This window comes from Silurus aristotelis, assembly GCF_946808225.1.
Source record: "Silurus aristotelis genome assembly, chromosome: 2".
NCBI classification, from domain to species: Eukaryota; Metazoa; Chordata; class Actinopteri; order Siluriformes; family Siluridae; genus Silurus; species Silurus aristotelis.
This window is the reverse complement of record NC_139575.1, coordinates 10,415,024-10,559,202: the sequence shown is the minus strand read 5'-3', so window position 1 is coordinate 10,559,202 and position 144,179 is coordinate 10,415,024. Positions and strand designations below refer to the sequence as shown.

At 38.3% G+C, this 144,179-nt stretch overlaps 4 protein-coding genes across 37 annotated transcripts; 1 reads left to right on the top strand and 3 right to left on the bottom strand.

Annotated features, from left to right (window-relative positions):
- Nucleotides 1-46,550: 46,550 nt before the first annotated feature.
- atg4c (autophagy related 4C, cysteine peptidase) lies at nucleotides 46,551-60,565 on the bottom strand. Its single transcript, XM_083567437.1, has 10 exons — nucleotides 60,432-60,565; nucleotides 58,471-58,554; nucleotides 58,107-58,343; nucleotides 55,034-55,352; nucleotides 54,723-54,793; nucleotides 53,774-53,928; nucleotides 50,884-50,962; nucleotides 50,168-50,244; nucleotides 49,430-49,549; nucleotides 46,551-47,561 (listed from the first exon to the last, which is right to left on the bottom strand). The coding sequence occupies exons 1-10, from the start codon at nucleotides 60,505-60,507 to the stop codon at nucleotides 47,400-47,402; spliced, it is 1,380 nt and encodes a 459-aa protein (XP_083423563.1). The 5' UTR covers nucleotides 60,508-60,565; the 3' UTR covers nucleotides 46,551-47,399.
- Nucleotides 60,566-66,562: 5,997 nt separating this feature from the next.
- On the top strand, nucleotides 66,563-129,749 carry dock7 (dedicator of cytokinesis 7). Of its 33 annotated transcripts, none has more exons than XR_014537356.1 (52): nucleotides 66,563-66,707; nucleotides 75,560-75,662; nucleotides 79,181-79,356; nucleotides 82,000-82,068; nucleotides 83,589-83,718; nucleotides 83,857-84,069; nucleotides 85,200-85,285; nucleotides 85,381-85,447; nucleotides 85,785-85,934; nucleotides 86,266-86,346; nucleotides 86,460-86,622; nucleotides 86,817-86,959; nucleotides 87,225-87,318; nucleotides 88,572-88,734; nucleotides 99,637-99,754; nucleotides 100,995-101,065; nucleotides 101,515-101,653; nucleotides 101,756-101,857; nucleotides 101,996-102,082; nucleotides 102,155-102,386; nucleotides 102,507-102,671; nucleotides 103,169-103,338; nucleotides 104,332-104,424; nucleotides 107,551-107,640; nucleotides 108,034-108,129; nucleotides 109,085-109,225; nucleotides 112,311-112,424; nucleotides 112,576-112,743; nucleotides 112,998-113,149; nucleotides 114,013-114,182; nucleotides 114,438-114,583; nucleotides 114,706-114,888; nucleotides 115,030-115,186; nucleotides 116,211-116,307; nucleotides 116,967-116,984; nucleotides 118,857-118,910; nucleotides 119,202-119,298; nucleotides 119,381-119,515; nucleotides 119,608-119,760; nucleotides 119,849-120,007; nucleotides 120,400-120,500; nucleotides 120,646-120,838; nucleotides 120,925-121,068; nucleotides 121,279-121,410; nucleotides 123,179-124,193; nucleotides 125,774-125,908; nucleotides 126,354-126,443; nucleotides 127,022-127,258; nucleotides 127,364-127,507; nucleotides 127,702-127,808; nucleotides 127,900-128,067; nucleotides 129,633-129,749. XR_014537356.1 is itself a non-coding variant. In XM_083565233.1 (52 exons), exons 1-52 carry the CDS (start codon nucleotides 66,670-66,672, stop codon nucleotides 129,673-129,675), a joined length of 6,450 nt encoding a protein of 2,149 aa, XP_083421359.1. In that variant the 5' UTR covers nucleotides 66,563-66,669; the 3' UTR covers nucleotides 129,676-129,749. The 33 variants fall into 33 exon arrangements, 30 of the variants coding, with proteins under 30 accessions (XP_083421359.1, XP_083421356.1, XP_083421358.1 ...); XM_083565233.1 differs by having other exon boundaries at nucleotides 112,998-113,137; nucleotides 115,051-115,186; nucleotides 123,179-123,193; nucleotides 125,783-125,908; XM_083565230.1 differs by having other exon boundaries at nucleotides 112,998-113,137; nucleotides 123,179-123,193; nucleotides 125,783-125,908.
- angptl3 (angiopoietin-like 3) lies at nucleotides 92,185-98,522 on the bottom strand. Its single transcript, XM_083567448.1, has 9 exons — nucleotides 97,175-98,522; nucleotides 95,675-96,211; nucleotides 94,403-95,472; nucleotides 94,195-94,305; nucleotides 93,996-94,104; nucleotides 93,792-93,905; nucleotides 93,479-93,574; nucleotides 92,987-93,259; nucleotides 92,185-92,887 (listed from the first exon to the last, which is right to left on the bottom strand). The coding sequence occupies exons 3-9, from the start codon at nucleotides 94,892-94,894 to the stop codon at nucleotides 92,712-92,714; spliced, it is 1,371 nt and encodes a 456-aa protein (XP_083423574.1). The 5' UTR covers nucleotides 94,895-95,472; nucleotides 95,675-96,211; nucleotides 97,175-98,522; the 3' UTR covers nucleotides 92,185-92,711.
- A 420-nt stretch (nucleotides 129,750-130,169) lies between the features above and the next one.
- On the bottom strand, nucleotides 130,170-139,735 carry usp1 (ubiquitin specific peptidase 1). Of its 2 annotated transcripts, none has more exons than XM_083566826.1 (9): nucleotides 139,115-139,735; nucleotides 138,768-138,956; nucleotides 137,086-137,206; nucleotides 136,082-136,183; nucleotides 135,276-135,442; nucleotides 133,737-134,401; nucleotides 133,100-133,273; nucleotides 132,822-133,023; nucleotides 130,170-132,058 (listed from the first exon to the last, which is right to left on the bottom strand). In XM_083566826.1, the coding sequence occupies exons 2-9, from the start codon at nucleotides 138,935-138,937 to the stop codon at nucleotides 131,326-131,328; spliced, it is 2,334 nt and encodes a 777-aa protein (XP_083422952.1). In that variant the 5' UTR covers nucleotides 138,938-138,956; nucleotides 139,115-139,735; the 3' UTR covers nucleotides 130,170-131,325. The 2 variants fall into 2 exon arrangements, with proteins under 2 accessions (XP_083422952.1, XP_083422951.1); XM_083566825.1 differs by having other exon boundaries at nucleotides 139,423-139,735.
- Nucleotides 139,736-144,179: the final 4,444 nt, after the last annotated feature.

Here is a 144,179-nt window from a genome sequence, read left to right as displayed (position 1 = left end):
AATCACCCCCTCCGCCGGTGTCACCCAATCATAAATCGTGGCTCTCTTCTCCCAGGGCCTGCCACTGTGCACTAGCGTGCAAGGTCCCTCTGCTTTTCACGAGACAGCAAAGTGGCAAAAATAGGCCTGTGTTCTTTGGACTGAGTTATGGACCAGTCATGGGCACTGTATACATCGGACCAGTGAAAAATGGAGAGTTTGTTCTACTATTAAGCAAAAGAAAAGCAGACTTCCTTATGTACCAAATCTGGAGTGTTAAACACATTATAGAGTTTTATATATTTTGTTAATTATTATACCAATGCTTTGTTTTTTATATTATATTGAAATAAATTGTAGAGTAATTCCTATTCTGTAATAATGAGTACAATAAAATAACTGAGGGTATATTTCTTATACTATTTAAACCACCACATCCAGGGAGTATTCCCACTTCCCACACACAGTGTTCCCAGGATAGGTTCTGTATATCCTGAGAAACCTTTCCTGGATAAAACACTTGCTGAATATGAATGACTCAATAGATAATAATAAATCAATAATATATAAATAATGATTTAAAAAAATAAATAAATGATAAATGAAAATAAGTATAACAATGAATATAAATTCTGAATTATTTAATAATAAATGCACTTTGTTAATATAGTGTTTTTTTACATTGTATTCATAATACCTTATAATGCCTGACATTAGCCTGAATAAATTCTCATTCTGTATAAAGCCTTAATGTTGCTTCACATAACGATAAGATTATATTTTCATAAAGCGGTATAACAACTTTTTATAAAGGGTTAGACAACAGCATTCTAATTAACAGCAATTATGTATTTAGTTGTTTTAAAACCTTGTAAACATTTACAGTGTATAGGACAGTAATATTCATACTATAGAATATTATTAATGCATTTACGAAGCATTATGAATACAGGGTCCACATAAAATATTGCATTTCACTATAACAAATTTTTGTATATATGACATATAAGCATTATATGTATACAGTACAGTATTGTGTATTGTGCAGTGTATATGCCTGCAAGTAAGCTATACAAGTTTATGTGTGCTACATTTATTATAGGCATAAGATAAATGCATTTCTAATGTATTAGGATTCATCTTCTATACTTCTTGCCACTTAGAAAGTATTGTGTAATCCAGGTTCCTGCATGTGCACACAACTGGCATAAAGAGGATATTCAAACATGTGATCGTTTTGTATGTTTATGTACATAAAATAAATATTAACTGGAACCTAATCAAAAAAACAATTAGGACATTTACCATTTCTTAGTAAATAGGCCATGAGGGATAAAAGAAAGAGATAAAATAATTCATTTGTGTTTATGTGTCAGAATGTGATGTGAGGCTACAGATCAATCCTCTATTAAGAAAATAGAAATTCAGTTGTGATTGTGAATAAATAGTTTTTACTCCCACTTTAGGATCTATTTCTCCTGGATATCCTCAGAAATATCAGATGACCTTTTTACTGTCATTTCTTTCCTCATTTTCACTCACTGGCCAGCAAATCTGTTGGCCCCTGTTCCTCTGAAAGCTAAAAATCAATTTATACAGTCGTCGTGCATGCGGAGACAGGGAATGCAGCCATAATGACATGGCCAATTGCATTGTGTTAGGCGACAAGGGGTCAAAAGGGATCTGTGCACAGCGGATGGGGTGCTTTGTTCACTTTGGCAGCATTAAGGCAGTATTACACGCAGGGTCGAGTGACCGTACCAACAGGAGGCCGCATCAAGCCCATCCCATCATCACTCTGGGAGATGAGCGTGACATAGAAACTGACATTACCAAGAATGGGAGAAGGGGTGCACAGAGATCTAAATCCACGGGAACCCCGCCACCGCTCCAAAAACGCCTCGCAGTTCACCTTCTGATAGGAGACAGTGACCTCTCCTAAATCCCATTTTCAGAAGGGCAGGAACAAAAGCATTTTCATCCACAACTGCCCTCCATAAGTTAGCCCCTATTCACGCGTGAAGCGAGGTATTCTCATTTGTATACGGATTCACGGAGCATCATTTATTTATTTATCTACCAAGCGGATGTCGCTGAAGAAGGCAATACTCACTGGCTGATCCTACTTAAGCCCCATGGATCTCTTGCAGATAAAGTCCCTTTGGGCTCCCCAATGATTTATCAATTTGCAATGTTTATTAAGATGGCTTTGCCGTTCCTGCGTAGCGTTCCATACCACCTGTTGCTAAGACCTGGCGTGTTGTGAAGGTCAGTCAGTGTAAGACTTTTGTGGCAAAGTGCAGGTGAGTGTGTGACATGCAGCTTGTCCACTGGAGTCCATAGATCTGGGGTTAAGTCATCTGCCCTGATTTGATCGCCTTCTCCATTTCACAATAATTACTGCACACAAATTACAACTTTATCAACTTTCCTTAGAGATGCCATTGAGAATCTATGGCTAAAGGTTCGTGTCATGGCCTTGCATCTGACAGCATTTTGGCCTTTTAAACTGGAGCTTAAAGCTTGGATCGAGGTTGGGATCAGATTTATAGAAAACTATTTGGAACTAGTGGTTCACAAAGTTTATTTTTAATTATAATAACTTGAAAATTATTTATTGTATGATAGGTAGAAATTTCTAAGATATTTCGATATCTAGTCCCCGAGAGCTTTAAAAATATCTGTAATGACACCTAAAGCACTGTCTTACTTTCTGGCTTACACACAAAACAGCAATGAGCAGCAGGATGTAAGATCTGGTGGAGATGTGACAGGCTGGAATCTTAGTAAAGTGAGCTAGCAGTAGTGACAGACTGATGAGTTGGTGTTTTGAAACAATAGCCGGTAAAGCTGATGTGTGAGGTGGCTGTCAAAGGACCCGTGATTACACACCTGACCCCTTCATCCTTGCCCGCTCTCCACCACCGACACTTCTGTCACTACGCCTGCCATTCTCCTTTTCAATGTGCCAGCCAGGGCAAGTGCAGCCACATTTTAGTGTTGTTTATTGATTTCTGACCTTGCGCTTAATAGTTTTCCCAGGCCCCCCAAATGGCTTTTGTAAGCAATAGGGTTTGTACATCTCTCCGATCAATACCTTTTATATTTACAATAAAATTGAAACGGCTTCTAGCAAGGGGGCTGCTGGCCCGGCATTTGTCATCCTTCTGCAAGGGAAAACTATGTCATTATCTGAATTAAAACATTTATTTCTGATTAAGAGCATGTCCTATCTCATTAATTTTTCCCTTTCCAATACTAGGGGAATGGAATCCTATTGATTTTTGCACTTTTTACACGTCTCCACTACTGGGAAGATAATTGAGAAGTTAGCCAGAATAAATGAAGTTTCAAGTCTAGCAGGGGCAGCCAATACCTTGGAAATGCAAGGTGTTTTTGTGGGGCAAGGTTTTTAATTTTGCAGCTAGCGAGGACAAGGGGACTGAACAAATTGGATTAAGGTTTGGGACATGGGGTTGGGGAATAGGGCCTGGTCCCTCCAGGTGACCTGAGTAATAAGACAAGTTTCAGTTTGTTCCCTAAACAAAAACCTCTACCAGCAGAGGAAGTCTAGACTGAAGAGCAAAAAAGCCTATTAATGCTAAGGTGGCTTATTGTTGAGGCGGAATTGGGAGTGAGTAATCAATGGCTGAACCAGACCTTTCAGCATGTCATGGCTATTGATTAAGCTTTACTAAATGAATGAGATTAGATTAAAGACCTCTTAGTCTTCATTTCAGAAGATTGAGCTACATCTAACCTATTATTATACTAATGTTTTAAGTTAAGAAAAAATGAGAAACGTAATTTATTTTTATTGTATTTTTTTAACACATGAAAAGCCTATAGGTAAACAATACATATATTTAAAGGTATGTTATACACAATACATATAAAGATAGCAATATAAAAATATACATGCAATATTCTGTACAGAATAAAATTATACAGTAGTATTTTTTTTTTTTTTTTTTTACAAATTCAAGAAAATGATTAGTTTTGAGATTGCTAAGCAGAACCTTACAATAATTCAATTAGTGCTAAGATCAAAATGTTTAGTAATAACGTTAGCTGTATTCTAACATTGCAGGATCACTTGTAAGCATACATTATTTAAGCTTGTGCCTTAGAAACCGGTCAATAAGGTAACAATGGAAACAATTTTCACCTTAATAACTGGGCAGCTTTCCAGCTTGCTCATCAATTTCTACTTTGCTCTGCTTACATGTGTGTATAACTGATTTAGTTAACCCCCCCCCCCCTCCCTCTAACAAATATAAACAAACAAATAAATAAATAAATAAATAAATAAATAAATAAATAAATAAATAAATCATTCATAAAAAATCTAGCTCATTCCTAATACAACAGTTATACCATTAAACATTAGGTTATACTATTAACATGCAGTTTTTCTTTTGTTTCCACCAATCTATTTGTTTGCACTTTGTTCATGCTATTGTTTGCTAGTAACTAATCACTGCCAAGCAACTAATTATTGACTTCTTATTAAGGTTTTGTAATGTTTTCTGTTTTGACTAGAAATAGATTTATTGTCACTTGTTCCTAGACAAGTCTTGGGTATTTGTCTTGACTAAGAGTTTTTAAAAATGATGATGTTGTTTTTGCACAAAGTTTGACAAGAAGTTACTATACTTCTAACTATAACTATAGCTATCGCTATAACTATAGCTAACTAATCATTAACACAAATGCATAAATGAAGCCAACTAGTTTAAATAAATGCTTGGCCTCCTGACTCAGCTGGACTCGATTTTTGGCTTGACTCTGACCCATTTAAGACTCATTGTCAGATAGTCCTGTTCGTGGAGGTATCCCAGACTTGAGGGTGGCAGTCTTGAGTACAGCCCTACTTCCTCCCTACAGTAGATAGCTGGCAACTTAGATCTGAGAGAAAATGTTGTCTGAGTTTAAATGGACAGTGCCCATCATGGCTTCTCCTCAGCTGTCAGCTAACAGATTGGAGCAGTACATGCATCCCCCCAACCCCCTCTTCCCCTTTTTCACTCCCCCTTTCCCTCTACACTGACCGGCTCACTGGCCAGCTGACCGGACATCTCTCCGGCTCCGGCTGAGCAGTTGATCAGCCAAGTAGCAGGGAACCTGCCAGCCACAGTACCTGCCTCCGAAACAAGCCTGACAGCACATTAATTCAACCTGCGGAAATCACTGCAAATAGGCAGGAGACATTGTGTCCACTGAGAGCGAGAGAAATGAAGAGAGAGAAAGGGGGAGGCAGGGAGAGAGATAGAGCGAGTGTGTAAGAGGAGCCTTTTAATGAGCTGCTATAAGTTACTCTGTCTGACTTGACCATTAGAAGACTGTAATGCGCAATTGGTTGAGAAAATGTGTTGCAACTGTGATAGGCACCCATGCCAAAGGTGGTTTAAATCACAAAGGGGGCATGTGGTGTCTCACAGTGGTGAATTACACTCTCCTGATACTTTATTGCCATATTTGGAGGTACTGTTGAGAGTTTGACTGATTGATTTGGTGCTTCAAAAGTGGATTTCCATCTCATGAGGACCAAAGAAATATTTAAAGGACACGACGAATCAAATTAGTTTTAGTGGTCTGGAGTAGCACAGACCTGTACAGTTGCAATCACAAGCTAAACAAATGGTTATCAAATGGTGTCTGCACACATAATGACATTATAAAATAATAAACTACAGTATATATTTATATATTTTTTTACACATTTAGATTTTCTTTTTGGTTTACTGTTAAAAAACAGCACATAATATATCATCTGCTTTTAATATGATTTTCAAAAGAATGAAAAAGCTTGCTTTGCATTGCAGTACATCTTGTTAAAATGAAATATTTATTAAAAACCCAATTAGTTTTGATGGCAGGATGGTATTATTAAAATGGGCTCTTTTCAGTCGAGGATCTCATTTACTTGTTTATAGAAACACAAGGGAGAAGAAAAAAACATGGCAAAAAAAAAAAAGAAAACGAGGTAAGAACAGCTTCATTTGCGCTCGCATTTCCATGCACAAAACAGTCTGAGGAGAGACACAAGAGAGGCTGCAAACATTCATCACAAACAAACCTCAACATCCATGAAAAATTACAGGATTACCGATGACCTTCCAACCAATCAGCCTGTGTAATTACACTCGTTTATTATGGCCAGCAGGGACAGAGCAATACAGAGATGACCATAAAGAGAAGCAAAATGTTTATAAATAGTCGACCAAAAGAAAAATGGTAATACAAAATCATTTAATTTGGCTTCAGTGATTAGAAGCATACATTAAATGCATACATAATAGAGTGTACTTACACAGTGTATACTGTGTAAAGGTAGAATACTAATGCTAAAAAAGCATCTTGAATAACTTGCCATAGTATTACTGATAGACTTTGGCTTTGCAAGTTCTGGAAAACCTTAATGATTGTTTACTTAAAACATTAATTCAGTGGTGTACAATCTTTTCGACAAAGGAGCGGTGTGGGTGCAGGTTTTCGTTCCAACCAAGCTGGAAATATGATTTGTACTTTCAATTTTTATCACGTGTGGCCCCTCCTTGGTTGAAATGAAAACCTGCACCCACACGTTCCTTGTGGAAAATGTTGGACACCCCTGCCTCAGTACCTTAATATGTTTTGATTAATCGCATGAATTCAATTTTTCTAATTTTTCAGCCAATCATGTAGCACGTAAAGAATGTTGGGTAATAATGACTTCAAACATTAGGATGGGAAAATAAATGCTGTTTTAAATTTTACTTTCGCATGGTTCCTGTGCACCAGATAGGCTGATGGGAGTATTTCAGAAATTGCTGAGATTTTCACATAAAACATACTCTGGAGTTTACACAGGAATGCTTGTTGATGTCAGAGAGCAGGCTGTCCTGTATGGACCCTACCTGTATCAACAGTTCAGGCTGGTAGTATCAGTTGTGGTGGTGCTGTAATGGTGTGGGATCTATATTGCAGACATTGGGCACCTTAATACCAATGGTCTCTTTTGAACGGCACAACCTGAGTAATATTGTTAACAATGTGCCTCTTATTTATCTTTACAATTTAACTATCATAATCATTAGATCAACAGACACCACCCCCATTCACCAGGTCTGAGGTCAACAAAGCGCCTTTGATAAGTGGTAGAATCCAACAGACCATGCCTGGGATGTGAAAGCATACATTTTTTAATCTATTATGCATGTCAAACCAACATACTGTATAGTTTTACATGTGAATTCTGCAGTTATCTTGGACTGTGTGCTGTGTATTTTATGTCTGTAATCCCTAATGCATGTATTAAAAATTCTGAAAAGATAACCACATATTGATGCTCTTGCCTTGCTATGATATTGCCACTCCCACCTGCTAACCCCTGGAATAAGATCAGGCACGGTCCAAACATTGTTGCTTTCTGCACACATGTATTTGTATTTGCAGCGTAAATGAGTTTCTCTCCATCGCCTCGCTCGGCTTTGGTGAGGGAACACACATCAGTTCCATTCCCACAGGAAGACTACAGCTCCTGACATCTCGGCGGTCAGTAAATGGCTTTTCTGCAGGCGGGGGAATAGGCTGCTGTGGCTGTGATGTGTGTGTGTGTGTGTGTGTTTGTGTGTGTGTGTGTGTGTGTGTGTGTGTGTGTTGGTGTGTGTGTGTGTGTGTGTGTGTGTGTGTGTGTGTATGCTTGCAGCTGTTTACTAGAGTGCACCCAACTGCCTTGCTGTGTTCTACCTGCCTTCTACTGCCTGCTGTCATTATTCCATGTTCATCGACACAGAAGTTATAGTTGGCCAAAACCCATCAGGTGGGCTGGACAGCAGATAATTGAGGTGATGATCAGAGCTGCTCAGGAACAATTGATAGTGATGGAGTCAGCTTGGGAGGATTTTCAAGCATCCTTGCCAGCCAAGCACCTCCTTCGCCTTCAGAGCAGCAAACAGAATGTGGAATAACATGTACATCACTGTGGTGTGACCTGCCAGAGTCACCTGGTGACACCTGGCTTTAATGCAGCTCAGCCAGACTTAAGTCGCTGCTGAAGCACAAGGCTTATTACGAGTCACATATCACATTCTGAACAGAAGGAGCAGGAGAGAAATGACTCTGACTCCATATCTCTGTTTGATCCATCTGTTTGACAAGTTGCCAAACTGACCAAATCCCCCTAAGCTGGTAAGGCAACGCAGGTTCAGGAGCGATATTTTATAAGCGCAGCATAAGGCGAGGAAAAGCATGTTGGGGGTTATTACTTTTTTCCCCCCTAGAGATGACTTTCCCTGGATTGAATGTGTCAAATGAGATGTCTTGATAGCTCCTATACATAACTCTATTTCCTTTCCTTTTTGTGTTTTACAATTTTTTTCTGTGCACAAAAAAAAAAAAGAAATGCAATAAATTGTTTATAGGCAAAAGTATTTTTGTATTCATCCCTAGAGCTCCTGACTGTTTTTCTGTATGCATGTGGCACGAATCCCCTATTACAATCAATGAAACTCGTTGAAACACAGACTGTTACTGTATCGATAAGTCAATAGTCAAGCGTGAAGGATGCGGGCTGCCATGCTCTTGATGGCTAACAGGATCAGGCTACTAACATGTGAGAAACACCTGACAGCCCATCAGACCTATTCATTCCTCAGCATCGTGTCATTGTGTAGACAGCAGCAGCTGAGAGGCCGGGGTGCATGACCCATGGGCCTCGAGCTGGCACAGTCAGCAAAGTCCAAAGCTCACTGTCGTTCCAGCTTGCTGCAACTCGTTCAATGGAGAAAAAACTGCCAACGTCTTAAGAACCAGACTTAATCCTCAGCATCCTGAGTCTGATCCCTTGACTGAAGACCCCTTGAGCCCTTCTCAACTACCCTTCTGTCCTTTGGTATTGACCTGAACTGTCATCCTACCCTGCTGATGACCTCAGTGCTCAGAGACGATCTATGGTGGATCAAGGGTTCAAATGATTTCCCTCCCCTCTCCTGCCCCTGTTTTCCTAGTGAGCTGATTGCTAATGGCAACATTGGAAAGGGCATAATGGGCACTCTTCAAACAATAAGCACCTTAAAATTGTACATTTGATATCAGGTGTTTTATTTGGAAGCACTGTTTATGCTTAGAAATACAATAAAAAAAACGATTTGCTCAAAATTTTTAATTTAACACTATCTAACCAAAGCAACATTTTTATTTTCTTTTTGACTGCACCTAGGTTTAGTTTTTTGCAAAGATTTTATTGTGTATCTAAACATTCCAAGTCAAGTCAAGTCAAGACAAGTCAAGTCAAGAAGCTTTTGTTGTCATTTCAACCATATATAGCTGATGCAGTACACAGTGAAATGAAACAACGTTCCTCCTGAACCCAGGTGCTACATAGAACAACATAAAACAAACAGTACAGAACAGAAGAACACAGGGCCGAGAACTAAGATCCTCGCCACATAAAGTGCATGTGTGCAGCTGGTGCAAACAGTGCAAAAGACAACACAAGACAGTGCAAGACAACACAGGACAGTGCAGGACAATACACAATACACAAAATATAAAATTAAAAATAGTAAAACCGCCAGTAAAACCTGTCGTAACAGAATAAGGTGCAGTGTAAACAGAAAAATGTAAACAGAATTTGTGCAATTCAGCAGTAGCAGCAATCAAAAATAGAGTTAACAGTAACCAAAGGATTTGGACAGAATATTGTGCAAAATAACAAGTCCCGGAATCAGCAACAGACGGCATGTAAACATTTTGCGATCGTGAGAAATGTGATTGGTATTGAAAACCTGGGTGAACGAAGTGTATGATGGGTGTTGAGTCCGGTTTGTGCGGATCAGTCACACAGTTGTGTGTAAGTGTGTGTGTGTGTGTGTGTGTGTGTGTGTGTGTGTGTGTGTGTGAGAGAGAGTTCAGTTCAGTTCTTTGTTGAGGAGCCTGATGGCTTGCGGGAAAAAAACTGTTGCAGAGTCTGGATGTGGTGGCCCGAATGCTTCGGAACCGTTTCCCTGATGGTAGGAGTGTGAAAAGTGTGTGTGACGGGTGTGTGTGATCATCCACAATGCTGTGTGCTTTGCGGATGCAGCGTGTAGTGTAGATGTCCATGATAGAGGGGAGAGAGATTCCGATGATCTTCTCAGCTGTCCTCACTATCCTCTGTAGGGTCTTGCGTTCCGAGACGGTGCAGTTCCCAAACCAGGCAGTGATGCAGCTGCTCAGGATGCTCTCAATGGTCCCTCTGTAGAACATGGACAGGATGGGGGGAGGGAGATGAGCTTTCCTCAGCCTTCTCAGGAAGTAGAAACGCTGCTGGGCTTTCTTGGTGATGGAGCTGGTGTTAAGTGACCAGGTGAGCTTGTCCGCCAGATGAACACCAAGGAATTTGGTGCTCTTGACGATCTCCACTGAGGATCCAGCGATGATCAGTGGAGAATGGTCACTCTGTGTTCTCCTGAAGTCAACAACCATCTCTTTAGTTTTGTCAACGTTTAGAGACAGGTTGTTGGCTCCACACCAGGCTGTTAACCGTTGCACCTCCTCTCTGTATGCTGACTCGTCGTTCTTGCTGATTAGACCCACCACGGTCGTGTCATCGCCAAACTTGATGATGTGATTCGAGCTGTGCATTGGTGCACAGTCGTGAGTCAGCAGAGTGAACAGCAGTGGACTGAGCACACAGCCCTGGGGGGCCCCAGTGCTCAGTGTGGTGGTGCTGGAGATGCTGTTTCCGATCCGGACTGACTGAGGTCTTCCAGTCAGGAAGTCCAGGATCCAGTTGCAGAGGGAGGTGTTCAGGCCCAGTAGGCTCAGCTTCTCGATCAGGTGCTGAGGAATGATTGTGTTGAATGCTGAACTGAAGTCTATGAACAGCATCCTTACATAAGAGTCCTTGTTATCCAGATGGGTGAGGGCCAGATGAAGGGTTGTGGAAATAGCATCGTCCGTGGAGCAGTTTGGACGATATGCGAACTGCATGGGGTCCAGTGCGGGTGGAAGCTGGGTCTTTATGTGCCTCATGACGAGCCTCTCGAAGCACTTCATCATGATGGGTGTGAGTGCAACGGGACGATAGTCATTAAGGCAGGAGACAGAAGACTTTTTCGGCACAGGAATGATGGTCGTCGTCTTGAGGCACATAGGAACAGTGGCGCTGCTCAGGGAGATGTTGAAGATGTCAGTGAGGACATCTGCCAGGAATGTTGTCTGGTCCAGCAGACTTCCGTGGGTTAACTGTGCATAGAGTTTTCCTCACTTCAGCTGTGGTTAGACAGAGCACCTGGTCACTGGGAGGAGGGATGGTCTTTCTCGCCACCATGTTGTTCCAGACCTTAAACCTTAAACAGGGTATCTAAACAGTCCTAAAACCAGACCTTGAACAGTTTGCCTGAAGATGTCTGAAACCTCACCACAATTTGTGTGATTTTGTAAACATAAAGTAAAATGAAATGAAATGTGCATACATGTAATCAGTTTGGCTTGTGATCACAAACCGGCAGATTGAGGACATGAATTGTCTATAGTCCATTGTCCATTCAATAGAAAATGTCAAACTTTAAACTAATTTTGCAACATTTACAGACATCACATATAAGTTAGTGCCCTCAAAGCAGTAAAACAATGCTGTGCAGAATTTATTTCTCCAGGCCATAAGTCTAAAAATAAAGGGTTGTTAAATACAAACCCTTTTAATGGTCATAATTATCAACTGTGCTACAGTTGGATTTATTCCTCAGCACTATTAAATTACCATATTTCATGGGTCCAACAAAAAATTTACATATTATTTACATATTACATAAAAAAAAATAGCAAACAGTCTATTTGCAGCATCTTCATTATACATAGCATACAGTATAGTATGAATTGCAAAGCATTGTGTCAAACACTTTGTATAAGACCTTCTGTAATAACATATTTAAGCTGCACTGATTTCTACCACTACACTATTTAATTAAGATTCTTTTTTTAAATGACTTCCTATGCATATATTTTTTTGCAACCCACTTCATGTATGAAGATCGTGCTTTCATAAATAATGATTAGACTTAATGGGCTCATGAAACTTCTCTTATCTGGAAACACAACCAGGTTTGCAAGTCATGTGATATTGCGGTACAGTAATGGAGGTCCTTAAAAAGAAAGGAGTCTATATTCCTCAATGCCCTGAAGAATTTACAGGGGAAAAACGATCAGCATGTTTTTAAAAAATGCCTAGGAACAGAGAAATGAGAATACTCACAAATACAGAATAGACTTGTATAAGTAGTCATTTTATCAAAGTATATCATTCATCTTTAGTCAGCCATGTGACAATGAGGAACTACTAATAATCAGGATTATAGGGAAGATGGGAGGGGCTCGGTTTCAGACCGATCCAGGATATGAGCGGTGTTTCTGAAATTAATTCAGCTACAATCACACAGCTTGTTTGCCAAACCCATTGTTCAATACCTCTCCTGCATTTAAATGAACATTTGCAGTTTAACCCCCCAAGTCTAACACTCAGCTGCCTTGTTCTCAATTTAGCTGGCGGCAAATATTCCATTAATCAAAAGTTACAAACAGACTTTGCACTGTCATAACTCTTTGCCATGAGTTTCCTGCTGATTGATTCCTATACACACATAGTGTCGGATTACCATAATGTGTTCTTGTGGCAAAAATTCCACTTGGGGTTTGGTGAGAGAGGCTGTATGTATGTGTGTATGTGTGTAAGTGTGGATGAAGGTGGGAAAGGTGGGGGGGATTTGTAAGGTAATATGCCCGGGGAAGTAAATAACAAATGGTGGTTGCTCCTCCTCATCGGGAGTGATTTCAGTCTAATGCTCCATCATGGCAAATGCATAAAGAGAGTCTTGGTGGTTTGGACTATCAATTATGAACCTATGTGAGGAGGAAGACACAGTCATTTCACTGATTGTCACTTGTACCAAGCGGTGACACAGGGAAGTGATCTATCAGTCCATTTCCTGTGACACAGGAAGAAAGATGATGAGGAGGCCAGCGACCAAGATCTCAGCAACACACACCCACAGATATAACCCCATATCACAAGCACCCCCCCCCCCTTCTTTAACATCCTTTCTTTCCTCTTTTACATGCTCCAGGGAACACATTTTAATCCACACTCTTAACCTTTCCTGTCCTACCATTTTTCTCCACACCTATTGATTTATACATCCTGACTGGCCCTAAACAGGTGCTTGTGTTATTGATTAAACTTACTTTGTCCAAGAAGTGTTTGCCACCTCTATTTGTTTTTGGGCTGTGCAACAAGACACACTCTTTGTGAATGCAATCTGATGCTATTAGTGCATTGTGAACTAGTATTACCAGACACAAATTCAATGAAGGAGTCACAATGAAGATACAGAAGTACAAATAATAGAGCATTTATAAATACAGTGTTTTGTACAATATGATTTTAATGAGTCTAAAAAATGTTTTTCTTCTTTTTTTTCTTTTGAATAATTAATGGTTACTACAATGTCTTTTAATTACATTCACCTATGTACATAACAGGGAACACACAAAGGCCATGTAAAACTTGATCCAGAGCCAATCATTGGAACAATGTGAGAATGCTGAATGAGACGGCAGTCCATCACAATGCAACACACACACACACACACACACACACACACACACACACACACACACACACACACACACACACACACACACACACACACACACACACACACAAACATTTACAGACAATTACACCAGTGGAGATCCCACAAGAAACCCATACAAATCACAGATCTTAATGATAGTCAAAATTGAGCATCAATCAGGGTATCCTGGAGTAATGAGGCAGCAGTGCAAATACTGAATGGGGCAATATCATATTATATAATAATAGAATTTCAGATTTTCCCTGCTATAATCAACTTTTAAATTAGAAGCATTAGAAAAATTTAGCATACAAGAAAAATTGAGCTGAACCATAGAGGTGACCTCGAATAGTCGAAGATTCGATGCTTCAATAGGAAGATCCTGATTCAACTACCAATCTCACAGTCGAACATTACAGAGGTGTTACGAAATGAGGATCATGCTATTTTGGTTATATGTGGTGCTTAGTGTCTGATTTTACATACAACTAGCATTTTTTCTCTCAATAAGTTAATACACCGCCCATTACAATAATGCTGTTAATTAAAAAATGTGAAAAGAAAAATCTTTTAATAAATATTTTTAACGTGTGTAAATAAATCCAACCCCGATTTAAGTTTCACTTTTCATGATCCGTGACCGACACAGGAGGTGGCAGGGATTTAAATATTTAACAATGTCTGGAATATTCTTTAAGGGAATATTTTGTTGTAGTTAAATTCTGAAAAAAAAAGATTTTATTGTTTTTATGTGCATCGATGTTGCGCTGTAAGCAGAGCGTGCTCGCACTGGCAATGTAGCTGATTTCATTTGATTTGCCAACATGTGAAAGAACACACAAACACACACACACACACACACACACACACACACACACACACACACACACACACACACACACACACAAACACACATGATTGGATTATCAGTCGACTATTGGCAAGATTTGTTGATTCTGATTAGACTAAGTAAATCTTTAGTCTGACACACCCAAACGTAGACATACGAATTTAAAACATATGTTCAATTATACACTTACAGAAAAGTCTTAACCTCCTGCCAGAGGCAACCACATTTTGAGCTTATGTATCTTCTCATTATTATCAGTTCCCATAAAAATTTTCTAGACAATCTAAATCTAAATTTGATTGTACTTTAATGCTATTTAAACTGTTTATGTAAATGTCTTATCCATATAGACATGTTCTTCATTTATGTTCTTCATATTTTATTATAATTATTCTCTATTCTTTAACAGCATCTGTTATGTTCTCACAGGATCTTCTTGGAGGACGTGTGCATGCGTGAATATAAATATATTTGCATAGTGGGGGAAAAGGCATATAGTTTCAAGGAACTCTTTAGTTCATATTGTAGCATAAATGAAAAGTAAAGTGCAGTTACATATCCACAGTCTACAAGACACACTCTCGCTTTCCCTCGTTCTCTCTCTGGGTATGGAGCTGTAGAACAGATTGCCCAATCTGACAGTGTGGGCAGCGTAATCTATCTGGCCCTCATTGTGCATCTGACTGGCCGAGGGTTCATTACCATGATCGGTGCTGTAGCTTGCCCTAATATTATCCCACCTCATCTGTAAACAGTGCCATCCATCATACACTTGCCTGCTGCTTATCCAAACAGATAAGGAGTGTGTTCTGATAATTTGTTCATCTTGAAAAAAAGAAGGCGATGAAGATAATCTTGCTGTGATGTACAACGACTCCCCCCTCGCCTTCGCTCTCAGAAGAGACAGTCATTATGATCTCGGTGTTAGTTTATTAATGTAACAGGCCGCGATGACACCAGGCAGCAGGGTTATGGATTATAATAGAATCAGCTCATTCATCTGTTGAGTTACAATAAACCAGGCAGGAAAAATATTGTAATTCGGATCGCCGCTAAGAAGCTTGATGCCGCCTCTCATTCAGCTCTCTGTAATCTAAACCCAGCTATTATGCAGATTGAAAAAAACTCATGAGGCAAGATGAGATTGTAGTATGTGTTTTCATTTCAAGAGGTGTGTGTGTACATGTTTCTCTTAGTGTACGTTTGTGTTTATGGTCTCCTAACAGCTTTAAAGCTGTAGGTGGTAGAAAAGATTTCTAAATTGTATATGCGTATTACTGCAGCCATGGTGTGTTTTGTGAAATCTTTTATGAGTGCAACAGGAGATATTCTCGGGAACGGCACTATTGAAATGTTGCTGGAGAAACAATAATGATCTCCCACAGCTATTGTAACAAAGCCTGCATGCCTGGCACCTTTACTAACAAAATTATTTTTATATATTTTAGTGTGAGTTCTTTTCTTCTTGTTTGTTTCGTATGGTGTGAGTGATAGAAGCAGTGCAAATGAGATTTTTGTTGTATTACTTAACACACTAAGGCAAAAGAAAGTATAGAAGCAATGTAGTGATGTATATAGTGTTATATATAGTGATGTAACATTTTATTAATAGGACAAAATGTACCTAATTGTTGGCATTTTTTTTTTTTGGGTACATTACAGCACTTAGCAGATGGCCTTTTCCAGAGCAAATTAGTAATTATCTCACTTAATTATCTCGCTTATCCAACTGAACAGGTGAGATTTAAGGGCCGTGCTCAAGGGCCCAGCAGTGGCAGCATGGGGGTGCTGGGATTTGAACTTATGACTGTATAATTTGTGATAGAAGAGTATCTGCAAGAGTGAAAGGGAAAGTTTATAGGACTGTGGTGAGACCTGAGATGTTGTATGGATTAGAGACAGTGGCATTGAGTAAAAGACAGGAGGTGGAGCTGGAGGGAGCAGAGCTGAAGATGTTGAGGTTTTTGTTGGGAGTGACGAGGATGGACAGGATTAGAAAGCTGGGATATGCGAAGAACACATTTCACTGTGCTGTAATGTATAGGTGACGAATAAAGGCTATTAAAAAAATTAGTTTATTAGAGGGACAGTGCATGTAGGATGTTTTGGAGACAAAGCGAGGGAGGAGAGATTGAGATGGTTCGGACATGTGCAGTGGAGGGACATGGGGTATATCAGTAGGATAATGCTGAGGATGGAGTCACCAGGAAGGAGGAAAATAGGAAGTCTATGAAGGAAGTTTTTTGGTGTGGTGAGGGAAGACATGCAGGTAGTTGGTGTGAAAGAGGCAGATGTAGAGGACAGGGGGGTATAGAGACAGATGATCCGCTGTGGTGACCCCTAATGGGAGAAGTCGAAAGAAGAAGAAGAAGATTGTATGATGATGATGATGATGATAATGATGATGATGATGATGATGATGATGATTAGGGTTGCAAAATTCTGGAAACTTTCCATGGGAATTAACAGGAAAATACCATAAACTAAATGAAGGCTAGAACTATCTAACTGACAATTTATGAGGCTAGCTAGCTCAAGCTGTGATGCTCTTTTTTCTAAATTCTTCCAGCCAGTTTTCTGTTAACACATACAATAATATCGAAGGACACATTACTATTTTTAATGTTTTATGAAAGTCTCTTATGCTTATCAAACATACATTTATTTGATAAAAAATACAGAACAAAACAATAATATTGTGCAATATATCTTAAAATATATCTTACAATTAAATCAGTTGAAAATGTTATTTTTAAAAATCAGTATTATTTTGCATGCATCTCAGCTTATGAACAAATAAAATGCTTATATTTAATAGTAGTATATTAAACAGCTAATATACATTTACCCACATTGACTTAATTCCCCTACATTCCTGTAAATTCCCATTAATTTCTGGTAAGTTTCCAACTTGAAATATTTTCAAAATTCCCCAGATTACGTTCCCATGAAAATTTTGAGAAGATTTTCCGCAGGTTTGCAACAATAATGATGATGATGAAATGTCATCTAATTGTCAGATGTTTTATATATGTTATATAGATTCTATGTAAAATACTTCTAATATTCTATCTATCTATTCTATTTCAAAATGTCTATTTTCTTGTTGGATCATATTCTCATTCTTTAGAAAAGTAATTTAAAAATGTTTAAACTAAAAAAAATGCATATTGACATCTTTACAGAAATACATTGCAATATTCCAGTTATATTTTACTTCCTGCTAATATTTGTCTCTTTTTCCCATTGATTCGATTAAAGATTTGCAATCTGATATGCTGGAAGCACATCCCGATGCACAAATGAAGTTTCTATGGGAGCTTCTGAGTGTGATGCCTTTGCAAAAAAAAAAAGAATGCAAATTTAATACTACAGTAATCATTATTTGCAATTAGGGGTTCAGATCACTGCTGGGCTCTTGAAAAAGACCCTCTCTGCTCCAGAGGTTTGATATCTCACCTTGCAGCCCAGTCAGAACTTGATTTAAACTTGAACTTGAATCTAATAATATTTCGTGATATAGTCACAAAATGCAATCTATTGATTTGTGTTGATAGACACAAATTTCCCTCTTTTTCGTGTCATTCGGGACAACTTTCTATGTAATGTATTTCGATAGGAATTATTTTTGATGTCGCCACCGAAGTTTTATTTCTGCCACTGAATACCACAGACCCGATATTGTTTTTTTTCGCCTTTCTTATTGATTTTTTAATCTTTAAGCACTATTACTCAGCATTTAAGCGGGAGATTTCATCCTTTTTTTTATTGCTTTATATTTGGTAAGCTACTCGCTATTATAAACCATCGTCAGTGGTTCCTTCCATTTAAAATAGAGTTCTCCCAGTTCTCTAAAATAATTCTCCCAGTTAATTAAGGAGACTGCGTTAATTAGAGACACACACATTTATTAAAGTATAACCTGAACCCTAACCCTATGATTTCCTTTGGCATGTCAGCATTACCCATGATCCTCTGCCCGTGCTGAGTGACATGAAAAAAAGGGAAGTTCATGTCCATGAACACGAATTAATAGATTAAAGATTGTGACTATAATCACGAAATGCCGTAAACTTTGTTGCGCCTGGCCTGACCGTGCATCATAGCATTATAACAAGGTAAAATATGGAAAGATAAATATATACTGTATATAGGCATGTTTTCCATGAGGAGTTCTCTGGTTTCAACTCTGAAAACATGCGGTAGGTGGCCTGCCATTCTAACTTACCCTGAGATGTGACTGTGTGGGTGTGTGTGTAGTGTTTTATACTGAACTGTTCCCAGGATTTGCCCTGATAAGGACAAAGTGCTACTGAAAACTAATTATATTTATCTTTTTTTATACAATTAAATAAAATCCCAATCTATGTAACTTTTATTTAGATTTTGTGGCTGTGTTCAGGAATAAATAGTGTTTATCCACTTTTCATTACTTTTCCTTTTAACCAGCTCCATAAGTGACAACCCATGTAGATTTTTTGGTTCTTGCATATGTTCCAGAAAAAAAAGGTTCAGTGTTCACTACTGATTAAGTAAAGACACCCCTTAGTTCAGAGATCTGCAATCAAAAATGTTTTCTTATCAGTGGAAAACACATCAATCTGTATGGCACCAAATAAATAAACATTAGGCCTTAGGCCGGGATTGTCTATACAAAGGGAATTGACGTGATCTTGGTCTTCAGAGTTCTCCACCTGTCGTCTTCAAACGGCAAACAGTCACATTTGCAATGTAAATAGCCAGTCACTGGGTATTGCATTGTTTCTGTTTCTGTTGTAGCTATGTACAAGCAATAGATAATGAAAACACACAATATGCCAAGAAACTCCTGACTTAACTACAGCAGAAATTGTATTAACCAAATAAATTTGTGGTGGAATTTGGAGTATATTCACATTTACTCATTTTTTTCCTTTTAAGTTTATAGATTGATGACAATCATTATACCTTTAATATTCCCATGTATTCCCTCTGAAGGAAAATTTTTAAAATTTAGAGTAGAAATATTCAGAAAACATTTAAGATTAAGATTGCTTTTGAAACACATTACTACATTTTGAAGAACTGAAGCTATTCCTAAGTTTTCCCTAAACTTTGTTTGGTCTTTAGGTGAAATGAATGAAGCAGGATTTTCTTTTATAGCCATGGCCCTAAGTAGATCCAGAGAATATGTTCTAAGTAATATCTAATTATGGTGTCCATATTAATGTAGGCCTGTTAGCATAAGGATCTAATGAACATTTATAAATATGAAAGAGGCCAAGTCATAGTGTTCTAGAGGAAGGGAGAAAAACAGGAGCCACAATGCTGAGCGATGAAGATGAAGCCCTGAAGAAAAGAATGTTCCCCCGCAGAAAATTGGTTTAATTAATAGCACATTTTACATAATGATTACAGTGTAATTGCACCGACTAGCAGAGTGTCATTAAATATATCCTTGCTCCTTTACAACACCCTCTGGCGAAAAATAATGAGTTACATTGGAAATCACTACGCAACAGGTTCATAAATAACATTTAAGCCCATACAAGGCAAGTACTTATAAATAATAAATATTTGCCTTTTGTAATTGAACAAAAAATGACTGCCTCTTCTCTTCTCAATGCATGCCGTTTTGTCCTGTTATGACCGTGGAAAGGAGAATTTTCTCATTTTTTCTACCCTTGTAAGTGGTGAATAATTTATTTCATGGCTAATAGTCAACACTGTCAATGCGGGGTGTTTAAAATATACCAGTGTCCAGATAAATGTCATGACGGTGGAGGAAGTGATTATTCCCTGCTTCCAGATATTTTGTTGGATGCAGGCCCTGTATACACTGCAATAAATCACCTTCTTCCAATTACCTGCCTCTATAAAACAAGCCTGTATTCAAATCAGGCCTAAACCTGAGCCCAGAGACCAAGCGCAATGCAGTTATATCTGTCAGAGGAGGGGATAATGGAGAGCACGTTGCCTCCAGGGCCGTCTCGTCTCAGGATGTAGTGGAGAATAAAGGGTGCAGCTGGCATGGATTTGGGTAGAAATGTTGGTGTTACTGGGGCATGGGAATAAGAGTTTTGGGACACTTTTTTGGCTATATGTGGTTCTTTGCCAAACTGTTATCACAATGTTGGAGGACCACAAGTGTATAGTATGTCTTTGGATGTGTTTGCATTTAATTTTCCCTCTAATTAAATTAATCTGACCTTTTCCAGCATGACAATGGCCATGTTCACAAATCCAGCTCCATGAAGCTATGGTTTACAGGTAGTCGTCGACTTACGACCACAATTGGGACAGACAAATCGGTCGTAACAACATTTGGTCTTAAGTAGAGTAGGCTATATGTACAGTACTGTGAAATGATGCCGGAAGCTGGCACGCACTGTCGTACGCCGTGGCTAGCAGCGTAGCCGCGGCGTACGACACTCGTAACACGATTTGGTCATAAGTAGAGTAGGCTATATGTACAGTACTGTAAAATTATGCCGGAAGCTGGAAAAAAAAAATTACGTACGTTGCAGCTAGCGATTGTGGCCGTAAAGTCGAATGGTCGTAAGTTGCATAGGTTGTAAGTCGATGACTACCTGTACATGGTTTGGAATGGAAATTCTTGAGGTGCCCAGGGCTTCTCACCCTATATCAGTACCTGACTTTTCACCCTTGTAACTGAATGAAAAACTCTCTAAAATCTAGTGATCTAAACATTCTAAAATCTAGTGCTCATTTTCCCAGAGGAGTGGAGATCCTTATTACAGCAAATGGGAATTGCAGTAAATGTGGAATGGGTTGTTCACAAAGTAGATACGAATCTTATGGTCCATATTATGGTCCAAACTTTGGTCCATATAGTGTATGTGCATGGATAAGGTAAAAATTTCAAATGTTGAAATCTTTCTTGTTCCAACCTGCTATAACGCTATTTGCCCGAATATCTGGATGTTTAAAAAATCCTTTTTCCATTGCTATTGCTCTACATTATAAGTTATTACTTTATTATATTCAGTAACATTATTGGTTAGTATCCTGTTACCTGAACACAATTACCCCTATGAAATATATGGAATCTTTAAAAAGTTACAGTATCAAAAAAGCATATCATCTACATTCCCCAAAGACCAACTATTACGTGCCACAAAAGTGCATATTTGTTTGCATGGCTTTCCTCAAATGCATTATGGGGGATCTGCCACACCCCTATCGGAGTTCTAAATCTTCGGGTTCCCTCTTCTCTCGCTATCTGCCCCCCTTCCTTCCTTCGCGACGGCACTTTAATCCTCAAAGCCCTGCCTCTTTAGTGACGTCTGCTTCCGATAGGGGTGTGGCAGATACGTTCTAAATACTGATGATGTAAAAAAAAAGTTTTTCCCCCCAAAGTTTAGAATGCATGTAAACTATTAATTTACAACATTCACTTCCATGAAATCATTAGAATATCCTTAGAGTATTAGCATGGTTGCTAGTTAGCCACATTTGCTGCATATTTGCTCATTCTATGCATTCTATCATTTAGGAACAAACTCCAGAAACCTGGTTTGCACAAACAAATAAATAAAATTCTCTGAGATTAGGGAAGACATTTTTAAATGGTTGCATGCATGCTTTCTTTTTTATTAATTTAGACAATCAAAAGCGTAGAATCAGTTATGAGTTAATATATCAAGTTTAATATTACTAGCATTCTTAGCATATGAGATGCTATGCTAATGATTTACATAGTTAATAAATATTTTTTGTCATGTTGTGTTACCAGTCAGGGATATTATGACACGGTGACATTACTATGTACTTTTCCATGCTGTGTTGAATAGCAACCTGACTTTATGGGTATACTATAAAGTATATGCTTATAAGATCGTATAAGTAATGCAGGAAGCCTTTTTCCCTCCACTCATTTCTCTGTGTGATGCAGTGAGCTGATGAATGTCTGACAGGAATGTATGATCATCAACTATGCAGATCCTTTCCCTGCAATGCTATTCTGATCAGCTGCGTCGTACAGCACTGGATATAAATGCTCGATGCTGTCCCGCTACTATATGCAGGAGGAACATAATACAGTACTTACCTCGTATATTCCTGCACTTGGCTACACACAGATTCTACACACACACACACACACACATACACACACACACATGGACAGCAGGTCGGATTGCATTTATGCAGAGTTCATCAATAATGGTAGGTACCTCTCAGGTTAGAGACCTGCTCAAAGGATCAAAGTTGTCAAAGGCTGAGGCAAACCATCTCACACACTGTGTTCATGCTTGGCCACTGTCAAGTCCTAATCTGACATCAGCAGCTGATGAACTGTTCCCTTACATCTCCTTTTCCCCCCTTTCCATCACCGCGTGCACGCCGTAATCACCACAAAGGCGCTCGACCTTTGCCAAAAATTTCTAAATAATTTTCATTCAAACAGCAGTCGGAATACAGGAATCCGTCACCATTTTTGTTGTGAGGACTATCTAAGAAGCAATCAAAGCCGCACGGATGTGTGTTCTTTGTCTTTCCTGGATGGGAGAAAAGCTGCAGATCACCTGCACCACACTCTTTTGCATAATGGCCTTCTTACTCTCCGCCAGCGCAAACGGACAGCGCTTTGAAACCTTTGCCGGCAATCCATTACATTTACCAAGCTCGAGCTACTTGTTCTTTAATCTAATGCTTCCTAGGGAAAGGGATCAGGATGGGGCTTTAAAGACCTTTTTATGAAGGCAAGCATGCAGTGCTCCATCTATCTTTGCCAAGAGGCTCCGACACATTTATGTTCCATGGACAGGTTATGTGCCGCCATCTTAAAGAGCAAAAACTTGCCATTTTTACCTCATTGGCAAAGAGGTGACTGGGAGAGAGGGGCCATCTGCCAAGGCCACACAGTAAATGCAAGGCTGACCAACCGCATGACCAAATTCTAATTACCCATAACTTAAGTCAGCATTAAGCGATATAATTATTCATAGATTAATTGCGACCTATTCAAAATGATATGAAATATTGATGTAAAATAATGATTACAAATTATATTTGTTTTTGCAATATAATCATTGAATATTATCATATTTATTGTAATCTTGGTAGAATGTAAAATAGCTGACACAAAATATAAATTGTTCTTCTTACATTCTGTAAAGCTGCTTTAAAACAATGTCCATTGTGAAAAACGCTATAGAAATAAACTTGACTTGACTTGACTATTTAATTAGTCGACATAAATGTTAATTACGCACATTTGTAAAAAAAAAAAATGTTATTCTAAAATGTATATTTGTGTTTATATTTGTGTGTATAAAAAAAATTAATAAATATATATATATATATATATATATATATATATATATATATATATATATATATATATATATATATATATATCTAATATTGAAAGATATTAAATATAATATAGACAAAATTTGGTGTCATTTAAAAAATTTAAAAATTCGAATATCATATGCAAATTACAATATTTTATAACCTTTGAATTAGCATAATGTACCGGTAGTTACTTTCTGTTGTATTCATCCTTATTTTGCACACCTTTAGTTATGTAGCAATTGTAAGAAGAAAATATGAACGCTATTTGTATTCTACTTCTCTCTCTCTTTCTCTCTTTCTCTCTCTCTCTCTCTCTCTCTCTCTCTCTCTCTCTCTCTTTCTCTTTCTCTCTCTCCCTTCACTTGAAAGCTACCCAAGCTTGACAGGACATTGACTGCAGTTTTATGTCAGCTCGTTTATCTGCAGTTGATATTTTCTATGACCGCACTGTCTCTTTCAAGAACCTTCAGAAATACACTGGCAGTAAAAACAGCCACCTCTTGTCCAGAGTATACCCCAAATATGCTAATGTTTTTCTAACTGCCAGTTGACATATATACATGTTTTTGTTTTAGCTTCAGCTTTACATTCTCAGATTCATTTAATCTGTGCTTCGTTCCAATCCTGTACTGTGCACATCACCATGATTTCGACCGTGTGCACTGTAAAACATGAGTGATGATGAACTGTCGAGGATGAGTGACAAAAATGATTCCAAGGGTGCCTGCGGTGAGAGCAATAAAGGATACTGAGGCAAAGCAAGCTCACACTTCATAACATCCCTTATTACAATCTGGAGCATTTTACTTTCCATATTTTGACGAATTTTGTAATAAAAGCCAATACTTTGATGTTGGGTTTGGTCATTTAAAGAATAATAATGGGTCTTACTCTAATCTCGACTTTATTTAACTATTAATGCTTTCATGCTCCTGTATTTAATGTGGTTACTGTATAATAATGTGCCTGGAAAATGCGTAATGTAATACACACACAGAATTAACACACTTAGAAAGAATTCACAGTACAATTCAGAAAACCACATATACACAATTAAAATATACTAAATACATATACACACACACACACACACACACACACACACACACACACACACACACACACACACACACACACACACACACAATATATATATATATATATATATATATATATATATATATATATATATATATATATATATATATATATATATATATATATATATATATATATATATATATATATATATATATATATATATATATACACATGATATTTTACCAAATTAACACAAAATGTATCAGTTTATGTACAGTGTTTGATGTATTTATATTTATTGTATACGTTTTTATTGTAGCCCATTTCGTAGATAGCAATGTAATAAAAGCAGTACTTTCTTACTGAACTTGGTAATTTACAGAATACAACTACTACTACTACTAATCATAATAATAATAATAATAATAATTATTATTATTATTATTATTATTATTATTATTATTATTATTATTATTATTATTATTATTATAATGTCCTTTATTCTCATGTCAACTTTATTTTTAATACCTTTGTGCTTGAGTATTTAAAGTGACTACTCTATAATGATGCATTATACAAATAGAAATCAAAATCAAAATAGCCAAAAAGTATACAGAATAAATGGATCTAAAGTCTTATACCAACTAATTAGCACAGAAGTACAGCACTGCAATAAAAAATAACTATTGTACATTTTCTACATGAAGAAAAAAAAAATAATAATAATAATATTGCACAAATAAGGGCAATACTAGGTATTAATTATATACTGCAAAAGATGACACCTTACCAACTTAAATCTTCCTTATGGTCTACTGGATGTGGTATTTTCTGTTAAAAGTGCAAAATTAATAAAATACATGACTATTAAACCAATTTACAGATTTTTACTATGTTCAATAGGGTCATATTCTATTGGCAAATAACCATGCTAATTTTATACATTTATTTATGTACTTATCTGCCAGTAAAATAAAATGAAATTAAAGATTGAAATTAGTAACAAAAAATGTCTAGAAACCTGTTTAATAATCTCAGAGTAGAATTTAGAAGGTACAATAGACTACATGAAATGTCTTTTCGCTTGCTTAGATGTCGATTTTGCAGTGTTCTTATATTGTGGTAAAATTTTTGCATCCTATGTTTATGATAAACGAATTTACTGCCAATGCATTAAAAAAAAAAACACAAAAAAAAAACACATTGCATATTAAAACACAGTGTAGAATATTAAGCACATTATTTATCACTGTCCTGCAGTGCATATTTTGGTCAAGGCTAAATGTTTGAGCAGATGCACATAGAGATGCAGCGGGGAAAATGGCTGACTCTAGGCCAACTGCGTGCACGCTGTGAAAGTGTTTATTAAATTGCAAATCAGGACAAAAGCAAATTGAAAAACCCATGCTCTTGTCATAGCAGTTCAGTCCTTTTGCAACTCCCCCTTACACATCATCTACCCCCATTTCACACACACACATAAACACACACACAATGATGCGCACACTCACTGCCCCTTCTGTGTGTGCTAGGGCACTTTGGAATTATAGCTCACTGAAGTGCAATGGCAAAACCTGCGAGATTCATAGACAGTGCGAATGATGAAGTCCGGCCTGGGAGAAGTGCTACCGGTGCAATAACAGCCTCAGAGGGTCACAATAAAGTTTAGCTTAATGACAAGAACAAATAACTTCAGCATTTGGCTGGGGTGCTGAACCCTGCATGGAGTTAGATCACATCTGATATATCAGAGCTCAACTAGCCGTGACTACTGGCCAATTGTCCTGGCCTGCGTACACTGAGGGGCCCCAGTGATACATGTGGCCGCCGTGGCAGGTGTCCATTTTATAGAGTTATTCAGCGAACAAGGCTGGGTGCTCGGTCAGGTGGCCAGACCCCAGGATTATTGTTCCTGCGCAGCTGACACATCCCAAGCCCCTCTTCCTGAGTATGCCATGGTCCGAACCTTTGACTCTCATACATGCCTTGTTAGCATGGTCGTCTCGTAGAGTCTGCACAACAGCAATAACAAACCTGTCAGGCCTGGACACAGTCCCAGTGGCTGGGGTAAAGCTGACTTTCACTTTCTATAAAGTACATGTTCAGCAATTATGCGCAAGTTAATAATAAAGTTAAAAACTGCCCATCGTGTGCTATATGAGGTTAACATACTGTCTGAAACTTATGATTTCATGCAGCTGCCATGCACATATTCTACATAGAGTACAATTTGCCAAAACTGTAATATAAAATATATTAAATAGTATATTTAATATTATTATTATATTTACCTTTGCTCTTTTATATTACACCATTTGATTTCCACTGGATTAATTTTAGCATGTAATTTTGTTACACACGATTCATTTATTTGAATGAGATTTTTCACTATTTTATTTTATTTTTTTATCTTCACAATGTGCTTAGATGTCATTTTTCCAAACACATGATTTATTTTATTTTCATAAAAAATTGACACAAGTTTTTAGGTATGGTTCTTTCATTTTCTCTTGATTTTTAATCTTTTTTTTCACTTTTTATTTATTGACAGTTAAAAAATTTTAACAAAATTATTTTGGTTTTATGTGATATTTAAAGGCGTATTTTTTTATAAAATGACTTTTAACACGTGCTTTTTTCACGTTATCTGTTTACATAGCATATAGACCATACGGTTTTAATTTAACGTGACTTTCTTTAATAATACATTTAGTGTCATGATTGTGTGTGTGGGTCTACTTGAGTTCACAATTGCCATTTCAGTACACTTCGCATTCAAATGCATTTTCACATGCAAAAAAACCTTATTTATATGTGCAATTCTGTGCATTTTTTTTTTTTTTTGCAAATGCTGCTTATGCTATGCAACAAATCAGCGTAACACACTCAAATAAAAAGTGCTGTCTACACTCTTCCACATACAGTACATTAACTATTTGCTAGTGTCATTCTGATTGACAGGAAAGTGAGAAAATGCTATCACACACATCCACACTTTCTTGTGGTATTTTAAGGGTTATATTTAAAGCTTTATAATTATTCAGGTGTTTATTCCCTCTAAATTTTAGAGCAAAGCAAGGCTTTGGAACAATAGTAACACATGCATTAGGTTTTAAAGTATAGCACATTATAAGCATGTATGAGCAATTATGTAGTAAAACAGTTTGCAGCAAAAGGTTTTAATACTGTCACAGATGCTTTGCTAGTATAATTACAAATTTCTCATCTCTGTGTCAGTTTTTCAGCTTTTAAAATGTATTGTTTTCATTTTTTTTATTTTATATTTGTATGAGTATTTGTACATATTTGTGCCCATGAACATGGGTTGGTTTGTTAATAGGTTAGTCTAGACTAATCACTCAGCTACACAAGAATCAGGCTGTACACTTTATAAAGTTCAACCATCTCACAGGTCATAAGGCACTGCTGTCAGTGGGGAAATGTTGTTTTTAGCAAACACAGTGCTCTAATAATGAGCATCTGCTCAGATATTGTTACATTTTAGCACAGATAATGTCTGCAAGTGATAATTAGACAACAGCAAATCCTTGTAGTGACCCTCTCAGCCTCACTTATTTGTTGCCACATTTTCAGTTTACACGCGCCTCAAAGACCCATTTAGTCGCCCTATTGTCCAGTTTGGCCTGCATGCAAATCCTTTTCAGGATTCATTGCTTCAGAAGAATAGGAAATACAAAAGGAAGACAAGTGTTGACAAATGATTCTTCCTCAAAGTAGAGTATGATAAACTGATGCCAAGAGCACAATGTATGCTGGCTTCCCATTAAAAATCAAACAAAGATCTGCGATTATTTAGAGCTGTCACCACATTGTTAGCATTTTAAAAGACATTAGCATGCACAGTGCTAGCCATGAATTTATATTTCGCCTGAATCTATTCATCCAGTCTGCAGCAAAAAAAAGGTCACTATGCTTTGATTTTTATGATATTTGCAAACTGATCTGGCATTAAATAAGCGCTAGGAGGGCAGTTGATAACCTTGGCATGTAAGTGCAGATAAAATGTTATGCTAATTCTTGACAAGTTGGGGTAATACAGTGCCTCAGGGGACTGTTCCTCAGAGCCTGATTAGCGATCAGTGTTATAATTAAGAGTCACTTTGACACGGGTGGCGTTCCAAAAAACCCCACTCAACTGCAAAATCTCTCCTCCTGCTGCAAGTGTCCTAGCTCACCCTCCCCTCGGCTCCCCCGGCTCTCCTCTCAAAAGACCCTTGAGGCCACTTCACAAGGCTGTTTATGGCACTACCCTATTATTTCCCAACAAAAGCCAGCAGGGCCACCCAAGCCCGAGCCAGCAGTGAGGAGAGGTTCACTGTAGAGATCTGCACCGTCTCTCTAGTGACGATAAAAAGCAACTTGAGATTAAACAAAAAAAGTTACACCATATTTGCTCAAACTAACTATGATGAAAGGCAATGAAGACAAGGGCTTCTCATGCAGGTATCAATATAAATATTACTGGAAGGTCAATTAATATGTAAATTAACTCCTCCATTTAATTAGCTATTTAACTATTTTCTGAGGCATGGACATATTAAATCATGCTTAAAGACCTCTCTAACTAGCCTCTTGACAATAGTGCTAGGGAGTCGCAGGATCATAAAGCACCGGCTTGACCTATAAAGAGCCCCGAGTCTGCTAATTCCATCCCAGGCTAATTTTATTACTTGCATAAAATAACCATAGTGCTGCTTTGTGGCTGTAAAGAAGATATGGGTGATAAAACTAGCTGGGGGAAGCATCTGAAAATCTCCCCTTTACTAGTGTCCTCATTTATTATTCTATTATTCTTTGCCAGGTACCGAGCCTTTGTGAAAGACAAATGACCTTATTATATTAAATAATTTGTGAGGATATTAACAGTTAATCACACATAAACATCATTTTAAAGGTATTGATTTTGCCGCACTCTCAACAGCTTGTAAAATTTACGCCTAATAACAAGATAATAGATAATCAGCACGACTGGGACGTGTCATGTAGGGGACAAATAGAAGGTGAGCATTAATACCCAATGTGACCTCTGTCGGTGACCTCAGGCTCTCATGCTAGTGTGTTTCTGTATTTGATCATTAATTTATGTAGTTAATACAGATTTTGCCTTGTCCAGCTCAGTGATTTTAATGAATGAATAGGCAACGACTGCATGCATATAAACATCTGTGCACATGTGGGTTAATTGCCATTCATATAATATTTGTGCACTTATAGACACACCTTGTTTGTCGTTCTGCAACCTATCAACATTACACTAATTATAGCATTAGTATTAAGTTTTATGGCATGTTATGGTAGATCATTGGTTATAGAATTTACACTACATGGCACCTGAGCATCACACCTAAACTGCTGCCACAGATATGGACGCATACAACTAGTGTGTGTAGTATGCCATCTTATCGTGTAGATTACACATTTTCACTTCAGTGGAACTTCAGACCTCAACACCACTGCACACCAGGCCTCCTCACCTCACTCCTGGCTGATCTCACTAATGCTCTTGTAGCTAAAAGATCACAAATTCCCACAACCATGCTCTAAAATCTGGAGAAAACCCTTCACAGATGTGCGGTGGATATTTTTAATAGCAAAGAGAGATTGAATCTGGAATAAGGCATTCAAAGACACATTAAATTGTGTATTTATAGTGCTGTAAGTTTTTATACTAGTTTCAATATATGGAGGCTACAGACATAACTAGACACCTAATTATATGATGGCTGTCGGTATTATTTTACAATCACAGCAGCTCTGATGAAGTTCCAGCTTAAAAATTAATCACAGATACACTATATGGACAAAGTTATTGGGACACATTACTTTTTCATCCATATGATGTATTCCCCAAACTGTTACTACTAAGTTGAAGGCACACAATTTTTTATCATGTCTTTGAATGCAGTAGGCATTTTTATTTATTTTCACTTGATCTAGAAGACCCAAACCTATTCCAGCATGACAATGACCCTTTGCACTAATCCAGCTCTATTAAGATATATGCTTTACATGGGTTTGAATGAAAAATCCTGACTGCTATAGCACTCTGACCTCAATCCTACTAAATACCTTTGGGATGAATTGGAACACTCTCCAGGACTCCTACATCAGTAACTGATTTTAGTAATGCCCTTGCAGCTAAATGAGCATAAACCTCCACAACTACACTCCAAAATCTAATAGAACATTTTTCCAATAGAGTGTAGGGTATTATAACAGCATAAATGTATCTTATGGTCAGGTGTCCACAAACTTTTGTTCATATGGTTATATACAATTTACATGACTTGCATGACAGATAATGCATTAAATGCGTATAATATAAAACAAATAATGCCCATATTAGTGTTTATATGCTGATATTTTTTTTTTTTTTTTTTTTACAATAATACTATAGAAATCATGGTTTTTTTCTGCATACCTATATTTTTAGTTTTTCATTTAGCTTACTTGGTAGAGCCTAATATTTTGTTGGTCCTTCTTTTGCTGCCAAAACAGTCCTGACCCATCGAGCAATAACAGCATCAACTTCTTCAGCAGTTTGAACTACAGGAGCTCATCTGTTGTATCGGACTACACGATCCAGCCTTCGCTCCCTAAGTGCATTAATGAGCCTTGGCCGCCCATCACTGATGGTTCATCACTGTTCCTATTCAGCTGGCTAGATTGTGACCTAAAATAGCACTGAAGTTGATTAAAGTAAGTTTGTTCCATTTACATGACTGAGATTTAAGGAACTGGTACACATGCACAGACTGATGCTTGGCAGTTGAACCGACTCTCTAGTTTTACAGGAACTGCTTCTTCCTCAGTCAAAGATCTAAAAGCAGTGAGGCTCTGAAGATAATGGCAAGTTCATTTCCACCAGCTGGTTATATAATGGCGGTTAAGGTAATTCAGTCATAATTATCACTTTTACAGCACCAACAGCTGGTGGTGGCATTGAATAAAACAGAGGTTTTGCTGCATGTCCAATGTAATGTTCTGTATCTGGGATAATGCATTCAGTTTTACTTACAAATGTAGAATAATTACTATGATTCTTTGCCTAATAGGTGCATTGTCACTATATATGTGATGTACCGTGTGTGTGCTGCCACACCTTTACTTTTAAATCTACCTGTGCGTGTGTGTGTGTGTGTGTGTGTGTGTGTGTGTGTGTGTGTGTGTGTGTGTGTGTGTGTGTGTGTGTGTGTGTGTGTGTGTGTGTGTGTATGTGAATAGACCCACACTTTAAAGCTGACACAGGCCTGGCTGATTGATTATGACGGCACTATATTTTATTAAAATTCTATCTTAGAGGGGAAAAAGCTGGGACTTTGGCTGGATTAATATAGCAGATTTATTATTTTAGCACCTTGAGATCGGGATAATCATATGAGGTGCTGTGTATTTGACAGTTATGAGAAAGACACTGCTTTTCATTTATCTGCAATGTCAGAATTTTTACTAAAAATTAGCATACAGTATATTATACCTAAACATTCGGCAAACATCAATGCTGTACGTTTATCGCAACAACATTTAGGGGAAAGTGGGAGCACAGTGGTTACGTCTCTGAATTACTGATCAAAAGGTAAGAATGGGTTAATGCCTTAGCACCGCCAAGCTGCCACTGTTGGGCCCTTGAGCAAGGCCCTTAACTTGCTCTGCTCCAGGGATGCTGTATCATAGCTGACCCTGCATACAGACCCCACCTTCCTAATAAACATGCATATGCAAAGAATTTGTATTAGTGACAAATAAATAAAAGCATCTGCCCAAATGTAGAGGATTGTTATGCAAGTGTGCTGTGATTTTCTATGATCAAGACTATTACAATATCCTTCAGGGAAAAAACAGGTCTGGCAGAGTGTCTTAGTTTGTGAAGAGAAACCAACCGATACATTTATTTAGATTTTGACATAAACAGCTGATGCTGAAAAACACAGACTTAGTCATGTTTCAAATAGACAGTATGAACCAACACAAATTCCTGAGTTACTTAAATGGGGGAAAAAAACTATTTAAATCCAGTGTCTTTTCTCAGCATTACTGGAAAACACAGAGGTAATATTTATTTTACCCATAAAAACCTGTGGAGTGAATTAACGATGATCCGGTGGAAACAGCGATTCAATTAAATCGTCCGATCAACACTTGTAAGCTATGCCTCCATGCACACCGAATGGAAACTAAATGAAGGTGGAATTCATGGGGTTGATTACAGGCTGCTTTGAAAATATGTTAATAATTAATTCCAATCAGGAAAAATTTGCGTTATTTATTGTATCATTCAGAGTTACAAAGCTAACAACTGAATTACATCTGTCCAATTAATTCCAAGATTAGTTTTTAGATGCTATTTTTCATCCTATGTGGTTCAACTGGGTTAAAGAGATGATACGATATAGAAAGAGTCTTAGCATCAGGATTATGGACAGGAACTACAAGTCCCATCAGCCGCTGAACATCACTGAATCATGTCATGTAATTGCGAGAGATTTGTGATTGCATACATTCGTGATTGCATTGCAAGTTCTTTACATTTTAGACCAAAAGTATAAAAATAAGACTAAACTATACCATATGAGATCTCATATAACATATACCCATTATTGTAGATTGGTGGTTGCAACAGTTGCATGACATTTCATTTAAAACTTGTTTTCCACACACAGTTGACCAATCGGATTTCACTTTGACTGTTTTCTAGTGTCATGGAGAGATATGTAGTTAAAACCGTCACTGGTAGTTTGATGGCAGCTCTGGAGATTGGGAGGAGACCCAGGCTCTGGGCTTTCTCTGTGCATCGGCTCACGCTATTGCCCAGGAATCAATTCCCTCTGTTTACAGACCATTTCACAGCCCTTTACCTGCAACATCACTTGTGTCAGGCCCATAAATACCTCTGGATATATAATGGTTGAATTAGCATAATGGCTAGACCCACAGTCCTTTGCCAGCACAAAAGGAAATGTCAACACGTCCCCCTCTCTGCGAAAGCAATTAGGGACCCATTATGTGGCCTCACTGGAAACATCATCAAGGTTAAAGACAAGCTGAAAACCCCTCTGACCGCTTCTTTTTATTCCAGCTCGAAACAGATGAGCCATAGAGGCTGAAGTGTTAGTAAACATGCAGGAGGCAGGATTTTAAGATCATTTCGGTCTGCAGTGGTCAGTATCTATCAAAAATAGTCCAAGGAAGGAACAGTGGTGAACCGGTGACAGGGTCATGGGCGGCCGAGGCTCATTGATGCATGTGTAGAGAAAAGCCTGGCCCATGTGGTCTGATCCAACAGACGAGCTCCTGTAGCTCAAATTGCTGAAGAAGTTATTGGGTACAATATCAGGCAGGTGGTCATAATGTTATGCCTGATCGGTGGCAGTTATGCCCGAATGATGTACAGCATTATTTTTTAGCTAATTTCAACCTCATATCATGCTAAGTGGTGTTATTTTGTGTACTGTTGATGCCAAAAGCAGGCAGGTTGATTTATTGTCACTTGCTGATGTCACTTGTAGTTCGAAATATAAGCTTTGACTTTAGTTTAAATGAATCATTAATTCTGTAGGTTTTGATTCGTTCTCTCCAATAGCAGCTCTGATAATAGTTTAAACTGCAAGGCAGGTCACACAAGTATTTTATAGTGTTGTTTTCATAGTAAAAACATATGCAGGGACTTGTATACTGGATGCTTCATATACATTATTTAAATTGTGTGTAATTAAAGTTTTCTTTGAGGAGACATTTATTTACAATTAAGAAAGAATTCTCTGATGCTTATGCTTCAGAGAAATAGCTGTAACATTCATTTGTCCTGTAAAAACAGAAAAATATTTAGGATGCTGGCCATTAAATGACTACAGTCTGCATTTATTGTTATATTAACTTGAAGAGAAAGAGAAATAGATGCTGGTGAATGATGAGAAGTTGGTAAAGGTGTTTAGAGTAATTATAGTTGAAGTGATCACAAGCACATGTTCTGCAGATGCTCCTCAACAATGAATGTATTTAATAAAATATAAATATATAATCAATTACTCTATAAATAATAAGCTTTCTTTCGGCTTCTCCCATTAGGGGTCGCCACAGCGGATCCTCCGCACGTTTGATTTGGCACATGTTTTTACGCTGGATGCCCTTCCTAACGCAACCCTCCCCATTTATCTGGGCTTGGGACAGGCACTTAGAGCGGCTGGGGTTGGTTCCCTGACCGGGGATCGAACCCGGGCCGCAGCGGTGAGAGCACCGCATACTAACCACTAGACCACCAGGGAACCCAATTACTCTATAAATAAGTATTATAAAATAATTGTTACAAATATTAAACCTATATAATATAAAATTGTTGTAGCATCACAAGGAATCACATCACATGATCACTGATCATTTCCTTTTCACAGCACATCTCACCATGGTTTATTTCTTACTTACATAGTATTTAGTGTTGCATATAAATGCAACAATATGCTGAAAAGGGTAAAATTAATTTTGCATATTTTTTAACATGTACATACAACATGTATGTTGTATGCAACACAAGGAATCTAAAATTACCATTTGTTTATTATCATACACTTAGTTGACTAAAATGGTGTTACTAATAATTCCCCAGGAATCGATAGTCTAAAATATCCATCAAAAGATAAGTTAGCGTTTTTGTTTTGTCGAACACTTTCTACATCCAACAAGGGAAGAGTTAAGAATCAAAAGGCCTTGTAAGTACTGCCACAAAACTGCAAAGGCAAGCAAGGCTAAGGAACAATAGTTCATGACCACCTATCATTTGCTGTGTGGTCAGTTTTGGCCATAGGAGTTAACATTAGCAACATAAGGGTCATGGCCTTGAGAGGAAAAAAAAAACACACACAGCACAGTTATAACAACCCAAGCTAAAGCAATAAAAAGTGCTAGTATTCTATTCTGCAGAACTGTAATTTTTGCGGCTTTTCTTGGTACTGTTTCTGATTTTTTTAAATCTGACTACACAGACATACTGTATATGCCAACAAAGATTTGCACAAGTACTATCAAATGTAATGAAATGTTTTTAGACGTGTATTGTTAAAACCTCATTGGTCGGTATATACCCTGGCTTAGAACTAGCCAATGATTATTCGCATTAAGTGTGTTTTATAGGCATTTGAACAGGATTGGCAGTCCATATATATCGTAAATGCAAAGGCTGATGTGGTTTTGTTACACACCTCCACACAACACACACAATGATAAGTCACTGAGCCATGCAGTATTGATTGGGCTCCCAGAGACTTAGCTAAAGAGGAGGCGGGAGAGAGTGATTGTGTTTTACAGAGAACATTATCAGTCCCTCAGTGGCATTAGACACACACACACACAAACACACACACACACACACACACACACACACACACACACACACACACACACACACACACACACACACACACATACATACACATAAACTAACATGCACTGAGATTTAGCAACCAAACTCAAAGCCAGATTGTGTCCAAAGATAATAAGAATGATTCAGTTTCTTTTCTTGTTCACATTCTCATTTTACTTTTTCCATGACATAATGATATGTGTGTTGGTAAAATGTCTTGCATGAGGGTCTGCTCAGTGTTGGTCTTCAGTTTCTTACTAAAGCATTGAAAGAGTGGTAAAAAAAAAGCAGTTGAAAGCAGCAAGATGGATAAATCTGTCCTCTACAAGAATTTAAATAACTCTTTTCACTTTCATCATGGTCTATTTGTTAGGCCGGAGATTTATTCCCAGCCCCACCTCGGTGGCCACGTTTCTGATCTGTCCTGTCTAGAGATTAAATCTGGATCAGCCTGAGGAGAAACCTGCTTGACTGTTGTAATCCACAATTGTGGATGGACGGTTAAAAAATCGCCCGGAGTCAACGGTGATGCTTAACAGAAGTCTTCTCAATTTCAATTTTTCCCCGTCTCATCCTTCTCTCACTCGTTCTTGCTCTCTCTCCTTCTCTCCCATTACAAATTTGCTACTATTCTGTAAAGCTGAAAGTGGTCCTACTGATATTCTGCGCTCGTAAAGCTCTGAAGCCAGGTGTGATCCGAGGCTGTGTCCGGCCTAACAAGGAATTAAACGTTTCTTCTTGCTGCCGCTTTAATTGATTGATGCTAAAAGTTTAGCAAATAAAAAAGCGAGCGGGCGGGCCAGGGTAGGTCCTGAGAGGGGAGCTGGCTCGATTGAAAGTGGCAGCTTGTATTTTCGGCTTTCAGCCGCCTCTGTCATCTCAGGGGCTGCATGTGTGTGTGCGCATGTGTGTGTGTGTGTGTGTGTGTGTGTGTGTGTGTGTGTGTGTGTGTGTGTGTGTCTGCTTCTTCACACAAAAGCCAGACTGAAAGACACATGTACGCCGAATCAGGGAATCAATAGAACACTTAATGAACAATTAGGGGAACAGCTGTAGACCTGTCAAAGACCCATCTGTACATGGCTGGAAGCAGCGAGCGGAGAAGGTGAGGGAGAAGAAGCTTTCTGTGGTGTGGACGGAGTGCTAAACACCAAGTGCATCATTTACACCACCTGCACACACACACACACACACACACACACACACACACTCAGAACACCTCTCCTGTTCATAAGAACTCCAGAGCATTCTGCATTCCCTCATACCACAATGCTGTTGAAAGCTCATTTCAGATTGGTCAAAAGGTGCTGATGAATTTTCTATAACAGCATCTCTGGCAGCAAGTCAAATTCAAATGTTTGTATTTGTTTGAATGCATGATTATTTCTATAGTAACAGCAAGTTTACAGGGACATACATGGCAGATGCTCCACATAGTCAAAGTGTAATAGTAAAAGAATTAAAAAATCCAGGTTTTTAAGAAATAAATGCGTACACTCCTTTGTAATGTGTAGTTTACTTTAAGAAGACATTCATGTAACATTATTGGAAGGAGTCTCCAGTGTCAACACTTAGTAATGATCAGTGTTTTTTTCACCAAGAGAGAGAGGTTTGTTTTTTTTTTCTTCTGTAATATGACATGCTGTGTTTTGTTTGTTAGAAAATTCAAGAGAGATTAATAAAAACAAAAATGGTTAAGGAACAAAGGTTAATAGTTGTTTTAGTGCAAGTAATAACCCTATTTTATGGATGTTCCACAACATTAGAATGAATATATATATATATATATATACACTTGATTGCCAGGCATTCCTTTTCAATAGTGGAGTACCGGGTTTCACGTGGCAGCAGTTTCCGACTCAGAAAGGCGACTGGTCTTTGGTTGCCTTCCTCACCCTGGGTCAAGACTGCTCCAATGCCCACCGTAGATGCATCAACCTGGACGGTGAACCGCTTTGTGAAGTCTGGACTGCGTAGGACAGGCTCTGCACACATTCTTTCCTTCAGTGTGACGAAGGCTGTCTCACAGTCGTCAGTCCACCTTATAGGGTTCTTCACCGCCTTTCCCAGCAGGTTGGTCAGCAGTCCTGCAGTGGTGGAGAAATTTGGGCTGAACCGCTGGTACCATCCCACCAGTCCTAAGAAGGACCTGACCTCCTTCTTAGTTGTAGGCCTCGGGCTGTTGCGAATGGCTTCCACCTTGTCCACTTGCGGCTCTCCGTCACCCAAGCGGTAACCCAGGGAGTCTGCCTCAGCCTTGGCCCACACACATTTAGCCACGTTCAGTGTCAGGCCTGCCTCCTGGATCCTCCTCAGGGTCTGCTCGGGATGGTTCAGGTGATCAGCCCAGGTCTCACTATGGACCACCACATCGTCCAGATACGCAGCTGACCATTCTTTCCCGCCTTGCAGCACTTGGGCCATCAACCTTTGGAACGTTGCTGGTGCCCCGTGTAGGCCGAAGGGAAGAACCGTGAACTGGAACAGTCCAAGTGGGGTCCTGAACGCTGTGTAAGGTCGGGACGTCTTTTCCAGAGGCACCTGCCAATATCCCTTACACAGGTCTAAGGTGGTCACGTACTTGGCTCCCCCGATCTTTTCCAGCAGATCATCAATGCGTGGCATCGGGTACGTGTCGAACTGGGACTGGGAGTTTAATCGACGGAAGTCAATGCAGATGCGGAGGGTGTTGTCCTTCTTCGGTACGATGACCACCGGACTACTCCATTCACTGCTTGACGGCTCGATTACTCCCATCTCCAGCATAGTCCTAACTTCCGGCTTCAGTGGTGCCACCAGCCTCTCAGGTTACATTAGTTTATTTGTATTATTTTCTTATAACAACACACGCAGGCATGATTTATTCTTTCCTAATCAGATAATCTCACTCACAATACAACAACGCCTCACATCACACCACGATTTGCCAAAACTATGTTTAATTAAATCATCCAGGTTTAATCGGGGAAGGGTGTGTTTTGCCGAGCAGCTGTGACCGTTGCTACTTACTACTCCGATGAATACATAAGTGCAGACGTTATGCCTCCGGCTATTATATCACAGTCATGTCTTCCAGGGGGAGGGGCTGCACTACCTCGAAACACTCACATGCCCTTTTCTGCCACACCACTAAATGAATAGCTTGTGCTGCATGACTCCTAACATGTTCACGACACATAAAGAGATCCTCCAAAGCTGACACACACTTAAAGAACACAGTACCAAAGCCTGCGTCCTGTTCACCTGATACACAAATGTTGACCTTATATGCCAATCATGAGGAAAAATAGCCACTATAAAAAACACACACACACATGCATATGCACACACTGATGAAAGATTGATAGAACCTTCTGATACTGGACTATGACTGACAGGTTTTAGTTAAGCAAGCACCAGTATCTGTGTCGGAGGAGAAAGCAGAGGCTTATAATTGATTTTGGACACCGTGAGTCGTGCTTTATTAAAACTTCATTTAAAGAAGACCAAACCATGGCGAGATAATGAATTAGACGGGAATCCATTATGCATTGCACACAAGAAAAAGTAGAGCCCGAGACCTGCTTAAAAATATATTTTTAGTACAGAAAATTAATGCGTCCTCCCCAGCCCACTGAATCATTTTAAATGGCTTTTTTTTAAGTATATATGTATATGTGTTAAGAAGAGCTATATTTCAAGCCGCACATAGACTAATGGCTCATTAATGGAGAAATTGCACTTGATGTGCTTGGGGATGATGGCTGGGTAGTGATGCTATTTTTGGTCGCATTTCTTTGTAGTGAACCCCTTTCTCAGGATGGGTCTTGATTGGAAGACTGTAACATAAAAAATCATTAAAATAAGTCAAATTAATGAAAACGTATGTCAATTAAGCCTCGTTAGAAATAAATACACTTATGTTTGCTGTCAGTTTTGTTGTCCTTAATGACCAATTTACTGTTGCGGTTGCAAACTGAAAACATTCTGGCGTAAAAAAAATTAATTAGACTAAATAGAAGCAGTTGGGATTTTATGAGCTATGACCCTTCTATTCCAATAATTGAAACTAGCATTAAATTAATTGCTGTCAAATAAGCGATTAAAACCTATGTTTATCATTAAGAGAGATTCATAATATATGAGATATTCATGAGATTATGTATAAACTTGTTTACTCACTCATATATATTTAATTATATCCATCCATTCCTTGTCAAAAGCAATAAAAACAATTAAAAAAAAATATATATATATATATATATATATTTAACACATGATAATATCCTATAGTTATATAGTATGCCACAGAACCCTATAGGATGTTTTTTATTAATGGATAAAATAATTATAGAGTCTAATACTCTTGGGAAGTGGTAGCTCAATGATTAAGTCATTAAGTCTTCTGATCTGAAGGTGGTCAGTTAATATCCAAGCAATAGCAAACTGCTGTTTTTGGGCCCTCAAGCAAGACCCTTCATTCTTAGCTCCTTTGTTAAATACATTCGTATTAGATGCTCTCGGGCCCAGCAGTGGCAGCTTAGTGGATCTGCGATGTTGGGACCTTGTAAGCAAGTCCAATGTTTTACCACTGAGCTATCACTTCCCTACAGAGGATGCGACTTCATTGGCCATCTGACTATTTGGTTATTAGAGGTAAATGTGTTTAGTGTTTACGGATAAGCGGGAGAAAATAAATGAATGAATGAATGTGTTTAGTGTTGATTTCTTAGTTAGATAAATATGTTTTGTTAACATTTTAGTAAGTCAAACATCTAAAATACACATAGGTGACTGGGTTTAAAATGTATTTTGCGATTACTTTACATGCGTATTTATATATCAGCTGGAAACTAATCATATATCTGACGTAGCCATAGTTAGCCATGCAGGTTTTAAATAATAATAAAATATAAATCCATGCATAATATATTAGTGACATTTCCATTGAATTAAAAAGGGTTGACTATCACATCAGGATAGCTGATGTCCCAGTCACTGTTAATTCCCTGTTGCAGTTGCAGATGAATCTCTGTTTATTAGTTGCAGATTCACTGTGGCCTGCATCATTATAAAATCTGCAGAATTGTAGAGCTGTAAAGCACAGCATTATCCATGAACTCAGCAGCATTTGGTGTGTAAACCACTGAGTGATAGTCAAAGTATTTTAGAGACAGATGTGCTGCATAGTGTCCCCTTACAGTGAAATGAGTGTCAACGTGTTTTGAAGGCTTTTTTGATGATCTACACACACACACACACACACACACACACACACACACACACACACACACACACACACCCACACAGCTTTCCTGAGCCTCCATCTTAGCTTCGTAGAACACACAGCTGACTCGACAGGCCCAACAGTAGGCAATATCCACTGCCATCAAGCCCACGCTCGCAGCTCTTCACCATGCATTCGGTTAGCAAAACATGACAAGGGGGTCGGCCATGCCTGAGAGGAGAATGGAATGAGGACGCCGCCATTCGCTCAGCATCACCCAGGAGAGGAGAGAAAATGCCAGAGAGATTTTGCTGTCACTAAGAAAGGAAATAGAAATGGGCACACACATCTGTTATCCAAATGTTAACTTCGGGGTGCACCATGTGTCACAGTGATAAGACCGAATGGGTGGGGGATTAGACACAGCCGGGAAATGGTTCACATGCAGGAAAATTGTCAGATAGAACAAGTCAGAAATATAATGTATTACCTAGATAATTATCTGACTTTTGGAAAAATAAGGGAGTGGTGTTTTTAAGTGCATTAGGGAGTATAACAGAAAAATCTTTAATTAATTTATTCAGATCAGGACATAACTGATATCAGGCACTGATGTTCCCTAAGGAGGTACAAGGTGCACTCAGATTTTCAAATCATCCTATAAGTTCAGCTGAATTTGTGTACAGGGGCTTTGTCATTCAAGTACAGGTTTGTGTAAAAAAAAATTGTTAATGCAAAGACAATAGACAATATTGACCTAATCACATGTGTGATTGTAAGGTGTCCTAAAGTGGTTTTGGACATATATTAGATTCTGCTGAATGCTAAACAAATTCCCAAAAAGAAACAACCTTACAGTCATCCATCGGTGAGAGCCAGTGAAGCAAAATTGACCATGCTCTTAGGGTTTGGAGGGATGGCATTACTGTCGCTCCTCTGTCACTGTGCGATTAGAATAAATAGGCATATGTGAGCTCATGTATGTGGAAGAAAGGCCTCAAATAGAACGCCTTAAGCAAAGAATCCTTAAAGAGCACCTTTTCCCTTTAAGCTGTATCTATGGTCTTGGTACAAAGTTCATTGATCATGGTCTAGAACAAGGTCTGACACCTTGTATCCAGCTGTGAATGGATGAAAGCAAAACGGTTGGGCAAACAACAAGGTGAAATATGATGTAATCATTTACCCATTAATGTGTCATTCAAAAGTAGGATGCAGAGTATATATAAAATTAGAGAGTGTCTGGTTCGGCTCTTTTATTCCTACGCACTGAAAATGAAATTAAAGGGGCAACACAAACCTTTTTAAAACAATAAAGCTCCCTAAATGTAGTCCATTATACTCAGGAGGACAAATAATCATAATTGTAAAGGTAACTGTCTTGATTAGCATTTAGCTGTGAATATCTTGCATGCAGTCTGAGAGCCATAGACTACATCATCACTGGGTATCTTCTCTGCTGATTCTCGCTAATGCTGCTATAGTTAGTTCTATGTTGCTATAGTTAGTGTTTAGGGGGATGTTTAAAATTACCAATAGTATTATCTCTTCTCTCATGGGCATTAAGAACAACTTGACCAGTCAATAACTTCACAGGAGTGGTTTTACTTTGACATGAAGCTTGTTGGACAATGGACTTCTATGTTTGTTAACAAAGAAGTAAGTACACACATGCAGCCGGCAAGACGCTAGGCCATTCTTAGACCATTCGACTTCATTATAATCAGTTCATGGTGTAGACACACATTTAGTATTTACATTCTTCTGAGTGAACATACACAGCTCTATCACTGTAATGCCAGCATGAGACTTTCAAGTGACATTTTCAGGATTCCCAGCATTCCATATGACAGCAGTGAGAATAAATCTCACTATAGAGAACCTGGTGTAAAAGCTCCAGCCTTACCGTCAGTACTTTCTAGAAACACACAGACTTATAAGTCACCTAATGGTCAATGTAAGATGAGGATGATGAGGAAAAAACATTCCAACATTAAAAACTAATACCAATTGATATGACCTGATGTCTTTCAGCAAAATATTTTTCTTTTGGACCAGCTAGCTAACTGACTAGTTTTTGGTGTTCACCCAGTAGTCCCAAAACTCGATTTGGCTCCTCTGTAGATTAATGAATGTACAACATTTTGGATAAAAAAAAAAAGCCTTTGCTATCGGGGCTGACTATTTGTAGTTTCCTGAGCTAAAACATAAAACAGCAAATAAACCCCCAATACCTGTGCTGTACAAATGCACCCTCCCCTATTTATTTGTGTTTTTACAATTTAAGTGATAATATTGTTGTGAGCATGTGAGGTTAAAGGCTACAAACAGACGCCACCAAAACAGAGAAACTACATGCTAAATGGCAGACTTTAGCATATAGTCCAAGTGCTTTGACACTGACAAAGACCATCGCTAGTAATCTAGAGCAGTCCAAATTTAATTCCGATGGATACGTCCTGGATCATCCATCATGAGTGGATTTCTCTGTCTCTCGGCTCTGTAAGGGCCTCAGCAGGGCAGCGTTAAGCACAAGATGGCCAGCACTAATTAAGAGGCACTGCATAATAAATGCACTGGTCTCAGCTCCACTGGGGCAAACACCTTCAACAGCCTGAATTAGTGTTCTACTGAGGTGAAAAAAGATGCACTCAGAGTAATGGATTTCAATTAGGACATACTGTACACTGAACCTGTTTTTCAATTCTGCAAATCTTCAGAACTTGTTTGGGTCTATTTATATTAAAACACTATCATTTAGCATTATAGTTTAATGAAGTAAAGGATTTGAACGTATAAATAGGCACATTTATTATGTAAATGATCAGTGTTTTCAAATTTTTCATTCTCCACACTGCAAAGCACAATGAAATCATCAGTTCATTGAGTTTGCACACTTGGTTATGTTCTTCTGTAGTTCAGATACAAGCTTGAATATCTTCTTTCTCAAGAGTTATCAAAGAGAAATACTTTATTCATTCAAGTTTTTGTGCAAGATTGTTTCCGAGTCCCAAAATTGTTCAGGAATCTGTAGGAATTAATGCCTCCATTGGCAACTATGTTAAACCCTAGCTCCTGGTTTCCTCCTCAGATAGCACATTTAGGCCCTGAAATTCGTGACTCATTAATCAAATATTCATCCAGACAGCATTGCAAATACATGCAGAACAGAGTCCCCTTAAAATCCCCGATGCCCCAGAGCACAAATGTCCTTTCATGTAACACTCACAAAATGGCATCTTGGCATCTTGCTGCATTCTTTTACCCCAGCAGTCCTCTTTTCCTCTTCCTCAGTGCTACATTTCGTAAAAACAGCCCAGAGTCAATTTACTGATCACAGACACAAATGCTAAAAAACGCAGCAGTTCGATGGACTCATTGTACTCTGTCGGGTCTGTCTTCATGACATGCCACGGTCAACACAAACGGCCGATTCTTCTGCTGCAGCCCTCAAAAGGGCAGACTGTTCCCCAAAACAGAGCCAATCCTCAAAGGCCATGGCCTTTTTAATACGAGAATTTGGATTTAACAAGGAAACAGGACAAGCATTTCTCAAACAGAACAGCAACAGAAGAATTAACCATGGCAACACTGAGTCCAGTACACGTACATTTTCTTTTCCTCTAAGAAATGTACAATAAGCTGTTGTCTCTTCTGGGGTCCTGTTTTTCCCATTCGGCTGACAGGAGTGTGGGTGGCGGGGTTGAAATGTACAGTTAACATTCATCTTGGATGATTATTGGAAAATCATTTTAAAGCATTAAAACAAACAAATGTGGAAAAAGTCTAGAAAAATTATACTGTATTTCTGAAAGGATTAAATTGTGTCAAAAAAATTGCAGGTGAAAGCATAAAAGAAATATACTTTATTTGTTGCGATGGAATTAAACAGAAATAAAAAATCATGTAAACAACCGATATTTGCCACCATTAGCTAGATTTCAATTCCTGACTAACTTTTTATGTTTATGCTACTATAATCGATGTCTAACCTGCATTATAAAAAATGTTTTAAAAAAAACAAAGCAGGTAGATGTAGCTAGTTAGTGTTAAAAATGTGCATACATCAGCTATTTTTTTTTTAATAACATGGAGTTCATGAATTCTAGAGAGAAAATCAAAACACCTAATAAGGTTTTTGCTCATTTCTGAATCCCAGATCATTAAATTCTAAAGTTCAATACTGTTGTTGGTTGTAATGTCCATAATCAGACACATAGGAACAAGTATAGTAACAGTGCTTTGTAAGCATCATGTCAGCTCAGATGACAAATGGATAATTCTTTAGTTTTTTTCTACATTGATGAATGTAATTGGATGATAAACTAAGCTTATTTAGCCAATACAGTTATTGCCTGAATAGGAGAATTATTAATGTAATTTGTAATGCAATAATTTCCATTTAATACAGTGGAAATGTTAACATGTAGAGTAGTTATATAATAATAACAACGCCTTTGCTCATAAATTCCTCATTAGCTTTGTGAACTGGCCTGCGCTGCACTGTAATTCACTGCGCAAGTTCTTCAGTTGTTCTATTGGTGTTTGTTTGCCAATTATTGTGTGTAATTTGTTGTTTTATGAGGCACATTGGTCCCAGAGGAACATATTTAATTCCACTGTTTACTGTAACAACTGTATATGTTTGAAATGACATTAAAGCCTCTTGACTTGGCATTTATAAAAAAAATATATATAATAATGTAATAAAAATCGAATAGCTAATTATTTAAAGTGGAAATAGACCAAATAAACACACAAATATATTAACAAAGTATAAATTCTCAAATATTTTTTACCTGTGAGAAAATGACATTACTTGAAAGCACCATTTTACTCTACGTGCCATTTTAAAGAACTGTGTGGGCATAAGTTGCAATAAAGTGGAATCTCCAGGGTCTCTCCAGGGTGGCTTCATGGACAGTGTTTCTGGGATAGGCTCTGACCTGGATAAAGCACTTACTTAACATGAATTACTGAATGAATCACAAAGCAAATAAAAGAAATTACAAAAGAGATCAAGTTCGTCATTTCAGTTTTATTTGTAAATTACTGTTGCACAAAATATTAATGACCTCTGTGCAAAATGATTTGAGTTATATGAGCGAGATATATATATATATATAGGAATAGTGTTACTGTCATTGTGTTGTTGAATAGTGTTACCTGACATCAAGAAGATAGACAGAATCTTATAGACAATTTTACTTCTTATGAAGAACACTTTTTTTTAATAGACATAACTTCGTACTGCAGCATAATCAACATGGTTATAAGCAACAACAACAACAACCACAACAACAACAAAAATCACGTTTTTAATAGTATTTAGTCTTTCTTTAATGGCACGGGTCAGGAGAAGCTGTCCTTCTGAACACCATTATGATTTTAGCAGCACTGTGAGCCAGAGACAATTTAAATCAGAAAAATAATAATAATAATAATAATAATAATATATCATATATTAGCCAGAAACAACTTTTTTATGTGTGTGAGTGAGTAAGTGCTACAATTGCAATATCTCAGTGTGTACAAGACATTTTGGAAGCACTCGAATGCTGTAGAATGCTGTAGGGCCCTAGAAACAACATGCTTCCAGGAGGCACTAGGACAATTTTGAAGGCTGTGTAGAGTTTCTAAGCTTCGTTTTTATGTCTAGTTTAAGCACAGTGTTGCAACCTGGAGTGTGATTCTTCTCTTCCAGATATAAAGTATCAAAAAATTGTTTAATAACTATAAGAGTAGTAAGAAGGAACATAATAACAATATACAGCTTTTGAATTTGAGTGCCAGATGAATACATAATGTAAACATGATGTATACATCCATCCTGAAGAATGTTTTCTGACCGGAAATGTGTGTGAAATATATTGCGTATGTTTACAGTGTTAAGTTTAAAAAGTTGGTGTTTTAGTTTCTGCTTTTCGAAAGAAAAAGAAAAAAAGAAATCCTAGAATCAGGACTATTTTCCGTACATGCTTGGTATGGCAGGACCATCAAAACCAGCATAATGCAGAAAATAAATCATACACAACTATATTTTGCCCTCATTTACAGCAGCACAAAGTCCCCTGCGGTGGCCCCAGGATTGCGTGTGTCCTTGATGAAGGGCCATTCTTTCTTCTCCATGGGAACAGACAGTTCATAATCTCTCCCGTGTCCTCTCATAAAGGTAAATGCCGGGTACTTCTCTTTCGATGACGGCTGCAGAAGCTAGCTCGTGCAATCACAGAAACAGATTTATAATGAATAAAAAGCCATTGAGATGCTTCGGATTTTAACTTTTTCCCACAATGGCAAATGTGAGTCAGTTGTGTCAGAGCAGACACTATAATGTGCACTAAAAACTCAGCTGGACGGCTGTCATGTCGTACACGGTTAAATGCTGCCACCTGCTGACAGATTCTATACTGACTGCATTCACTTCTAGTTCAATCCAAAAATGGTACAGCAGGTTATCAAAAACTGACCATATGCTTTTTGAACATATAATTCAACATTTATTCCCAGTTTGCTGTTATAATAACCTCCACTCTTCTGGGAAGATGTTCAACTACATTTTGGAGTGTGCTTGTGGAAATTTGTGCTCATTCAGCGACAAGGGTGTAGTAAAGATTTGTGAGGTCAGGATGCCTGAGGTCCTGTGTTCAGAAGGGTGTGAGATCAGAGCTATAAAGCAGGCAAATTAAGATCTTGCACTCCAAACCATGTAAACCATATACTCATAGAGCTGACTTTGTACACATTGGCATGTTGTTATAGGAAAATAATCATAAACAATAGCATTTGTGATGCTGAAGTTGATTATTTTCCTATAAAAGCTACACACAATGTGCTTTATTCTCCAAATTCTACCATGACAATTTTATCTGTTAAAATAGCAATGTGTGTTTTATCCATTATGGCTAGTTTCCAGTTACATTTTTCTCAAATAAGTTAGTTCCTGTTCTCACTTATATTATAACACCAGCCTCTGTTGTCTTGCTCTTGATGTTACAAAGTGCTGGCGCTAGAGACTCTTTACAAAATGAATATGAATTTACCTCTTCAACATAAAAGAAAACTTCATTTCTACAATTACACATTGTCTATTTATATAAAACATCCACCATACAAGTCCCTGTGTATGTCTTTACTATAAAAAATAATTACCTATAATGGTACATTTATACAAGCAGCAGTACATATTTGCAAAAACTTAAAATTTTACAATTAATTTACAATTACTGTCTGTCTGTCTGTCTGTCTGTCTGTCTGTCTGTCTGTCTGTCTGTCTGTCTGTCTTTCTGTCTTTCTTTCTTTCTTTCTTTCTTTCTTTCTTTCTTTCTTTCTTTCTTTCTTTCTTTCTTTCTTTCTTTCTTTCTTCTCAGATTTATGGCGTAACCCGACACACCCACATCTAGTTGCTAATGATCGGCAGAATTCACCAACTTCCATCAAACATGAACAATCTCTGGTCGCTTTGTCGTTGCGAAACGTTTTATGTGTGAACGTACCATTACAATAAAAAACATTAATAAAAAAAAATGATTTGAATTAATGCTTGCACCAATGTCTCACCTTCTAGCCAATCAGAATTCAACAGCACTGTAATATAAAGAATACTAATATACATGTAAACATCTTCAGCACCTCAGAGGTTAACAGTTTTTACATTACACATTATATCTATAATCCTCTTATCCAGACAATAGCTTTATGACATAATATCAAACGGCATTAGTTTATCATCCAATTAAGTTCATCATTGTAAAATTAATGGTTAAGAATGATCAATTTGTCATCTGCACATTTTCAATCTTTGGTTTTATTCATATATTGTTATTAGGATGGTTAAATGGCGTACTTGAGCATTTTTGTTATTAATGATAACGACATGTAAATGTGAAACTCGGCACAATAAATGGTTTGCTGCTTTGTCAGGGGATGTAAACCTGACTGCATTCCTTCACACAAAGTTTTTTTGCTTTAACACACTGACTTGGCTGCTTTTAAACCAACCTATACTACATCTCACACTTTTACTTGTTTATCTTAAACACTGTACCGTTACTCTCTTTAGAACTGCAGGTTCCACTTACCTTTGACAGCTCACCACTAATTCTTTCATAATCCTGAACACTTTTGGAGTAAAACCCAATAGTGCAGCTTGGGTCCATTTTAATGAAAGGCATCTTCTTTGGTGATGGGCAATGATATGACTGGAAAAACATACATACAGACCAGTGGTGGACAAAGTACACAAACCATGTAGTTAAGTAAAAGTAAAGATACACTAAGTAAAATATTATTCGAGTAAAAGTACAAATATCCACTAGACTAAAGGTTTATCTGTAGGTAGCAAAATAAAATCCTCACATGTCCATGTGAACTAGACAGAACAAATAAGCACCTTGACTTGGCCAGGTGAAATGTGTTTTTCAAAAATGTTTTTTTTTTCTTCTTCTTCAAACTTTCTCGTTTGAACAGCTGTGACAGACAGGCGAAAGGAACGGCTCGGTATTTCAGGCTGTCATGCCGCATTTTTACTGCATACGAAAATGTAAAAACATTTTATCGCACCCATAAAAAAGGTCCTCACACAAGCAGGGGTGATGTAAGAGCTGATATATTTGGAATTCCGCTTGCCTCTTTTTTTCACATGAGACATGTCCTAGTTGTCAGATAGAGGTGTAAATCGACTTTCGTGTGTTCGGTAATTGAGTGCAGACGGGCTTCTTTAAAATTCATACCCTTAAGTACTAACAGAAACTATTAAATTCACATCACTAGGCAGCGGTCAGCTTTTTTTTTTTTTTTTTTTTGCAATTCCACATTACCTGCAGAGGAAAATTGCTTGTGCTGACATCCACAAAAGACTGACAGTAATGAGGGTCCATGTAAATCATGCTGTCATCTGCAAGGACAAAACAAAAGACAAGTTATTCAAAAAAAAAAAAAAAAAAAAAAGAAAAAACAGCACGATGATAATAATCCATATCCTTTCTCAATTTCTATGCAGAGCAGCTCAAAGTCATGCACAGATTGTCTTAGGCTCCTAACAAATGAACCCCAGCATGGATTTTTTTTTTCCTCCCTGTATAGTCCTTCACCAAACTGGAATGGATTAAACTCTTTTTCTCTCTCTTCTTTTTTTTCCAATCTAGTTGTACAAGCACATCTGTTACAAAGCGAAACAGGATTGTCATTTAATTTTTTTGGTGCAGGAAAATTACTTTCACAAACATCCAATTATATTGCGTCATTTGCATATGATAGATGCGTGTGGCAGCTCGGGCCTGGCGGGGAGAACGAGTTGCTTGTCATCACCCTGGTTTTAAATTGCTAAAATGTAAATGGGCAAATATTGACTGCTAGCATGTACAATTGAAGGTCCCTACTCACAGATCAAGGTGATGGAAAATGGACAACTTTGGGTGGCACAGATGTTCATACATGATAGATGGAGCGCTATCCATCATAAAATAAGCTCTGCTTCAGCCATGAGGTTCATTTCTCTGTAGAATGTTTTAACATGTTAAACAATAAGACTCACCTTGAAATCCAACAAAGTAGTAGGCCTGCTTGGGTTTCCCTCCAATGATACCAATACAGTATTCCAAGCTCAGAATGGCCTAAAGAAAGAAATTATGTTAATCACTTTAATCATGTTATCTCAAGGACAGGTTCAATTTTCCCTTCACTTGAACTAGAAGACCTAAACCTGTTCCAGCATGACAGTGTCCCTGTGCACAAAGCATTTTGTAAATCTGGCAGGAACACTGAGTTTGATCTACCTGTGAAAACCATTAGACAAACCTTCAAAAATTGAATGAGAAATGAGGCTCATTAACCAAAATGCTCAGATATGAGAAAACAAGACATTCTGTACCTGTAATTAAAGACCGTGAAAATATTAAGTTTCATAATATAAACAATGAGAATGACATTTTCCTTGAAATTGCTTCTTTAATAAATAAAATGTGACACACATGATGATGTGAAATGTGTCCGTGTGGGATAGTGGCACAGTGTTAATGTTTTACTGAGACTGTGGGGAGTTTTACATGTTCTCATTGTGTCTGTGTGGCATTACAGTTGGCTTTCTGGTTTTCTCCCACATCCATTTACATGTACATTTATGGCATTTGGCAGACGCCCTTCTCCAGAGCGACTTACAGAAAATGTATATTCAGAAGAAGACGTGAAATTGCTTCTGTATGCCTGCTAGATGCCACCGAAATCTGAATGGTTAAATACACAACTTCAAGCAACATGTCCTTTCTCAGCTACTAGAATTGCTTAAGGGCCCAGCTTTGCCAGCTTGGGCTGGGATTTGAACTTTTGTCCTTCTGAGCCAGAGTCGGCCTTAACCACTAACTACCACCTCCCAATCCAAAAACACGGGAAAGTGTTTGTGACTGGTGCCTTGTGATAGACTGAGATCCTATTTAGAATGTATTGCTAACCCTATACAAACCTATACAGCACAGCCCCAGTGTTCCTGTGTTATATTGCAACAATCCTGACCAGGATATAGCTATCTTAATACAATTTCTAATATACCTAAGTTCATTGTGTGCGTTTTAAATGTTCATTTTAGTGGGTGATTTTTGATTTCAAGTATTTGAGCACAAATTTCTGCAAATACAAATGAGCTCTTGTCACACCATAGCATTCTACTGAGAAAACTTTATTCAAACGGTAACAAAAAAGTAAGAAAATAATAATAAAAAAAAAAGAAATGAGGACAGAATGCTAAAGAATAATTAGTCTAATAAGTGAGCAAATATTTAAACAAAAAATAAATTGCCAGTGCAGCGAAGTATAGTAATACACTGACATTCACTACTGGTGTTAATAAGAGGTCCAACTTTATCTGTGGCTGCATAAATTTAAGTCAGTCATGCACTTCAGATTCAGATTACAAAAGTAACCTATTCATTGCCAGAGGTACACCAAACTTTCATCGTTTATTTTAAATACAGATAATAATAATGATAACCTATTTGTCAAGGATTTTTTAAGGTGAAAGCATCCTATAGTGAAATATATATATATTATATAAATATATAAATTATATACAAATATATAATTACTGATTCCTCAGTAAGATAAAATTCTGCAGATTGTCCAATATACATAGGATCCATCCTAACTTTAGTTCCTACCTGCAATCATTCGACTTCATCAAATGCAGTGCCGTAGCAATAAAACCATAGGCTCACATTTAACCTGTATTTACTACAGTATGAAAATACATTTTAAATAAAATAAACATATTTATAAAGGTATACGTTTTAACTATATACCATTTTACAACCTATTAATTACCTAATTAATAAGCTATTAATTGGTTACTAAGGTAAAACAGTAATAAACAGTAAACACCACAGCCCCTTGCTTTGCTTTGCTGGTTTTCTTCTCTGCACCTACTTTAGCCAAGAACTGTAGCCACACAGTTTTTATAGCCTCAGTATCCGCCAAGCAGCATGAGAATGGTTTGCTTCCCACCTGGAAAGTCGCTCATACAAGGTAACATGAAGGGGAGATGTGGTTGCCCCACACAGACTCTCCAATGGTCCCACAAGGCTCTGTACTTGGTCCCCTCTTATTCTCTTTCTATACCCACTCTATTGGTGAAGTCATATTGATATAAACAGGTTTTCTTACCACTGCTATGCTGATGAAACTCAACTCATCTTTTCTTTCCCTCCTTCAGATACCACAGCTTCCGCTCTGACCTCAGCATGCTTGACGGACATATCTTCATTGATGAGTGCTCATCAATTAAAACTCAACCCCAGCAAAACAGAACTTCTGGTCATCCCAGATGATTCATCTCCAGGTCAAGATCTCCAAATAACTCTTCATAACTCTCTGCTCTCCCCTTCAGCCACTGTTTGAACCTTGGGGTAACTTTGTACAATCAACTGTCCTTTTGCTCGCATGTTGCTAATGTGGCTCATTCTTGTCTATTTCTTCTCTACAACATCCGAAGGATTCAACCATTTCTGTCCACACAGGCTGCTCAGGTGCTTGTTCAGTCTTTTGTCATTTCAATACTGGACTACTGCAACTGTCTGCTGGCAGGTCTTCCTCTGAACGCTATTCGCCCACTACAAATGATCCAAAACGCAGCTGCACGACTTGTGTTTAACCTGCCCAAGTTCTCCCACGCTATCCCAGTGCTGCGCTCCCACTATTGGCTTCCAGTAGCTGCATGTATCGGATTAAAAAGACAGATGCGTGCCTACAAGGCCAAAAATGGACCAGCACCCTCTTACCTCAGAGACCTCATCACACCTGTCTGAGATCCTCCAGCAGTACTTGACTGGTATCACCTTCTCTCAGAATGAGAGGTAAGTATACTTCAAGGCTCTTCTCTGTTCTGGCACTGAGGTGGTGGAATGAACTTCTCTTTTTAAGATGTTAAACAACCTCACCTTGACAAAGCTGAAGTATCCAGGGTTAATCTTCTCTCCCCCGAGTCTGACAGGAATGAGAATGATGACGGCTCTGTTGTCAGTGGCCATTCCCTCAGGAACCGAGTGTGTGTCCACCTGCACTGAATGACTCTCGATAACATCAGCGCTGTACACTGCAGTGAATCAACAACACAGAGGAATTTCTAAAATCACTGGATTACTGCTTTAAATGTAACTAACAGCAATTGTTGGTGTGTTTTACTGTGTATTCAGGATTTATGAGTACCGTAATTTCTAGACTATTAAGCCAAACCCACTGAATTTTACAAAGATTTTTATTTTGAACATAAATAAGACGCACCTGTCTATAATGCCTACATTTAAACTAATGAACTTTACACAGGCTTTAATGAAAGACAGTGTCTGTTACACGGCTGGTATCTAAACAGTAGCCTACCAAGAAAGTCATTGTTCGCTGTCTTCCTCCTTCCTTTCACAACAATTTCTCTCGGGAGTTTTTCTTTTGGCATCGTCATGTGTTTAAAAATCACCATCGGTGAAGCGTTTCTCCCGATGCCGTGCAGCTCAGAACCCAGGTGAACTGCGTTTTTTCATGCCCGGTTGTTTTCAGCGTGACAAATGATTCACATTTCCTGTTGACAGTCCGAGTGAGCGGCAGATCAAACGTCAGAGGAACCTCATCCATGTTTATGATGTGGTGCGGAGTTTCATTGAGTTTCATTGGTTCACCTGAACCCGTTCGGCAATTTCATTGGTTTAATGTTATGGGGTTCAGTTTTTTGGCTTGAAGCTTGTGAAAAATCTGAAAAATCCATAAATTAGCCCCTTCATTGTTTAAGCCGCAGGGTTCAAAGCGTTGGGAAAAAGTTACGGCTTATAGTCCGGAAAATACGGTATGTGATATTTTGAGGAAATTATTAGGGCATGTACAGCATTCCTTACACACCTGTGCAATCCTGTGCCACATAAACAGTCACACCTTGCAGTTCAGGATCTGTAGCCTCTTCTACGGCTTTCCTAGATAGTAAATGAGTATGGATTGTGGAAGTTTCTAGTATAAGGTTGTTTTTATATATATATATATATATATATATATATATATATATATATATATATATATATATATATATATATATATATAAACATATACAAACAAAAATCCAAATCAGGAGCTAAGATGGCATGCTAAGAGATATACACTGCATAGATTATGATTACTGAAGATTATTACTACATTACAAGAGCAGCCAAACCAACCTGAGTATGTGTGCCACTACACCAGGGCCATACCAATCTCCTGCTCTTTTCCCTGAGGTCATACCCAGATGGACCAGCCTGTGAACACCGAGCTGGGCCGACAGAGTATCTCCAAACCAGGTCACAACAGTGCGATGGTACACCTCTTTCAGGTGAGCGTCAGCTTCTTCTGCCGCACACTGGGGCTGGCAAGATGGGAATCTCAGCCTATCTCCCTGGAATGAAGCTTCCAATGAGGCGACCAGTTTTCGTGCTGCGCTGCTCGTCCTTGTCTCGGTGTCCAGAGGCTCCAAGGACAGCGCATCTGGCCAGGTCCAGTCTGGGAGCACCAAAAAAAAAAAAATACAGTAAGAGTCAGTGTTGCAAACTTCCAAGACTGGAAAATTTCCATGGAAATTAAAAAGAATAAATGAGAACTAAAGAACTAAAATTGCAGGTTAGCCAATAAAAGGGGAAAAACACCATATTCTTTTAATTTCTGGAAACATGTCAACAAATGTCTGTCTTGGCGAGTATTCATGTAAATTACATAAATAATGCACAAATTTAAGTTTCAAACTTCCTTGTGCTGTGTCAAAAAATTTTTTTTTAAATGTGTAGTCATTTGCTTGCAAGTTCTGACCAAAGAAAATGTTTATATTTATGTTTATAACAGAATATTTCCAAAAGTCCCCAGATGAAGTTTACATGGAAAGTTTCCAGAAATCTTTTGAAAATGTTGATAATATGTGCCTTGTATGAAAAATACAATACAATTCTTATTCAATATTTTGGAAGGTGAATGACCTTTAAAAACTACAAATGTCCATACTGGAGCAATAAGGATTGAGAGAAAAGTATTTTTTAAGCTGCTATAAATCATACAGGCATGTTTCAAATCTGACGTCTAATGAGAAGAGCTACTACTTAAAGAACAGTCCAATTATAAGATTTACTGTTGCCAGTATTTTACTTTTACTGCATTTTATCCTTACAAAGGCGATGGGCACCTAAGTGGTGGGGCTAAGCCTAGCGAGTTCCATAAAGTGTCTGATTCTGAAACATTAACGTAATGACATCATGTAATTGATCAATAAATATGATTTATGCCCCTTCCAATACTTTGCATGAGATATTTCAAATCAGTCAATTTGGCACCAATTTCTTCTTAAACGTTGTTTTCTCAATGGAGGCTATAAAACAGAATTCGATCAGATGTTCATTGTATAGAATATAACTATGGTCAGTTACAGTGGACCTTGCTTATTATTTGACTATACAGTAATCAAAACTCGTGCCCCAGGTTTATTGCATTTGCCACATAACTAATTTGTTTCGATTTGTATGATTTTTCCGGCCTTCTCGCGGACAGCACGATAGACCAAAAAACGTATAGGGAATTGTTTTTATGGAGTTTTATGTTTAAATAATAAAATGTATTAATAAAAAATATAATTATTAATTACAAAGTGTACTGTATTTCTACAAATTGACACAAAACCATACTGGATGCCCGTGATCTTTGAGCCCTTCGACAGCAATGCATCACATACAGGAATGCTACTGTAATGGAAATCACAACATGGGCTCAGGAATACTTCCAGAAAACATTGTCGGTGAACACAATCCACCGTGCCATTCGCCGTTGCTGGCTAAAACTCTATAGGTCAAAAAAGAAGCCATATCTAAACATGATCCAGAAGCGCAGGCTTTTTTTTCTGGGCCAAGGCTCATTTAAGATGGACTGTGGCAAAGTGGAAAACTGTTCTGTGGTCAGACGAATCCAAATTTGAAGTTCTTTTTGGAAAACTGGGACACCATGTCATCCGGACTAAAGAGAAGGACAACCCAAGATGTTATCAGTGCTCAGTTCAGAATCCTGCATCTCTGATGGTATGGGGTTGCATGAGTGCGTGTCGCATGGGCAGCTCACACATCTGGAAAGGCACAATCAATGCTGAAAGGTCTATCCAAGTTTTAGAACAACATATGCTCCCATCCAGACGTCGTCTCTTTCAGGAAGACCTTGCATTTTCCAACATGACAATGCCAGACCACATACTGCATCAATTACAACATCATGGCTGTGTAGAAGAAGGATCCGGGTACTGAAATGGCCAGCCTGCAGTCCAGATCTTTTACCCATAGAAAACATCTGGCGCATCATAAAGAGGAAGATGCGACAAAGAAGACCTAAGACAGTTGAGCAACTAGAAGCCTGTATTAGACAGGAATGGGACAACATTCCTATTCCTAAACTTAAGCAACTTGTCTCCTCAGTCCCCAGACGTTTGCAGAGAAGAGGGGATGCCACACAGTGGTAAACATGGCCTTGTCCCAACTTTTTTGAGATGTGTTGATGCCATGAAATTTTAAATCAACTTATTTTTCCCTTAAAATGACACATTTTCTCAGTTTAAACATTTGATATGTGATCTATGTTGTATTCTGAATAAAATATTGAAATTTTAAATTTCCACATTATTGCATTCTGTTTTTATTCACAATTTGTACACTTTTTTGGAATCGGGTTTGTACTTGACATCACATGACATGACATTTTACATCAGCGTTATTAACTAGGTTTGGGCTATTTTGTGTGTATTTTGATTTTAAAAGTGAGATCAATACATTTACTTCAAATCTCATAATAATTGAGCCTTGAGTGTCAGTATCAGTCCTTTTGGCTTTAGAGGAAAACGCATCATAACTTAAAATGTTTAATGTACATAAGAGAAGTAAATCACTGAGAAAATCCTAATGCTACATTCATACATATAGTTGACTCACAGCCACAAAGCAACCGGAGACCAGTAAATTTGACTTTTTGAGAAATTTGAGAAAATATGGTGCATCTGGTCAAGAAATGCCTGTTGTCAAAAGTTGATGCTAGTTGTGACACCCACTTTTAAAAAGTTGCTACAACAATATGACTTATATGTGAACGAATCATAACACAAGTACCGTTCACCGCTTTTGAATCAATCAGCGCCTATAAAGTGGTTCTGTTCTAAAATGTACCAGGTCCCATTTATTTTCCAAATGTCCATTCAACACCAGACAAAGGGGAACTTAATCCAAACCTAAAACCAACCTCTTCCCAGGAAATTCAGAATGAGTGCCTGGGCCAGCATCATCTGCCCGGCTCTAAGAGTGCAGCCCCAACCACAGTCTGTGGTGATGGTCGATTCCGGGAGTGCAGCAAACTCATCCCGATAAGTGAGCCAGATCCGGGATGCGAAATCCCTCCGAAATCCTTCCACGTTGCCAATGACAGCATTATAATCATCAAATAAATCTGTGCTGCAGCTCTCTGTGGGGCTGTCTTCATCTGTGAAAATAGATCAGCAATAAACATCATGAAAAAATTTTATATAAAAATGTAGTAATTATCTCTATATAATATAATCTATATACTGTGCGAGTGATTGTGTGCATGTGTGCGGACAATCTGTTACCGTCTGCCTTGAAGTGATAGCATTTGCCAAGCAGGAAGACCACAGAATTGCGACTAAAGGACGTCTTTGATTTCAGCACCCAACCTATAATAATAATAATAATAATAACAATAATAATAATAAAAAATAAATACAATTAGTGCACAATGTAAGAATTAAAGTACTTCAGGATGTAGTGTAAAATTTAGAAAATAATTTATTTATAGTATTAAATAGAACAAAATAAACACACAAATTAATCGTAAATAAATGTTACTGAGAAATGTCATTATAATGTACATGATATATTATTTGATTTGAAATGTAAGAAATAATTGACTCTGGTCCATATAATGCATACAGGAGGTGGTAATCAGGCCATGATGTGAAGCAGGGTGTCTGTCTGTCTGTCTGTCTAGCTTTAAAATAATAAATGTAATTATTATGTGCAAATAATGCAATGAATAATGAATTGGGAGAGAGAGAGAGAGAGAGAGAGAGAGAGAGAGAGAGAGAGAGAGAGAGAGAGAGAGAGAGAGAGAGAGAGAAGAGAGAGAGAGAGAGAGAGAGAGAGAGAGAGAGAGAGAGAGAGAGAGAGAGAGAGAGAAAAAGAAACAAAGAAACAAAGGAAGAAAAAAAAAACCGAATACTGAATCCCAAATCAACCTAATCACTAAATACAGAGTGGAAGATCACATGCTTAGGCCTATAATCCTAAAAATCAACACCTCTGTAAACAATGTAACCTGCAGGAGGTAGAAACAGAGACACATTTCACTCTTATCAGTACGAAATCTAACCACATCAGACATGAATATATCTAAAACCTCTCTGAGCACTGAACATAAACTCAACTGTGTTTTAGGGGAACATGTAAGAGGTACATGACTAGCAGCTACATACATATTCACACTGCATCAAATTATAAACACATCACTTTATATCTACTGTAACCTAATCTAACCCTATCCCTGGTGGTCTAGTGGTTAGGATGCGGCGCTCTCACCGCTGCGGCCCGGGTTCGATCCCCGCTCAGCCACTTTCAGTGCCGGTCCCAAGCCCGGATAAATGGGGAGGGTTGCGTTAGGAAGGGCATCCAGCGTAAAAACGTGTGCCAAATCAAACGTGCGGAGGATCCGCTGTGGCGACCCCTAATGGGAGAAGCTGAAAGAAAGTTTAACGTAATCTAACCCTAACCTGTACGTGATTTATATACGTGTATGTGTGTAAGCGTGTTTGAGTATGTATTTGCAGATATGTAGGTAAATCCAATCCTGCATATGTATTAGAAAATATGTATAATGTAATTAATGTATATTTATGATTATTGTCGATGTTAGACTTTACTTTCTATCCATTTCTTTGAGTATTAATTGCTCATTTACATCATTTTATATTCAGCATTGGAAACAATGCTAAAGCAATCACACTAACACAACATTCTGAGCTGAAGCTAAAGACAAAGAGAGAGAGGATGAAGAAAGAGGGAGAGAAAGGGAGAAAAAAGGAATAAAAGAGATTGAGAGAGAGAGGGAAAGAATAGTAAGAGAGCTCTTATTTCTGTTGTTATTTGTCTGAATGTTCTAGGCTTTGTCAATACAAATGTCCAATAAACCGGTGGGGGGGGGGTGGAGAGACATACAAAGAGAGAGAGAGAGAGAGAGAGAGAGAGAGAGAGAGAGAGAGATAGAGATATTCATGATAATTAGTTAAATAGTTCGGCACTGTGTGGACGGTCAGCTGACTTTCCCGGTACCTTGGCGGAGTGATATAAAACTGTAATGCGGCCAGGGCCTGCCTGAATCTACTTCGCATTAACAAAAAAATAACTGCGCACCTCAGAACCCCCATCCACCAATCAGAATGCAGGATCACACAGTGCCGCGTTATAAGAAGGACACATGGCACACTACTGTAGGGAGCAGGGTTTGATTTGGGACACAACACGTAGCTGGACCGGTAGCGGCGGCTACGGCACTTACTGTATTTTACATTGTTCCACGCCGACATGAACTTCGACTTTATTTTCTCCACCTCGTCGTTCCCTTTCATCTCCATTGCACCTGGCACGGATCGGAACCCATCACCGCGCGCACGGCCAGAGCCTGGGCGGTAAAGACAGGAAGCCAGGTGCCTACAACTGTATATAAACATTTCACATGTAAACCTTAAAACATGACTAATGCACACACACGATTACAACCTATTCAAGGCCAAGAGAACATGAAAAACCCTCTCATTTAGGTTTCACTTCTTAGCAATTGTTCCGCCCATAGGCTAGCTGTTATAACACGCCTCTTAAAAATCAGTACAGCAAAAACTTAACGCCCAAAAACTATGACTAATATTAATAATGCATACTATATTTACTGTCCCCTAAACAATTCTACCTGTTCACATGATCTGAGATATTTATCTGGTCACGTCGCCTGCATGTCAGTTTTGTTTACATTTTTGAGGAAACGACCTCGGAGATTCCAGTGAAATCTCGCGAGACTTTGAGTTTGACGTTCCATGTGTTACCACTAGGTGGCGAGTATGTGCCACACACTTGCTGTGAAAAAGTATTTGCCCTCTTCCTGATTATTTATTTTTGCATATTTGCTTATTTGTCACACATTTTAATCATGCAATTTTTTTCAACAGCTATATGAAAGGCTCATTTGTTCAATCAATACTTGATTGCAGTTATGTTTAGGGGCGAAATAAATTCACAATAGCCAGGCAGGTTTGGACAGCTTTTTACCCGTAATAAATGCATTTTGTATTTACTTGGGTTATCTTTAGATTAAAATTAGCTTAATGATCTAAATCATTCAATCACAAATACTATTTCACAGCACTGTAGATAGGATTACACTATGTATACATATACACAAACAAAAAAGAACAGAAATCAATATTTAGTGTGACTTCTTACACTTGCACTTATTTGGTGTTCATTACTTACACTTACACACTTTGGAAACTTTCATAAAGTCAAAGATTTTATAGGATTAAGCAGGTGCTAATGATCATCAGTTTCCTATGTAGGTTAAACCCAGAAACAGCTGTGTAGGAGGAATACAACTAGGTGAGGAACATCCAAACTCCACGAGTAAGGTGAGGTTGTGGAAGACGGTTTCATGTCACACAGTTATTCACACCTAGAAGTGATTAATATGAGCAAATCTACCCACTAACATGTTTCTGAACGTCGAAGATTGGAGTTTCTGGAGAACTAAGAGAAAATCTATACTTCTTCTTCTTCTTCTTTCGGCTGCTCCCATTAGGGGTCGCCACAGCGGATCATCCGTCTCCATACCACCCTGTCCTCTACATCTGCCTCTTTCACACCAACTACCTGCATGTCTTCCCTCACCACATCCATGAACCTCCTCCTTGGCCTTCCTCTTTTCCTCCTACCTGGTGGCTCCATCTTCAGCATTTTTCTACCAATATAATTCGTGTCCCTTCTCTGCACATGTCCAAACCATCTGAATCTCGCCTCCCTCACCTTGTCACCAAAACATCCTACATGTGCTGTCCCTCTAATAAACTCATTTCTAATCTTGTCCATCCTCGTCACTCCCAACGAAAACCTTAACATCTTCAGCTCTGCTACCTCCAGCTCCATCTCCTGTCTTTTACTCAATGCCACTGTCTCTAAACCATACAACATCTCAGGTCTCACCACAGTCCTATAAACTTTCCCTTTCATTCTTGCAGATACCCTACTATCACAAATCACTCCTGTCACTCTTCTCCACCCACTCCACCCTGCCTGCACTCTTTTCTTTACTTCTCTAACACACTCTCCATTACTTTGCACTGTTGACCCCAGGTACCTGAACTCCTCCACCTTCTCCACCTCTTCTCCCTGCAACCGCATCACTCCACTGCCCTCCCTCTCATTCACACACATGTACTCTGTCTTACTCCTACTGACTTTCATTCCCCTTCTCTCAAGCGCATATCTCCACCTCTCCAGGCTCTTCTCAACCTGCTCTCTACTCTCACCACAAATCACAATATCATCTGCAAACATCATAGTCCAGGGAGACTCCTGTCTGACCTCGTCCGTCAACCTGTCCATCACCACTGCAAACAGGAAAGGGCTCAGGGCCGATCCTTGATGCAGTCCAACCTTCACCCTGAACCAGTCTGTCGTACCTACTGCACACTTCACTGCCGTCACTACTCTTTCCCATAACTTCATGGTGTGACTGATCAACTTAATTCCCCTGTAGTTACTGCAGGTCTGCACATCTCCCTTATGTTTAAAGATCGGTACCAGCACACTCCTTCTCCATTCCTCAGGCATCCTCTCCCCTTCCAGAATCCTGTTAAACAATCTGGTTAAAAACTCCACTGCCATCTCTCCTAAACATCTCCACGCTTCTACTGGTATGTCATCTGGTCCAACCGACTTTCCATTCTTCATCCTCTTAATCGCTGCTCTCACTTCCTCCTTACTAATCCTATCTACATCCTGCTTCACCAACTCCACATCCTCCAACCTTCTCTCTCTCTGATTTTCCTCATTCATCAGCTGCTCAAAATACTCCCTCCATCTTCTCAACACACTCTCCTCATTAGTCAACACATTTCCCTCTCCATTCTTTATTGCTCTAACTTGCAGTACATCCTTCCCAGCTCGGTCCCTCTGCCTGGCCAATCGGTACAAATCCTTTTCTCCTTCCTTAGTGTCCAACCTCTTATACAGCTCCTCATATGCCTTTTCCTTGGCTTTCGCCACATCCCTTTTTACCTGCTGCCGCATCTCCTTGTACTCCTGCCTACTTTTCTCATCACTCTGTCGATCCCACTTCTGTTTTGCCAATCTCTTTCCCCTAATGCTCTCCTGCACTTCCTCATTCCACCACCACGTCTCCTTGTCTTGCTTTCTATTTCCAGATGTCACACCAAGTACTTTTCTAGCTGCCTCCCTCATCGCTCCTGCAGTAGTTGCCCAATCATCCAGCACCTCTTCACCACCACCAAGCCCCTGTCTGACCTCTTCCCTGAACCTCACACTACACTCTTCCTCCTTCAGTTTCCACCATCTTATTCTTCTTTCAATCCTTACTTTCCTCCTCTTCTTCTTCGCCTCCAAAACCATCCTACAGACCACCATCCGATGCTGTCTAGCTACACTGTCCCCCGCCAACACCTTACAGTCTCCAATCTCCTTCAGGTTGCATCTCCTACACAGAAGATAATCCACCTGTGTGCACCTTCCTCCACTCTTATACGTCACCCTATGATCCTCCTTCTTCTTAAAATACGTGTTCACCACTGCCATTTCCATCCTTTTAGCAAAATCTACCACCATCTGCCCTTCCACATTCCTCTCCTTAAAACCATACCTACCCATCACCTCCTCATCACCTCTGTTCCCTTCACCTACATGCCCATTAAAGTCTGCCCCAATCACCAATCGTTCTTTCCTAGGTACACCATCTACCACTTCATCTAATTCACTCCAGAATCTTTCCTTCTCCTCCATCTCACAGCCAACTTGTGGAGCATAGGCACTGATGACATTTATCATCATCCCTTCAACCTCCACCTTCACGATCATCACCCTATCAGAAACTCTCTTCACCTCCACTACACTCTTACTGTACTCTTCCTTCAGAATCACCCCTACACCATTTCTCTTTCTATCCACACCATGATAAAACAGTTTAAACCCACCTCCAATGTTCCTGGCCTTACTCCCTTTCCACTTGGTCTCCTGAACACACAACACATCTACCTTTCTCCTCTCCATCATATCAGCTACCTCTCTCCCTTTACCCGTCATTGTACCAACATTTAAAGTACCAACCCGAACCTCTACTCTCCTACACTGCTCCTTTTCCCGCCGTCTCTGTAGACGTCTTCCTCCTCTCCTTCTCCTCCTTCGGCCAACAGTAGCCCAATTTCCACCGGTACCCTGTCGGCTAACGATACCTGTGGCGGTCGTTGTTAACCCGGGCCTCGACCGATCCGGTATGAAATTCTCATTTGTGATCCACATATTTGATTTGGCACATGTTTTACGCTGGATGCCCTTCCTAACGCAACCCTCCCCATTTACCCGGGCTTGGGACTGGCACTAAGAGTGCACTGGCTTGTGCCCCCCTAATGGCTGGGTTTAAGAGAAAATCTATACAAATATACAATAAGTATACTGAATATCCTTATTTCTCTCTACTATTGCCCCTTCTCTCTCCTTCTCTGCATTTCTCTCACTTGCTTCTCACCCTGACAAAATCTGAATGGAGTTATTTTTATTTAGAGACCACTCTGTGCAGCTGGGGATGGTTCCAAATGAACAACCATGACGTTACTGAGCAACTCAAGAAGTTTGAGGATGGATTTGGACTGTATCTAATATCAACAGTCTGCTACAATGGCTAAGGACTGCAATTTGCATGAACAGTTCTGTATTTATGTACCCAGCCCAGATAAAACTACAATAAATGGATGTTTCTTGCCTGTTTTTGTTTAGTGGAAGGAAGCCAGAGAACCAAAAAAAAAAACACTGGGGGAGATCTTGCAAAGCTCCATAGAGATGCCAACCTAAACTCAGGATCTAAGCAGTAACATTGATGATGATGAACATAATATATATTATTGTAATTGTGCCTGTACAATTCATTATCTATCTATCTATCTATCTATCTATCTATCTATCTATCTATCTATCTATCTATCTATCTATCTATCTATAATACATTTAATAATGTGCACTTTTAATAACAAAATAAGTAATTAAATTATAATAGTAACATATATACACACACACACACACACACACACACACACACACATCTATCTATTTATCTATCTAGCTATCTATCTAGCTATAATAATAAATGCAATTATTATATACATTTTTTCATTTCTAAATAATGCAATGAATAAAAATTATTATTGTTGAATAATGAAGAGAGAGAGAGAGAGAGTGTGTGTGTGTGTGTGTGTGTGTGTGTGTGTGTGTGTGTGTGTGTGTGTGTGTGTTTATTCCCGGACGTTTTTCACACCTCATACAGCTCTATCAGTTTCCGCCTTCATTGTTACTGTATGGATACAGGATGTGAGTCAGGCACTACTGCACGCGCACATCTGCTGCTGCTGTTATTTTCTCCCATTACACACACACGTTATATATAAATCTAGAATAAAAAGGCAGAAAACTCTACATAATCCTTACATTAGGCTTTATTTTTTAGGGTTTTATTTATATTAAGTGCGTTTACATGGAGCATTGTAATCGGTTTCAAATCCAAGCCGAATGAAAATGCTCCATATAAACACCTCAATCCAAATTAAAATGCTCCATATAAACACCTCAATCCGAATTAAAATGCTTAAACCCAACGGAATTGAAATCGGTTTGAGAGGGGTGGGGATAAACCTTTCTATTAATGTAAACGCTTTAAACCGATTATTTGCAGAAGATATACACGTGCTTTTTTTTTCCACAAACGTGTGAATGAATCATGCGAAAGTTTAGTTTCCATTCCCTCCAGTCCTCACTACAGACCTTCATCCACACGCTTCTGCTTTTGGGAGGATGGAGAGGAAAAGTTACTCCTTAGAGATGCACAGCCACCAAAAAGCTCAGCTTCCTGCGCCCGTCTTCTCCTCATACCGTCCAGCAGTAGTTCACCTACAAATTCACACTTGATGGAGCAACACTTTACATAAAAATAATGGCACTCCATGTGGGCTAATGTGCGCATGTCACAAAGTCATTCCGATTCAAAGCCCCCGCAAATGTAAACACCATATCGGATTAGATAACGTTTCATGCAAACACATAACCGAATCTTTCAATCTAAACGATTTTTAAAAAGTGTACATGTAAACGTAGCTTTTGTCAGTCGGAGAGAAATGATATTGAATTTTCCGTTCAGTTTGAGCCCCCGTGTGCCAGTTACCGTAGTGAACCCGAGTGCGCCTTTAATTTCTTCACTCCTGATTAGATGAATTATTTGTGTTGTATTAAATACAACATAAAGTTTCATAAATAATTGTGTATTAATTAAACTAAGATTAGCTCGCGGCCTGGGGTTTTATTTGAAGGTTCGGTGGAGGTGCTGCGCATCTTTTATGTGTTTTACGGTATTTTTTATCCGTTTTTTTTCCTCCCGTTTTATCCCCCTTCTGTTTCTCTCTCTCTCACACACACAGGGACCGGATCGCGTTTGGGATTCGGAGCAGCAGCAGCAGTCAGCGGTCGCGGCAATGGCTGAGCGCCGCGCCTTCGCTCAGAAAATAAGCAGGTAAGACCCTTCACATGGCGGGTTTTTAATGTATATTATTTTGTTGTTCGGCGTCGTTTCTTTGCTTTTTGGCTCGTCCCCGTTGGGCGGCTGCCTTCCGCGGGTGTTAACCGGTGCTAACCGAAGGCCTAGAGTCGGTTGGTCGGTTTACGGGTAGCTAGCGTTAGCGTTAGCGCTGTTGTTGTCAGAGATGCCCCAGTGACCCACCCAAACCACACGGAATGATGGCGTTGTGCCCTCGCACAGGTTTCTGCCCGCTTCTCTCTATATAAAAAACCCCAGGGTTTCTTCACGGGAATACTCCATGGTGTAGCTTGAACCACAGGAGCATGCTGTGCTTCTTTATTCAGAGGGAAATCCTGCAAAATGATGGCTGCCAAGAACATGATTGATGCACAGAGAACTGCAGGGCTCTGGCTCCTCTGTTTACTCCATGTGTAGTGAAGTAGATCCTCTCTCCCACATTCAATCCTCCAGACCTAGATCAGTTCAACTTGAAGACCCAAACCTGTTCCAGCATGAAAATACACAAAGCCAGCTGCATGAAGATCTGGTTTACATGGGGTTGGAGTGGCAGATCTTGAGTGACCTGTGATAGACCTCTGACCTCAACTGGGATGAACTAATTCTATGTCCCAGGTTTAATCCTGGAGATCTAGATCAGTGATCAATGGTGCTATAATAATCTGCTTTTTAATCTCACTTGTATTTGACAGCTTGCTGATTTGCCCTGTCTTGGAATATGGTTTTATTTATTTAGCATTGCCTTATAAAATCAATTTCCCTTATCTGAGAAATAAAACAGTACATGGAGAGAATGTAAGACAGAAAACATACACTAATAATGAATAACAGTCATTATGTTGTGGCAGTGGCACCTGTCAAAGTGAATAATCCATTTTAGAAATTGACGTGTTGGAAGCAGGAAAAATGGGAACGCTTAAGAATCTGGCTGACTTTGGCAAGGACCAGATTGTGAGACCACCGGGTTAGAACATTTCTAAAATGGCAAGGCCTGAAGTGTGATTGATATGCATTGGTACTTACCAAAAAGTGTTCAAAATAAAGGAAATCCGGTAAACAAGTAACCCGATCATGAGTGCACAAGAACTATTAGGTACCCGTGGATTAAAAGATCAGCCCTGAATATCCAGTCCCCCAAAACGCATACTAGCAATAGTTGCTCAAAATCCTGGACGTGTGACTCCAGTTAATATATAAATGTTATTTATTCATTTTTTTTAGAATACCCACACATACAGCCAGTCCATCATGATGCCTCTCCAATCGGTGGTGGTGTAGCGGGAGGATTAGCTCAGCTATAAAGTTGGATAATGTGGGATTTTGCAACGGCTTGCGTTTGAGCTTCAAGACGTAGACAAATATATTGCCTTTATGTACTGCTCTTAATAGTGTACCAGTGAAATACTGACTTGATGCACAGGAGGAATTCTCTTCGCACCGCTTTATATTTTGAGAATCGTGCATTTCCAATTGTCTTGAAAGCACATAGTTTGCCTATAAAAGTTAGTGTCATTCGGATGCCGTTATCGAATATGTAAAAGCTTTAGACAGTACTTAAGAGTTTCGATTTCATTATTATTATGGGGTAGTTTCAAATTCAGTGATGTTCTCTTATAGTTAATGGTTATAATCTTGCATTTAAAAAAATATATATTTTTTTTATATAAGTTGGTCAATGTTGGGCTTCAATTAGCTTCAATTTTACTAATGGCAAATTCAGAGGAAAGCATTATCCACCCTCTTATACACGCAAGATCTCACAGATACCTGCTGACTGGCCAGTGTCACTGAGACAGGAATGTCAGTATGCTGTTTCCCACCACAAAGAAAGCAGTCATATTTTGCTCTCTTTTATTTCAATGGATGGCTGTGACTTCCAAGATCTCCAGGTGATGCAGTGCTTCATTAAAAATAGTGTATTTAGCTTTATTAAAAATAGTGTATTTAGAATGTGTAAGCATGTTTTAACATTCAGTCCAAAGACTTCGCATTCTGGAGCGATTCTGGGATTATTCCAGGTCTGAGGTCATATTCACCAGAATAGATGGGAAGAAATATTCACAGATTGCACCAGCAAACCAAAAAAAGCCGGTGTCTAAGCAATATTATTTAGAATAAATTAAACTCAAAATTCAATATTTACTAAGAAAATGAAAAAATTAACTATTTGGATACAGTGTAGTATAGTAGGACTGAAGAAATCTTTTCGTTTAGTTCATTTAACTACACATGGAGTATTGTGTTTCCGATGGACCATTATTACTGATGTACCACCCGCTAAACCCTGGAGGAGGTAAACAATGCAGAATGAAATAATAGAGGAATAGGGAGAAATCAGTGAGGGTGAGGAGATTCATATGGAACCCCAATTCCACCACATAAAAAAAAAACATAAAGTAAAAATCTCGCAGTTTCAAAAAAGAAAACTCAGAATTGCAAGGGGGGGGGGATTATGGAGTCGTAATTGGAAGGGGAAAGTAAAAATTGGGCAAACCCTTTTTTTTTTTTCTTTTTTTTTTTTGTTGAAAAGGCCTTTCATAGGATTCAGGCCAAAGAAAAGACAAAGATTCTAAAGTGTAGGATAATTTAAAAATAAAATATAAAGAAAACACCATATAGTGCATTTACTGTATTTAAATTTTTTTATCTGCAATTTTATATATTAGATTTTTTTTTATTTATATATTTGTATTTGCATTTTGATGTAGTATGGCAATTTAATGCACTAAATGTGTTTAATTTTCATAGATATCCTTGTTTGCAATTTCAGCAATAAAATGTAAATTTTTCTAGAAGGAGAACATTACTTGTTGATTTTAAGAGACCCGTCTTATTATCTCTTGTATATTTAGTATTGCGCTTTAATAAAGAAAACCTACTTATTCAAATAACTCGATTAATCAACGGAATAATTGGTAAAATACTTTATTAATTAAATAATCGGTAGCTGCAGCCCTAAACGGGATTTTCAAAAAGCAAATACAAACCTTATGGTCAGGTGTTCACAAACCTTGGTCCAGATTGTGTATTTCTAATTAATTTTTATTTATTTTTTTTTCTGCTTTTTTTTGTGTCAGATTATGTGCTGTCAGAATAGTGGAAAAATAGTGGAACACCTTTTGGCCAATAAGATTTGAGAATGTAACTGCGTGGGTGTATCTGATTGTATACAGTGACAGTGTGGATATTTTAGTGTAGTCTGCCTTTAGTGATCATGGGCAGCTGTTCTGCTTTAATGACAACCCAACTTGGTGAGATCTGTAATCTTTTAGGGTAAAATATGGACTTTAGAAAGAGGAAACACATGGCCTTGTGGTATGTAGTTTTCCACAATGATATGGCTTTGGTGTATAGATTGCCCTGTGATCATTCCTAAAACTCTCTTTGTCAGAGGATCAGATGTTTCAGATTGCCTAAATCTGTTTGTGCTTTATTCAGGTATTGGAATTTTTTTTACAGCATTTATACTATATTTCTGCCCAAGAACCTGGGAAAAGTAGGGAAAAAAAACAAAGGTTCATTTCATAATATGTATTAGTCTTTTTCAGCTGCTATAATGTAAGTGATAATATTTGGGTGCTCCACAACATTACATGCAACTATATGTTAATGCTAACTCCTTTTGACTTGTCCTGTACCAAAGACATACTTTTCTGCTCACGAGGTTGCACAGAATGCATTTTTGAGCTGCCATACACATGAACCCTTAGCAGCTTGAACCGTTTTGGCCATTCTACTGTGAATTTCCTTAATGAATGCTTCTGATGCTCACTGGATGTTTTTTGTTTTTCGCACCATTTTTGGTAAACTGCAGCGACTCGTGGGAGAAAATCCAATAAAACATTATTGCATGTTGTAATGAATTAATTGTAGTGTTTGCAGTTTTTTCAGATGCTTTTTATTTGCTGTTGTATGTAAGCAGTTGTAGTGTTTGTTGTTTTTATTTTATTTATTATTTTTTTTTATTGATTTTATTTTTTTATCTTAAGCAAGTTTTCTCTAATGTGCAGATGGAATTTAAAGGTGCAATATTTGATTATAATTATTTCTAATATGATTAATGTGGGAAAATATTTTGTTAAAAAAAAAAAAAATGTATAAACTTGTCTCAGAAATGCATTATGCAGCTGGAAAATACAAAGCACATCCGGAACGATGCCATCTGCTTCGGAAAATTCGTTTGTATTTCAATAGACTCATGTCAGCCATTTTATAGACACGCCCCAAAACCTCTGTTAACTTCCCCTCAAATTGTTTATAGCATCGTAACTGCATTCAACCCGTTGAATATACCAGTGTGCTTTATAATTATGCCCTGGCTGTTGTTGCTAATCGCAGTTTAGCTAGTGTTAGTTTGGGCAGCGGAGCTTTTTGTGCATTAATAGAAATAGGAGTATTCAGTGCATTTAAAAAAAAAAATAAATAAATAAATAAATAAATAATTAACTTAGTCAAGTCAAGAAGCTTTTATTGTCATTTCTACCATATATATAGCTGTTGCAGTACACAGTGAAATGAGACAACGTTCCTCCAGAACCCTGGTGCTACATTAAACATCATAGAGCTACATAACAGAACACAGAGTTAAGGACTAAAGTAAGTGTCCTCGCCACATGAAGTGCATCGTGTACAACCGAATGCAGACAAAAACCCGTGCAGACTGACAACTGAAGACGGTGTTTGTAAACATAAACACAATGTTGTGCAAAAACAGCAGTAGCAGCAGTCGAGAGGTGCAGTGTGTGTGAGTGTGTGTGTGTGTGGGGAGGAGGCTGATGGCTTGAGCCTTGAAATGTTGCAGTCTGGATGTGAGGCCCGAAAACTTCAGAACCTCTTTCCTGATGGTAGGAGAGTGAAGTGTGTGTGTGCGTGTGTGTGTGTGTGTGTGAGGGGTGTGTGGGGTCGTCCACAATGCTGTTGGCTTTGTAACTTAATCCACCATGTACATAAATTGGATTTTTTTCCTGGTAGTTGGACAGGAGAAGATGTTCAGTCTTGACCTCTGGTTACCCCCTGAGCTGATCTCAGGCTTTTGTTTTTATTCCGTATATGTTTTTTTTTTTTTTTTCCTGGTTTGTGATGAGAAGATTAAATTAGTTTCAGTTGATGTTGCAGTGTGATTTTATTTTGTGGGTTTTTTCCCACCGTTTCTTACTTTAGGCTTTAAAGTGCTTTTTATTTCCTAGTGATCAAAATCTCTTGACAAGCTGAAATACTACTGTAGAATCAGCCTCCTTATTTTCGAGTATTTTTTTTTTCCATTTTTTATTTATTTTTTTTGCAGAAGGCATAAAACAAATACTATGCTGACAAAATGCTCAACTTTGCACTACAGCCTATTTTTAACAGCTTATTTTGCCGTGTTTTGGTGCCAAGAAAAACATGGATATGGACATTGCTATTATGAATCGTCTAGACGTTACTTTTTCCAGGCAAAGCTCAAAGAACAAAAATGAAACTAGAACATTTTTTGCTCCGGGTTCATTTCGGAGAACAGCAAAGCTGTTTCACAACTTTGGACGCAAGATCTTATCCATATGTTGCGTTCCAGCTTTAACTGTCTTTACAATCAGGTTTGTACTGGAGCTGTCTCGGCTGGCAGTTAGGCCACGAAACACGAAGGTTTTAACCAGTGCCTTAGTAAACATTAGGCTCTTTTAAACTAATTTTCTCCGGTTTGTCAAGGAATGCTTAGTCTAAATAAAAGCCTGACCAGAATCAACAAGGCCACTGGCCATGTGGTGTTGACACTGTTTGTGGATGGATTGTCCTGTGCAATAGATGTGGTCTTAATATACAGTGAGCACTGTGTTAAATGAATAAATTGCGAGTCTCAGGAACCCTGGGCGCCAAAAACCAGTGGTGACATCACGACATCATATTTTTCCAGTTAGTGTCTAATACATGTAATAATTTAATGCTAATCAGTGATGTCACATTGGTTTTTTTCTCAGATTTCTTCAATATCTTCACCCAGCCAATTAGCCAAAGACTTAGAGAAGTTTTGGGTGCATAACTTGTTTTTAAAGACAATAAATAGAAAGAAGTTGTGTTCAAGAATGTAATAGGTTTTATATCAAGGCTGCAACAAAGTTTATTATTTCTGTGAATTAACCAACAAATCTGTTAAGTGTCTATTATAAATGAGAATTTAGAAGATAATCAGTTATGGGAATTAATGGGCATTTCTGTTATTATTTTTCTCTTAAAGGATGATTCCATTTATATACACTTATTATAATGATGATAATTAAACTTTGAGTATGTGCAAATATTGATCTGCAATATACAGCTCTGGAGGAAAAAAAACAAGAGATCACTGCAATTTACTTCTTAATCAGCATCTCTATGCATTCCATGCCAGTCTTTGTTAAATTTTTACACAAGCACACTTCATTCTGCTTAATGAGGTTCCGATTTGGTGATCATCTGAATCCAATCCTATTTAATAGAGAGAAACGTATATATTAAAGCACTGCTGTAATCAACACTCTTTTTGCAATGTAACCAATTGGAGGGTAAAAAAAGGCTAGAAGACTTTCAGAGGTAATTGGAAATTAAAAAATCACCATTGAACATGCCAGAAAGAGTGAAAAGAGAGGTTGAAGAAATGAAGAGAAGTTGAAGTGAAGAAAGAAAAGCCACAATCCTAGCTTCACTGGCACGAGGATTCAGTGAGCGGAAAGTTGCTTCTATCCTTAATATTTCAAAGGCGGCATTTCACAAAAACAAGATCAAGCAGCAGAAACAAGGATCAACAAAGCTACAGCCTGGAAGAGGCCGAAAACGGGTCAGTAAAAAGAGAGATGACTGCAAACTTATTCGAATGTCAATCAAGAACCGTAGGCTGACTTTCTACAATAGTGAGAAACTGAGACTGGGGTGAAGTGCATGGCAAGAACGTTTCGAAACAGGCTTCTACACGCAGGGCTGAAGTCATACAGAGCCAGAAAAAAGCCCTTCATCAGTGAAAAGCAAAGAGCCAGGCTGAAGTTTGCATAAGACCACAGGAATTGAACTGTAGTGGACTAGAGTGAGGTCATCTTTTCTGATGAGTCCAATTTTCAGCTTTGCCCGACACCCGGTCATGTTCTGGTTAGACAGAGACTTGGAGAGGCCTACAACCCACAGTGTCTTGCACCAACTGTAATATATGGAGGAGGGTCAGTGATGATCTTGGGGGTGCTTCAGCAAGGCTAGAATTGGACGGATTTGTCTTTGTAAAGGGCGCATGAATCAAGCCAGGTACAGGGTTGTTCTAGAAGAACTTTTTCTTCCTTCTGCTAAGCCAATGTTCCCCAGCTCAGAAGATTGAATTTTCCAACAGGACAACAGGACACATGCAGCCAGATCAATGAGAGTCTGGATGGAGGATCACCAGATCAAGACCCTGTCATGGCCAGCCCAATCTTCAGATTTGAACCCTATTGAAAACCTCTGGATTGTTGTCAAGTGGAAGATGGATGGTCACAAACCATTAAGCAAAAAGAGTGGTATAAAGTTACCCAACAGCAATGTGGAAAACATGGTGGAAAGCATGCCAGAATGCATGAAAGCTGTAATTGCAAGTCAGGGTTATTCCACCAAATACTGATTTCTTCATGCTATTTAACCATTGCATTAACACAATTTGTTTACAAATTATTTGCATTTTGTTTTATTTGAGTTATTAAAGCTCTGTAAATACTGCATGATCTTGGGTTATTTTGATGTGATGTGATGTGATGTAATTTCCTTTAAATGTACACTCTAAATAACTAGTTATATATTGAATTTGGGAGAAATTTTGTCAGTTCACAACAAATGAAACAAAACTGTTTATCTCACCAATACATGCACCTGTAAGAAAAAACACAAGAAACTGATTATTTTGCAGTGGTCTCTCCTTTTTTCTTTTTTCTTCTTTTTTTCAGAGCAAATACAGTACAAATACTAATGTGCTAATGTACTGATTAGTACAAATACTAATCCTTTTTTTATTTATTAAATCTTTCATAAAATCTTTCATTTTTAATAAATAAAATAGTCCCATCCCTATTTATTATTTGAGGCATGCTTGCCAATTTCTACAGTCTAAGTGATCATTAGAGTTGAATCTTTAATATATGTCCCAGAAGAGGAATTAACTGAACAGACATATAAAAAAATCAATGAATAATCGAAAATAAATATTTCGTGACACTTATGAAACTTGCAGCTTCTTCCCTGGGATGCTGCTTTAGTAGATTTTTAGATAGCGGCTATAAATTCTACTGTCGCTCCGCTGATGCAGGTGTTTTGCTGTATTGATTTATTAAGCATGTGCCTAAAGCGGGGAGGGTTGGGATGTTTTTTTTTTCTCAGTTTATTTGAATATCACTGACTAATATTTAGGTGGCCATATAGTGTCATGAAGCCTATATAATGCCCCAACTAAGCATAAAACTAGTTCATACCTGTATCGAATAGTTTTGTTGTATTTCCTGATGCTTTCACAAGTTCACAAAAGAACCCTAATTAAAAAAAATAAAAAATCCCAGTGACATCAAGAATGTAGACCCTTTTGTCAGTGCATTGAGTGTAAACCTTTTGTGTTTCCGAGCCTGATTACAGTCAACATCCTTCCCTATTGTATGCTATTGTAGGTTACAGCAGGTAGGTTTTCAGAAGTACATACCCTAAAGGATGTTCCCAGCAATTTTAGGCGTGTTCATCTGGAATATTTGGTCTCCCCTCAAAGTGCTATGTCATAGGCATGAATAAAATATTTATTGATTCAGTCCATCGTTATTTAAAAATAAAGGTTTATTGTATGCAGGACCTAAAACTTGACTGTCTCTTCTGTTCAGGACTGTAGCTGCTGAGGTGAGGAAGCAGATCGCTGGTCAGTATGGAGGGTCCCCTCAACTCCTCAAAAATCTCCATCTGGGGGGTAATGCAGCGAGCAACTCGGTGAGTGTAGTCCAACAACACTCACTCATGTAGAACTTCCTCAGGCTCTAGAAGTAATAGTCCCTTTTTCCATCTTTTACATTCAGGTTTGAGTTCTTAGTATTTATCAGTGATGGATGAAGTTCACAACCATGTCGTTGAGTTAAATTAGAGATACAGTAGGTTAAATATTACTCCAGTAAAAGTGCTCCCTTTAAACTTTCACTTGGGAAAAAGTACAAAAGTATTTGCTTTGAAATGTACTTAAGTATCCAAAGTACTGTGATTTATTATGACTGAGTAATGTTCCTATTATCTTTCTTGTCACAAGACCTAATCATCTCCGTGTATGTGTAAAGAGACTGTTGTTCTTAGCACACCAATCTATTAATAGAATGAGATTATTGAGTCAAACACTGAATCGTATCTATTAAAAAGATCACGAGTCCAAAATCTTCTTTTTAACTACTTCAGAAAGATTGTGCAGATAAAAGAAGTCAGAAGCATCTTCCATCATTTATTACTCTCAAAATGTTATACTTGCTTTTGAACCAACGCTGAACTGTTCAAAACAGAGCGCGCTCTACCCTGATTGGTGGATTGCTGAATGTTTGACCTGTTCTACTCATAAATAAAAAACAAACGACTGATTTCACAAAATGAAGTTGAGAACAAAGTAAAATATTCAACTTTGAAATGTAAAGTTAAAGTAAAAATCTTCCCAAATGGAAATCTTTTAATATAATACAGATACACGAAGAACCTATTCAACCCCTTAGTTTTCAGCGCCACACCCGCTCTAAGCCTTAAGCAGCGATATTAGATCACTGGTTTTCAATGGAAAACGTAAAACGAATGTATTTGCTGAATGTGTGTAAGCAATACACAACAACTACATGCATAAATGCACTACTTTATATTATTTTTATTGTAATAACGATAAAGGATTTTATTCCCCAACTGTTATGAGTCTTAGTTTTATTACGCTTTATAAACTCTTACTGGCCGAAGCAGCACGTGGAGTGACGAACCAGGGAGTGATGCAGCTCTCAGTTGTTTTTGCACAACCAGCTGTTTGTAACGCGTGCAAACTGGACTTGGTTTACAAAAACAGAAAGCAAAGAAAAAAATGGATAGTCAAAAAAGTTGTTTATCGGAGATTTGCAAAAAAAAAAAACAGCCATGTGGAAAATATTCTTTGGGGCGGAGTAACAACAGAGACTTGGAGATCTGCATGGAGATGCTATTTTACATCTGTAAGTTACAATATATCTCCCTTTACAGTTTTATACGATTTTATAGGTTTTGAAGGTCAAAGTGTGTTCTTTTTAAATATGTGTATGTATGTATGTATGTAATTTGTGTATGTAGCCCACTTTTATCAGGAACTGTTAACATTTAAAGTTAGGTAGGGTATTTTCAGCTCCGAGTCCCAAAATCTGTGCCGAAGGCCAACAGGTTAAGAACAGTTACACATTACATTTACTTCATTACTGTCCACCACTGGTAATTATACTTTTTAAAGTCAAGTTTATTTCTATAGCGCTTTTCGCAACAGACATTGTCTCAAAGCAGCTTTACAGAATTTAAGTTAAGGTGAACGATGTGTATTTATCCCTGATGAGCAGCCATGGCAAGGAAAAACTTTTTTAGATGTTATGAGAAAGAAACCTTGAGAGGAACCAGACTCAAAAGGGAACCCATCCTCATTTGGGTGATATCAAGAGTGTGATTATAGTCTTTACACATTATAGAACACATGAGCACTGGAATGTAAGATTGAAGGATGAAGGATGCCTGTTACTCATCAAAGTTATCCTGGCTGTGTGCTTCGGGTCATTGTCATGTTGGAAGACCCAGCCTCGACCCATCTTCAATGCTCTAACTGAGGGAAGGAGGTTGTTCCCCAAAATCTCGCAATACATGGCCCCGTTAATCCTCTCCTTAATACAGTGCAGTCGCCCTGTCCCATGTGCAGAAAAGCACCCCCAAAGCATGATGCTACCACCCCCATGCTTCACAGTAGGGATGGTGTTCTTGGGATGGTACTCATCATTCTTCTTCCTCCAAACACGTTTAGTGGAATTATGACACACAAGTTTTATTTTGGTCTCATCTGACCACATAACTTTCTCCCATGACTCCTCTGGATCATCCAAATGGTCATTGGAAAACTTAAGACGTGCCTGGACATGTGCTGGTTTAAGCAGGGGAACCTTCCGTGACATGCATGATTTCAAACTATGACGTCTTAGTGTATTACCAACAGTAACCTTGGAAACGATGGTCCCAGCTCTTTTCAGGTTGTTGACCAGCTCCTCCAGTGTAGTTCTGGGCTGATTTCTCACCTTCCTTAGGATCATTGAGACCCCACGAGGTGAGATCTTGCATGGAGCCCCAGTCCGAGGGAGATTGACAGTCATGTTTAGCTTCTTCCATTTTCTAATGATTGCTCCAACAGTGGACCTTTTTTCACCAAGCTGCTTGGCAATTTCCCCGTAACCCTTTCCAGCCTTGTGGAGGTGTACAATTTTGTCTCTAGTGTCTTTGGACAGCTTTTTGGTCTTGGCCATGTTAGTAGTTGGATTCTTACTGATTGTATGGGGTGGACAGGTGTCTTTATGCAGCTAACGACCTCAAACAGGTGCATCTAATTTAGGATAATAAATGTAGTGGAGGTGGACATTTTAAAGGCAGACTAACAGGTCTTTGAGGGTCAGAATTCTAGCTAATAGACAGGTGTTCAAATACTTATTTGCAGCTGTATCATACAAACAAATAGTTTAAAAATTATATATTGTGATTTCTGGATTTGTTTTTTTAAGATTATGTCTCTCACAGTGGACATGCACCTACGATGACAATTTCAGACCCCTCCATGATTTCTAAGTGGGAGAACTTGCAAAATAGCAGGGTGTTCAAATACTTATTTTCCTCACTGTATATATATATATATATATATATATATATATATATATATATATATATATATATATATATATATATATATATATATATATATATTATATAAACATCCCAGAGACTGCATACAATCAAATTTCAATTGATAGCTCAAATTTAAAGATCAAAATCAGGCAGAATTTATATAAGGTCACATGCATGTAGTTAGTCGAGCACTATTTTTATTTGTATTTATTTTAAAAAATATAATTCAAAAGCTGCAATTGCTGGATAAAGTGTCGAGGGTCTCAAAAATGGAAGTGCTGAAAGGCTGTTACAGAAAATTATTTTACAGACAAATATTTATTGAAAGAAATGCAGATAATAAAAGCAATCACTCAAATGGCAAACCAACAGGCTAAGCTAACATAAAAATGTGATTTAGTATTAAATGTAACAAATTTAATAACCTCAAATATCATGAGACAAAAACTTGCTCAGCAAAAATTAACTGGAGAAATTGAGTTTTTGTTTCAAAAAAAGAAAAAAAAAAAAAGGGATGATGAACATACTGTATACACATTTAATCTGTTTTAACTTCAACCCCCCACCTCCCACCCATTCCTGTCTACCTGTAGGTACCATTGACTGAGGCTGTGGAGCCAGTGGACTTTGAAGAGTATTTGATCACTCATCCACCAATTATTGAGTCAGGACCTCTGAGAGACCTCATCGAGTTTCCTCCTGATGATATAGAAGTCAATTACACCCCCAGAGAGTGCCGGACACTGGGCCAGGCAGTGCCAGAGGAAGGGTGAGCATGTGATGTGTGTTTATATCCAGTGTACTGTGATGTGATTTGCCGATTTCTTGGTGGCTGAGACACCGATGAAGATGAGTAGTAAAATTAAATGCAGTTTTGATTCCTCTTGAACATTTCCAGATTTCGCAACGTTGCATGCTGGAACAAATATTTTGACTATATAGCATTTATATAGAAAATATCCCACAATTAAAAGACAAAAAAAAATCAGCGGAGCAAAATTGGAAGAAAACAAAACCTATTACTACCACAAGTAACACAATTACTTTCACTACAATACTACTATAACTAGTACTTTTAGCACTTCTCTTTCTCTTCCTCCTCCTCCTGCTACTTCTACTAATATCACTGCAACTACCAGTATTACTCTGCCACTTCCAGTACGACTACCACTACGAATACTATTGCTACTTAAATAATTATATTATTACTAATACCACCCCAATATTATTGCTACTACCAATACTACTATAACTACTACTACTACTGCTACCACCATTAGTACTTCCACTAAATCTACTGATACTATTACTGCCCCTACCATTACCACCACTACTGCAACTAATGATACTGATACCAAAGCTCAAGCTGTAACTACTAATTATACCATCACTAACAATTCTACTACAATCGATAATGATGATTCTAATAATAATGTTAATCAATGCTAGAATCACTACACATACTTATAATACAAGTAATACTGTTTGTTTTATTGTTTATTATTTCTACTAATGTTGCTAATACAACATACTGATAATACTAATAGTACTGATACTAACATTAACTGCTGTATAATCACAACGATAGGATTACACAAAGAGTAAAATAAGATACAGTGGGAAAAATATAGATTTACAAAATGAGTATATGTATACATATACCGTGCCTGCAAAACCTTTAGAAACACCGTAATTTGTCACATTCATGTTCCTAAGGTTTATATGCAACAAACTAGGTCATTTAATAGTATGAAGATTTACTCTGACTAAACACACATATAAATGTACAGATATAAAATTTCAGCTGAAATACTTTGCCTCTCGTGAAACTTGCCAAAAGTCTTTGTTAGTTGGATGTTACTTTCTGACCTGGCAGTCCAGCGTACCTTTTAAATAAGGTTTACAGAGCTTGGACGTATGCTTTGGCACATAGGCTTGGTGTATGGTAAAGTTGGTTCTGACTAGCCGCAGTCCAGATATAATTGCATGACACTGAATTATGGAATCGTAGCCATTATGGAATGGTAGTTAACCAATGGAATTGGTTAAAGATTACTTTCACCCAGAAAAGGTCTCCGAACTTCCCGGCTCTAAAACAACCCAAATCATTTAGTTTCCACCTCCACGTTTCACTGTTGGTGTGAGACACTCTGCTGTCATCTACTCTCCAGTTGTCCATCTTGCATAAGTTCTAAAATTTCAGTCAGTCACTGCCCAATTCTTGGGTGTTTTTAACATTTACGTAGTTTGGTGCATATTAACAAAAAGAGCATTTATATATTTAAAAATATCTTCTTCTTTCGGCTGTCCTCTTATAAACTAATTTCTAATCCTGTCCATCCTCGTCACTCCCAACAAAAACCTCAACATCTTCAGCTCTGCTACCTCCAGCTCCACCTTCTGTCTTTTACTCAATGCCACTGTCTCTAAACCATACAACATCGCAGGTCTCACCACAGTCCTATAAACTTTCCCTTTCACTCTTGCAGATACTCTTCCATCACAAATCACTCCTGCACTCCTGCACTCTTTTCTTCACTTCTCTAACACACTCTTTGCACTGTTGATCCCAGGTACCTGAACTCCTCCACCTTCTCCACCTCTTCTCCCTGCAACCGCACCACTCCACTGCCCTCCCTCTCATTCACGCACATGTACTCTGTCTAACTCCTACTGACTTTATTGCACCTCCACCTCTCCAGGCTCTTCTCAACCTGCTCCCTAATCTCACCACAAATCACAATATCATCCGCAAACATCATAGTCCACGTATATATTAAAAAATATAAATAATAATAAAAAATTGATAATACACTCTAAATAGCAAAGTGGTTTTAATTAAATGCTACATTAAAAGTATAATTTTACCATATAACCCCAAGTAATGAGACGTACAGCATTCTTGGTTGAAAAGACTTGCAGAAGATTTATCCTATATTTTGTCTTTCTGGGGTTTGGTATAATTCAGTACAGGGGTCTTTTTTCAGCTTCCCACGCTGTCTGCTGTTGTTTATTACAATGCCTGCATATTATACTTAAGCATGGAGGGGAACTCCTCCATTTCCTGTCTGACACTCACATACTTAAGCCGCTTTCTCCTTGCTTTTATTTCATGGCCTATAACCCAGTCATGCTAGCTTAACTCGTTTTTTCCCCTTATTATTATTTAATTAGGTATATTTTCCTTTGCAGCTAATGCTGTGGGAGTAGATCTGTATTTCCTTAATATTTCACATCCACATTATGCACATTAAGTAAAAATGTACGAGCTTTTGTGCCCGTTTCTGAATGGCCTTTTTTTCCATGAGCAAATTTGCATTACTATTAATAGAGGTACAGCTGTCTTTATACTTGCAGTGAAATGTAGTAAATGTCGATCACCATGTGACTTAATCTTGTAATCACATTTCAGTGACAATGATGCACATGTCCGTGACTGTATCAGATCCTACACTGAGGATTGGGCCATCGTCAACCGCAAGTAAGACACCCAGATTCCTCAACTTTGGCTTGCTTTATGAAAAGTTGTATTTATTGTTTATGGAGATTTGACAGATGACATACGTTCCACAAGTCAAACTAGTAAAACAAAAATATTCAATATAACAATGTTTGCTTCCTAAGGTTTACTCTTTTGCAGTACTTGAGCACGTGCCCATCCTTTTTTCACTTTCTTCATTGTGTTTCCTTTCACCTAATTTTCTCAGAAAGTGACTTGTAATACATTGCACTTTATTCCATTCTATATGTCTATGCTATTTAAAAATACCGTAAATTCCGGACTATTAAGCGCACCCAAATATAAGCCGCACTCACTGAATAACCCGCACTGTCTATAAGCCACAGGTTCCTACACTGAAACTAGTGAACTTTACACAGGCTTTTACGAAAGACAGTGTCTGTTACACGACTTGTATCTAAACAGTAGCCTACCAAGAAAGTCATTGTTCACTGTCTTCCTCCTTCCTTTCACAACTATTTCTCTCGGGAGTCTATCTTTTGGGATCGTCGTGTGTTTAAAAAAAATCACCATCGGTGAAGTTTTTCTCCCGATGCCGTGCAGCTCAGAACACAGGTGAAGTGTGGTTTTTCATGCCCGGTTGTTTTCAGCGTGACGAATGATTCGCATTTCCTGTTGACAGTCCGAGAGAGCGGCAGATCAAACGTCAGAGGAACATCATCCATATTTATGATGTGGTGCGGCCCGATTCAGTGGGAGCGCATCTGATTTAATATACAGAGTTTCATTGGTTCACCTGAACCCGTTCGGCAAATTCATTGGTCTAATGTTATGGGGCTCAGTTTTTTGGCTTAAAGTTTGTGAAACCGAGAAAAAGCCAGGAAAAATCCATAAAGTGGCCGCTTCGTTGTTTAAGCCGCGGGGTTCAAAGAGTGGGGAAAAAAGTAGCGGCTTATAGTCCGGAAAATACGGTAATTAATGGTTAATACGTAAGATTAGCTTGTTATTGTTTTTATTCCACTGTTATTTTACCTACAGTGTTCAGTTGTTCTCTTGTAGATTACATGTATTTTGTACAGCACTTTCAATAGTCTGGGATCTGGAAGAGCAGTACAGGCCACAGTTACAGGGTTGTTTATTACCAAATCACCAGGATTGAGGATCACAAAGCCTACATTGTGTTAGCGTAAGAGGTTTCCTCTAATCTAAATTGCACCACACAGTTTAGCCTGTGATTAGAAACTGCAGTGCACGGCACCCTCCAGTGCAGTAGGAAACATTTAACATCATTTATTTATGTGTTGAACAGCGGTTCAGAGGTTGTGCTTGGTTTTTTTTTTCTTTCTTAGTTACTGTTTCCCCACAGGTACTAAAAACAGATTGAAACCATGGTGTTAGCAAGAATGTGTGTAATTGTGGATAGAATGACATTTGTTCAAGAGATGTAGAATGCTCAGTATCATTTCTTGGTAACAGTCTGAGGTAAAAGTTGTTTCTTATATTTCAAGTTGTCTAATGCATGGAATTAACTGGTGGCACAGGTATCATAAGCTGGGCACCGGCTTTAACCCCAACACGCTGGACAAGCAGAAGGAGAGGCAGAGAGGTTTACCCAAGCAAGTGTTTGAGTCAGATGAGCTTCCTGACCCCAGCAGCTATCAGGACGATCAGGTAAAACATTTCCACACACACTGACCTGGAGTTTTTATTTACCATGAGTGTGAATAGAGAGGTATTAAACTGAAATGACTTGCGCACTAGCTTGGCTAATTGATTGATGGTGTGTGTGTGTGTGTGTGTGTTTTGTAGGATGACCTAAAGCGCAGGTCCATGTCCATAGATGACACTCCTCGCGGTAGCTGGGCTTGCAGTATATTCGATCTGAAGAACTCCCAGCCTGACTCTTTACTTCCACACTTGCTGGACAGAGTCCCGAACGAGGAGATCGACCGGCACAACGAGGAGCAACGCAAAGCCAAACGACATCGAGAGCTCTTTGCCCTGCACCCGGCACTCGACGAGGTGTGTTTGAGGCTCTGTTACACCACTGTTATTAATGCAAATACCTACACTAAACATACAGTAACTTGTGGATGTTTATTGATCGCCTATTTTTTTTTTTATTTCCACTGAGAAGCAGTAGTTATTATGCCGACCAGGCATTACTTTCTGGCCACCGATCAGGTATAACATTATGACCATCTGCCTACTATTGTGTTGGTCCACCATTTGCTGCCAAAACAGTCCTGACCCTTCGAGCATTAGCAGCTTTAACTTCTTTAGTTATTTGAGCTACAGTTGCTCGTCTGTTGGATCGGACCAGCATTCGCTTCAATAAAGTGCATCAATAAACTTCGGCTGCCCGTGACCCTGTCGCCGGTTCACCACTGTTCCTTCAGTGGACCACTTTTGATAGATACTGACCAATGCAGACCAGGAACATCCCACAAGAGCTGCAGTTTTAAAGATGCTCTGACCCAGTCGTCTAGACGTCACAATTTGGCCCTCGTCAATCTTACTCAATCTTCGCCTATTTTTTCTGCTTCTAACTCATCAACTTTCAGTGTTATTCACTTCACCACTTATAATGTCATTATGTCATTTCTGGTCGGTCTATATGCCGATTGTGGGGAAGTGGTAGCTTAGTGGTCAAAGCTCTGGTTTATTGATCAAAAAGTCGGGGGTTTAAGCACCTGTATTTTTAAGCTGCCACTCTTGGGGCCTTGCGTTCTGACTCCGGCTTTCTAACATCGCTGGGATATGCAAAGAAAGAATTTCACTTTGCTGTAGTAATAATAATAATAATATAAAGTATAATTTTTTTAAGTATAAAACTTTTTAATGCCATAACCTTATAACCTACTTGTTTTTCCTTTACAACAGTATCTGCAAATTTTCTTCATAGCCTCAGAACCATTTACCTGTACTTCTCAAAAATGTACTATGCAATGACAATAAATGTCTGTCCGTCCGTCACTAACTGTTTGGTTTTGTTGATTAACAAACCGACCTTTCAGTAACTTAACTGAACTTACTGTAAGCTATGTGTCATCAGAGGTTGTAAGAAATTGTAGCTATACGACTTGTTAATCTACTAATTTGCTGCTATTGCTGATTTCAAGGATTATTAAAAAAGCTGCTCTGTATTTTAGGAGGAGCCGATCGAGCGTCACTGTGTTCCTGATGTTCCCAAAGAGCACTTTGGCCAGAGACTCCTTGTGAAATGCTTGTCCCTAAAGTAAGTGCAGCAGAGTGTGTTTAAAAAATCAAGTTCTATAGCACAATATTGCTTCCTGCCTTCCACTGACTTTTTTTTTTTTTCTCCCTGTAAAGGTTTGAGATCGAGATTGAGCCGATATTTGCAAGTTTGGCTTTATATGATGTCAAGGAAAAGAAAAAGGTTAGCTATTATACCTGTGCTTTTGATTAAAAACGTTAGGAATTTTGCATAAGAATCGCTGTTATCATATCCCAGGTTATCAAGTTTTGCATTCAAAAGTCAAGTAATTTACTGTATGATATTTTATATTGATCAAATAATGATTTCCCTCACTGTATCCGTTAATTCTTATGTAGTTTTTAAAGTAAACTTGAGCATATTTGATCATTGTGCATCTCTGTAGTCTACCACTAGAGGGCAACAGTCACCATTTAAAAAAAAAAAAAAGCCAAACAGTAGGCTCCATTTCTGATTTTTTTGTATTCATTGCTGTATTGTTCTATATTTTTCTCTTCAGATATCAGAAAACTTTTTCTTTGACCTGAACTCAGAGCAGACCAAATCCATGCTGCGTCCACATATCCAGACAGCTGCTATCTCCACTTTGGCCCGCTCCGCCGTCTTCTCCATCACCTACCCCTCTCAAGACGTCTTCCTGGTCATAAAGGTTCGCGTCTCTCCACGTTTTGTCTCGTCTCGTCTTGCCCGACCACAATGGATTTTAAGTTATCTGCCTAGACCTTCTGTCCAATCAGAACTGAGTATACAATTTGACTATAGTGTAATGGAAATTATTTTGCTTTGTTGTAGTTAAAATGTTCCACTTAAAATAACTATTTGCTAATATGACCATTTAGTTTAATTAAGATAAAAGTATGTTTAGTTTCTTTCTATCTTTGTCAACAGATATATTGGAAAAATTGGACAGAAATGAGGGTTGAAATACAGAGCAGGTTTGAGTCGTCTTGCTCAATTTTCTTTTCTCGTTCTGTGTGTAGCTTGAAAAAGTTCTTCAGCAGGGGGACATCGGAGAATGTGCCGAGCCTTACATGGTCTTTAAGGAGTCAGATGCTGCAAAAGTAAGAGTTTTTATAAATAAATCCATATACTTCATCATCCCCTCTTTGCGTTCATGTAAACAGAAGATGTTTTTTTCCATTTGTTAGTTTTACTCGTGAACATTTATTTGTAGAATAAAGAAAAACTGGAGAAGCTGCGTACTCAGTCGGAGCAGTTCTGCCAGAGGCTCGGTCGCTACAGGATGCCCTTCGCTTGGACCGCCATCCATCTGATGAATATAGTCAACAGTGCAGGCAGTCTGGAGAGGGACACTGAGCTGGAAATGGGTCTCCCAGGTCAGCCTGTTTATTTATTTATACAATTTATTTAATTGTAAAATGAACTGTCTTTATACTCAGCAATGAAATGTTTTATCTTTGGCCTGAATTTTAATTGTGTGGTCGAGTCATGCTCATATGAGGTTTTTTTTTTTTTTTTTTTTTTTATATAATTTTTTTTTTTTTTTTTACTGTGCACCACGTTAATACAGAGCGTAAGGGTTCCTGGTCTGAGCGGAGGAACTCCAGCATTGTGGGTCGGCGCTCTTTAGAGAGGACCACCAGCGGGGACGAGTACTGCAATCTGACCAGCTTCAGACCTGCTACACTGACTGTCACCAACTTCTTCAAACAGGTCAGTCCTCATTGTGAAGGCATGGAGTCTTAACTTGCTGTAACAGTAATTCTGTATATGTAGATAAAGTGCTCATATTATCTGCTCGTATTAGTTCTGTAAGCGTTAAAAACTTGGAATAATGCTTAAGCTAAACATTTAAGTGAATAAAACACCTATTTGCATTATTATCTAGTGTTGAAATTATTGAGATAAAATGCATTGAAATCTTATGAATTAAACTAATTGCTGATTTTTTATTTTTTATTTTATTTTATTTTTTAAGGAAGGAGATCGGCTAAGTGATGAGGATCTGTACAAGTTCTTGGCCGACATGAGGCGGCCCTCTTCAGTGTTACGCAGACTCAGACCTATTACAGGTGGGCTTGAAAATCAAACAAAACAAACTCAGGCAAAATTACAGATATCTGTGAGAGACCCGATGTTTTTTTTTTTCCCCTTTAAATAAGGAGTCTGTATGCCTTGCTAGACAAGTGCCTTATGATTGAGTGCATATAGTATTATTAGATTAGCATATTTCTACTAAGGTTTTAATTCTATAAATCCCAATATAAAATTAAATAAATTCAGTGTGCCATAGTCACCTTTTTTTTTTTTCCTATAGACTTGCACATCTATCACACACACCTGATTCCACTGATTGGCAGTGGTTACAAATAACTATAAATAATAAATATAGATAAATAATAAACCATAGATTTCCATAAAGTGACCTGTTTATTTAGCTGACTGGTTGAGATGATGGACTTCTGAACTAATCTGCCACTGCAGGGCCCCTGAACAAGTCCCTTAACCCTCTGCTCAGTTGTACAGTGCTTCTGGAAAGAATTCAGTGCTTCACTTTTTCCACATTTTGTTATATTATAGCCCTATTCCAATATGGATTAAATTCATTATGCTCCTTAACATGCTACAAACAATCCCCCATAATGACAACGTGAAAATAAGTTTGTTTGAATCTTTGCCAATTTATTAAAAATGAAAAATAAAACAAAATCACATGTACGTAAGTATTCACAGCCTTTGCCATGACACTCAAAATTGAGCTCAGGTGCATCCTGTTTCCATTGATCATCTTTGAGTTTGGAGGCTACCTGTGGTAAATTGAGTTGATTGGACATGATTTGGAAAGACACACTATACGTCTATAGGCCCCACAGTTAACAGTGCATGTCCGAGCACAAACTAAGTTCCTACAGTAAAGAATGGTGGTGGCAGCATCATGCTGTGGTGATGTTTTTCAGAGGCAGGAACTGAGAGAATAGTTAGGATCAAGAAAAAAATTAATGGAGCAATGTACAGAGACATCCTTGATGAACTTTGGCGACGGTTCATTTTCCAACAGAACAACACAGCCAATATAACAAAGCAGTGGCTACGGGACAACCCGATTGAACATCAAGCTTATAGCATCATACTGAAAAAAGACTTGAGGCTGTAATTGGTGCCAATGGTACTTCAACCAAGTATTGAACAAAGGCTATGAATACTTATGTACGTGTGATTTTTCTTTTTCTTTTTTTTTTATTATTACATTTTTTAATTTTGTATAAATTTGCAAAGATTTTAAACATGATCACTTTTTTTTTTTTTTTTTTTTTTTTTTTTATAGCTCAGCTGAAGATTGACATCTCTCCTGCTCCCGAGAACCCTCACTACTGTCTGACTCCAGAGCTACTCCAGGTCAAGCCTTATCCAGACACCAGAGTACGGCCCACCCGGGAGATTTTGGAGTTCCCAGCCAAGGACATCTATGTGCCCAACACCACGTACAGGTACCAGAGCTGAATCCTGTTTCACGCAAATACAGTTTTTATACAACCTATTTAAAAATAGTTATTTATTATTAATCATTTGAACTCCTCCAAGGTTTTATTAATTTTTAACTCATGAGTTGAGAATCAGCTTCTATATACAGTACAGACCAAAAGTTTGGACACACCTTCTCATTCAAAGAGTTTTCTTTATTTTCATGACTATGAAAATTGTAGATTCACACTGAAGGCATCAAAACTATGAATTAACACATGTGGAATTATATATGGAATTATATACAAAACAAAAAAGTGTGAAACAACTGAAAAATATCATATTCTAGGTTCTTCAAAGTAGCCCCCTTTTGCTTTGATTACTGCTTTGCACACTCTTGGCATTCTCTTGATGAGCTTCAAGAGGTAGTCACCTGAAATGGTCTTCCAACAGTCTTGAAGGAGTTCCCCGAGAGATGCTTGGCACTTGTTGGCCCTTTTGCCTTCACTCTGCGGTCCAGCTCACCCCTAAACCATCTCGATTGGGTTCAGGTCCGGTGACTGTGGAGGCCAGGTCATCTGGCGCAGCACCCCATCACTTTCCTTCTTGGTCAAATAGCCCTTGATGCCTTCAGTGTGACTCTACAATTTTCATAGTCATGAAAATAAAGAAAACTCTTTGAATGAGAAGGTGTGTCCAAACTTTTGGTCTGTACTGTATGTCTGTCAGTGATTCAGCAGTGGGACACCTTGGGATTTGACTTCTGGTCATTAGCACAGAATTGTATCTACTGGGCAACATGTTTTAATTCACCTTTCCAAACAATATCATGACCTTGCTACAGATTTGCAACTGACTGGTTCAAACTGCTATTTTAGTCAAGGCTTCACAAGGGGTTATGCTGACACAGTTATCTACTGTGTGTGTGTGTGTGTGTGTGTGTGTGTGTGTGTGTGTGTGTGGTGGTATTTGGCAGAGGTGCCATACTGCTTGCTAGACCATGCTAAACTGTATTTACAGTGATTTGCTTTGTACAGCAATAATGCAGAAGTGTAAAAATTGTAATCAATTTGCTATACAGTATATAGACAAATGTTTGTGGGCACCTGACCATAAGAGTGAAGATCTTTTGAACAATTGATTACACTTTTCAGTCCCAATTTTCTGTTATAACAACCTCAACTCTCCTAGGAAAATGTTCCACTAGATTCTGTAGTGTGTCTATGGAGATTTGCACTTACTTAGCCACATGCGTTTTAGTAAAGTCTGATACTGATGTTGGGTGAGGAGGCCTGAAGGGCTGTCAGCGTTTTAATTCATCCCATAGGTGTTCAAATTAGGGTTGAAGTCAGAGCAGTATAGCAGGCCACTCATGATCTTCCATTTCAAAATGTAATGCTCCCACATCCAAAGACATTCTATACAAAACGGTTAGGGTGAAGAACCACATATGGCTGAAAAAGTCAGGTGTTCTAATACTTTTGTTCGTATTTGTAAGTAATCTACCATATTTTTTGGACTATACGCCACTACTTTTTTCCCACGTTTTGAACCTCGTGGCTTAAACAACGAAGCGGCTATTTTATGGGTTTTTCCCGGTTCCACAAACTTCAAGCCAAAAAACTGAGCGGCATAACATTAGACTAATGAAATTTCCGAACGGAAAACGGAAAAACGCACCTCACCTGTGTTCTGAGCTGCACGGTGGCGCATGATGATGACAAAAGATAAACTCCCCAGAGAAATACAGTGGATCCTTGACCTACGAGTTTAATTCGTTCCGTGGACGAGCTCGTATCTCAATTTGTTTGCACATCAAATCAGTTTTCCATATTGAAAATACTTAAAATGGCATTAATCCGTTCCAACCCTCAAAATGACATCCTGTTTTTATGTTTCATGTTATTAAATTGGAAAATACATTTCTAAATAACAAATCTTGTATAAAAACATAATAGAAAGAGAATGTAAAGATATACTTCCCGTGGGCTCACCACCTGCAGGAGGGACCGTAAGGGACGGTGCTGTGAGGATTGGGCAGCAGTCGAAGGCGGGGGCCTGCTTAGACTGCTGCCCCCGCGACCCGAATTACGGATAAGCGGGAGAAAATGAATGAATGTAAAGATATAATAACGTTTTATTCAGTGTATCTTGGAGATTAGACGATTGAGCTAACAAAAACGCTGGTGTGTGTGTGTGTGTGTGTGTGTGTGTGTGTGTGTGTGTGTGTGTGTGTGTGTGTGTGTGTGTGTGTGTGTGTGTGTGTGTGGAGGGGGGTAGAGGCGATAAACGAAGGCGGAGGGAAAACTCGTTTTTTTACTATCACTCCTGTACACTACGTATCCATAAACTTTGCTTATCTTAATTTTCGTCACAATCTTTGCTTTCTGTCTTCGCTTCGCCATCTAGCAGCGGCGTCTCAAGCTTGTACCTCAATTTTTTGCTCGCGTAACAAAGCAAAGAAATCGACAGAGTCACCGCTCGTACCTCGGAAAACTCGTACATTAATGCACTCGTAGGTCAAGATACCACTGTAGTTGTGAAAGGAAGGAGGAAGACAGTGAACAATGACTTACTTGCGCATTTTGTCTGGGTCAAGGGAGAGTTCACTAAAACTCCAGTTGCAACAGACAGGTTTCCAAAACTCGTGCTTTTTAATTTTTCTTGGCAACAGAGTTATGGGTTAGTCAAAGAAACTTAGAAATTAGCATCAGAAAATAATAAGGACATATTCCTCGGTCTTGCACACATGCAGTAATAGCGGAAAAATGCGGTGGCAGGCTATTCCCAAAATACAGCTATGCTCCTAATAGAAGCGCAGCATATTGCATTTAGTGTCTTTCGTTGAAGCCTGTGTAAAGTTCATTAGTTTCAGTGTAGACACCTGCAGCTTATAGACAGATGTGGCTTATTTATGTAAAAAAAAAAAAATCTTTGTCAAATTCAGTGGGTGCGGCTTATAGAAGGGTGCGCTTTATAGTCTGGAAATTACGGTGTGTGTATATATATATATATATATATATATATATATATATATATATATATATATATATATATATATATATGGGTTAAATAGTAATATATTGAAACCTTTGTTGATTGTTAACTAAAGTTAACTTTCTATAAGGACAATTCTGTTATGAAAAAATATGGTGGATTGAGCTATTATGAACTATTCTTTTCCCATAATAGTCCATCTTGAAGTGTTTGGTATAAATAATTAAGAGGATTCGCTTATCATAACAACAGAAACCGTGTTCGATCTGGCTATAAAATAAAAGTGACACTGGAGACGCCTCCTTGACTTGACGCCTCCTTTGAAATTTGACTAAAATGCCGCCTCAGAGAAAACCCTCACCATATGAACAATTAAAGCAATGTTTCAACCCGTGTATGATCAGCCTCTGCCCTGCGAGTCTGTGTGTAAGTTGTTGCTAGATTTTTGAAGTGATCTGAGCCTTTTAAGACAAAATATGTGTCGTTTGGTAGATTCATTTATTTCGTTCTAAAAATCATGATTTCTTTTTTGGGACATTCTGTAAACAAACATTTACTGTACAGTTGTGTAAATTGTGTAACCTGGAGTCAATATGACTCATACAGTAACATAAAAGAGAATCATGTTTCTTGACTAGCACAAAACATAAACTTGGGTTAAATATGGTGTTAAGTTATAATGCAGTATAAAAACAAGAATGTGAAAACTGACATGGACGTGATTGTGAGACTAATTTTCTGTGGATGCTTTGGTATATAAGGATCTAGTTTCAAATCAGCATAAAATATGTCACTAGCAATTTTTTAAATAGTTCAGAAAGTAAAATGCTGTAGCAAGTGTTCACATGCAACATCTGTACATTTAAAAGTTAAGGTCAGGTTGATGAACTGTTGCATCATGCTATAAAGTAGAGTCATCACCTTTGGACTAAGTACAGAAGAAAGGGGAAGTTTGTGTGAGCCAGAGTGATCACTGATTGGCTGAGAGTTGCCTGATCAGTCAGGCTTACTGGAACTGTGATGAAGGCCTAATGGAGATCTTTGTGAATTTGAGGGTGTAAGAGCTTCCATTGGAAGGTCTCCAATAAATCCCTTTCCTCCGTGGATTACGATTCCTGGACCGCATCCAGGTGAAGCGCCCGTTTAGATTGGTGCCACCACATCCATTAAACCACCAACCACCTGAAAAAAGGAGGAAAAAAAGGCTGTGTTTAACACTTCATTGTTTAAAATATTGTCTGTAATTGACAAATTGGGATCTATAAATGTAAGTGTTGCTACCTGAGTAGTTGCGAGCACAGCCGGACTCATCAAGGTTGTCGTTGTCCTTATCTTTAGTGGAAAACATCATGCCAGTGTGGTTGCTTAAGGCATCGGGCAGGTTTCCAAACAGATAAGTCAGATGGATGGTGTAATGAGATTCAGGACCTTCCAGAGTAAACATGTACTCAATTAATCTTCTCTCATCCTTCCAGTCCTCCAGCTCAATGCTGAGAATGTAGACCCCCTGTCGGGCAATGGAGTAGATCTTTGCCAAACCAAGCCAAAATTCATCTGCAATACAAAAAAGTAGGTATTTTGCAGGCTGGTTTTTCCCTTTAAACCAAGATCATTTTTAAGAAAACCTTTAGTTTATTTTTAAGGTCTGGCCCAACAAATGTGTTTGTGTTTCTTGATTAACTCTGATTTTGTAAGATTTCTTCCTGTCAGGTTTTTTTTTTTTTACTATTAAAATAAATCCATGTAGATTTCACATTGCTTTAAAGTGCTCACTTTCCAGATTTCCGAATCCAATCTCATATTTGTCCCAGGTCTGGTCAAAGTCCACTGTACCATTCATACGCCGTTGAATAACCGTGGCTGCTCTTTCTGCAACGCCAAAAAAAATAAAAATTATTTGATTTGTTTTTTGATTTGTGAAAGAAAGCTAATGTGTTTCCTGAAAAGCTATCTATCTCTATTGAAAGAAATGAAAGTGTAACTGGAAGCTGTTTAGGTTTGCATCCTAAAAAAAAGCAATAAACCAATGGTTACAAAGTTAAATATTAATATTATTGAGTTGTGTTGAAATGTATTTCTCTCTGACCTGAACTGATCTCACAGTACACATCGAATGGCTCTGATGTATTGGGTTTAATTGGGTAAACGCCGCTCTTCCTCTGGCCTCTGTTAAACACTTCACTGCAGTCGGTGGGAAGATCTGTAGCAAACTTTGCATTAGGGAACCACACTGAACAACTGCATAACATGAACTTTCATCAAAAATTGACCTTTTTGTTTTTAAACTTACCGTCTCTGCCACTGGTTGAGTTAATTGTCAGGTATTTAAGAAGGTTTGGAGCGTCTCGGGAGGAATCTGCAAATTTCTCAGCAGTGTCTTGAAGAAAATCGTAATTGATCTGTAAGGAAATGGAGCGAGAGATAAGGAAGCAGAAATAACACGTCAAGTGTGTTGCATAGTTTTATCTTTTTTTTTTTTTTATATCTACCTTCTCCTCTAGGCTTTTAATTTTATTTTTCTGCAAGTTGAGCTGTTCATGCTGCTCTCTTACAGACTTTAGTAGGTCTTTTATGGTCTTCTCTTGAGTGTCGATCACATCCTGTAGCAAACGTTTATTATATGAAGAGTTCCATGAGTTACTGTTTGATCTGTTGCTGATTTTTGCATTTAGGCTCATACACAAATTTCAGACCTACCTTCAGAGTAGCGATCTCCTGGATCTCTTCTAAGGGCACTACACTTTGGCTAAGGCCTTGCAGCTTTTCTTCCAGATTTCCAACATGGCTCTGAAGCTCGCCTCGTTCCTGCAAAATGGTATCGACTTTGGAGTTGATCTCCTGCGACATATTCCGGATTTCCTCATTGTTGGTCTTGAGGATCAAAGTCGTTTTTTTGAGTTCCTCTTCCTCCTCTTTAATTTCGCTGGTCACAACAGACAGCTGGTAGAACGAGCGGTCGAAGATGTTCAGCTTCTGTAAGATATCATTGATTTGCCTCCTGGTCTTGTGCACGAACTCTCGCAGGCTCTGCCCTAATTGGAGAAGGCCGTTAGCCAACAATCTCACATCGTCCAGCATCGCAAAGCTTGACTTTGCTTCCGTTGGTTCCGGTTTGTGAAGTACCGGTGGGTCTGTGGCCGCATTAATGGTGCACATGCTCCCAAGAAAGAACATGCAAAGAAGCTTCATTTTGACTCTGCAGCTAGTTGGTACTCTCTGATCTTATCTGAACTTTGGGTCTCTCTCCCTGTGGTGTACGCAGCAGAATGCGAAACCAGACTGCCTTCAATTTATACCCCTGGACCAGAAGGGGAGGGAGAATTTGTTGATCATTAAACAGATTATGCAGCTGCATCTGACCCTGACTATCAAGGGGGGGAAAAAATCCCCCAGAGGCTGCTTCAGAGCAAACAAATTATAACGGCATGCACACCCACCCCCCTCGTAACCCACCAAAACCTGTCAACACACATCCATAATCCATCTCACCATCCCTGTGGCTTCATTACTGGAGTGTAACCAGGGCACTAATGAATCATCTGCTTGGTCGATCGCATCATTTCAGAGATGGTAGTCAGGTGAAAATTCATAATAAACCTGTAAAATTTACATCCGTGCTTGATTTAGTGGCCTGCTGAAGCAGTGCTTTATCAATCTTGAGCCACTGTGCAGGTCTCTCTCGCTCTGTGTGTCTGTGTTTGTGTGTGGGTGAAGAGCCTTGTTGATGGAGAGGAGTAATAAAAAATGTTGAAGGTTTTCTTCAACAACTGAGAGTTTCCAATGTCAAAACAGGAATGTTTCTTCCGATTCAGAGAATCCGAGACGGGAAAAAATGTGTTATTTAAGCATGTGCTTGTCCAAGTGCTTGTCCAGGTCTCTCTCGCGCTGTGTGTCTGTGTTTGTGTGTGGGTGAAGAGCCTTGTTGATGGAGAGGAGTAATAAAAAATGTTGAAGGTTTTCTTCAACAACTGAGAGTTTCCAATGTCAAAACAGGAATGTTTCTTCCGATTCAGAGAATCCGAGACGGGAAAAAATGTGTTCTTTAAGCATGTGCTTGTCCAAGTGGCACATTATGGTCTTGGGGTTCTTTTAGCAAAGGTAGGGGGGGGTGTTACATAGTTATATAATATTGGTAGCTCAGTGGGATCATAAGTTTGTTAGTTCAAAGTTCCAGCAACACCAAGTTTACCCCTGCTGGACCCTTGAGCAAGGTTCTTAACCCTCAACTCCTTTATTGTATACACCAACCAGGCATAACATTGACATGACATTATAACGTTAAGAAGTGATTAACACTGATTATCTCTTTAGCATGCCACCTAGGCCACAAGTAAACATTTTGTTCTCATATTTGATGTGTTCGAAGCAGAAGATTTTGGGCAAACGTATGGATTTGAGCGAGTTTGACCAGGACCAAATTGTTATGGCTAGATGAGTGGGTTAGAACATCTCCAAAGCTGCAGCTCTTGAGAGTAGCAAAGGCTGGCCCCTTGTCGTCCGGTGCAGCTACCGTAATTTCCGGACTATTAAGCGCACCCAAATATAAGCCGCACCCACTGAATTTGACAAAGATTTTTATTTTAAACTTAAATAAGCCGCACCTGTCTATAAGCCGTCTACACTGAAATTAATGAACTTTACACAGACTTTAATGAAAGACAGTGTCTGTTATACGGTGTAACGGGTGAAATATGTTGTGGCTCCTTTAAGAGCCGAGCGGCATTTTGGGAATAGCCTGCCGCCGCATTTTTCCGGTATTACTGCTTGTGTGCAAGACCGAGGAATATGTCCTTATTATTTTCTGATGCTTATTTCTAAGTTTCTTTGACTAACCCGTAACGCTGTTGCCAAGAATAATAAAAAAGCACGAGTTTTGGAAACATGTCTGTGCTTATATGATTTCTGTTGCAACTGGAGTTAGTGAGCTCTCCCTTCACCCAGACTCAACGCGCTACAACGGCTTGTATCTAAACAGTAGCCGACCAAGAAAGTCATTGTTCACTGTCTTCCTCCTTCCTTTCACAACTATTTCTCTCGGGAGTTTTTCTTTTGGCATCGTCGTGCGTTAAAAAATCCTCATCGGTAACTCTTTTCTCCCGATGCTGTGCAGCTCAGAACACAGGTTAAGTGTTTTTTCATGCCCGGTTGTTTCCAGCGTGATGAATGATTCGCATTTCCTGTAGACAGTCCGAGTGAGCGGCAGGTCAAACATCAGAGGAACATCATCCATATTTATAATGTGGTGCGGCCCGATTCAGTGGGAGCACATCTGATTTAATATACAGAGTTTCATTGGTTCACCTGAACCTGTTCGCAATTTCATTGGTCTAATGTTTTGGTCAGTTTTTTGGCTTGAAGTTTGTGAAACGGGGAAAACCCCAGGAAAAATCCATAAATAAGCCGATTCGTTGTTGAAGCTGCGGGGTTCAAAGCGTGGAAAAAGGTAGCGGCTTATAGTCCAGAAAATACGGTACTTGATGTAGAAGTTCATGCTTTTAATGCTTGATGGGTCAGGACTGTTTTGGCAGCAAAAGGGGGGCCAATGCAATATTAGGCAGGTGGTCATGATGTTATGCCTGATCAGGGGTAAATGAGATAAATTTAAGATACTCTGTGTCAATCCTAATCTTAAGTATTTTAATCAGTATGGATTTTCAGTCATGCCTTTTATTTGCACTCGTGTCCCCGCCAAATATATAGAACAGAGTACATAAGGCTCACGACAGATGGGTTGGAGATTAATCTACTTAAGATTTGTGGAAACAAATCCCTTTTTGTAGTTGCAGTCTGTGATATATAAAAACACGTATTACACATCCATTAATAAATTAAACTCCACTGGACTACAGTGTAATCGAGACAACATTTGACTGAAACAGTTCCTTGATACTTTTCCTTAATACAATTGATTTAAGCATAATTCAGTTATTCAGTCTTTATCTCCAAAAACGTTCATTCATAAATTAGAAGTAACGTCTGTAGGGTTCGTTATAAATGCACTGTATGGTGGTAGATCACCACGAGTGATAAGTTGATAAAGAAATGTGACTTTATTTGGGGTTTCCTGTTCACTTAAATTCAAAGTGCTTTTTTTCCCCTTTTGACAGTTTTTGTTTTTATAAATGAAACGTGCAATCCAACATATCAGCAAAAGCCTATTTGAAATGTTTTATGTGCCTCTGTAGAGGACAATGTGTAATATATGGATGGGCCAGATAATGAAAACAGATAGAGATATGACCGCTTCTGACATCTTAATATTGCATATATAAAGAACATACAGTATATTTACACTGTGAACTCGATCACACTGAATGTTTTTGGCATAATTCTTTATGTGCAAAATGTAGCGCTCATTTGTATACCACTTCTACACGTATTCTGTTACGCGTACAACAACTAATTAGAAGTTTAATCATATACAAATTGGCTATTATAATTGGACCTTGATATTAAAAAGTGATGGACATCATACAAGAACTGTATTAAAAGCTGGCTTTTTCACACAGCTGAAAGGTAGAATGCCGTGGGCTGAAATGGATAATAATCAATGGTTCATTGGAATTTCTTCCTGTAATTTTCTTAGGAATGGTAGTTTGATTTGTATCACCGCTTGTTGATTTTTACCGTCTGTCTCGACGAGAAGAAAAAAGTGTTCTTGGTTTTGACACGTTCTCATATTAGCTGTTACTTAGTTTAAAAAAACAACACAAAAATGGCGTTGACGCGGAACGGCACCACTCCTAGTCATCTAGATTGATCCCGGACTTTCCTTTCGATCCACGTCTGGAAACAGAGCAAACACAACGCTATCCTTGATGTGTGTGTGCTCAGAGGCCTAGCTTATATAAGAGCCAGGCCCTGTCTTCCGGACCAATCAGAATTCCACATCTGTCAATAGAGGAAATGGGGGTATAGAAACCTGTCTAACATCTGGAACCCAGCGCGAAGAGCAGATTCTGACAAATGTAGTGTTTTCTTCTGGGCTGCTGTTTAAACGGCTAAACTATCTCACACATCCTTCTCATTTTTTCCTGAGGATGTCGGAACGACAGTTCAGGAAGAGCGTGAGATAGACATTGAAGTGGAAAACATGGTTAGCAGCATCAGATGAGGAAGAGGGTAAGAGACAGTGAGTGCATGAGAGAGGACCACTTTGCGGATAATATTTTTGACCTTCGTGCTCCCCAGAGGATGAGCTTCCTGTCATTTTTGCGACAAGTCACCCAATGTAAACACTCCTGTATGGACTGCTCTGAAACTTCTTACTGTCTTTCAACTCTCTAAACCACAGAGTCCTTTCTGAAGTCCTTTTCCTCCATGTTCTCATTCTTTGGCTAAATATTTAGAAATCAAATACCCCAGGAATAAATAAAATCATTGTTGAAGGGGTTGTTTAAGTTTCTATGACAACAGGTCTGATGTTCTTGCTGACTCTAATTCAAATATAACTTGAACCTGCTCGTTCTAAACAGTTCTTTAAAGCGTGTTAATTAAATAGGAACACACGCACTCCTCAATATAGCGAACCGAGAAATTGTTTATGGAAGAAACCTCGAGTGTTTAAGTCCTTGTAATGGTTAGACGTTAAGGGGTCTATAGGTTTATAGATTTAAAGAGGAATTAAGGGACACAATGTTTATAGCTGCTATAATGTAAGCGATAACAGGACATAAAAAATGTATGATGTTTCATAAATAAAAAAATCACATTGCTGTGAAATACGGGGGAAAAACTTAATACAGCATGCAGTTATATAAAAAAATCTAAATTGTTGGTCATAACAGAAGCACTGCATCCATTACATCACCTTATTTTTTTTAATTGAGAGATATATATTATTGATTTACTCTGCCACCTTGTTATCTACTCCTTATCTCTCAGTTGTATCCATGTTTTATTGTTCTTATACCTTGCTTTTTTCTTATTAGGAACCTGCTGTATGTCAACCCACAGAGTCTGAATTTTGCCAACCGCCAGGGCTCTGCTCGCAACATCACAGTGAAGGTGCAGTTTATGAACGGGGAGGACCCCAGCAATGCCATGCCTGTAAGTAATGAAGCACAAGTTGACTGAAGTGTATTCTTATTTAGGTTCTGTACTTGCATCAAGGATGCCATGTAATCTGCCAATGCAAATGTAAAAAAAATAGACTATAAACAGGGTTTCCGCAAAGGTTAAAAAAAAGTGTCAAATTTGATTTAAAAATCAAATGTTAGGTCTTAAAAAGCCTTCCAATCGCTGTTCTTGGTCTTAAATCCTAAGTAAGTCTTAATTTTCCAATCTCCAAGTAACGTGACCTCTAATGCTCATTGAAATGCAGCACTTTAGAATTTATTTTTTATTTTTATTTATTTTCCGTGGTGTAGCTCTTTCTTTCGCTGGTCCAAAAATAATTCGCTGTATTATAACAGTCTCATAAGTAGAATGTTGGACTACTACCAACATTCAACAGCTTTCTGTTACTGGTGTAAATCTGTCTTGGATTGTACCACCGATATAAAACAGATTTAATTTTTCAGCTATGTGCAAGTTTAGCGATATTTGACTTAATTAATTTATGGCTTTTCTTTTTAAGGTAGCTAAAGACATATTTGTTTGTGTTTTTGTTTTGTGTTCATGATATCGGTCTTAAATTTCATTCTTATTTGTCTTAAATTTTACTTGGATGTATAAGGGTTTGCTATTATGGGAAAATAACCAGGAAAGGATACTGTGATGTGGCCAGGGGTAAGGAGGAGCTGCAACACATGACCATGATGTTTTATTTCTCTTATATCACATCAGTGTGGCAACAATTATACTTTATCAGTATGTAGCAATTAGTTTCTGTGATAAGTGTCATTTGTTAGTAACACAGTATAAAATGCTGCTTGTTACTTAGAAAACTGAGAGTTCCCTGTATGTAGACCTTCCCTTGTTAAAACATTTGAAATATCAGCTTTACCTAATGAGAATTTCAAATCATTGACACTGAAGACTTCGAGATTGTCACAATTACCGTTGTATGATTTTCTTAACTTTAGATTATCTAGGGCATATACTGAGCATGCTCAGAGAAGGAGTTGTTGCTATAGAAACAAATAAATGTGCTTTGTCTTTTGGCTGGAGCTACTGTCAGTGTTACTATAATAGATGGTTATTAAGTACCTTCTGACCAATCAGCTTCAAGTATGCAAATGTTTATGTAACACGTTATTGTTGTAATATACACTACTATTAAGAAAATAAATGAAGCAACTTATCATGTAAAATTCCAAGAAACATCAATCCATACTTGGTTGTATAGGTGATCTTTGGTAAATCCAGCTGTGGAGAGTTTTCCAAAGATGCATACACTGCGGTGGTCTATCACAACCGGTGAGTTTTACTCCAGTCCAACTTTTTTTGATCAGTGTTCTCATTTTCTCTGCTGTTCTATTAACCTCGTTATCTTTTATTCATAAGACCAAATCACAGATGATGTCACTAGGTTTTAAAGTTGATCAGCTGATATTCAAGTCAGATAGCTATTGGAAGAAAGCGTAAACATTGCAAGCCGTCACCCAACCACACACTTTAAACTGCAGTTCATGACACTTTCATCACAAATTTCTTTGCTTGCTGTGGATTGTATTACATTGTATGGTATTCCACAAGGGTTGGACTGCAAATCAGCCTACAATTCAGCATTTAACTATGCAAGAACATTAACAGACATCTCAAAAAGATCAGGCATTTACAGTTAAAGAGCTGTTCAGCAAATGGAGGAAAAAAAATTATTCTTTAGTTAATTCTCACTTGTTGATTCATCTCATGCACTCCTCCAGCTCTCCAGATTTTCATGATGAGATCAAAATTAAGCTGCCTGCCTCCCTGAACGACCACCATCACATCCTGTTCACCTTCTACCATGTCAGCTGCCAACAGAAGCAAAATACCCCTCTGGAGACACCAGTTGGATACACGGTACACACACACACACACACACACACACACACAGCTGCGTGCTTGAGAAAATCTGTTTCTTGAATCTTATATTATATAAATTTTTTCCCCCCCTTATTCCAGTGGATCCCTATGCTTCAGAATGGACGTCTTAGAACAGGCCACTTCTGTCTGCCCGTGTCTCTGGAAAAACCACCGCAATCTTATTCTGTTTTGTCTCCTGATGTAAGACTCTTTCGAATGCTCAAATACAGCAGGCTTTTATGAGGAAACTATTATTGTTTGACCAGCTACTTAGTGGTTTATTATTAATTGAGACGGATGTATAATTAATTTGTGTTGTATTGAATGTATTTTTTGAAGGTTCCTTTACCTGGAATGAAATGGGTTGATAACCACAGAGGAGTGTTTAATGTTGAGGTCATATCCATGTCCACTCTCCACACACAGGTACTCTTAGTCCATACATTTCAGATTTTAGTGATGACGCAATGAGCTGTACTAAATCCTCTCCACTCTCAGGACCAGTATCTGGATAAGTTCTTTGCACTTGTGCACGCTCTGGATGAGCACATGTTCCCAGTAAGGATTGGAGATATGCGGATTATGGAGAACAGCCTGGAAGCAGAGCTGAAGGGCAGCATAACAGCTCTGAGCTCCTCTCAGCTAGAACCAGTGGTGCGTTTCCTCCACCTGCTGCTTGACAAGCTGGTGGTGCTGGTGGTGCGGCCGCCTGTCATCGCTGGACAGATTGGTAACAACTCGCATCTCTGATGCAACACTGTATTGCTAATCTTAACATCTTACTCAACTACTGCTACGAGACACTGAGACTTTCTCTTTTTTTTCTGCTTCCATGTCCTCCTTATTGCAGTAAATCTTGGCCAGGTGTCTTTCGAGGCAATGGCTTCCATTGTAAACCGTCTGCATAAATATTTGGACACCAGCCAGGACATGCACGGCCGGAACAGCCTCCTCTCTTCCTACATTTACTACGTCTTCCGTCTGCCCAACATGGACCCTAACTCTCCTTCCCCCGGCAAGTCTTCTCTCTGCTACGGCCATGGGCCGAATATGGTTTGCCCCCACATTTGGAACATTTGGCCCTGCGTATTTTAAAGATCTGTTTCTCATCTGTATTTTATAATAAATGTTGGCTTTAAAACAAAAATTTTCCGTAGTTATTAATAAAGAAAGACGGCACTGAGCGCTATCGGCAAAAATCCGAACTGATAGTTTTTCCAGTTTACGGTCATTACAAGAGCGGCCTCTAGGGGCGAATCACTGTCCACTGTCCAAATCATAATGAACTCTCTACAGAAACGCTGATAATCACTCCAGCCTATGTAATGTTCTGTTACAGTTACTAACCTGGCCCCTATTAAAGAAAGGAAAACTTATGTGGTCCTCACAGAAAATAAGCTTGGAGACCAATGTGTTAAAAACGAGCTTGACCGCAGGAGGTTGAAAACAGAAATTATTATTTATAGATGAGAGTCTCATAATTCTTTTCTTCTCATTTATTCATTCATACAGGTCCTGGAGGTCTGGGGGGCTCGGTGCATTACGCCACTATGGCTCGCTCTGCCATCAGACCAGCCAGCCTCAACCTGAACCGCTCCCGTAGCCTTAGCAACAGTAACCCTGACATTTCCGGCACTCCAACATCACCGGACGATGAAGTTCGTTCTATTATTGGCACTAAGGTAGGAAGGTCTACATTTGAGGTTGACATCAAGAGAGAGTTTTAAGTGTCTGAATGAGCAAGCTGATCAACTTGAATTCATACATATGAGCATATGATGCACTTTATAACACGTTTATAATCACATCCCACTAGACTCCTTGCTTTTTTTTGTATTGCGACAGCGATTTACAAATTTCATTTGCTAGGCATCACAGTTCATAACTTACTCCAGTGGCATTTTATGGCTTCTCGAGCCGAATTTATTAACAAGCATGCTAGGAAAGCTGTGACTCGTCTTAAATCCTGCTGAGGATGAATCTCAGCAAGTGCCGCTGAAGTGCTGACTAAACTGACTGCATTCCACAGTCGAGTTACAGCTAACCCTATAGTTCATTTGTATGGCAAACATCAGCTGGAACATCTTATCTATATAGCTGCTGTATCATTAACCTGAAAGGAAATGGAAATTCTAAACTTACGTTAAGAAATTAATCAGTCACAAGCAAAGTTTGTATTAAGAAAAATAAAATTTAATTGAAATTTAATTGTCATGTCCAGTTCCATGCATGCTCTGCTTTTATTATATCTGGTTAAAGACATACTGTGGTGGTATTTTCGAAATGCTATCAAATGTTTCTCATTTATGTGTTGAATAATCAAATGCAACTTGCTTAATGGTTTCTAAAGTGCAAACTGTGGTCGACAAAAGACAATGATCTAACTGTTTTTTTTTTTCTTTCCTCTTTTCTTGCATTTCTGACATGCAGTGTCTAAATTTGAATGTTTCTTTTCAAAACCAAATCTGTAATCCTTCTCGATAGCTTACATTCTAACCTAACCTACTTTCTGAACAAGCTCAGCGTCAGTGTTCGAAGTGCGGACTTGAACTGAATGACGTTTATCCTCTTTGTTTACTCATGGCATTGACCTGTAAATTTTGACCTCTCACTGTTGCTTTGCTTTGCTTGCTCCTGCCCATGACACCTTTGCTTCCCTCCCCCTTGGCTCGCAGGGCTTAGATCGCTCCAACTCCTGGGTGCACACCATGGGCTGCAAGAGCGGCCCCTGGGGGACCAGCCCTGGCTCGGCATCCGATACCGCGCAGGTCGTTAAAAAAATAATAATCCATCCCCTTAAAACAAAGCGAAGAATAATCACCTCTCATATCTGTCCCACGCACAAATGAAATACACCCCCATTGATTTTATTGATTTTATGTGGAAGGTTTTATGTCCTCACCCCACAATTCCTGCTGCGTTTTCACAAGAATCTGTAGGTTCAGTCCAGCCCTCAACCACCAGCCTGGTAGAAAACATACTGACTCTCACAAGCTTCTAACCCTATTGTGTGCTCTGTTCTCAGGCATGCATATCCCCTGTAAATCTGATACGGTCATAGGCCTATGTCACAAGCAGTATGTTTTAATGTTCATCATCTATGCAGCGTATCTAGAAACAACTATAAAATGTATTTCCTGGAGTTTATGCTTTTGAGGTTCAGAATCTCTTTTACCAGGCTATACAGTCTAATCAGCTTCAGAACAAGAACAATTGTAATAGTTATTTTTTTTTATCAAAATATTGGTAAGAAGGGCTGATTTAGTTTTAGAAAAATCTTAAAGCAATCAGTCTTGCTTTAAAACTAACCAAGTGTATATTATGCCTGGTTTATGCTTCTTCAGAAGTGCTTCTGAGAGCAGCCCTAGGAAAAGCTCTTCAGAGCCTTGAGCATTTATGGTCTTTAAGGATAACTGGAGGTGGTTTGGTGTTTGGAATATTATACAGCAGTTAGAATAGTGAAAACACTATCTTTTCTTGCTTCAGCTGAGATAATGATGTTGATTAAATATTTATTTGAATCCAGTCCTGACTCATAATAATAAAAATGTGTTTAAGCCAACTCAGCAAAAATTTGTAAAGCTTCAATGACAACTATCCTTCTTACCACCACCCCCAGTTTGGTCACCTGCCAAATGCTACACACCCTTCAGCTCTTTTTTCCATCTACAAATTTGGAAGAGTGAAGGTGAACATTTTGCTTCTTTGAATCCAGACAAGGGCCTTTTTTTAATATGCTGCATCACAGTCTTACACTGTATGCCCTCTTCCACATACTCTCACACCTACTAGTGTTGCTGTACATGTCAGGGGAGAGGTTATAGCCAGTTATTCTTCCTAGACTCATGGATGACTACTGCAATTGTACAGAGGAAAACAGTTAAACATCTATTGGTTATAAAGGCAAATAGTTTTTTTCCAGTCATTTTTTTTTTTTGTTTTTGTTTTTTTTACTACAAGTTGTTGTTGGTTCACTCACTCACTAATCTCCTTTTTGACCTAAACCCTTTATCCCTGATACAATGCTAAATAAACTTTCTTTCGGCTTCTCCCATTAGAGGGTCGCCACAGCGGATCATCCGCACGTTTGATTTGGCACATGTTTTTACGCTGGATGCCCTTTCCTAACGCAACCCTCCCCATTTATCTGGGATTGGGACCAGCACTACGAGTGGCTAGTGTTGGTTCCCTGACCGGGGATCGAACCCGGGCCGCAGCGGTGAGAGCGCTGCATCCTAACCACTAGTATCTCTGATACGATGCTAAATATTTTATATAAATGTGTGTTGATTTGGATAAAACCACAACAGATGATCTGCTACAGAAGCCTCATGTTTCAAGCAACGTTACATTTAGATTGGCGTATATACACTGATTAAATGATATGATTTTATCTCTGTCAACAAAATATTTTGGTTTTACACTGTCACTATGGACAAATCGAAAATAGATTATTCATTACGGCAAAGATGATGACCACTGTTCCGTGAAATAAACGCAAGATAGTCCTAGATGTAGCTGATGTTGCTGCTAAACAATCACTGCAGAATTATATATTTATATATCCTGGCTATGGAAAGCCCACTTTTCTATAGCATTTTTGGCACTTTAAAGGTCTTGGAAAACAGAAGGAAGCATAAATCAGGCCAGATTAAATTCAAATTGGTGTCTTGAGTTCGAAACTCGTTACTTGACTGTAATTCCAATAAGAAAAGTGGTTGAGCGGTTCATCGGCGTTCATGACGTTCTCTCTATTCATGTGACAAATATTCCATCTCCATTCTCTCGCTCTCTTTGTCTCTCTCTCTCCCTCTCTCTCACTCGCTACATTGCCTTCATCACTCTGTGAGCACTGCATGACCATAAAGCACTAATCCAGCTTTCTCTCTCACACTCAATACGGCATGTCGTGAGATGCTGCATGCAAACAGTGTGTGTGTGTGGGGAAAAGACAAATAGTCTTTGGAAGTATGTGTGTGTCTGTGTTTGTTTTGTGGAATGAAGTTAAATGCAGTTACTCGTAGTTTTAGTTTTAAAACTGTTACTGTATAATGTAACACTGGATAATGCAAGGTTTAAATCTGAGTGTACAGTCTTACTGGACAGTACTATTCTCATTAGGAGTACAAGTATAATCATGTATATTACTGTCATTATTTCTTGTACTATATGGACAAGAGTTTGTGGACACCATAAGATTTGTATGTGCTTTCTGAACACCCTATTACGTATTTAGTCCCCATTTGCTGTTATAATTTCCTTCACTTCTTCTGTGGAGATTTCGACTCATCCAGCCATCATTAATGTTAGGTACTGATGTAGGGTGAGGAGGCCTGGGGTGCAGTCAGCATTGAAATTCATCCCAAAGGTGTTGAGGTCAAAGCTCTGTGACGGGCCACTCAAGAGTTTGTACCCCAACCCTTGTAAACTTAATCTTCTTGGAGCTGGCTTTGTGCACGTGTGCGCTGTCATGCACAGGTTTGGGTCTCCTAGTTCACGTGAAAAGGAAAATGTAGTGCTACTGCATTATAAGATGTACTGTACAGCTATGTGCCTTAACTTTGTGGTAAGAGTTTGGGGAAGAACCACATATGGCTGGAAAAGTCAGGGGTCCCAGTACTTTTGTCCATATAGTGTATAAGGGTTGATAGCTTTTACTATATGAGAGTCTGTACTGATTTCTGTTGTGTGTGCGTGTGCGTGCGTGTGTGCGTGCGTGTGCGTGCGTGTGTGCGTGCGTGTGTGCGTGCGTGTGTGCGTGCGTGCGCGTGTGCGTGCGTGCGCGCGTGTGTGTGCGTGCGTGTAGCTGTGTCTATCTGACTAGCAGATGGCACCACACACTCCTGTCCTTCACACTAATCTGTTGTCACCCTTCCATTCATCCCCACCAATAGGCCATGGAGCGCAGTGGCAATCGCATGTCATCGCACACTGAGAGCGCCAGTTTCTTGCAAACTTTAACAGGACGCTTGCCGACCAAAAAGGTAGAGACCCGCCATGGTGGGGGAGGGGCCACAGCCGCCTCCTCGACCGCCCCCCTCTTCGCCTGTGTCTTGTCTGTGGCTCTTGATTGGATGGTGTTTGATGTGGTGGTTGTGGTCTTGTGGGATGCTGATTGTGTGTGTCTCGTTGCGAATGCTGTGGTGTGTTGGAATGATACAAGACTCCAAAACCTAATGTGTGCGAATGTATGTTTCGTTTCCAATAATCCAAGGTTTCGTTTTTGCAGCAGCCAAAAGGAGTTTTGTCAAAGGCCTGTTTCAGTTTCTATAGTCATGTTCCAACAAAGTATTTACATAGTTCTCTCTTTGAGATGTGTGTTTGTGGTGAACAGCTGGTAGCTGATGGTGTTTTGATGCTCTGCTGGTGTTCCTTAGCTCTTCCATGAGGAACTGGCACTGCAGTGGGTGGTGAGCAGTGGCAGTGTTAGAGAAGGAGCTCTTCAACAGGCCTGGTTCTTCTTTGAGCTCATGGTAAGAATCAATATAAAATGTAAAAAAAAAAAAATTGGTGTAAAATGATCATGTTTTTAATATTTGCTAATATCAAATAAAAATTTGTCACATACATACAGAGTACGACATGCAGCGAAATGTTTTTTACGAAGGTCCGGCATTCAAGCGTAAAAGGGAACGGAATATAAAAATAGAATGAGTGAAAATAAACCAAGAAAAATATAATTTACTCTTAATTTTCTTTTTATTTCTTTTTATAATTTTAAAGTGACAAGACTTTATATTAAGAAATTCAAGCATTTACTCTACCAACAGTCCTGAAGTTTATGCTGTAGAAATTTAATTTTGGTTGAAGGTTAAAGAAAATCTGATTTATTTTCAATAATAATAATTTATAATAATAATAATAATAATAATAATAATAATAATAATAATTTACATGCCCAGGAGTTTTTGAAGTAATGAGTGGAATTTATTTGGTACCTGAGCTCGGAACTGGGCATAAATCTTCAGTTTTAAGAAGCAAGTTTTTTTGGGGGGTTTTTTGTTTGTTTTTTTTTTTTTTTTTTTTTTTTTTTTTTTTTTTTTATTTATTTATTTTTTTTTTTATGAGAATGAGTAGAAACCCATTGTCCACACTTGGTTTGTGTTTTGCAAGTATACAGTAAGTTTTCTTAGCCTGTATTTCACATTAAATTAACCACATTTAAATATGAGTAATCCAAAAACTATGACAATTACAATATAAAGTGGAAATTTGTGATTGAGGGAATTGAGGGTAAAAAAATTAACGGATTTCACTTACATACATGTCATTAGACCCAGAATTTATCTGGTAAATCATTATATTAGTTACCAGAAGAGCAAAGTTTGTTTTTTGTTCTGAAAACTGTTACTGTATAGCTGAGAGCAAAGCGATTGATTTGCTTCCTGCAGAATCAGTTTATATTAACTGCTTCTTTACTGCCTGTAGGTCAAGAGTATTATCCACCACTTGTATTTCACTGACCGTCTGGAGTCTCCCAGGAAGAACCGCTTTCCTGAGCGCTTCATGGATGACATCACGGCTCTGGTCAGCACCATTGCAGGGGACATCGTCTCACGCTTCCAAAAGGTAACAAAACTTGCGCTTTCAGAGAATACCATATTTTTTTTTTTGCAAACTTGGTTTAAAGGTGTGAAGCTACATGGTGATAGTATGGAAGGAGTCTCGAGTGTAACAGTAAGAATTTAAATGTAGTCAAAAAATCAATATATTTCTCATTAATTTAAAAACTATGAGGATTGATTTTTACTGTAGTCTCAGGACTGCAGTTTGCATGAAAAGTTTTGCATTTAAGAGCCCATTACTGAACAGTACACCACAACAATGATGGCGCATTCAGTGTTGAGGATGAGGGTGGTTCCCTTTTAAGGTCGTTTCTTCCTCATTCCATCTTAGGGAGTTTTTCCTTGCCACAGTTGCCACTGGCTCACTCATCAGGGGAAAAACTTATAAGGAACAAACTTAGTCACAAAATTTTTACAATTCAACCGGATAATTTCTTCCATTGAATTAAGTTGTCTAAAATAGATACCCACAGAGACCCCTCACATTTCAGCAACAATTTTATTATATGTTCTCAAGGGACAATACTATCAATTTGAAAAATGGGTAGTAAATGTGCAGCTTGTATAGCAGTATAGATTTATATTATTGTCTAAATAACTGGCAACAAAAGTGTGCACACACTAAGTGAATGTGTAAAATCTGTGTCCAGAGTGTCAATATATTGTGTGAGCACCATTGTTATGAGGGCATCAAGTTCTGCTTCAGAATATCACAGTATTTGTTGGTATCCATGTTTCCTTTAATGAAACGCAGCTCCCCAGTACCAGCAGCAATCATGCAGCCCCAGACCATGATGCTACCACCACCATGCTTGACTGTAGGCTCCTCACTAGGGCAATGGCACACATGCTGGACACCATCTGAGCCAAACAAGTTTATCTTAGTCTCATCAGATCATAGGACATGGTTCCAGTAATTCATGCTCTTGGACAGTTTGCCTTCAGCAAACCGTTTGCAGGCTTTCTTGTGAGCCATCTTTAGAAGAGGCTTCCTTCTGGGCTGATGTCCATGCAAAGCAGCTTCTGCCCCTGATGCCTGAACTCCTGAAGGACTTAACTTCTTTGATGGACGATTGCAGTAAATCTGTACTGCTATAAAATCTGCACATTGACTACTCTAAAATACAGTGAGGAAAATAAGTATTTGAACACCCTGCTATTTTGCAAGTTCTCCCACTTAGAAATCATGGAGGGGTCTGAAATTGTTATCATAGGTGCATGTCCACTGTGAGAGACATAATCAAAAAAAAAAAAATCCAGAAATCACAATATATGATTTTTAAACTATTTATTTGTACGATACAGCTGCAAATAAGTATTTGAACACCTGTCTATCAGCTAGAATTCTGACCCTCAAAGACCTGTTAGTCTGCCTTTAAAATGTCCACCTCCACTACATTTATTATCCTAAATTAGATGCACCTGTTTGAGGTCGTTAGCTGCATAAAGACACCTGTCCACCCCATACAATCAGTAAGAATCCAACTACTAACATGGCCAAGACCAAAGAGCTGTCCAAAGACACTAGAGACAAAATTGTACACCTCCACAAGGCTGGAAAGGGTTACGGGGAAATTGCCAAGCAGCTTGGTGAAAAAAGGTTCACTGTTGGAGCAATCGTTAGAAAATGGAAGAAGCTAAACATGACTGTCAATCTCCCTCCGACTGGGGCTCCATGCAAGATCTCACCTTGTGGGGTCTCAATGATCCTAAGGAAGGTGAGAAATCAGCCCAGAACTACACGGGAGGAGCTGGTCAATGACCTGAAAAGAGCTGGGACCACCGTTTCCAAGGTTACTGTTGGTAATACACTAAGACATGCATCATCATGTATCATGCATGGCACGGAAGGTTCCCCTTCTTAAACCAGCACATGTCCAGGCACGTCTTAAGTTTGCCAATGACCATTTGGATGATCCAGAGGAGTCACAGGAGAAAGTCATGTGGTCAGATGAGACCAAAATAGAACTTTTGGGTCATAATTCCACTAAACGTGTTTGGAGGAAGAAGAATGATGAGTACCATCCCAAGAACACCATCCCTACTGTGAAGCATGGGGGTGGTAGCATCATGCTTTGGGGGTGTTTTTCTGCACATGGGACAGGGCGACTGCACTGTATTAAGGAGAGGATGACCGGGGCCACGTATTGCGAGATTTTGGGGAACAACCTCCTTCCCTCAGTTAGAGCATTGAAAATGGGTCGAGGCTGGGTCTTCCAACATGACAATGACCTGAAGCACACAGCCAGGATAACCAAGGAGTGGCTCTGTAAGAAGCATATCAAGGTTCTGGCGTGGCCTAGCCAGTCTCCAGACCTAAACCCAATAGAGAATCTTTGGAGGGAGCTCAAACTCCGTGTTTCTCAGCGACAGGCAAGAAACCTGACTGATCTAGAGAAGATCTGTGTGGAGGAGTGGGCCAAAATCCCTCCTGCAGTGTGTGCAAACCTGGTGAAAAACTACAGGAAACGTTTGACCTCTGTAATTGCAAAGAAAGGCTACTGTACCAAATATTAACATTGACTTTCTCAGGAGTTCAAATACTTATTTGCAGCTGTATCATACAAATAAATAGTTAAAAAATCATATATTGTGATTTCTGGATTAATATTTTTTTTTTAGGTGATGTCTCTCACAGTGGACATGCACCTACGATGACAATTTCAGACCCCTCCATGATTTCTGAGTGGGAGAACTTACAAAATAGCAGGGTGTTTAAATACTTATTTTCCTCACTGTATATCCAAGTTTCATTTTTATAGTATTGTCCCTTTAGAAAAAAAAATACATGGTTGAAAACGGTTTCTCTTGTAAAAATTAGATTAGATCAAATTAGATACTTGGGACCACTTTATGATGAGAACAATAACTCTGGTTTGTGTAGGGCTACATCACACTCCTCTTTTGTTGATTCTTTTCCTACCCTGCATAAACTCTCAAATGAGTATAGCTGGCTAAATGAGCATAGTGAAAATATTTATTTGTTGAAAATTGAATTAAGATTGGAGGGAATGTATAAATACTAAATGGTCTTAAATTAAATGTAATAGACAATACATAATTTTAGATAAAATGTTCTGCTATAATAGGATCTGGAGTTGGTGGAGAGGCTAAACACAAGCCTGGCCTTCTTTCTTAATGACCTGCTGTCTGTCATGGACAGGGGCTTCGTCTTCAGTCTCATTAAGACCTACTGGAAACAGGTACACTTTATTTACAATCTATTTTCAATTCTGATTTAACACGATTGAACTATAAAAGTAATTGGAATTATTTCTTAAACACTTTCTACAGTTTGAGGTTTCAGCCTCATGTTTATTAGGTCCAGTTCTCAGCTATTCTTTTTCCCTCCAGGTGTCCACGAAGCTGTATGCTCTACAAAACCCCACCCTGGAGTCTCTGAGGCTCGACTTCCTCAGAATCGTGTGTAGCCATGAACACTACGTCACGCTGAACCTGCCCTGCAGTCTGCTCACTCCTCCAGCCTCGCCCTCTCCCTCAGTCTCGTCTGCCACATCACAGGTACGAATCCGCTTAGGTGAATTATTCCCGCTATACAAAATACACCAAGAGAATAAGCAACTTCTGGAGATCACAGATCTGACTGAATCATATCAATGCCATTAGAATACAAAATGAAAGATGAATCTGAAATGATTTTCATGAAAAGGTTTTTGGATTGTTTAATAATCCAAGGAAACACTGTTAATGTACAGAACGAAGTCATAAGAATATGTAACTGCTAAATCTCTGTCTTTATTTCCCTTCCCCTCCAGAGCTCTGGTTTCTCCACTCATGTACAAGACCAGAAGATTGCAAACATGTTTGAATTGTCGGTACCTTTTAGAGAGCAACACTACCTGGCTGGTTTGGTTTTAACAGAACTTGCCATTATTCTGGACCCGGAGGCTGAAGGGTCAGTACACTGGTGTGTGTCTCATCTCATCTCATCTTATCTCATCTCATCTCATCATCTCTGTTTTACATCCTGTTTGTTCTCATATTTAGAAAATGTTTTCTCTTTTTGACCTGTTCAGTATCAAATCAAATAATAATATAATTGTTTACTGATGATTAAGATACTTTTAAATCTAGTGTTTTGTTTGCACCGTTTTTTTTTTTTTTTCTCCATCGTGTCATGAGCGAGGTTATTGCGCAACCTGCTGCTCACGGCAGAACAGATCCAGTGCGACTGTCCCGAAATAACCTGTTTGCACAATAGGACTTCACTAAAATATACCATTTTCAAATAACGAGTATTATACAGTTTTTGCTTACCGTGCTGATGTTCCGCCCTCATCAGTAACCACACCCAGTGTGTTTTCTTCTCATCTGCTCATCTTCAATCACTGTGGTATTCCATACCGCACAAACTCCGCTTGCATGTTTACAGTGTTCTTTGTTGCGTTTAATAGAAAATGCTCCTAAGCCCTGGATGACTTGGGACGCACACTTGTTATCTTAACGTCACGCTAACCCGTAACTTGAGCAGCCCAACTAATCGATAGCGGCATTCGTTACAACGAATTTCATTTTCGTTTGCAGCTCTATTTAGTTATCAGCATGAAAATCGCTCGTTTTAAAAATCGCCAAACATGCAAATGATATGCACTACTGCCCTCTCATGCAAATCATATTCAAGGTTTTCCATGTTTTTTTTCTCTTTGTGCTGTTAATGAGAAGTTTACTGTCACATTACGCTCTAAAAATGTGCAATATGATGATTTGCTCTTCTCTGTTTAATATCGTTGACTAAAATTAAAAATTTTCAAACCTGTGTATTTTATGTAGGATGTTTGGCCTGCATAAGAAAGTGATCAGTGTGGTCCATAACCTACTGTCCAGTCATGACTCGGACCCACGCTATGCTGACCCTGAGGTTAAAGCGAGGGTCGCCATGCTCTACCTACCTTTTATTGGCATTGTCATGGAGACCCTGCCCCAACTCTATGACTTTACAGGTATGCTCAGACGCTTCCTATTTCCTGTTATTGTTGGATGTTCGCTTAAAGTGCAATGAACGTTTTGATACTCTATGTATAAAAATCAGTCGGAGACTACAGGATTATTGATGGATGTGATTTGGTTAAAAGCTCAAGCTGCACATTTTGAATGTTGAGAAACTATCTGGATTAAAGAGCTCAAGGTGTTGATCATGGTGCATCATTTGACATTGTGTTGTAATCTGTTGATGTTTGGTTTGTCCTGTTTTACAGAGTCTCATAACCAGTGGGGTCGTCTTGGGCTAGACGAACAGGAAACTGAAAGCAATAGCATGATCAGTCAGAGCGTAGCAATGGCAATAGCAGGGACCTCTGTGCCTCAGACGTCACGTCCCAGCAGCTTCCTGCTTAATCCACAAGTAGGCAGCATAACTAAGCCTGAGAGAAAAGTCTCTTTTTATTATTATTTTTTTTAGTTAATTATTTTTCTTTCTTTCTGTTTTGTCTATTTTCTTACACTGTCTTTCTCTCTTATCTCCAGGCTACCCGTCAGCACGGCACCTTCTCCCCCGAGTCCAGTCGTAGTCTGCTTATCTGTCTGCTGTGGGTGCTGAAAAACGCAGACGAGCTGGTGTTGCAGAAATGGTTCACTGACCTGTCTGTGTCTCAGCTCAATCGCCTGCTGGACATGCTCTACCTCTGCGTCTCCTGTTTTGAGTACAAGGTGAAGTTTCAACAATGCTAAATCCTGAAATCATTCCAACAATGTGAATTATTTAATCACAATATAAAATCGTGAGTTTGATGTAAAATAAAAAAACAAATTAACTATCTTTTTTTTCTATTCATCCATCTTATCAAAAAGGCCCATTTTTTATTCATGCAGGGTAAAAAGGCTTTTGAGCGCATGAACAGTCTGACCTTTAAGAAGTCTAAAGACATGAAGGCCAAGTTGGAGGAGGCCATCTTGGGCAGTATTGGAGCCAGGCAGGAGATGGTGCGACGCAGTCGAGGACAGTTAGGTTTGTATTGGCAGTTTCTCATTATGACCGTTATGGCGAAAGCAACACCTAGTGTATCAGATACATTATTAGTTTTTGATAACCTGACCATGAGTGAAGGAATTGCAAAAGAGGGTGAACGATGGTCAAAAGATCTAATTAAGTAACATCCAGGATGGACAGGATTAGAAATGAGTTAATTAGAGGGACAGCGCATGTAGGACGTTTTGGAAACAAGGTGAGGGAGGCGAGATTGATATGGTTTGGACATGTGCAGAGGAGGGACATGGGGTATAAGAATGCTGAGGATGGAGCCACCAGGAAGGGGGAAAAGTGGAAGGCCAAGGTAGAGATTTATGGATGTGGTGAGGGAAGACATGCAGGTGGTTGGAGGCAGATGTAGAGGACAGGGGGTATGGAGACTTATGATCCGCTGTGGCGACCCCTAATGGAAGCAGCCGAAAGAATTAGAAAGAAATTGACCAAAAACAGGACTGTCATCTTGACAAGTCAGGTATTTATGGGTCTTGCATTGCATGTGCTTAAGAGATGACCTTAAGAAACAGTAACTCTTACAGCTATTTTTGGGCTGAAGTTATACAGGTTATACAGCTGCATAAGCAGATTTTGAAGTCCCAAGTTTCATCACATTCACCAAATCAGTGCTTGCATGTTTATTTCACACCACAGATATTTAGATATACTATAAATTTTACAACTTCCCCTAGATGTCCGTACAGCGGAGTCCCTGACTATCTTCAAGCAACGATTGAAGACCTACCTCTTCCTGAAACACTAAAATTAGCACTTTCCAAGTTTGCCTTGTAGAATTCAAGAGTTATATTTATATTATGCTTGTAATCTTGCGTACCAGTGTAGATTTATTCATTGCTAGAGACTCAAAGCACTTTTGTCCGTCGCTTTGGATAAGGGCGTCTGCTAAATGCCGCAAATGTAAATGTAAATAAAATAGCAATAATGCAGCACATTGCGCTCAGTGTATCTGTACGGCAGTTGCAGAAGCTGAAACTTCTCTCTGTTCCAGAACGGAGTCCATCAGGCAGTGCTTTTGGCAGCCAAGAGAACCTGCGCTGGAGAAAAGACATGACGCACTGGCGCCAGAACAGTGAAAAAATGGACAAGTATGACTACTCAAGCTTTCTTTTTGCTCATTTTATTTTTCAACCTAAGATTCACTACAAAACATGCCACAGCACAGCAAGGATTTGTATGGCTTCACATAATAAATGGTAAAAAAAAAAGAAAAAAAAGAATACTTTTTTAAAAAGATACAAAGTGTGTTTTGTTATGTTTTGTTTTAATCCTGAAAATAAAATGCATTGCTTTTCATCTTATTCTTTTCAGGAGACATTGAGAGAACGGCACCTTATAGCTGTTACTTGATAACAGGAGCAAACATGTTTGAATGTAGCTATAGATTGATAAAAAAAAAAAAAAAAAGCTTAAATAAGTACTAATTCTAATTATTAAGCAGTTTTGCTGTAATATACGATTTAATAAAAAATGCATCAGGACATGCTAGGAAAATTGCTTAACCCTCTAACTGATCATTTTCCAGTAGCTTCATGCCTCTTTGTTTTATTTCTTGTGTTCTGGTTTATACATCCTATACTTTTATTTATTTTATTGGATTTACTTATTATTTTATAATCATGGCCCACCTGCGTTCCTTCAATACAGAGAGCATTACACATTGTACTCTCTTAACTCCTTTTTTTTTTTTTTTGGTGTGGAATAACACCTCCATTTGACCTTGTTCTTTCATGTACTGTGTGTCTAGGGGCCACAAATCAGTCAGGTATTGTACAATTGAAGTGTGAACTTAACAACCTTCCTCTGCTAACCCCCTCGAGTATAAAGACCACCCTCTCCCCGCCTCCTCGCTCTTTTTACCTTACGCTTCAAGTGCTCTGGGTGAAGCTGGACTGTTATGTCTTTGTAACTGGGATTGCTCTGTGGTGTGTGTGTGTGTGTGCTCGTGCTTGGGAAGAAAAATGGGAGCTGCTTGGGATTCAGTTATTCTTCGACATTTGAGCAAGCAACATTATTTCTGCGTTCAAGGCTGTAATTTCAATAAAAGTGTGCTTTTGATGCATCGTGCATAACTCCCGTTATACAGTGCTACTGAAATAATGACTCAGACACACCCAGACCGTCTTTTTGTACATAAATGGCAGGTTTGTTGTGTAGATGTCTTAACATACACTATTTTTTAGTTTTATTATTTATTAGTATTAGCAGTTACAGCACACCATTTCTGGGCAAATCCCCTGCTTAATATAGATATTACTTCTATAAAAGTACTCCTTTTACCTTCATACATGTTCTGTTCTCCGGTACATCATAACTTTTTAAGAGAGCGTTTTCTCCGGTTAAATAGACACACACACAGAACCTTGGGGCTCAGTTTTTGCTTTTGCCCAGTATTCAGTTTATTTATTAGCTTTACATTCGTGAGCTGCAGCAGGATTTTTTTTTTTTTTTTTTTTTGTAAAATGTAATGGAGTAAAATAATAATAATAGATATTAAGCATTAAAGAATGAAATTCTTTATCCAGAATAAAAATGCTAATTAAGTACAGATGTTAACCTACAGTACAGTAACAAGTAAAAAATATTTCCGTTACTGTACATCACTGGTTACATGTAAAAACGAAGATAGATCTGTCAAAGTCGCAACGAGTCAGTTTTCTGTGCCGAGTTTTGCACTTGATTTAATTAATATTTGATTATTCTGCAGTGAGTTAACCAAATCTGCCTAAAAAAAGAAAAAAGAAAACTTAAACTTTGAGATTTTTAATTCAATTTTTTTTTTTTTTTTTTTTTTTTTATACAAAAAAACTTTACATTTTGTGTAACATTGTAAACAGTAATCAGGCTCGCAGCATTGGCTGCTTTTTTATTTTTCTTGGCAACAGCATTATGGCTTAGTCAAAAACTTGACGTGCTGTTCCCAAAATGCCGCTCTGCTCTTAAAGGAGCCACAACATATTTCACCCGTTACACCGTGTAACAGACACTGTCTCTCGTTAAAGCCTGTGTAAAGTTCGTTAGTTTTAGTGTAGACATAGTGTAGGCTTATTTATGTTAAAAATAAAAATATATATAAAATTCAGAGGGTGCGCTTTATAGTCCGGAAATTACGGTACACACGTGTGTTTGTGCGTGTGTGCATAGAACTGATCATTATACTAAAGTTGCTGTGGAACTTTCGAGTCTGGTCAGAAGGTGTTGTTTTATTTTCTATATTAGTAGCTCTGACAGTTGTATTGGCTAAAAGGCTATTATTGACTTTATAATTGTTTCAGTCTGAATCTTAAGTTTCTGCTCAGGTAGATGACTAAAGACTGTGTCTTCCTTCTCTTACTGTTTGCTTATGAGTTCTACTCACTGTAGTGTCCCTGCATCACTAACCCCAGTTTTAATTTATTCATAGTCAATGTGAATTGCTGGGACTCCAAATCCAGCTTCCACATGTGCTCAGTAGTAGCCTATTCAATTATGTTTCCTGCAAACCCTACCTACCCCTGTATCCATGATCCATCCATCTAAGTGTGCTTTATATGGATGCGGTTGCTTGGTTGGGTGCTGGCCCTGCGCTCGCTGTGTTGCATCTTTTATGCTGTTCAATTTTGTCTGGCTTGTTTTGAATGAGCGGTGTGCTGTGCAGGTTTACGGAAAGTCTTCCGCGCAGTAGGAGGAGCCAGGATGCCTTGTTGGATAGGTTTGTAAGCTTAGATGAATCTAAGTCCTCATACACCCCCTTCTTCCGTTTACGCCCCCATTGTACACAAATTACAATGGATGATGCCTGAGCCGTCTTTTATATCTGTGTTAATTTGAATGAGCTGTGCACAGTTTGTGCGTTGTGTCTTCATTGTCATTGGATCTGTATACAGTGTGACATGTCTTCAATTTTTGAGCAGTATTTTGCATTCAAAGGGGTCCTTGCCTTTTTCCACACATAGCATAAAGCTATTCTAAATGAGTTCTCTGTTTTTGGCTTTTTTTGCAGAACCAGGGCAGAGTTAGAACATGAGGCATTAATAGACGGCAATCTGGCAACCGAGGCCAACCTGATCATTCTTGACACTCTGGAGATTATCGTGCAGGTGAATATTTTAAGCAAAGAAAGATAGATTTAGGGGCCCGATTTGGTGTAATCTTAAAAAGCGATGGTGTTGTTTTGTTCAGACCGTATCTGTGACCGAGTCGAAGGAGAGCATCCTTGGAGGCGTCCTCAAAGTCTTGCTTCACAGTATGGCATGCAACCAGAGCGCCCTCTATCTTCAGCACTGCTTTGCTACACAGAGAGCTCTCGTCTCAAAGGTGAGTACAAATTCATTAACTGTTGTATGGTGGTGGAGGAAACGGCTTCGTCCATGCTGAGATTCTTCTGGTGGTTTGTGTGGTGTTTTTAGTTCCCAGAGCTGCTGTTCGAGGAAGAGACAGAGCAGTGTGCTGACTTGTGTCTGCGTCTGCTGAGGAACTGCAGCAGTAGCATCGGTACCATTAGGTCACACGCCAGCGCTTCACTTTACCTGCTAATGAGGCAGAACTTTGAGATTGGAAATGTGAGTATGTTGTTTTTTCCCCTCTGAGAAATTATTGATGGCTGCACCTGGAAATATCTACATTATCTTATCCGTTGGTTTGTTGCAGAACTTTGCCAGAGTGAAAATGCAGGTAACCATGTCTCTGTCGTCTCTGGTTGGCACATCTCAAAACTTTAACGAGGAGTTCCTGAGACGCTCCCTCAAAACCATCCTGACATACGCTGAGGAGGACCTGGAGCTTCGAGAGACCACGTTCCCTGATCAGGTACGTTCTAAACTAGTGTCAAAGCCAGATTGCAAGCTTTGCTAGAGATATTAGACGGAGAAATATTGGACACTTTTTCGTTTTGTTTTTAAATCACACATTCATTCATTCATTTTCTCCCGCTTATCCGTAATTCGGGTCGCGGGAGCAGCAGTCTAAGCAGGCCCCGGCCTCAAATCACACATGATGTTCATAATAAAAAATTTTTTTTAAAGTATATGTATAATATGTTAATTAATGAGCAGTTGTATTTTGATGTTAGATTTATAATGCAGACATTATTCTTATTTCTAATTGTTTTTTATATAATTTAACAACTAAAGCAATTATTACATGCAATGACAAAAGAAATAAATAAATTCTCATTGATATTATGCTTTTGTGTGTTTCAGGTTCAAGACTTGGTGTTTAACCTGCATATGATTTTGTCAGACACAGTAAAGATGAAGGAACATCAAGAGGATCCAGAGATGCTTATTGATCTGATGTACAGGTCTGATTACTGGCTTTTTGTTGCACTTTATTTTGATACTGAATTTCCTCGCTTCTGTGGAGGAACTTCAAATTCTGGAAGGTCTTACAATTCAAAATACATTCCATAGCCATGTTTAGTCATAATGCAAACGCATGTGTAACAGAATTGCCAAGGGGTATCAGACATCCCCAGATTTAAGGCTGACCTGGCTCCAGAACATGGCAGGAAAGCACTCTGAGAGGAATAATCATGCAGAGGCGGCTCAGTGTCTGGTCCACAGTGCCGCCCTGGTGGCTGAATATCTCAGCATGCTGGAGGATCGCAAGTACCTACCTGTGGGCTGTGTCACCTTCCAGGTACTTAATCTGATTTGATTGGGCTTTCCAAAAACCAGATTTTTTCAAACTAATAGTTTTATTACCCCAACACCCCCTTTGTTTAGAATATCTCTTCCAATGTACTGGAGGAGTCTGCTGTATCTGATGATGTCGTGTCTCCCGATGAGGAGGGTATTTGCTCAGGGAAATATTTCACAGAGGCTGGGCTGGTGGGGCTTTTGGAGCAGGCTGCAGCATCCTTCTCTATGGTGAGGAAGTGCACAATCATAAACCTTGCCAGGTTTTTCCTCAGTCAGTGTATGTTTTAGTCCTATGATTAAAAACAAAAATAGAAGATTATAAGTAATAGGAGATCATAGAGATCTCTAGTCACCATCCAGCATAGCACCCAGCATTCCATAGCTTGTGTTGTGTGGCATCATTAATTCTGTGACCTTGTTTTGACTCTCTGTCTGCAGGCTGGCATGTACGAGGCTGTGAATGAAGTCTACAAGGTGCTCATCCCTATTCATGAAGCTAACAGGGATGCCAAGAAGCTGGCCACTATTCATGGTAAACTGCAAGAGGCCTTTGGCAAAATAGTGCACCAGGTAAATGCTCACACTGTCCGGTAGCAGTTGTGTCGGGTCATTGCACTCGCTGGCCGTTTCAGTTTAAAATAACAGGACTTTGCTTTTACAATATCATCAAAACATTTTACCAAAGTCGGTGTAGAAAGTCTTGTTTATTCAGTTGTATGTACCCACTCGTACTTGCAGTAATGTTCGTACTGCCATCTACGCATTGTGTGTTGTATATATTGTTTTGCACGGTATCTCAATCCACTTAAATTTATATATCTTTTTTTTATTGTTCCATACTCGTACAGTGTTTAAACAGGCCAGGTGTTCATTCATGCATGGAGATGTACAGTAAAAGCACATTCATATGTCTGTCTTTTCCACCAGTGCACACAGCAGGTGTTCACACACTCAATGTCAGCACAAGAATGGTTTTGCATGTGTTGAGACAAAATCATGTTTCCTATGAGAAGACCGAAGTTCTTGCATGCTGTATACCAACACTTATGGGGTTATAAATGAAATGAACTCTAGCAGGGGTGGGCAAATAATAAATGTGTTACTTAACCCACTCAGGAAGTGAAAAAGTCCAGTCTGCTTGCTTTGTTTTGCCCAGGAATGTAATGGAGTAGGTTTGAAATATACAAACTATGACTATGTAACAATAGTCTTATTTTCTATTGATCTAATGTAGCATATTATTTGTTGTTAATAATGACGTTTGCAGAGTTCCTCTCCCTGTTACGCAAATAAAATCTTTGTTTGAGCCCGTCTAGCTATTTTTTATTTTTTTGTAACAGTATCTTACCCTTGCAGTTTTTCACTTATTTTCATCAGTCTTTCCGAAACGATTCTCTGTCATCCTTAATGAATCACCACTAGTAAAAACTTGTATATGTTTGCAGGTGCTCGCTTTTAGAAGCTTTCAGTGTAGGTCTGAAATCTGACTTGTGTTAGGGGACAGGAAAAAAATGCGTTTGGAATAATTTTTGAGTTGCATCATCTCCTTTAACAATATTTTCTAGTGTTTGAATTGACAGCAGACCTGTTTCATTTAACATTGCCCAAAATTTGACCAAATAAAGGCAGGTACGTCTAAGGGAATTTTGGCTTCCTGAAAAGTGTGCTTGGCAGATGGATAAGAAGTAAAACAGCTATGTATGATAAGGTCTGATGATTTAACATTGCCAAATATTGCATCACAATTTGACCAAATAAAGGAGAGTACGTCTAAGGGAATTTTGGCCTCCGGAAAAATATGTAATATATAATTTAACATTACCAAATACTGCACCAATATTTGACCAAATGAAGCAGAGTACGTCTCAAGAAATCCTGGCTTCCTGAAAAATATGCTTAGCTGATGGGTATTGAGTATAATAGTAAGCTATGTATGATGTTAATACGTAATAATAATTTGTATGGAGTATTTTTAATACAATAAAATATTGAAACTGAAAGCGAAGCAGGTTTGGAACTCTAGTTAATGTCACTAAATATTGTAGCACTATTATATTGAGTGATGGTGAATAAATGTTACAAAAGATATTAGAACTGTGGTCCGTTTTATTTCTGGGCAACTACAGATTAAAAAAAAAATGAACCTGGTCCCAAAATCGGTTTGTTTAAGGCATCCAGACTAGTGATTTTTCCAGTCCTGAGTACAGCATGCCGTGTTCTGAAGATTCCAAAGGGAAAAATATTGGCTTTTCGTAGTGGTGAGGGATTCCTGCTGAACTCATAAAAGGGTGTACTGTGGGCGTGTGTGTTGATTTGTCTTATATTCTTTCTCACACAGAGCACTGGCTGGGAGGTAGGTGGTGAACCTCATGCTTAATGCTTGACCCACATGTGCAAGCTGTGGGCATTGATCCTGGCTTTCTCTGCTGTGAAATCGATCCATTAACCTTTTTATCGAAATGTTTTTTTTTTTTTTTTTTTCTCTCATCTCTCACATCTGTGGCATGTTAACATGCCATTCTTTTCTATCTCACGTTCCCCCATTTCTCTCTCTCACTCCCTTTTTTTCTTCTGAACAGAAACAGTGTTAACATTGCTCGTTTCAGCAGGCCATGTGCATGGGAGCCAGTGTGTGACATTAACGACGAGCTGTCGATGAATGCGTCACTTCATTTGCCTCATCTCTCTCCCTTTACTCTTTGTCTATCATCAGCACTGGCACTGATGTGACCTCACTACAGTCATCCTAAAGCACAGGGTTCGATTTATGCCAGTTAAAAATAACAATTAAATAAAGGTCAATTAAAAATATGTATATATTATAAACCAGCAACTTTTGTTTTTGTTTTGTTTTTTTCCCCTCTGTTACCACAAAGATTACTCTGTGGTCCATCGGGAGTTTTTTTGGAGCTTTTCCCTGACCGTCATTCTTTATTTAAAACTAAATCGACCCCTGAGTATTGATTTCTGTTTGTTTGTGAATCGCTTTTAATACATCATTTGTCTCTCATGGTTCTGTGCATGACTCCTTGACAGTTTGGCACGACGCTGTCCTCTTCATTTAACAGGATCTCAGACTGTTCCTGAATCCCATCTCGTACTCACCAAATCCTTCCTGCTTGCATTCTGCATGTGCCCTGTTTTTGGGATCTTTTTGCCTTTTTTTTTTTTTTTTTTTAGTCATAAATCCGTTTGAAGTGTTGTTGCTGTTTTGATTTGTCTCTACAAGAAAGTTCATGGTTCCCTGAATAAAATTGTTCTGTTCTCTCCTTATTTTTTATTTTTTTTTGCCCCTTCCCCCTCCCCTCGGTTGCTGATCCCTCCTCTTCCCACTTTAATTATTATGTCTTGTGGTAAGTTCCTAGTTTGAGGCTTTATTTCTGTTGATTTAATAGCGTGATGAGTGACTGAGGAAACAGATAACTGATATTTTGTTTTTAACTTTTTAAGTAGAAAGAGGGTTAATGATGTAATTTGAAGATGCAAAGTAATTCAGACTGGAATTTTATGTGCCTTTGTTTATTTATTCATTTTTAAATAGTATCAGTAACTTGATGGCCTGCTGATATTTGTGTGACACTTTTACACAGTCTTTACATAGTTCTAAAAACTAGATTTAAAAATATGTTGATCTTTTGCAAAAAAAAATTATTTTTATTTATTTTTTTGTCACTGTCCTCACATTATCTTTTCAGGATTGCCATTTCCAAATAGTGTTTTTTTTTTGTGAAATATTGTTTCTACTCCACTGCAATAGTTTTTCACCTAAGCATGCTGTCCTACTGCCTTATTCCCCATTCCTATCGTCTCCAGCACCACCTCCCACACTTGCTGTCTAGCTAAATACTACTGGTTGATGATCTGAACCCATTTATGGTTCTTACTACTTTCTCATGGTTTATATTGGTTTATATAGTGTTATACTCCTGTCTTTTAGCTACTTTGGCATCCATATTTTGGGAGTTAGGTCAACCTTACTGTTCTCAAGCAGTATAAATGGATTTATTGGATGTTGACAGTCATGTCTTTGCCAGTTCAGAAGTTGTCAGTAAGGGTGTGGAATAAATGTTCAGTGTTAAAACATTTATTTGCTCTTTTTTTTTTTTAAATGCTTTGGCTTTAAATCCAGCTGTATGGCATTGTTTAGAAGGTTTCGTTTTTGGAAATTAAAACATTTGTATCTTTCTAAATGGTACAGTCATGTTTCAGTATTTAGCCTGGGATTTAAAAATTTCCGTCTCTGAATCTTTCGCTTTGAAACTCCAATATGTTAAGCAGATTATTAAATGAAAAACCTGAGCTCATTAATGCATTTATTTATCATAAAACTGGGTAGTACTGCAATGTAGAATCAAGCAATTTGACATAGTAATAACATATTAGTAGCAAATACTTGATTTTATAAATGCATTCCAATTCTATATGTTGAGCTGCATGTCATTTCAAACTGTATAGTCCTTCTTGTATTGTATCAGAACATTTTAAAAGCATAATTAGGTGTGTTGATATATATATATATATATATACCCATTTGAAATCTCCTGTGACATTTACCTATAATACACTATGCAGTTCTATACTGTACTGAGTGATTTGCTGTGTTTGGAAGCCTCATTGTGTGTGGTCACCGTTTCTGCTTTTTTTATTATTATTTATTTGAATTAGAGATAAAAAAATTCTTATTATTAATTTACCAGACCGTGTTTGTCTTGCATGTTTACCAGGTCTGATAACTTGGTGCCAATTCAACATGAACTTTTCCTCTGCTTGTTTAACTTCACCTTATTCTGCCCATGGCCCAGGAGTTACTATAGTTTATCTTATAATACAAAGATTGTAGTTTAAGGGATATTATAAGATGTGAAATGGATGATGAGACTGAAGAATCTAGATAGAATCGCACAAACTTTTTTGTTTGCTAAATTTGTTGCAGGATGGAAAGCGCATGTTTGGTACTTATTTCCGAGTTGGATTTTATGGTTCGAAATTTGGCGACTTGGACGAGCAGGAGTTTGTGTACAAAGAGCCGGCCATCACTAAGCTGGCTGAAATCTCACACCGGCTTGAGGTACACAATCATTAGAAGCTGTTTTGTTATCTGTGTGTTTGTCTCTTGTTTTTTTTTCTTTTTATCTGGTTTGTGACCTGTTGGGTTGCCCTAGGTCCACATGTTTTTTTTTTTTTTTTTTTTCCTAGCCCAGCTTTTGTTTATAATGCAGATCCATTCATACAGATTATGTTCATGGAATATTTAAAAATAATTATCTGGTCATATCCAATAGTGATGCATGTTTATAACATTTACAGCACTTTATATTTACTTAAACAGTGAATGAAATAATATAAATAAATTCTCCACACGCGAATGTGTGAAATTATCTTTAATGTTCTCATGAGCATCAAATCAAAATAGTGATCCAGGTTGGATTGATAAGTCAAGGTTAACCGAAAGCCTTCGTATTTTCATGAACGTGAACGTGAATGTTTCTATAGACCTTGTTCTCATTTTGTAGGGTTTCTATGGGGAGAGATTTGGAGAGGATCAAGTTGAAGTCATTAAGGACTCGAATCCAGTGGACAAATGTAAACTTGATCCAAATAAGGTATGTGTTTTGTGTGCACTTTATGTAGCTCTATGTTGTTTGTGTAGCACCAGGGTTCTGGAGGATCATTGTCTCATTTTTTTACTGTGTACCACTGTACAGTAGAAATGACAATAAAAGCCACTTGACTTGCAGCAGCACCTTTATGGTCAGGTAGACAGTAGTATTAATATTGAGTTAAATGCAGATGTTTGTATAAACTTAGAACCTGTTTGTATGCACAGAACAGCCTGTGCATCCATCTCCTGATAACTCTTACATAAGTGAGCTATAAATAGGCTAGATGTCATACACTGGCTTCTTTAAATCACTTGTAATGCTTGACACAAAACCTTGACTTTGGCAAATTTTTTATCTATAAGCCGTTGATTTTGTTATTCGATGTAAAAATAAATAAATAAAAACCTTTCAAAGTGGGGTAAATTATTTATATATTATAAATATTTTATAATATTTAACAAATATAATAGTTCATATATAATATAATATAGAATTTTAGTTTTTTTACTAATAATTCTAGAGCGTACTGTATATTTGTGCATCCCTGTGTGCTAAATGGATGATGCGTTTTGTCACAGGCTTTCGTTCAGATCACGTACGTGGAACCGTACTTCGACACGTACGAGATGAAGGACCGCATCACATATTTCGACAAGAACTACAACCTGCGGCGCTTTGTTTACTGCACGCCGTTCACACTAGACGGCCGCGCACACGGAGATCTGCACGAGCAGTACAAACGCAAAACCATACTTACCACCAGCAACGCCTTTCCCTACATCAAAACCCGCATCAACATCATTCACAAGGAGGAGGTACAACCCGAGTATAACCGTCCTGTCCACCCTGTAGAACCGTCGCATATAGTGAAGTCAGTTCATTAATTATGTCATTTTTCCCCTTACTTTCTTTGTATTTAGATCATCTCCATGCCCATTGAGGTGGCCATTGAGGACATGCAGAAGAAGACACAGGAACTGGCCTTTGCCACACACCAGGATCCAGCTGATGCCAAGATGTTACAGATGGTGCTGCAGGGGTCAGTGGGCACCACAGTCAACCAGGTGATTAAAATTGTAGCTGTAGGAGAAAAATAATCTACTGCTGGAAATGTATGTGTATTAAAAAAAAAATATATATATATATGGATGGGGGACGACTTTTAAATTGTTTGGAAAATCACTCATCCTGTCAGAATAACGGCACACTGGTGGTATCTAGTCAGTATTTTTCCTCACTTGATGTACATGTTCCCCAGGGTCCACTCGAGGTGGCTCAGGTCTTCCTGTCTGAAATCCCAAGTGATCCAAAACTCTACAGACACCACAACAAGCTCAGACTCTGCTTTAAAGACTTTACCAAAAGGTATAATGACTAAATATCTTTAATTGTGTTACTTTGTGAAGAATCACTTTAAAATCAGCTACTGAGTTTTTTTGTACGTGTTCGTTATAAGGTGCGAAGATGCCCTCCGCAAAAACAAGAGTTTGATAGGTCCTGACCAAAAGGAATATCAGCGGGAACTGGAGAGAAATTACCACAGGCTGAAGGAAGCTCTGCAGCCGCTAATTAACAGGAAGATCCCACAGCTCTACAAGCCTGTACTCCAGGTTAACTCTCACAGGTTAGAGAACCAAACATAACAATATTCCAGACTTGTTGTAACAAGCTGTGAAGGTGTAATATTTACACTGTTGTAGACAGCAGGGTTTCTAAAAAGAACAGGAGAGATTGGTTTACATTTATACATGACACGTTTTTCCAGAGCAACTTAGATGTGATTTTCATCAAGAAAAGAATGGCTGAAAAAAATAATAATCTCAGCCAGTTCTGCCATCTGATCTTCTGGTGTGAAGTCTGTCCTGATGTGTTGTTAGTAAAACAAAAGTGCTGCATTGATTTGAAGCTTTTCTAAGATCAAACACACACATTTATGAAGCATTATGAGGCAAGCAGTTACATTATCTGGCATATCCAGGAGATGGCAATAATCTAGAGTTTGAATTTGGTTTACTTGATGAGGAAAGGAAGAGTTGATATCTCACCAGACATCATGAAGAACACACTGCCAAACAAAGCTGCCTGGGAAAACCTTTCACACGGTTACATTCCCTACTGTATGTAGTTCTGAAAAGTGCGGTTATTCCTCAACTGAAATGAATGTACCATGTAAGATTGGCTGTGAGCAAGAGTATATTTATCTTTAGGCTGCTGTTTGTCAGACTGTTATAAGACAGAACTAATATTTCATGCCCGGGCAAGGTTATGCATTCGTGTTAATATTTTTTTAGTAAACAATGCCTCATCGAGTATAGGAGTGTATTTGTGGCAGGAATAAAAGTGAAACAGAAATTAAGAAAGAAAATATTTGACGATATTTTCCAGACCACCGCATACATTTGTTTTATTTTTTACAGTGCACTAATTTACGCCAGTCCTAAGAGCCCATGCATTAATAATATTTCTTTGTTTTCTCGTAATTTTCATTTAAAAAAAATTTTTCCCTACGCCGTAATTGTATAGTGAGAAAAGCTCGCACCTGGTGAATGTTTCTGGTGTATATCAAGGCGTACATGCTGGCGTCTGAAATCGGCATCTCCATCATAGTCACCAATTTTCCACAGCAAATATCGACTATCTCTAGTTTGAGTGAGTCCCTGAGAAGATTAAAAGATGCTGCCTCTAGAACATGTTCTTATGCTGATTACACAGACAAATTAAATGCTGATTAGTACTGAAATCTGTACTTAAAAAAAAAAAGAGGCTATGCATCATCATATATTTTTCTAAGTATAGAAGATTCATTAATTGCACTTATTTATATTGTCCCCCTCGCAGTAGGGAAATAAAATCCTATGAACAGCTGGCTTTTCTCCTGTCACAACATTTAAACCAGTTTATATCTAGGCTCTTGACTCGATAAATGCAGACATTTACAAATCACTGACGTTTACACTGCATTTCTGATGAGCGTTTTTTGTTTTGCTTATTTGGCAAGCAGCAAACGGACAGCTTGACAAGGTAGAACATCCGAATTAACATTTGTATTCATTGTAATTTAGGTGGGAATTTTGACTAAATGGACCTACAGCAAGACTGAATAATGCAGGCCATCATCAACCCTGTACAGAACAGAATTCATCTAAACCATGTCTTTTTTTTTTTTTTTTTTTCCCCTTCTCTCAACAGAGATTCCTTTAGCAGAATGAGCCTCCGCAAGCTTGATTTGTGAGAAAGACGAGACAGCTGGCATTTAATTTATTTGTTTGTAAATATTCAACTCTACTTGGGGAGAAAAAAAAGAAATCAGTGTTTTTGCCAGAACGGAGAAAACTAAGCTAAGTGTTATAGTAGTGTCATTCCACTTTTGTATGGGTTTACAGGGACGACCTGTTACACTCTTTCAGCCTGTGTCAAAACTCTATTTAATATATGGTGTGCATTTTTTTATTACTGTGTCTTCTAACATTTTATCACAAAATGGTACGACTTTGAAAGTTTACTATTTAATCTGAATGAAAAGCAAGCAAAAAAAAAAAAAAACACGTACCATTATTTATCATGGATATTTTTCCCTCATTTTTTTTTTTTTTTTTTTTACACATATGTTTAGTTATTGAAATGTTTCAAACATTTGAATAATTTTATGTAGCTTTTGTTTACCTTGAATATTTTACTAAATAAATATTTTAATGCACAACGTCAAACAGATTGGTTCATGGATACGAGCACAATTGTGACTTTTAATATGCTGGTGTTTTAATGAGTGTACAAAAGAATCTACAAAAAGTCATTGAACATAGAAAAGCATTTTTGCTCCCGGATATAATCAAACTGTGTTTTATTTTGTACGCGTAGATGTCTCAAGCAGAAGAAAAATATTTATTGCTTATAGATACTGTCTTTAGCTTTGACACCATGTCAGCATGTGGCTTCGTTCTTCTATAACTATTCAAACGGTTTAGATCTTATCCCACATCTGACTCAAAATGTAGCTTAGTTCAGGCATGTTCCACTGAATGTAGAGAGCTGTGAAGAACACGGTCCAGATCTCAAAACATAGAAATGGCATTGAGGGGGAAAAAAACACTACAAAAATACACTTCTCTATTCCTGCAGTTTCCTATAAACAGCTCTTCTCTGCTCAGAGCTGGATTTTTGTTACAGCTTTTACACAAAGTAGAGCCTACATTTTATACTATGGTATATTTACACCCTAAAATGCAATGTTAATTTTCAAGAATAAAATCAAGATTAAAACAAAAATGTACAAAAGCGAACTTAAAAAAAATATATATATATCCACGTATAAAAACCAGTGTGTGAACAACAAAGGCTTACAGGACATTAAGTGCACTACAGTTGGTGCCAAGGTGCATAATTAAAGGGCCTTTGAAAAATGAGGTGATAAAATTAATGTGGGGAATGTAGAGGGGAAAGAAACAAAAAAAATAAAATAAAGGGGAAAAAAATGTATTTATATATAAAGAGAGAAATTAGGGGGTTACAAAATACAGGGTGTCTATACAAAAGTCTTCATACTTTGTATGAATGTGGTGTATGACCGCACCGCATTTGACTGGACGTCCACTTCTGCATTGGTCTTCCATTTTTTCAGCAGTGTCATGTGTGATATGCTTGCTATGTTTCCCGGGACACCCTGTAGAATGAAAATATTAGCTGTTAAAGGGATACACTGTTCTGCTCAGGAGAACCAACGTGCATCCTGTCCAACCTCATCACTGCAGTGACTGTGTTGAAATTCTCATTATGTGTCTGAGAATAACTTTTCATCCCTGGAATATTCCTTCCAACCTGGACCTCGTCTTCAGCTAGTTCCTTCTCAGCAAGATCTTTCTTAAAGATTTGGTCTGGCTGTCCTTTAGTTCATTTCTCCTGGGACTTTCTTGTAGAAAAGGAGGTATGGTGTAGAGGTGGCGCAGCTCTCAGGAGAACATGCACGTAGGAACTCTTCCTCCTCGAACAGCCTCACCTCGGAATCGTCAAAAAGCATCCACTTCCCTTCGTAGTCCATAAGATTCTGTAAAGCCGTATCCAAGCTGACCTGACTGTGTTCTTTCACTGCTTCTTCATCGTTCTCCTTCTTCACCGCTCCGTTCTGCACAGGAGAACCGGCGTACGCTGGCACGTTGGTGGTTTTCTCTGTAGTAGCTTGCTTGCTGGTGCTGATCTCGTAGTTTGAGATGCTTCTCTGACCTCCCAGTAAACCGACTCCTTCTGTAGATCTTTTTCCGCCGGTTTTACTCGACAGACTCGTCATATTCTGTGGTTTGGAGCTCACGCTGAAGGACACCTCGCCATCGTTGTAGTCAGGTGGTGAAACCTCTTCCTTCTTGAGCAGTTTTGTTTCTCCGTCGTCTTCTTTCTGACTCTCCTCCTGAGCCTGAAGCTCTAGCTTGGTGCGGTGGAGGTCCATCATGCGGATGTAGGTGGTGTAATGGCCACTGCTGATGGTCACTCCACTGTGCATGACTACAGCGAAAAGCCTGTAATGGTGCTTTTGGGAGGGTTGTGTGCTCCATTCCTCCAGGGAGAGTTTCAGGGGGGTGAGGAGAGGCGTGTTCACCTTTGACAATCCAGCATACGGGTCCATCCTGTTCAAACATCAGGAATTCGATTGTTTTATTGGCTAAAGCATTCATTTTACACAAAGATGATCTAATTAGCTGTTCAAGTTGTGCTATAAAAAATTTTTTTCAAATCAGCAGGATGCTGTACTGCATTACCACCAGCTGATCAAACTGTTTACATTTTTAAAACTATTTTAAATCAAATGGCTGCTTGGTTAAATAATCTATAAAGTTGTATTTTATAAAAAAAAAAAAAAAAAAAATAGAATAAATCAAATTTATGCAATATACTTTTATATCAATTAAGTTGAAGAATTGATTGAATTAAATAAATGGAAAATTAAATAGTTTACGTCTGACTATTAAGACTAATTATTAGCACTAACTATTAACGTGCAATTAATGCATTTTAATTAATTAATGAAATTCTGTTTAAACATTTTTATCCAAAAAATGTGATAGAGGCAAAATTAAAACCTTCAATGCAACACACGCTGATTTTTAATGTCCTGTCTTTACTCATATTTATAAATATATATATAAATATATATTTATATATATATTTTTTTTTTATTTATTTATATATATATATATATATATATATATATATTTTTTTTTTTTTTTAAGTCCTGTAACGAAACAATTCGATTCTAATACAAGTACCCTTACACCCCTAGTCAGTACTATTCAGATTAGGAAAAAAAAAATTCAAGTCAATATCTGAAAAACGTATAAACTTTAAATCCTTATTATTAATAATTGTAATATTACAATTCAACAAACTCACTCTAAACCACTAGCGGCAAAACACTTGAGGTGAATGGTGACAATGTCAGGGGTCTTGTCAAACAGAAGACTCCTCTCCGCCTCTGTGTAATGGTGACACGTCTCGCAGAAATATTTATCCTGGCCGACGATTCGCTCCACTGATGCAAACTGAGAGATGGCCCACCTCAGAGTCTTCTGTTCTGGCTTAGGGTCTGGGGAAACTAATCACAATGTTGATCATTGACAAACAGTCACAAAATAAAAATCTTACTTTCTTACGTCTAAACAAAAACTCACTCTCTGAACTGGGTTCTGAGCAGCTGGGCTCATCCTCTTGCACTGGTACACTTATATCCTGGAAGTCCTCTCTCCTCTCGGTATAGCACTCACACTCCAGGCAGCGTGTCCTCAGCACCAGCTGACCCTGGAACAGCTGCTTCAGCATATCCAAGCCCTGGAGTTCTGGGGTTTCTTAGAAGAAAAGGTGTTGTGAAAAAATTAGCACACAGGTCCATACAGCTTAAACTAAGCTTTTTATTATAGTTCCAAAGCTTTATCACACGCAAAATTGCTTAAAAAAGCAAAATCCACCAGCAAAATCCACTACTGGTTGACCTCTATTAACCTTTATCCACCCTTATCCACCCTAGGCTTGTTCGTTATTATTTACATATAATGATGTAATTAATAAATTACAAATAATAAATATAATCTGGTGCTCTCCGTGCAGCACGCAGTCTCACTTGTTAAAAATAAATAAACAAACAGGATTCACCCCCAGGGGCCGCTTTTGTAATGACTGCGGATTGCAAGCCAGATCAGTATTGATTTTTGCAGATAGTTTCAGCAATCAATCGGTGTTGATTAATCGGTTGACCTCTAGTATTTAACTCCTCAAGGAGTCAGTGGGTTTGTTTGTTTAGTGTGTAGTTACCTTCTGTTTCATTTTCTGTAGTCTTCTCACTTTTGACAGTGGCTTGACCCTGGCCCTGAGGGTCACAGCTGCCAGTGTCTTGGTCCTTGTTCTCTGTTCGGTCTCCTGCATGAGAGCTGATTCGACCCATGCTGCGGAATTTAGAGAAAATGCTAGGCTGCTTTCCTGATGGTTTCAGCCAGTTTAGTTTTAGCCTTTTCTTCCTTTTATTCGCCTCCTTTGCGGTTTCTTCGCTCTTCACTTCCTCTGCGTTGCTTCCTCCCTCTTTCTCCTCCTTGTCCTTCTCAGCCTCCTCCCTTTGACCACCGACAAAATTCCCAGCCACATCACCGAAAGACTTTCTCTTTGAGCGGGTTAAAGGGCCGCTTTCCTCGTTGCTTTTCTTGTGTTTGCTCTGAGATTTCGGCTTCTTCTTGGCATTGCCCACTTCTGTGTCACTCTTCCTTTTCCCATTCATCTGTCCATCAGGGTTCTCCTCTTCCTCTTGGGGAGGTGGTGTTGTCCCACTGCACGTGAAGTGCTCACTCTCTTCTGGCTTTTCACCATGGCTGGTTCTAAGGTTTTTCTTAATGGTATCGCAGGCCTCTTGGATATATGCTAGGATGCACTGTAGTACCTCCTGGGCATCATGCTGCAGATAGCCTTCATACATAGGATTCAGCTGTCTGCATGTGTACAAAATGCAACATTAGTGTTTATTCAGTAATCTCATTCAAGGAAAAAAAAAATTACATTTGGTGGACATAACAGTAATCAAGTATTATGTCGTGATCCGTTTTATATAGCACCAAGAATTCCAATTTGTCTGGACCATCATCAAATTAACTTTTAAACTAATAAGGTAAGTTCAGAATGCATGAGGGAGTCACTTCATTTTTTTAAGGATAAAATAAGCATTTTGTAGCACAGGGTCGCAATGGGGTGGAACATTTCTGTTCAATTTCTGGAAAATTTCTATGGGAACCTCATTTGGGGAATTTTGTAAATATTCCAAGCCGGAAACTTGCCATTAAATTTATGAAAATTGATGGGAATTGAAATATGAAGTATTTTATATAAACAGTATCATATACAAACAAACCTTTTGTTTGGTCATAAGCTGCCATGCATGCAAACTAATACATTATAATACAAGAATGTCATTTTTGACTGATTTTATTGTTGGTATAATTTAGTTGCACAATTGTTTACACACAGCACATGTATGTTATTTATTTTAACTTTTTTTACATTATTTTGGGTGCAGGATTCAAAATGTGTTATGTTAAGGGGAAATGCACAGTGCATGAAGGGGGCGTGGCCTCAGTAGCCCTGCATGATATTGATGAATATGCATATTTAACTGAAATTGCCTTAAATCTGGTTGTTTTAAGATTATAAACAAGATTATAGTGCAAGATTTTTGTTTCAACATAAGTTCCCGTGTTATGGGCTAACCGGCAAGTTTGTAAATTCTTAGTTTATTTCCCATGAAAAGTTCCCATTCTTGAAAATTTGCAACCCTAATTATGATCCATTAAGAATCAGCACTGTTAATACCTGAGTGTATTGAGAATCCTGCGTGGGGGTGTGGCCAAATCTCCTTCGTTATATTTGTCTGGGTTAAACAGGAAACTGGACTGCAGCTGCTCCACTGAAGATATGAAACATTTGAAGTTGTGCAGTAATTCCATTTGAACAGGCATCGAGTCTTCAGACGAGTCTCCCTGTTTATAGACATGAACACGTGTTAGAAGGTGCCAAAAAGATACAACAGAGCAGGCTAGTCATATTCCACTAAATATGTTTGTATAGTAGGTGTTGCGAAATTGTACATTCATTTTAAATATTCTTTATTTATAAATAAAAATAATGTTGCGGTAACTGAGCACTATTACAATATTTAGTCTTGTAACAGATATAAAAATATTCGCCAAACTATTTGATTGTACTTATAGGAAGCGGTTTTAGAGCATATCATTTGTGCATGGAGAACCTATTAACTTGTTTATAGACAAAAAAAAAAGCCCTAACATTGTCAACTAATTAATTTATAAAAATAATCAATAGTAACAGGCCTAACCATCATTAAACTAATACTAATTAAAGTTTTATTTGTACAGCAGACATGTTCACAACCTTTAAAAAATCCTGGTGTAGATTTTAAACAGGAAAAGAATGTGAAGAAAGAAAAAAAAAATGCTGAGACAACAGGGGGATGGACCCTCAAGAAGAAATTGGATTACACTAGTTATTAATTCCAGTGACATCTTTTCCAGGTAAACTGGAATTGCTGACTAGTGTATCATTACTCACACGAACATGTCTAATCAACTCTAATATAAATGAATTGAATTATTTCAAACCTCTTCACTTTTAACCCCATCCTCTTTCTGTTTGTCTTTTAGCTTAGACATGTGGCACAAGGAATTAACAGCTTCCTTAAAACCAGGGCAATAATACAGGACCTGCAACAACGAAGCGGGTCATTAGTAATGGCAAGGATTTAAATAAAACAAAAAGCAAAACACAACATGGTACTATCTTTTAATGCAGCATGATTTTAAATGCAGTTTTTGTGGTTTTAAAAGAGCTCAACTTTTAATTCTGCCACAATATATTCATGAATATTTTATATATACACACACACACACACACACACATGTATATTAAAAAGTGTCAGTCAGATTGACTTTGGCATTTCCCCAGCATGATAAACACCTTGTAAAAGAATGTAGGAATGAGGCGTGGCACTTTAACAATGCTTTAGATTTTACGCACTACAATGAATGTTGCACAAGTTGTAATTTGTACATACATTCATGCACCAGGCACTTTATTAGCAACATCATTATCCCATACCCTTTCAATTACCCAATCGATCATGTGGTGGCAGTGCATTGTGTACAATGAAACAACTTTTGATGTTTGTTTCTTAGTAATAAAAAAAATTTTTTAAGTCATTTTTTTTTCAGATTTAGATATAAATAAACCTGCAAACTGACATCCCAGATGAGTACACAATGGTGTGATGCTGACTATGCATGCTCATCACACAACATTATTACATAACGTTTACACAGTGCGCACGACAAGCGCGACAATTATATTTGGATGTGGAACCGGTTCTGAATGCATAATAAAGATAATGGAAACAAAGAGCCATGTGTGTCTGGTTATAAACCATGTTACAGGTGATGTGATTAAGATCAAGGGCGTTCCCTTGATTGTGTTGTACTCCATGTCCTTCCTGACCTGCCTTCAAGCTGATTTTCATTAAATTTTAACTCGAATGTGGCTTGAATCTGAATAGAAAACAAATGATTTTAATAGTCTACGTGACAAACCTAGTGGTTTAAATGGTACATACCTGAAGGATGCTGTTAAGGTAACAGGTGTTGCCCAGATTGTTAAGACCAACAAAAGGAACAAGACACTCTCTTTTTCCACAGGGAAGTGAGTGACACGGTGCTGGCACAACCTGGTCACAGCTACAGAAACAAAATCATTACAGTTTTGAAATCTAAGCACTAGCATGTCAAAATGTATAATATATCTGGAAACACGTTCCATCTTTTAAGTATTTGTTAGATGTTTAGTGAGTTTAGTTTATGTATTAGATGTCGTACAGTTACTGTGTTTAACCAAAGAATAATCCCAACATTCTCAAACATGACAATAAAAAGATTGTCAGCACCATTTTCATTCAACTATCAATAAGAAATCAAACACAAACGTAGGGGAGCCTCAAACACAACGCAGTATACATGGTTCATCAACAGCCTGGCGATCCATGAAATTATGACATAATACAGCAGCTTGAGGATGGATTGGGACTGTAGTTAATGTCAGCAGTCTGCTACACTGACACAGGACTACAGTTTGCATCATCATCAATGGACATTTGGTGCCACCCAGATGAGGATGGATTTCCTTTTGAGTCTGGTTCCTTTTGAGGTTTCTTCTTAATGCCGTCTCAGGTAATTTTTCCCCTGCTCGCTCGTTAGGGACAAACTTACACTTATAAAGAACAAACATACTCATTCTTTATCACCGCATTATCTGTGTAAAGCTGCTTTGAGTCCATGTTCATTATTTTGTGGTATTAAGGCTAGAACTTAGAACCAGCAGGACAGTGGTGAGCAAAGCGTACAGATGAGGAGGTGAGTGCTATTATACACTCATTTCACCCGACTTCATAGTAACGCATTCTCCATGCCCGTTTTTAGAATTGAAGTACATTAGCACATTTTGTTTAAGTCTTTTCCGCTGACACGATACAATGACAACTTCACGCAAAATTGTTTAGCTGTAAGCAAAATCCTGAATCCTTTCTGCTCCGTGAGTACTGTATCACAGCTGCGATAAGTACAAATAAAGAGATCTTCCTTCACTAAATCACTCTCAGTAGAAAGGTAGGTCTCAGTCGGTGCTCTCAGACTATAGCCACATTTACATACGGTAAAATGCATATGCATGTTTTTCTGTTTGTTTCATTCAAACTGAACTTTTTGAATAAATGCTCTCAAGTAGATCAATCTAAAAATGCTGTTTTCATTTTTTTTTTTTTTGGGCCTAATATTGTGCTGGTCCCCCTTTTGCTGCCAAAACAGTCCTGACCCATCGAGCATTAAATGAGCTACAGGAGCTCATCTGTTGGATCGGACCAGCATTTGCTCCACACATGCATCAATACACCAAGACGCTCTGACCCAGACGTCACAATTTGTCCCTTGTCAAACTCACTCAAATCCTTACCCTTGCCCATTTTTCCTGCTTCTAACACGTCAACTTTGAGGAAAAATCCACCTGAATCAGCACGAAAGTAACCCAAGTTTGCATTAAGCAGAAGAATCATTCGACGGTATGTATTCGTCCGGCATCGTGTGTGATGTAGGAAGGTGATCCAAAAAAAAGTCAGAATTTCACTACAGAATAAATCTCGGATGCACATGTTAATGACGAACTTCAATTTGGAAAGTATTCTAAGTGGATCATTCGATTTCTCTCCACACTGTAGGTAAGCAGGTAGAGTAGGAGGACTTCTCCCACCTTGAGGAGTCTGCTGCTTCTGCAGGCTTGGCCTCCTCAGCCTGGGGCTCTGTGAAGTCGAGTGCACGCTTGGTTTCTTTCCTTTGCAGGAACTTAAGGGACAGACGGTTCCTCCTCATTGGACTCCCCCCAGCTCCTGCAGCTACTTCTCCCTGCACACCTGGCATCATCCTGAGCAGGCAAGCTTTCCTTTAAAACACACCCAAACACAGAAACAGAGGGCATCATTGAATAATTGTTTTAGTGCAGTCCAGTAGAACATTCTAAATACTAATAATTTAATACTATTTGCCATATTATTATTTATATTTCAGAAGCTCTAGAACTCTGAAGTGTTGGAATTTTACCTCCAAAACTAATAGACCAATACTTTCAGGGGTAGGACCGCCATAGTTCAGAAACCAAGGCTACGTTCCAAATAACCTTTTCTCCCCTGTGAAGTGCACTACCTAGGGCGCACGAGCAACTGCCTTTGTACCCTACATAAGCCGCAAATACAGACAAGTGCACGCGATTTGTACTTCAGCCACACCACAACCAAACGAACACGAGCCAGGTGAAAGCCCCAGGCGGCCGAGTCTATATGGAAAGACCCGAGCGACATGCTGCGCCCTTACTCCAGTTGCCAGAGGAAGAGCGCAGACATGCTACAAACCTTTTACACGCCACTCCGGTTCTTCATCTTCGTCCAATGAAACTATGGCTAATACGATTTCCGCGCCGTTCCGCTGGATAAACGACTTGACAACTCTGATGGCGGGATATTACTCCCCATACCCGTTTTTAGACAAGCTCCGCCTTCTCTGTTCTGATTGGCTTGTGGTAATCGCTAGTACGCTGGGGTTTCTTGACTCTTATCCAATTACTGTACAGGGGTGGGACTTTCCACAATACTGGTGGGAAAAAAATATACCGACAAACAGCGCGGGCTGTAGAAGTTGGCGCTTTTTTCCCAAGGCAACCGAATGAAGTGCCGTTTTTCACTTGTTTCCGATTATTATTTTTTTATTATTATAAATATTATAAATATTAAGAAATCGATCTATATACTAAATACACAGGATGAATAATTTTAAAATAGAGGTTTATCGCAAATCTAAGCAGATTGACTGTGTTAAAAAACATCAGGCGAAATTGGAGGCGACTCGCCCCATGTCACGTGACATGAGGGTCCTTTTGCGTCTCAAAACACGGAAGCACGCATTTATATTTTATATTTTGGGGGTTTTTTTTCTCTACGCATTTGTAGCGAATCTGCTGCTGAAATACATAATAAAGAAAATCAACAATTAATAAAATCATGGAAGTTTCATTTAAACTTTTTGCATAGATTTTATCCAGATTAAGATTATAAACTAATTTATTTCGGATTTCTCGCTAGTATTTAAGGATGTATTGTTTGGTTTCTGTCATATAGAATAAAAGGGATATATGATAAGCAGGTTATTATCAGTTTATTATAATGCTTTATTTAACTTTTAATTTTTTTTCAAACATGCTTTTGTCCTGTATCTTTGTTTTTGTTTGTTTTTTTTCATGTACCTCTGCACTTGCTTTCTGTATACACATTATCTTACAAAAGATATATTTTAAAGTAGCCAATGGGCAGCTTGTATAGCTACAGATTTACTGTCCTCTAGAAATAACTCAACATATACTCGTTATTGTCAATAGCAGGCGACAAAACTAAGTACACCCTAAGTAAACATGCCAAAACTGTCAAAAGTGTTAATATTTTGTGTGAGCAACATTGTTATCCAGCACTGCTAACTGGATGTTAGACACATGGCGTGACTCCTAGGTGATGCTCCCATTTTTCACAAAGGTGTAACGGCTTCCCTTTTTACAAGTGTCTGTGTGTCTGCATCATCTTACTTATAATCACCGTCGAGTTCCTAGTATTCTTATTTGAGTTCTGTGATTTGTGCTGAATTCAGCTCTCTGCTGCTCATGCCCTATGTTTGCCCCTTCTCTCACTGTTGTTAACTAAATTTCAGAGGAAGTTGCTAAAGGCGGATCGATTTGTTGCTGGAAAAAAAAAAATGTGACGTCACCATGTTTTCTTAAATTGACTGGCTGATCTCAGAATTTTTTTTTATTCGAAATACATTCATTTTGATTTTTTTGTGTATTTATGTATAATTATGTAAGTTATGTATAGTGTATATATATATATATATATATATATATATATATATATATATATATATATATATATATATATATATATATAGTGCTTCGACATCGATTTTAAGGATTTATGAATGAACCGCTTTATATCAATTGAGTTACCGTATTTTCAAGCCGCTACTTTTTCCCACTCTTTGAACCCTGGGCTTAAACAACGAAGCGGCTAATTTATGGATTTTTCCTGGGTTTTTCCCGGTTTCACAAGCTTCAAGCCGCCAAAAAACTGAACCCCATAACATTAGACCAATGAAATTGCTGAACGGGTTCAGGTGAACCAATGAAACTCTGTATATTAAATCAGATGCGCTCCCACTGAATCGGGCCGCACCACATTATAAATATGGATGATGTTCCTCTGACGTTTGATCTGCCGCTCACTCGGACTGTCTACAGGAAATGTGAATCATTCGTCACGCTGAAAACAACCGGGCATGAAAAACCACACTTCACCTGTGTTCTGAGCTGCACAGCATCGGGAGAAAAGCTTCACCGATGGTGATTTTTAAACGCATGACGATGCCAAAAAAAGTAATAGTTGTGAAAGGAAGGAGGAAGACAGTGAACAATGACTTTCTTGGTAGGCTACTGTTTAGATAAAAGCCGTGTAACAGACAGTCTTTCTTTAAAGCCTGTGGAAAGTTCATTAGTTTCAGTGTAGACAGGTGCGGCTTATAGACCGGTGCGGCGTATTTATGTTCAAAATAAAAATCTTTGTCAAATCCAGTGTGTGCAGTTTATATTTGGGTGCGCTTAATAGTCCGGAAATTACGGTAGCTTGGTTCGTTTTTCCAAAGTTGCCAAATAAATTGTAGAAATTGCTCAATTTGTTGTTAAGTGCTTTTTAAAAAATGTTTAGGTTACTCTCATTTGTTAATAAACTCTTGGGGGGGGGGGGGGAACCATGGGAAAAAATATTTTTATAAACTTGTTTTGCTTATTAACTCACCTGTTCCCACTTCCTCCAGCTTTATATCTTTGGTAGTAGAAAAGCTGAATAGGAACAGATCGGCTCTGTATGGAACACTATTATCCATCATGATGGTGAAAATGGTTGGCCGTAATCCACAGTGCTTTATGTGTGAGCCCTGTACCCCTTTCATCAAGGCATCAAAATGTGCACCAAACACTTACAACAAAAACCACCATTCATAAGCTGAAATGTAGACATATATTATGTACATATCATATATTGTAAATTTATAGAGCCCATATTTTTCTACACATATTATGACTTACTCACATGTTGATTAAATCAAATTGTTCTTAAAATGTTCCTTCTATATGCCTTTGTTTATATATATATATATATATATATATATATATATATATATATATATATATATATATATATATATATATATAAACAATATATATATATATATATAGTCTCTTTCTCTACACATATTGTGCTTAACACACATCTGCACTAATATATATATATATATATATATATATATATATATATATATATATATATATATATATATATATATATAATGTGTGTATCCAGTGTTGGGCAGTAACGCGTTACTAGTAACGCGTTACTTTTGACAGTAACTAATACTGTAACGAGTTACTTTTAAAAATAAAGTAACTCCGTTACCGTTACTGCATGGTACCCGTTACTTTTTTAAATGAATGGATTTGGGCTGAAGTGTAGACTACAGTCTAACCTGTTTACAGCAGCGACGCATTGTAGGATTGGTGGATGAACCACTGTAAACACGAAGAAGACTCAGGTCTGTGCGGCAGTAATGGCGAGTCGAGGCGAGAGCAAGACGAGTTTCTCAAAGTGGAAATATGCTCATTATTTCACTTTAGTTGAGCATAAAGACAAAAACTTTTAAGTCAAATGTAAGCTGTGTCTTTCTGGTTCGAAGCTCGTATCTACTGCGATAAACAGCAACTCCAATCTGTTGAAGCTGCTCCAGGACCTCCATGCCTGAGGAGCTAGTAGCTAGAAGCTAACCCGGTGTTCTGCTCTACATTGTGGATAGTTTTCATACTTAAGCTGTGAAAGGAACATTTTTAAGAGCTCAACACAACAGCTTTTATGATGCAGAAGCCACTTTAGTTTTTGATTGTGAATATATTATTCAGCTTGTTTTGTTATTTATTTCAGAAATCCTTGTGATATATTCAGTTTGTGCAGGTCTGATTTAAATAAAATAGTGTTTAAAAATTACTTTGTGTTTAAGTCAGTTTTGTGTTTGTAGACCATAACGCATAAAAGGGCATTAATGGGAACATTAAAGAACAATCTTTAAAAAGTAACTGAAAAGTTACTTTTAACAGTAACGCATTACTTTTTGGTGTAAATAATCAACAAAGTAACTGAGTTACTTTTTGAATGAAGTAACGAGTAACTGTAACTAGTTACTATTTTGTAGTAACTAGCACAACACTGTGTGTATCTATATATTTTACATACTGTATACCCTGTATTCTTTATCTATATATACACCTTTCATACTGTACAACCTGCCTACTATTTCACATATACATATTTAGTTTACTTGATTATTCAACTTTTTGCATGTTTTTTTCAATGCCATAGCCTTATAACCTTCTACTTGTTGTACATTTACAACAGTGTCTGCACATTTTTCACTACTATAAACACTTGTTTACACCACTGTGTATATATATATATATATATATATATTATATATATATGCATACATACATACATACATACATACATACATACATACATACATAGAGTGGTGTGAACAAGTGTTTGCCCCTTCCTGATTCCTTTTTTTTTTTTTTTTTTTTGCATGTTTGTCACTTTTATGTTTCAGATCATTAAACTAATATAAATATCAGTATAATATAACACAAGTGAACACAACATGCAGTTTTTTAATGAAGGTTTTTATTATTGAGGGAAAACAAAATTCAATTCAATTCATTTTTATTTGTATAGCGCTTTTAACAATGAACATTGTCTCAAAGCAGCTTTACACAGATAATGTGGTGCTTAAAAGTGAAGATGTTCTTTATAAGTAAGTTTGTCTCTGATGAACTAGCCGGTGGCGACTGTGGTGAAGAAAAAAGCTCCTCGAGAGTTATAAGGAATACGGCATAAGGAAGAAACCTTGAGAGGAAACAGACTCAAGAGGAAACCCATCCTCATCTGGGTTGCACCGAATGTTTATTTATTGCAGATATACGATGTTGAGGGGTGCAGTGATGATGATCAGAAGTGAAATGTAGTCC

Coding starts and splice junctions, on each gene's coding strand:
- angptl3 (XM_083567448.1), bottom strand. CDS start 94,894: ATGAAGCTTCTTTGCATGTTCTTTCTTGGGAGCATGTGCACCATTAAT. Junction 94,306..94,402: donor AGGAGATCGCTACTCTGAAG/GTAGGTCTGAAA, acceptor CGTTTGCTACAG/GATGTGATCGACACTCAAGA. Junction 93,260..93,478: donor TGGATTCGGAAATCTGGAAA/GTGAGCACTTTA, acceptor TTTGTATTGCAG/ATGAATTTTGGCTTGGTTTG.
- atg4c (XM_083567437.1), bottom strand. CDS start 60,507: ATGGAGATGAAAGGGAACGACGAGGTGGAGAAAATAAAGTCGAAGTTC. Junction 54,794..55,033: donor GTAGTGGCACACATACTCAG/GTTGGTTTGGCT, acceptor TTTACTATCTAG/GAAAGCCGTAGAAGAGGCTA. Junction 50,963..53,773: donor GATACTTCAGCTTTGTCAAG/GTGAGGTTGTTT, acceptor TTCTTTCTTTAG/GCCATTCTGAGCTTGGAATA.
- usp1 (XM_083566826.1), bottom strand. CDS start 138,937: ATGATGCCAGGTGTGCAGGGAGAAGTAGCTGCAGGAGCTGGGGGGAGT. Junction 133,274..133,736: donor TACAGAAAATGAAACAGAAG/GTAACTACACAC, acceptor TTTTCTTCTAAG/AAACCCCAGAACTCCAGGGC. Junction 132,059..132,821: donor TTTGCCGCTAGTGGTTTAGA/GTGAGTTTGTTG, acceptor ATGTTTGAACAG/GATGGACCCGTATGCTGGAT.
- dock7 (XM_083565208.1), top strand. CDS start 66,670: ATGGCTGAGCGCCGCGCCTTCGCTCAGAAAATAAGCAG. Junction 107,641..108,033: donor GACGCTTGCCGACCAAAAAG/GTAGAGACCCGC, acceptor GGTGTTCCTTAG/CTCTTCCATGAGGAACTGGC. Junction 112,425..112,575: donor TTAAGACCTACTGGAAACAG/GTACACTTTATT, acceptor TTTTCCCTCCAG/GTGTCCACGAAGCTGTATGC.